General features: G+C 44.7%; 3 protein-coding genes and 24 non-coding genes across 30 annotated transcripts in view; 11 read left to right on the top strand and 16 right to left on the bottom strand.

The window, feature by feature from the left end:
- TRNAQ-UUG (transfer RNA glutamine (anticodon UUG)) overlaps positions 1-39 on the top strand; it is a 73-nt gene extending 34 nt beyond the window's left edge. Inside the window, exon 1 of the tRNA in view lies at positions 1-39. This exon is cut by the window's left edge and continues 34 nt beyond it. This is a non-coding gene — a tRNA (tRNA-Gln).
- Positions 40-1,192: 1,153 nt separating this feature from the next.
- Positions 1,193-1,302, bottom strand: TRNAL-CAA (transfer RNA leucine (anticodon CAA)). Its single transcript has 2 exons — positions 1,265-1,302; positions 1,193-1,238 (listed from the first exon to the last, which is right to left on the bottom strand). It is a non-coding gene; the product is annotated as a tRNA-Leu (tRNA).
- Positions 1,303-1,579: 277 nt separating this feature from the next.
- On the top strand, positions 1,580-1,652 carry TRNAR-UCG (transfer RNA arginine (anticodon UCG)). Its single transcript has one exon. It is a non-coding gene; the product is annotated as a tRNA-Arg (tRNA).
- Positions 1,653-9,254: 7,602 nt separating this feature from the next.
- Positions 9,255-9,364, bottom strand: TRNAL-CAA (transfer RNA leucine (anticodon CAA)). Its single transcript has 2 exons — positions 9,327-9,364; positions 9,255-9,300 (listed from the first exon to the last, which is right to left on the bottom strand). It is a non-coding gene; the product is annotated as a tRNA-Leu (tRNA).
- Positions 9,365-9,642: 278 nt separating this feature from the next.
- TRNAR-UCG (transfer RNA arginine (anticodon UCG)) lies at positions 9,643-9,715 on the top strand. The gene has a single exon. It is a non-coding gene; the product is annotated as a tRNA-Arg (tRNA).
- A 1,154-nt stretch (positions 9,716-10,869) lies between these two features.
- TRNAL-CAA (transfer RNA leucine (anticodon CAA)) lies at positions 10,870-10,979 on the bottom strand. Its single transcript has 2 exons — positions 10,942-10,979; positions 10,870-10,915 (listed from the first exon to the last, which is right to left on the bottom strand). It is a non-coding gene; the product is annotated as a tRNA-Leu (tRNA).
- Positions 10,980-12,484: 1,505 nt separating this feature from the next.
- TRNAL-CAA (transfer RNA leucine (anticodon CAA)) lies at positions 12,485-12,594 on the bottom strand. The gene is made up of 2 exons: positions 12,557-12,594; positions 12,485-12,530 (listed from the first exon to the last, which is right to left on the bottom strand). It is a non-coding gene; the product is annotated as a tRNA-Leu (tRNA).
- A 278-nt stretch (positions 12,595-12,872) lies between these two features.
- TRNAQ-UUG (transfer RNA glutamine (anticodon UUG)) lies at positions 12,873-12,945 on the top strand. The gene has a single exon. It is a non-coding gene; the product is annotated as a tRNA-Gln (tRNA).
- A 1,154-nt stretch (positions 12,946-14,099) lies between these two features.
- Positions 14,100-14,209, bottom strand: TRNAL-CAA (transfer RNA leucine (anticodon CAA)). The gene is made up of 2 exons: positions 14,172-14,209; positions 14,100-14,145 (listed from the first exon to the last, which is right to left on the bottom strand). It is a non-coding gene; the product is annotated as a tRNA-Leu (tRNA).
- A 1,503-nt stretch (positions 14,210-15,712) lies between these two features.
- Positions 15,713-15,822, bottom strand: TRNAL-CAA (transfer RNA leucine (anticodon CAA)). The gene is made up of 2 exons: positions 15,785-15,822; positions 15,713-15,758 (listed from the first exon to the last, which is right to left on the bottom strand). It is a non-coding gene; the product is annotated as a tRNA-Leu (tRNA).
- A 276-nt stretch (positions 15,823-16,098) lies between these two features.
- On the top strand, positions 16,099-16,171 carry TRNAR-UCG (transfer RNA arginine (anticodon UCG)). Its single transcript has one exon. It is a non-coding gene; the product is annotated as a tRNA-Arg (tRNA).
- A 1,154-nt stretch (positions 16,172-17,325) lies between these two features.
- Positions 17,326-17,435, bottom strand: TRNAL-CAA (transfer RNA leucine (anticodon CAA)). The gene is made up of 2 exons: positions 17,398-17,435; positions 17,326-17,371 (listed from the first exon to the last, which is right to left on the bottom strand). It is a non-coding gene; the product is annotated as a tRNA-Leu (tRNA).
- A 7,940-nt stretch (positions 17,436-25,375) lies between these two features.
- Positions 25,376-25,485, bottom strand: TRNAL-CAA (transfer RNA leucine (anticodon CAA)). Its single transcript has 2 exons — positions 25,448-25,485; positions 25,376-25,421 (listed from the first exon to the last, which is right to left on the bottom strand). It is a non-coding gene; the product is annotated as a tRNA-Leu (tRNA).
- Positions 25,486-25,761: 276 nt separating this feature from the next.
- Positions 25,762-25,834, top strand: TRNAQ-UUG (transfer RNA glutamine (anticodon UUG)). The gene has a single exon. It is a non-coding gene; the product is annotated as a tRNA-Gln (tRNA).
- A 1,154-nt stretch (positions 25,835-26,988) lies between these two features.
- TRNAL-CAA (transfer RNA leucine (anticodon CAA)) lies at positions 26,989-27,098 on the bottom strand. Its single transcript has 2 exons — positions 27,061-27,098; positions 26,989-27,034 (listed from the first exon to the last, which is right to left on the bottom strand). It is a non-coding gene; the product is annotated as a tRNA-Leu (tRNA).
- Positions 27,099-28,611: 1,513 nt separating this feature from the next.
- TRNAL-CAA (transfer RNA leucine (anticodon CAA)) lies at positions 28,612-28,721 on the bottom strand. Its single transcript has 2 exons — positions 28,684-28,721; positions 28,612-28,657 (listed from the first exon to the last, which is right to left on the bottom strand). It is a non-coding gene; the product is annotated as a tRNA-Leu (tRNA).
- Positions 28,722-28,892: 171 nt separating this feature from the next.
- Positions 28,893-29,002, bottom strand: TRNAL-CAA (transfer RNA leucine (anticodon CAA)). The gene is made up of 2 exons: positions 28,965-29,002; positions 28,893-28,938 (listed from the first exon to the last, which is right to left on the bottom strand). It is a non-coding gene; the product is annotated as a tRNA-Leu (tRNA).
- A 277-nt stretch (positions 29,003-29,279) lies between these two features.
- On the top strand, positions 29,280-29,352 carry TRNAR-UCG (transfer RNA arginine (anticodon UCG)). Its single transcript has one exon. It is a non-coding gene; the product is annotated as a tRNA-Arg (tRNA).
- Positions 29,353-30,507: 1,155 nt separating this feature from the next.
- TRNAL-CAA (transfer RNA leucine (anticodon CAA)) lies at positions 30,508-30,617 on the bottom strand. The gene is made up of 2 exons: positions 30,580-30,617; positions 30,508-30,553 (listed from the first exon to the last, which is right to left on the bottom strand). It is a non-coding gene; the product is annotated as a tRNA-Leu (tRNA).
- Positions 30,618-30,893: 276 nt separating this feature from the next.
- TRNAR-UCG (transfer RNA arginine (anticodon UCG)) lies at positions 30,894-30,966 on the top strand. The gene has a single exon. It is a non-coding gene; the product is annotated as a tRNA-Arg (tRNA).
- Positions 30,967-32,121: 1,155 nt separating this feature from the next.
- TRNAL-CAA (transfer RNA leucine (anticodon CAA)) lies at positions 32,122-32,231 on the bottom strand. Its single transcript has 2 exons — positions 32,194-32,231; positions 32,122-32,167 (listed from the first exon to the last, which is right to left on the bottom strand). It is a non-coding gene; the product is annotated as a tRNA-Leu (tRNA).
- A 276-nt stretch (positions 32,232-32,507) lies between these two features.
- On the top strand, positions 32,508-32,580 carry TRNAQ-UUG (transfer RNA glutamine (anticodon UUG)). Its single transcript has one exon. It is a non-coding gene; the product is annotated as a tRNA-Gln (tRNA).
- A 1,154-nt stretch (positions 32,581-33,734) lies between these two features.
- Positions 33,735-33,844, bottom strand: TRNAL-CAA (transfer RNA leucine (anticodon CAA)). The gene is made up of 2 exons: positions 33,807-33,844; positions 33,735-33,780 (listed from the first exon to the last, which is right to left on the bottom strand). It is a non-coding gene; the product is annotated as a tRNA-Leu (tRNA).
- A 276-nt stretch (positions 33,845-34,120) lies between these two features.
- On the top strand, positions 34,121-34,193 carry TRNAQ-UUG (transfer RNA glutamine (anticodon UUG)). The gene has a single exon. It is a non-coding gene; the product is annotated as a tRNA-Gln (tRNA).
- A 26,164-nt stretch (positions 34,194-60,357) lies between these two features.
- LOC137529023 (oocyte zinc finger protein XlCOF8.4-like) lies at positions 60,358-97,372 on the bottom strand. The gene is made up of 7 exons (XM_068250893.1): positions 97,352-97,372; positions 89,130-89,215; positions 87,776-87,835; positions 84,025-84,175; positions 79,224-79,331; positions 73,309-73,407; positions 60,358-67,669 (listed from the first exon to the last, which is right to left on the bottom strand). The coding sequence occupies exons 2-7, from the start codon at positions 89,211-89,213 to the stop codon at positions 66,957-66,959; spliced, it is 1,215 nt and encodes a 404-aa protein (XP_068106994.1). The 5' UTR covers positions 89,214-89,215; positions 97,352-97,372; the 3' UTR covers positions 60,358-66,956.
- On the bottom strand, positions 70,285-73,081 carry LOC137528391 (transmembrane channel-like protein 5). Its single transcript, XM_068249685.1, has 3 exons — positions 73,046-73,081; positions 72,333-72,982; positions 70,285-72,278 (listed from the first exon to the last, which is right to left on the bottom strand). The coding sequence occupies exons 1-3, from the start codon at positions 73,079-73,081 to the stop codon at positions 71,906-71,908; spliced, it is 1,059 nt and encodes a 352-aa protein (XP_068105786.1). The 3' UTR covers positions 70,285-71,905.
- Positions 97,373-97,676: 304 nt separating the features above from the next.
- On the top strand, positions 97,677-137,763 carry LOC137529021 (gastrula zinc finger protein XlCGF53.1-like). Of its 4 annotated transcripts, none has more exons than XM_068250890.1 (8): positions 97,677-97,741; positions 115,752-115,861; positions 119,008-119,067; positions 120,708-120,855; positions 123,851-123,946; positions 126,212-126,319; positions 130,685-130,777; positions 133,347-137,763. In XM_068250890.1, exons 1-8 carry the CDS (start codon positions 97,687-97,689, stop codon positions 134,213-134,215), a joined length of 1,539 nt encoding a protein of 512 aa, XP_068106991.1. In that variant the 5' UTR covers positions 97,677-97,686; the 3' UTR covers positions 134,216-137,763. The 4 variants fall into 4 exon arrangements, with proteins under 4 accessions (XP_068106991.1, XP_068106990.1, XP_068106992.1 ...); XM_068250889.1 differs by having other exon boundaries at positions 130,682-130,777; XM_068250891.1 differs by lacking the exon at positions 97,677-97,741 and adding an exon at positions 104,342-104,359 and having other exon boundaries at positions 130,682-130,777.
- The last annotated feature ends 3,112 nt before the right edge of the window (positions 137,764-140,875 follow it).

The raw sequence follows: 140,875 nt of genomic DNA, 5'->3' as shown, positions 1-140,875 counted from the left end.
TGGATCAGAAGATTGAGGGTTCGAGTCCCTTCGTGGTCGTTGAGCTCTGTTCTTGTCACTTCTGTAGAGTATTTGCTCCTCTTGTTGTAAATGTCCTCGGAGACTTTGCAAAAGCCTGTGCTTCCTCACTCATGCTTATCATTCAATCCCTGCCCTTGACTGTTTACAGCTACAAAGGTGGCTGCTTTTGCTGAGCTTTCACCACAATGTCAATGACGCTAACTCTTTTCTTACAACTTGTGCAAGTCCCAGCAAAGTTTTTACATCAACCTCAAATAAACACTGCTAGTCCACACTGGGATTCTAACCTTTGCCTTACTTTGAACCCAATACCCTGATGGACCTTGCAAGAGACTCTAAGTAAACTATATGACCCAGGGTTCAAACATTCATGGTGGCAACTCCCTTTCTGCTAAGCATTTTGTTTACTAACATGAGAAAATTAATTTCCTATATGATTTAGGAAATCCTTGTCTGCAATTCTGCTGTAAGCCAGACTTTTACAAAGGTGCAGACACAGCATGTCAAGTGGCACGATGCGATTCCTTCTTGTTGCAAGCTCAACAATTTCAAAAGGTTGCCTCGGTTCCCAATTTATATGAAGAGTTCTTGCCTGAAATTTGGAAAGTATGTCTGTCATTTCCTCTGAAAAGATATGATCCACACCGCAAATGGAACACTGCAATTGGTTTTCTTGCAACCTGAACTCTTTTCAAGGAAGGGTCCGTTGAAATTTCAACAAATGAGTCTTGTCAGAAGAGGGAATAACCCCACCTCTTTCACCAAAGGTCAGAACATACAGGGAAGACCTGTAAGTTATTGCCAAAACCTATCTCCTGAGTTCGGTCTCCTTACATATTTGTCACTTTACCTGTACACTAACCTTTTAAGATTTAGCAAAACAAATTGCCTCCAAAGCTTCTGATCCTGATGAAGTGAACTAGAAGAGAAGATGAGCTAACCCATATGACTGTAGGTGTGCCAAAGGGGATAGAATTTGTCAGTTTGTAAAACGTGTGTTAGAAAGCTTGTAGAAAAAAGTCGGCCTTGTTCCTTTTCTGCGAGATTTTCAAAAAGTCCGTGTGAGGTTGCTGTTGAGAAGGCCCTTTGAAGAGCCTAGTAAATGAAAAGACCCAAGAGCTTGTTTTGGCAGGCCTGACCAATGTGCCATGATGGACAAAGTGAAAAGCTCTGTCAGAAGTGGGATTTGAACCCATGCCTCCATTCAGAGACCAGAATGCCCATGAGAAGGGAAGAGAAGCCTCTTGAGTCTGGCGCCTTAGACCACTCGGCCATCCTGACAAGCGGTGTACTATGTACCCATGCAGCTTGCACAATGACTATACTTAACAGAGAAGAGACAACCACAAACTTAGCCTAGAAGACTTCATTAACACTGCAAGGCATGTTTTTTTCTCTGAAAACACTCATCAAACTGCCATTTTGGATCACTGCAATACCTTAGACAGCAATGTCATGTGCCTGCTCTAACAAATGAAATCCTTTGTGCTCCTTGAGCGTCTTTTCCTATGCGGTGGCTGTTTCCAGTGGAAAATGGTTTCTTCATAAAGAGGCATGAGACTGCGTGGCCTAATGGATAAGGCGTCTGACTTCGGATCAGAAGGTTGAGGGTTTAAGTCCCTTTGTGGTCGTTGAGCTCTGTTCTTGTCACTTCTGTAGAGTATTTGCTCCTCTTGTTGTAAATGTCCTTGGAGACTTTGCAAAAGCCTGTGCTTCCTCACTCATGCTTATCATTCAATCCCTGCCCTTGACTGTTTACAGCTACAAAGGTGGCTGCTTTTGCTGAGCTTTCACCACAATGTCAATGACGCTAACTCTTTTCTTACAACTTGTGCAAGTCCCAGCAAAGTTTTTACATCAACCTCAAATAAACACTGCTAGTCCACACTGGGATTCTAACCTTTGCCTTACTTTGAACCCAATACCCTGATGGACCTTGGAAGAGACTCTAAGTAAACTAGATGACCCAGGGTTCAAACATTCATGGTGGTATCTCCCTTTCTGCTAAGCATTTTGTTTACTAACATGAGAAAATTAATTTCCTATATGATTTAGGAAATCCTTGTCTGCAATTCTGCTGTAAGCCAGACTTTTACAAAGGCGCAGACACAGCATGTCAAGTGGCACGATGCGATTCTGTGATGAAACGCGGAAAAGCCGCTGTCTCTCAAGGCGAGGCGGCTGTTTCCGCGTCCAGCATGGCGTCACAACGCGGAAAAAACGCCGCATGCCGCTTAGGCAGAGCGGCGGAATCCGCATCGGAGGCGGCTCCCACACTCAGTTCACTGGATACATTGCAAGACAGTACTGGTGTGGCTGGGACTGATAGTCCACCAAGATTCAGACTTACACGCGCGCAAGCACAGAGGCAGAGTTTAAATAGCAGTTAGAAGGGTGTCGGCTGACCAGCTGGGTCAGCTGACAAATTCCACTGCTCTCATTGGACCAGCAATTAGGGAGGTCCTGGAAAGGTCCTAGAGTATACATACTGCTGGTTGTTCACTTGCTCTTTGTCTGGCGTGCGATCACATATGTGGAAGCACCCAGATCCGTAGTCAGATCCGCAAGTGTGCCGGGACCAGCTGGAGCTGTAATCCTACACTTAGCTAGATTTTGTTGATAGCTTAAAGTACTAGTTTGATTGTGATTATTTGTTATGACTTTTGCCTGCCTTGACTACCCTTCTGAACTCTGATCTTGTACCTTGATATTTCTGATACCCTGTTGCCGAACCCCGGCTCGTTTCTAGACTCCGCCTCAGTCTCCTGATTCTGTACCTCGATATTTCTGATACCCCGTTACTGAACCCTGCCTGTACTTAGACTCCGCCTTTGCCTCCTGATCTTGTACTTTATCTGTCCGTGTGTGTACGACCTGGCTTGTCCGACCTCGAGAACCGACCTTACCGTTAGAGGCGGTTCCTCGCTCTGTTAGCGACCTTTCCTCCTGAGGGTCACTTCCAGACATCCTTCCTACTGTCAGTCTGACTCCTCCCGTCTTGGAGAGCTCAGGTCTGCAGAAGGAATCTGTGCAGTACTCCTTGCTGCACTGAGGCCTAGTCCTCAAAGTGTTACTGTTACACCAAACACTACACTCTACTCAGGTGAACAGAGGTTAGCTAGTATATCGGATTATCGGTGAGATTGCAGATCACTTATAATCTGGTATATATCTGTATTCCCAGTGATACTGCAGATCACCGGTAATCAGATCCTCTCTGTGCTTCACCGATCGTTACAGAACGCCAGACCCAAATACAAAATGGACGCAAACACTGATTGTCTGGGTGTACTTGCCACTTCGGTGGACAACATCAATCAAGTACTGGGCGCCGACATAACTCTTATTGATGCTCTATCAGGGTCTGTACAAACCCTCCAGACATCAGTGGATCATGTGCGATCCTCTCCTAGCTCTGACATACGTATGCCTGTACCTGAAAGCTTTTTCGGCCACAGATCTGACTTCCGGAATTTTAGGAGTAGAGTATTGTCCTATTTTGAGTTGAGACCCCAATCTTCGGGTACTGAGACCCAGAGGGTCACGTTTATAAAGACTTTGTTGTCTGGCGACTCCCAGTCTTGGGCATATAGCCTGCCCGCCGGAGACAAAGCTCTTACCTCTGTAGAGGAATTCTTTAAAGCTATGGCAGTAATTTACGACGATTCGGACCTTGCTTCGACTTCTGAGCGGAAGCTCAAGCTTTTGCGTCAAGGCGAAGGTCCGGTCGAAGATTACGCGGCCGAGTTTAGGAGGTGGTCAGTTACGGCCAGGTGGGACACTTATGCCCTATTAGATCGTTTCTTGTCAGGGCTGTCCGATGAGGTCTCTGATTTGATGTTAAGCCAGCCCGAGCCCAGAACAGTCGATGAGGCCATCTCAGCGGCCATCCGAATCGACCGCAGGCTGCGCTACCAAAAACAGACCAGGGGTAGTTCCCGTGTCAGAGGGGTATCTTACACTACGGTCCCAGTGACTCCACCTCCTACTATTTCACCTTCTCCCGTCTTGCCTCCATCCGAGCCGATACAGATTGCTCGGTCAAAATTGACCCAGGTAGAGCGAAGACGGAGAATGACCGAACAGCTGTGTCTGTACTGTGCTGAAGGGGGGCATATAGTACAGAACTGCCCTAACAAGCCGGGAAGATGCTACCGTTTAGGAGTGGTAGGGGGTAGCACCCTAGGTGCCCGGCTCATACCCTTAAACGAAAAACGTTTGCTCCTTCCATGTATGATTACATGGGGGGACAAATCTGAAGCCACAGAAGCCTTTGTTGATTCTGGCTCCGCGGCTAACTTTATGAGTTCAGAGTTCGCAGAAAAGTTGGGCATTCCGCTCACCCCAGTAAAACCACCTATCCAGGTTACTGCTGTGGACGACTCCCCGCTGCAAAGGGACCGTCCGCTGTCTCAGACACCAGAGGTGGAAGTCACTATTGGGGTTCTGCATAACGAAAGTCTAAGTTTCTTTGTATTACACATGACCACCTCCACAATTGTTTTAGGAATGCCCTGGCTGCAGCTCCATTCGCCACAGATTAATTGGGCTACAGGACAATTAACTAGTTGGTCAGACTTCTGTTCCCAACAGTGTCTAGGGAAGGTGACTTTAGGTCAGACCAAGTTGCATGTGGAGGGGGTTCCCGAGCAATACTCCGAGTTCTCGGATGTATTCTGTCCCAAGGCTGCTGACAAGTTACCTCCTCATCGCCCTTTCGATTGCCCCATCGATCTCCGTGCCGGTTGTATGCCCCCTAGGGGTCACCTGTATAATTTGTCTGGACCAGAGAAAATAGCGATGCAGGAGTACATTCGTGACAATTTAGCCAAAGGGTTCATTCGCCCCTCCCGGTCGCCTGCAGGGGCCGGATTCTTTTTTGTTAAGAAAAAAGACGGAGGGCTGCGACCATGCATCGACTACCGTGGCCTGAATAAAATCACGGTGAAGAATCGTTATCCGTTACCATTGATAGACGATTTATTTACGCAAGTCACCAACGCTAAGATCTTTTCAAAATTAGATCTGAGGGGTGCATACAACCTGGTCCGCATTAGAAAGGGTGATGAATGGAAGACGGCCTTCAACACTCCCGACGGGCATTACGAGTACTTAGTGATGCCCTTCGGGTTGTGCAATGCGCCAGCCGTCTTTCAAGAATTAATCAACGAGGTATTCAGGGAGGTGTTGGGTAGGTTTGTACTAGTATACCTTGACGATATACTAATCTATTCCAACAACCTCCCCGAGCACAGGGTCCACGTTAAATTCGTGTTGGACAAATTAAGGCAAAATATGCTGTATGCCAAGGTGGAAAAATGTATTTTCGAGGTGACCACTGTCACATTTTTAGGGTATGTGATCTCCACCTCAGGCCTGTCAATGGATCCTGCCAAGGTCACAGCTGTCCTGGAATGGCCACAGCCAGTGGGGTTGAAGCCCCTGCAAAGATTTTTAGGTTTTGCAAATTACTATAGGAGGTTCATAAAGGGATACTCCACGATAATTGCCCCTCTTACCAGTCTCACAAAAAAGGGGGCAGATACCAACCACTGGTCTCCTGAGGCTGTGGCAGCTTTTTCTCACTTGAAAAAATTGTTTTGCTCTGCACCCATATTGAGACACGTAGACACCTCTTACCAGTTCATTGTGGAGGTTGATGCCTCAGAAGTTGGAGTAGGGGCTGTGCTGTCTCAACGCTCTGGGCTGCAGGGAAGGTTGCACCCGTGTGCCTATTTCTCTCGGAGGTTTTCTCCGGCAGAGAAAAACTACGACATAGGCAACCGGGAACTTCTGGCCATTAAATTGGCATTTGAAGAATGGCGCCACTGGTTAGAAGGGGCAGAACACACGATCACGGTGTATACTGATCACAAGAATCTGCAATACATCGAGGGGGCTAAGAGACTAAGTCCCCGACAGGCCCGTTGGTCGTTATTTTTTACGAGGTTCAGATTTATTATCACATACACTCCAGGCAGCAAAAACATCAAGGCAGATGCCCTGTCCAGATGTTTCGAATTAGAGACAGCACAGCCCCCCGCTCCTGAGTCCATCATCCCGCAGAGGCTGGTGTTAGCAGCCACAGAGACCTGGGAGGATTGGACAAAGGTTTTGGGTCCCTTTCAGCAGGATGTCCCTGAGGGAAAACCGGAGGGGGTCTTGTTTATCCCACTGTTTTTTCGTCTACAGGTCTTACAAATGTTTCACGCCCATAAGAGTGCTGGTCACCCTGGTGCTGCCAGAACGCAGGATCTGATTGCCAGGTGTGCTTGGTGGCCTTCTATGGCATCAGACTGCAAGGAATATGTCAGGGAATGTGCGGTATGTGCCAAAAGTAAACCCTCCCGGCAGGCACCTGTCGGTACCTTACAGCCTTTACCCGCCCCGAGTGAACCATGGACCCACTTGTCCATGGATTTTGTGGGTGAGCTCCCCAGGTCTGAAGGCATGTCGGTCATTTGGGTGGTAGTCGACCGCTTCAGCAAAATGGCCCATTTCGTGCCTTTGAAAGGACTCCCCTCGGCCCAAGAATTGGCTGACCTATTCATCGTCCACATTTTCCGGCTGCACGGCATTCCGGAGAACATTGTGTCCGATCGGGGAGTCCAATTTATCTCTAAATTCTGGAGGGCATTTTGCCACCAAATGGGCATGAAGCTGTCTTTCTCGTCAGGCTACCACCCACAGACGAATGGGCAGACTGAACGAATTAATCAGTCTTTAGAACAGTTTTTAAGATGTTACGTTGCGGAGGCACAGAATGACTGGGTGAAGTTTCTGGCTTTTGCAGAATTTGCGCAGAATAATTTAAAGAGTTCTTCTTCTGGTTTTTCCCCGTTCCAGATTGTGACAGGGAGGTCGCCCAAGTTCTCCCCTTTGCCAGTTGCCTCTTCTCCGTTCCCAGCACTGGAGGATTGGCAGAGGTCACTCAGGGACAATTGGGGAATTGTTAGAGATAATTTGCAGAAAGCGTTCCAAAGTCAAAAGGGTCAAGCGGACAAGAGACGTTCCATGGAATGGAAGTTTCAGCCAGGGGATTTAGTCTGGGTGTCCACACGTCACTTGACCCTGAAGCAGCCTTCTGCCAAACTGGGCCCCAGGTTTGTGGGTCCGTTTTCTGTGACCAAAAAGATCAACAACGTCACTTATACCGTTGATCTCCCCGCCAGCATGCGTGGGGTGAGATCATTTCACGTATCCCTGCTCAAACCTGCAGTCCATGTGGGCCCTACTCCTCCTCCTCCTGTCCTGGTGGATAGTCATCCTGAGTTCGAAATAGAGAAAATTTTGGACTCTCGCATTGTCCAGAACTCGGTACAGTATCTGGTACACTGGAAGGGATATGGCATTGAGGAGAGACAGTGGGTACCGGGGACTCGCATGCATGCGGATGAGTTGAGGAAAGAGTTTCATGCCTTACACCCCGAGAAGCCTGGTAGGAGTTGTCCGGAGTCCACTCCTCGAGGGGGGGGTACTGTGATGAAACGCGGAAAAGCCGCTGTCTCTCAAGGCGAGGCGGCTGTTTCCGCGTCCAGCATGGCGTCACAACGCGGAAAAAACGCCGCATGCCGCTTAGGCAGAGCGGCGGAATCCGCATCGGAGGCGGCTCCCGCACTCAGTTCACTGGATACATTGCAAGACAGTACTGGTGTGGCTGGGACTGATAGTCCACCAAGATTCAGACTTACACGCGCGCGAGCACAGAGGCAGAGTTTAAATAGCAGTTAGAAGGGTGTCGGCTGACCAGCTGGGTCAGCTGACAAATTCCACTGCTCTCATTGGACCAGCAATTAGGGAGGTCCTGGAAAGGTCCTAGAGTATATATACTGCTGGTTGTTCACTTGCTCTTTGTCTGGCGTGCGATCACATATGTGGAAGCACCCAGATCCGTAGTCAGATCCGCAAGTGTGCCGGGACCAGCTGGAGCTGTAATCCTACACTTAGCTAGATTTTGTTGATAGCTTAAAGTACTAGTTTGATTGTGATTATTTGTTATGACTTTTGCCTGCCTTGACTACCCTTCTGAACTCTGATCTTGTACCTTGATATTTCTGATACCCTGTTGCCGAACCCCGGCTCGTTTCTAGACTCCGCCTCAGTCTCCTGATTCTGTACCTCGATATTTCTGATACCCCGTTACTGAACCCTGCCTGTACTTAGACTCCGCCTTTGCCTCCTGATCTTGTACTTTATCTGTCCGTGTGTGTACGACCTGGCTTGTCCGACCTCGAGAACCGACCTTACCGTTAGAGGCGGTTCCTCGCTCTGTTAGCGACCTTTCCTCCTGAGGGTCACTTCCAGACATCCTTCCTACTGTCAGTCTGACTCCTCCCGTCTTGGAGAGCTCAGGTCTGCAGAAGGAATCTGTGCAGTACTCCTTGCTGCACTGAGGCCTAGTCCTCAAAGTGTTACTGTTACACCAAACACTACACTCTACTCAGGTGAACAGAGGTTAGCTAGTATATCGGATTATCGGTGAGACTGCAGATCACTTATAATCTGGTATATATCTGTATTCCCAGTGATACTGCAGATCACCGGTAATCAGATCCTCTCTGTGCTTCACCGATCGTTACAGATTCCTTCTTGTTGCAAGCTCAACAATTTCAAAAGGTTGCCTCGGTTCCCAATTTATATGAAGAGTTCTTGCCTGAAATTTGGAAAGTATGTCTGTCATTTCCTCTGAAAAGATATGATCCACACCGCAAATGGAACACTGCAATTGGTTTTCTTGCAACCTGAACTCTTTTCAAGGAAGGGTCCGTTGAAATTTCAACAAATGAGTCTTGTCAGAAGAGGGAATAACCCCACCTCTTTCACCAAAGGTCAGAACATACAGGGAAGACCTGTAAGTTATTGCCAAAACCTATCTCCTGAGTTCGGTCTCCTTACATATTTGTCACTTTACCTGTAAACTAACCTTTTAAGATTTAGCAAAACAAATTGCCTCCAAAGCTTCTGATCCTGATGAAGTGAACTAGAAGAGAAGATGAGCTAACCCATATGACTGTAGGTGTGCCAAAGGGGATGGAATTTGTCAGTTTGTAAAACGTGTGTTAGAAAGCTTGTAGAAAAAAGTCGGCCTTGTTCCTTTTCTGCGAGATTTTCCAAAAGTCCATGTGAGGTTGCTGTTGAGAAGGCCCTTTGAAGAGCCTAGTAAACGAAAAGACCCAAGAGCTTGTTTTGGCAGGCCCGACCAATGTGCCATGATGGACAAAGTGAAAAAGCTCTGTCAGAAGTGGGATTTGAACCCACGCCTCCATTCGGAGACCAGAAGGCCCATGAGAAGGGAAGAGAAGCCTCTTGAGTCTGGCGCCTTAGACCACTCGGTCATCCTGACAAGCGGTGTACTTTGTGCCCATGCAGCTGGCACAATGACTATACTTAACAGAGAAGAGACAACCACAAACTTAGCCTAGAAGACTTCATGAACACTGCAAGGCATGTTTTTTTTCTCTGAAAACACTCATCAAACTGCCATTTTGGATCACTGCAATACCTTAGACAGCAATGTCATGTGCCTGCTCTAACAAATGAAATCCTTTGTGCTCCTTGAGCGTCTTTTCCTATGCGGTGGCTGTTTCCAGTGGAAAATGGTTTCTTCATAAAGAGGCATGAGACCGCGTGGCCTAATGGATAAGGCGTCTGACTTCGGATCAGAAGGTTGAGGGTTTAAGTCCCTTTGTGGTCGTTGAGCTCTGTTCTTGTCACTTCTGTAGAGTATTTGCTCCTCTTGTTGTAAATGTCCTTGGAGACTTTGCAAAAGCCTGTGCTTCCTCACTCATGCTTATCATTCAATCCCTGCCCTTGACTGTTTACAGCTACAAAGGTGGCTGCTTTTGCTGAGCTTTCACCACAATGTCAATGACGCTAACTCTTTTCTTACAACTTGTGCAAGTCCCAGCAAAGTTTTTACATCAACCTCAAATAAACACTGCTAGTCCACACTGGGATTCTAACCTTTGCCTTACTTTGAACCCAATACCCTGATGGACCTTGGAAGAGACTCTAAGTAAACTAGATGACCCAGGGTTCAAACATTCATGGTGGTATCTCCCTTTCTGCTAAGCATTTTGTTTACTAACATGAGAAAATTAATTTCCTATATGATTTAGGAAATCCTTGTCTGCAATTCTGCTGTAAGCCAGACTTTTACAAAGGCGCAGACACAGCATGTCAAGTGGCACGATGCGATTCCTTCTTGTTGCAAGCTCAACAATTTCAAAAGGTTGCCTCGGTTCCCAATTTATATGAAGAGTTCTTGCCTGAAATTTGGAAAGTATGTCTGTCATTTCCTCTGAAAAGATATGATCCACACCGCAAATGGAACACTGCAATTGGTTTTCTTGCAACCTGAACTCTTTTCAAGGAAGGGTCCGTTGAAATTTCAACAAATGAGTCTTGTCAGAAGAGGGAATAACCCCACCTCTTTCACCAAAGGTCAGAACATACAGGGAAGACCTGTAAGTTATTGCCAAAACCTATCTCCTGAGTTCGGTCTCCTTACATATTTGTCACTTTACCTGTACACTAACCTTTAAGATTTAGCAAAACAAATTGCCTCCAAAGCTTCTGATCCTGATGAAGTGAACTAGAAGAGAAGATGAGCTAACCCATATGACTGTAGGTGTGCCAAAGGGGATGGAATTTGTCAGTTTGTAAAACGTGTGTTAGAAAGCTTGTAGAAAAAAGTCGGCCTTGTTCCTTTTCTGCAAGATTTTCCAAAAGTCCATGTGAGGTTGCTGTTGAGAAGGCCCTTTGAAGAGCCTAGTAAATGAAAAGACCCAACAGCTTGTTTTGGCAGGCCTGACCAACTTTTCCATGATGGACAAAGTGAAAAAGCTCTGTCAGAAGTGGGATTTGAACCCACGCCTCCATTCGGAGACCAGAAGGCCCATGAGAAGGGAAGAGAAGCCTCTTGAGTCTGGCGCCTTAGACCACTTGGCCATCCTGACAAACGGTGTACTATGTGCCCATGCAGCTGGCACAATGACTATACTTAACAGAGAAGAGACAACCACAAACTTAGCCTAGAAGACTTCATGAACACTGCAAGGCATGTTTTTTTCTCTGAAAACACTCATCAAACTGCCATTTTGGATCACTGCAATACCTTAGACAGCAATGTCATGTGCCTGCTCTAACAAATGAAATCCTTTGTGCTCCTTGAGCGTCTTTTCCTATGCGGTGGCTGTTTCCAGTGGAAAATGGTTTCTTCATAAAGAGGCATGAGACCGCGTGGCCTAATGGATAAGGCGTCTGACTTCGGACCAGAAGATTGAGGGTTCGAGTGCCTTTGTGGTCGTTGAGCTCTGTTCTTGTCACTTCTGTAGAGTATTTGCTCCTCTTGTTGTAAATGTCCTTGGAGACTTTGCAAAAGCCTGTGCTTCCTCACTCATGCTTATCATTCAATCCCTGCCCTTGACTGTTTACAGCTACAAAGGTGGCTGCTTTTGCTGAGCTTTCACCACAATGTCAATGACGCTAACTCTTTTCTTACAACTTGTGCAAGTCCCAGCAAAGTTTTTACATCAACCTCAAATAAACACTGCTAGTCCACACTGGGATTCTAACCTTTGCCTTACTTTGAACCCAATACCCTGATGGACCTTGGAAGAGACTCTAAGTAAACTATATGACCCCAGGGTTCAAACATTCATGGTGGCATCTCCCTTTCTGCTAAGCATTTTGTTTACTAACATGAGAAAATAAATTTCCTATATGATTTAGAAAATCCTTGTCTGCAATTCTGCTGTAAGCCAGACTTTTACAAAGGTGCAGACACAGCATGTCAAGTGGCACGATGCGATTCCTTCTTGTTGCAAGCTCAACAATTTCAAAAGGTTGCCTCGGTTCCCAATTTATATGAAGAGTTCTTGCCTGAAATTTGGAAAGTATGTCTGTCATTTCCTCTGAAAAGATATGATCCACACCGCAAATGGAACACTGCAATTGGTTTTCTTGCAACCTGAACTCTTTTCAAGGAAGGGTCCGTTGTAATTTCAACAAATGAGTCTTGTCAGAAGAGGGAATAACCCCACCTCTTTCACCAAAGGTCAGCACATACAGGGAAGACCTGTAAGTTATTGCCAAAACCTATCTCCTGAGTTTGGTCTCCTTACATATTTGTCACTTTACCTGTACACTAACCTTTTAAGATTTAGCAAAACAAATTGCCTCCAAAGCTTCTGATCCTGATGAAGTGAACTAGAAGAGAAGATGAGCTAACCCATATGACTGTAGGTGTGCCAAAGGGGATGGAATTTGTCAGTTTGTAAAACGTGTGTTAGAAAGCTTGTAGAAAAAAGTCGGCCTTGTTCCTTTTCTGCGAGATTTTCCAAAAGTCCATGTGAGGTTGCTGTTGAGAAGGCCCTTTGAAGAGCCTAGTAAACGAAAAGACCCAAGAGCTTGTTTTGGCAGGCCCGACCAATGTGCCATGATGGACAAAGTGAAAAAGCTCTGTCAGAAGTGGGATTGGAACCCACGCCTCCATTCAGAGACCAGAAGGCCCATGAGAAGGGAAGAGAAGCCTCTTGAGTCTGGCACCTTAGACCACTCGGCCATCCTGACAAGCGGTGTACTTTGTGCCCATGCAGCTGGCACAATGACTATACTTAGCAGAGAAGAGACAACCACAAACTTAGCCTAGAAGACTTCATGAACACTGCAAGGCATGTTTTTTTTCTCTGAAAACACTCATCAAACTGCCATTTTGGATCACTGCAATACCTTAGACAGCAATGTCATGTGCCTGCTCTAATAAATGAAATCCTTTGTGCTCCTTGAGCGTCTTTTCCTATGCGGTGGCTGTTTCCAGTGGAAAAAGGTTTCTTCATAAAGAGGCATGAGACCGCGTGGCCTAATGGATAATGCGTCTGACTTTGGATCAGAAGGTTGAGGGTTTGAGTCCCTTCGTGGTCGTTGAGCTCTGTTCTTGTCACTTCTGTAGAGTTTTTACTCCTCTTGTTGTAAATGTCCTCGGAGACTTTGCAAAAGCCTGTGCTTCCTCACTCATGCTTATCATTCAATCCCTGCCCTTGACTGTTTACAGCTACAAAGGTGGCTGCTTTTGCTGAGCTTTCACCACAATGTCAATGACGCTAACTCTTTTCTTACAACTTGTGCAAGTCCCAGCAAAGTTTTTACATCAACCTCAAATAAACACTGCTAGTCCACACTGGGATTCTAACCTTTGCCTTACTTTGAACCCAATACCCTGATGGACCTTGGAAGAGACTCTAAGTAAACTATATGACCCAGGGTTCAAACATTCATGGTGGCATCTCCCTTTCTGCTAAGCATTTTGTTTACTAACATGAGAAAATTAATTTCCTATATGATTTAGGAAATCCTTGTCTGCAATTCTGCTGTAAGCCAGACTTTTACAAAGGTGCAGACACAGCATGTCAAGTGGCACGATGCGATTCCTTCTTGTTGCAAGCTCAACAATTTCAAAAGGTTGCCTCGGTTCCCAATTTATATGAAGAGTTCTTGCCTGAAATTTGGAAAGTATGTCTGTCATTTCCTCTGAAAAGATATGATCCACACCGCAAATGGAACACTGCAATTGGTTTTCTTGCAACCTGAACTCTTTTCAAGGAAGGGTCCGTTGAAATTTCAACAAATGAGTCTTGTCAGAAGAGGGAATAACCCCACCTCTTTCACCAAAGGTCAGAACATACAGGGAAGACCTGTAAGTTATTGCCAAAACCTATCTCCTGAGTTCGGTCTTCTTACATATTTGTCACTTTACCTGTACACTAACCTTTTAAGATTTAGCAAAACAAATTGCCTCCAAAGCTTCTGATCCTGATGAAGTGAACTAGAAGAGAAGATGAGCTAACCCATATGACTGTAGGTGTGCCAAAGGGGATGGAATTTGTCAGTTTGTAAAACGTGTGTTAGAAAGCTTGTAGAAAAAAGTCGGCCTTGTTCCTTTTCTGCGAGATTTTCCAAAAGTCCATGTGAGGTTGCTGTTGAGAAGGCCCTTTGAAGAGCCTAGTAAACGAAAAGACCCAAGAGCTTGTTTTGGCAGGCCCGACCAATGTGCCATGATGGACAAAGTGAAAAAGCTCTGTCAGAAGTGGGATTTGAACCCACACCTCCATTCGGAGACCAGAAGGCCCATGAGAAGGGAAGAGAAGCCTCTTGAGTCTGGCGCCTTAGACCACTCGGCCATCCTGACAAGCGGTGTACAACGTGCCCATGCAGCTGGCACAATGACTATACTTAACAGAGAAGAGACAACCACAAACTTAGCCTAGAAGACTTCATGAACACTGCAAGGCATGTTTTTTTCTCTGAAAACACTCATCAAACTGCCATTTTGGATCACTGCAATACCTTAGACAGCAATGTCATGTGCCTGCTCTAACAAATGAAATCCTTTGTGCTCCTTGAGCGTCTTTTCCTATGCGGTGGCTGTTTGCAGTGGAAAATGGTTTCTTCATAAAGAGGCATGAGACCGCGTGGCCTAATGGATAAGGCCTCTTACTTCGGATCAAAATATTGAGGGTTCGAGTCCCTTCGTGGTTGTTGAGCTCTGTTCTTGTCACTTCTGTAGAGTATGTGCTCCTCTTGTTGTAAATGTCCTTGGAGACTTTGCAAAAGCCTGTGCTTCCTCACTCATGCTTATCATTCAATTCCTGCCCTTGACTGTTTACAGCTACAAAGGTGGCTGCTTTTGCTGAGCTTTCACCACAATGTCAATGACGCTAACTCTTTTCTTACAACTTGTGCAAGTCCCAGCAAAGTTTTTACATCAACCTCAAATAAACACTGCTAGTCCACACTGGGATTCTAACCTTTGCCTTACTTTGAACCCAATACCCTGATGGACCTTGGAAGAGACTCTAAGTAAACTATATGACCCAGGGTTCAAACATTCATGGTGGCATCTCCCTTTCTGCTAAGAATTTTGTTTACTAACATGAGAAAATTAATTTCCTATATGATTTAGGAAATCCTTGTCTGCAATTCTGCTGTACCCAGACTTTTACAAAGGTGCAGACACAGCATGTCAAGTGGCATGATGCAATTCCTTCTTGTTGCAAGCTCAACAATTTCAAAAGGTTGCCTTGGTTCCCAATTTATATGAAGAGTTCTTGCCTGAAATTTGGAAAGTATGTCTGTCATTTCCTCTGAAAAGATATGATCCACACCGCAAATGGAACACTGCAATTGGTTTTCTTGCAACCTGAACTCTTTTCAAGGAAGGGTCCGTTGAAATTTCAACAAATGAGTCTTGTCAGAAGAGGGAATAACCCCACCTCTTTCACCAAAGGTCAGAACATACAGGGAAGACCTGTAAGTTATTGCCAAAACCTATCTCCTGAGTTCGGTCTCCTTACATATTTGTCACTTTACCTGTACACTAACCTTTTAAGATTTAGCAAAACAAATTGCCTCCAAAGCTTCTGATCCTGATGAAGTGAACTAGAAGAGAACATAAACTAACCCATATGACTGTAGGTGTGCCAAAGGGGATGGAATTTGTCAGTTTGTAAAACGTGTGTTAGAAAGCTTGTAGAAAAAAGTCGGCCTTGTTCCTTTTCTGTGAGATTTTCCAAAAGTCCATGTGAGGTTGCTGTTGAGAAGGCCCTTTGAAGAGCCTAGTAAACGAAAAGAGACAAGAGCTTGTTTTGGCAGGCCCGACCAATGTGCCATGATGGACAAAGTGAAAAAACTCTGTCAGAAGTGGGATTTGAACCCACGCCTCCATTCGGAGACCAGAAGGCCCATGAGAAGGGAAGAGAAGCCTCTTGAGTCTGGCGCCTTAGACCACTCGGCCATCCTGAAAAGCAGTGTACTTTGTGCCCATGCAGCTGGCACAATGACTATACTTAACAGAGAAGAGACAACCACAAACTTAGCCTAGAAGACTTCATGAACACTGCAAGGCATGTTTTTTCTCTGAAAACACTCATCAAATTGCCATTTTGGATCACTGCAATACCTTAGACAGCAATGTCATGTGCCTGCTCTAACAAATGAAATCCTTTGTGCTCCTTGAGCGTCTTTTCCTATGCGGTGGCTGTTTGCAGTGGAAAATGGTTTCTTCATAAAGAGGCATGAGACCGCATGGCCTAATGGATAAGGCGTCTGACTTCGGATCAGAAGATTGAGGGTTCGAGTCCCTTCGTGGTTGTTGAGCTCTGTTCTTGTCACTTCTGTAGAGTATTTGCTCCTCTTGTTGTAAATGTCCTTGGAGACTTTGCAAAAGCCTGTGCTTCCTCACTCATGCTTATCATTCAATCCCTGCCCTTGACTGTTTACAGCTACAAAGGTGGCTGCTTTTGCTGAGCTTTCACCACAATGTCAATGACGCTAACTCTTTTCTTACAACTTGTGCAAGTCCCAGCAAAGTTTTTACATCAACCTCAAATAAACACTGCTAGTCCACACTGGGATTCTAACCTTTGCCTTACTTTGAACCCAATACCCTGATGGACCTTGGAAGAGACTCTAAGTAAACTATGTGGCCCAGGGTTCAAACATTCATGGTGGCATCTCCCTTTCTGCTAAGCATTTTGTTTACTAACATGAGAAAATAAATTTCCTATATGATTTAGGAAATCCTTGTCTGCAATTCTGCTGTAAGCCAGACTTTTACAAAGGTGCAGACACAGCATGTCAAGTGGCACGTTGCGATTCCTTCTTGTTGCAAGCTCAACAATTTCAAAAGGTTACCTCGGTTCCCAATTTATATGAAGAGTTCTTGCCTGAAATTTGGAAAGTATGTCTGTCATTTCCTCTGAAAAGATATGATCCACACCGCAAATGGAACACTGCAATTGGTTTTCTTGCAACCTGAACTCTTTTCAAGGAAGGGTCCGTTGAAATTTCAACAAATGAGTCTTGTCAGAAGAGGGAATAACCCCACCTCTTTCACCAAAGGTCAGAACATACAGGGAAGACCTGTAAGTTATTGCCAAAACCTATCTCCTGAGTTCGGTCTCCTTACATATTTGTCACTTTACCTGTACACTAACCTTTTAAGATTTAGCAAAACAAATTGCCTCCAAAGCTTCTGATCCTGATGAAGTGAACTAGAAGAGAACATAAACTAACCCATATGACTGTAGGTGTGCCAAAGGGGATGGAATTTGTCAGTTTGTAAAACGTGTGTTAGAAAGCTTGTAGAAAAAAGTCGGCCTTGTTCCTTTTCTGTGAGATTTTCCAAAAGTCCATGTGAGGTTGCTGTTGAGAAGGCCCTTTGAAGAGCCTAGTAAACGAAAAGAGACAAGAGCTTGTTTTGGCAGGCCCGACCAATGTGCCATGATGGACAAAGTGAAAAAACTCTGTCAGAAGTGGGATTTGAACCCACGCCTCCATTCGGAGACCAGAAGGCCCATGAGAAGGGAAGAGAAGCCTCTTGAGTCTGGCGCCTTAGACCACTCGGCCATCCTAAAAAGCAGTGTACTTTGTGCCCATGCAGCTGGCACAATGACTATACTTAACAGAGAAGAGACAACCACAAACTTAGCCTAGAAGACTTCATGAACACTGCAAGGCATGTTTTTTCTCTGAAAACACTCATCAAACTGCCATTTTGGATCACTGCAATACCTTAGACAGCAATGTCATGTGCCTGCTCTAACAAATGAAATCCTTTGTGCTCCTTGAGCGTCTTTTCCTATGCGGTGGCTGTTTGCAGTGGAAAATGGTTTCTTCTTAAAGAGGCATGAGACCGCGTGGCCTAATGGATAAGGTGTCTGACTTCAGATCAGAAGATTGAGGGTTCGAGTCCCTTCGTGGTCGTTGAGCTCTGTTCTTGTCACTTCTGTAGAGTATGTGCTCCTCTTGTTGTAAATGTCCTTGGAGACTTTGCAAAAGCCTGTGCTTCCTCACTCATGCTTATCATTCAATCCCTGCCCTTGACTGTTTACAGCTACAAAGGTGGCTGCTTTTGCTGAGCTTTCACCACAATGTCAATGACGCTAACTCTTTTCTTACAACTTGTGCAAGTCCCAGCAAAGTTTTTACATCAACCTCAAATAAACACTGCTAGTCCACACTGGGATTCTAACCTTTGCCTTACTTTGAACCCAATACCCTGATGGACCTTGGAAGAGACTCTAAGTAAACTATGTGGCCCAGGGTTCAAACATTCATGGTGGCATCTCCCTTTCTGCTAAGCATTTTGTTTACTAACATGAGAAAATTAATTTCCTATATGATTTAGGAAATCCTTGTCTGCAATTCTGCTGTAAGCCAGACTTTTACAAAGGTGCAGACACAGCATGTCAAGTGGCACGTTGCGATTCCTTCTTGTTGCAAGCTCAACAATTTCAAAAGGTTTTCTCGGTTCCCAATTTATATGAAGAGTTCTTGCCTGGAATTTGGAAAGTATGTCTGTCATTTCCTCTGAAAAGATATGATCCACACCGCAAATGGAACACTGCAATTGTTTTTCTTGCAACCTGAACTCTTTTCAAGGAAGGGTCCGTTGAAATTTCAACAAATGAGTCTTGTCAGAAGAGGGAATAACCCCACCTCTTTCACCAAAGGTCAGAACATACAGGGAAGACCTGTAAGTTATTGCCAAAACCTATCTCCTGAGTTCGGTCTCCTTACATATTTGTCACTTTACCTGTACACTAACCTTTTAAGATTTAGCAAAACAAATTGCCTCCAAAGCTTCTGATCCTGATGAAGTGAACTAGAAGAGAACATGAGCTAACCCATATGACTGTAGGTGTGTGTAACGATTGGTGGGTGCAGAGAGTATCTGATTACCGGTGATCTGCAGTATCACCGGAAATACAGATATATACCAGATTATAAGTGATCTGCAGTCTCACCGATAATCCGATATACAAACTAACCTCTGTTCACCTGAGTAGAGTGTAGTGTTTAGTGTAACAGTAACACTTAGAGGACAAGGCCTCAATGCAGCAAGGAGTACTGCACAGATTCCTTCCGCAGACCTGAGCTCTCCAAGACGGGAGGAGTCAGACTGACAGTAGGAAGGTATATCTGAAAGTGACCCTCAGGAGGGAGGATCGCTAACAGAGCGAGGAACCGCCTCTAACGGTAAGGTCGGTTCTCGAGGTCGGACAAGCCAGGTCGTACACACACAGACAGATAAAGTACAAGATCAGGAGGCAAAGGCGGAGTCAAAGTACAGGCAGGGTTCAGCAACGGGGTATCAGATATATCGGGGTACAAAATCAGGAGGCAGAAGCAGAGTCAAGGAACGAGCCGGGGTTCGGCAACAGAGTATCAGAAATAACGAGGTACAAGATCAGAGTTCAGAAGGGTGGTCAAGGCAGGCAAAAGTCATAACAGATAATCACAATCAAACTAGTACTTTAGCTATCAACAGAATCTAGCTAAGTGTAGGATTACAGCTCCAGCTGGTCCCGGCACACTTACGGATCTGACTACGGATCTGGGTGCTCCCACATGTGTGATCGCACGCCAGACAAAGAGCAAGTGAACAACCAGCAGTATATATACTCTAGGACCTTTCCAGGACCTCCCTAATTGCTGGTCCAATGGGAGCAGTGGAATTTGTCAGCTGACCCAGCTGGTCAGCCGACACCCTTCTAACTGCTATTTAAACTCTGCCTCTGTGCTCGCGCGCGTGTAAGTCTGAATCTTGGTGGACTATCAGTCCCAGCCACACCAGTACTGTCATGCAATGAATCTAATGCGGGGGCCGCCTCTGATGCGGATTCCGCCGTTACCAATGCGGATTCCGCCGCACTGCCCATGCGGCATGCAGCGTTTTTTCCGCGTTGTGACGCCATGCTGGACGCGGAAACAGCCGCCTCACCTCGAGAGACGGCGGCTTTTGGACTCCGGACAACTCCTACCAGGTTTCTCGGGATGTAAGGCGTGAAATTCCCTCCTTAATTCGTCCGCATGCATGCGACTCCCCACTACCCATTGTCTCTCCTCAATGCCGTACCCTTTCCAATGTACGAGATATTGTACCGAGTTTTGTACAACGCGTGAATCTAAAATCTTTTCTACCTCGTACTCAGGTTGGTCATCCACCAACACAGGAGGAGGAGGAGTGGGACCCACATGGACTGCTGGCTTAAGCAGGGATACGTGGAAGGACCTTACCCCACGCATGCTGGCGGGAAGATCAACAGCGTAAGTGACGTTGTTGATCCTTCTGGCTATCGGGAAAGGCCCGACAAACCTGGGACCCAACTTGTCTGAGGGCTGTTTCAGGGCCAAGTGACGTGTGGATACCCAAACCAAGTCTCCTGGTTGGAATCTCCACTCCAAAGACCGTTTCTTGTCAGCTTGACCCTTCTGACTCAGAAACGCCTTTTCCAAACTGTCTCTCACCGTCCGCCAAATGTCTTTAAAAGACCTTTGCCAAGCCTTCAGAGCTGGAAACGGAGTGGAGGCCACTGGTAACGGTGAAAATTTGGGCAATCTTCCAGACACAACCTGGAACGGAGAAAATCCAGTGGAAGAACTTTTCAAATTGTTTTGTGCAAATTCTGCAAAGGGCAGAAATTTGACCCAGTCATTCTGCGCCTCTGCAACGTAGCATCTCAAAAACTGCTCTAACGACTGGTTGACCCTCTCCATCTGACCGTTGGTCTGTGGGTAGTAGCCCGATGAAAACGACAGCTTCATGCCCATTTGATGACAGAATGCCCTCCAGAATTTAGATACGAATTGGACTCCCCGATCGGACACTATGTTTTCCGGAATGCCGTGCAACCGGAACACGTGTTTGATAAACAAGTCTGCCAATTCCTGGGCCGAGGGGAGTCCTTTCAAGGGCACAAAATGGGCCATCTTGCTGAAGCGGTCGACTACCACCCAAATGACTGACATGCCCTCTGATCTGGGAAGCTCACCCACAAAATCCATGGACAAGTGGGTCCATGGTTCACTCGGGGTGGGTAAAGGCTGCAACCTCCCTACAGGTGCCAGCCGGGAGGGTTTGCTTTTAGCACATACCGCACAATCCTTAACAAATTCTTTGCAGTCGGCTGCCAGAGACGGCCACCAAGCGCACCTGGCCACAAGATCCTGCGTTCTAGATGCCCCAGGATGTCCCGCATTCTTGTGTGAATGGAATATCTGTAGCACCCGGAGACGGAATGGCAGAGGCACAAATAAAACCCCCTCAGGCTTCCCCTCAGGGACATCCTGCTGAAAAGGACTCAAGGTCTCTGTCCAGTCTTCCCAAGTCTCTGTTACGGCCAGCACCAAATTTTGTGGGACAATGGTCTCTGGGGCAGAAGGCTGTGCTATCTCCAACTCAAAGCATCTGGACAGGGCATCTGCCTTAATGTTCGTGCTACCCGGGGTATACGTAATTATGAACCTGAACCTTGAAAAAAACAAAGACCATCGAGCCTGACGGGGACTTAATCTCTTAGCCCCCTCGATGTATTCTAGATTCTTGTGATCCGTGTATACAGTAATTGTATGTTCTGCTCCTTCCAGCCAGTGACGCCACTCCTCAAAGGCAAGTTTAATGGCTAAGAGCTCTCTGTTGCCTATATCGTAGTTTCTCTCTGCCGGAGAGAACCTACGAGAGAAATACGCACAAGGGTGTAGCCTTCCCTGCAAGCCTGACCGCTGAGACAGCACAGCCCCTACCCCAACCTCCGAGGCGTCTACCTCAACAATAAAAGGATAAGAGGTGTCTACATGTCTCAGGATGGGTGCGGAACAAAACAAATCTTTTAAAGTGGAGAAAGCACTTAATGCATCAGGAGACCAGTGGGTGGTATCTGCCCCTTTTTTCGTAAGACAGGTGAGGGGTGCGATAACCGTGGAATACCCCTTTATGAACCTTCTATAATAATTCGCAAAGCCTAAAAACCGCTGTAAAGACTTCAACCCAACCGGCTGAGGCCATTCCAAAACAGCGGTGACTTTGGCGGGGTCCATAGACAGGCCCGTGGTGGAAATTATGTACCCCAGAAAAGCGACAGATGTGACTTCAAAAATACACTTCTCAATCTTAGCGTAGAGTGAGTTTTGTCTTAATTTGTTGAGTACAAATTTCACATGCATTCTGTGCTCAGAGAGGTTGTTGGAGAAAACAAGTATATCGTCTAGATAGACCAGCACAAATCTCCCCAACACCTCTCTGAAGACCTCGTTGATGAGTTCCTGGAAAACGGCCGGGGCATTACATAACCCAAAGGGCATCACCAGATACTCGTAATGCCCGTCTGGCGTGTTAAAGGCCGTTTTCCACTCATCGCCCTTTCTAATGCGCACCAGGTTGTACGCGCCCCGTAAATCCAGCTTTGAGAAGATCTTAGCATCGGTGACCTGCGTAAATAAATCGTCTATCAGGGGTAATGAATAGCGATTCTTTACCGTGATCTTATTTAGTCCCCGGTAATCAATACAGGGCCGCAGGCCCCCGTCTTTCTTTTTAACGAAAAAGAAACCTGCTCCAGCAGGCGATCGGGACGGCCGGATGAAGCCTTTGGCTAAATTGTCACGGATATATTCCTGCATAGCCAATTTTTCTGGCCCAGATAAATTGTACAAATGACCCCGAGGGGGCATACAACCTGAACGTATATCAATGGGGCAATCGAAAGGGCGATGTGGGGGTAACTTGTCTGCAGCCTTGGGACAGAATACATCAGAATATTCCACATATTGCTCAGGTACCCCCTGTACATGAACCCTGGTTTGGCCCAATGTCACCTTCCCTAAACATCGCTGAAAGCAGTGTGCTGACCAAGAAATTAGTTGGCCGGTGGCCCAATCAATGTGTGGAGAATGAAGGTGCAACCATGGCATGCCGAGTATAATGGTGGAGGTTGTCATATGCAACACAAAGAACTGTAACTTTTCCCAGTGCAGTACCCCTATGGTGACCCCCACCTCTGGTGTCTGAGACAGTGGGTGATTCCCTTGCAGAGGAGAGTCATCCACTGCCTTAACCTGGATGGGTGGTTGTACTGGTGTGAGCGGAATACACAATCTCTTAGCAAACTCAAAATCCATAAAATTTGCCGCGGAGCCTGAATCGATAAAGGCTTCCCGTGACCTCAGTCTTATCTTCCCACGTAACGGTACAGGGAAGAAGCAATCGTTTTTCTTCTAGGGGTAAAAGTCGGACGCCCAGGGTGTTACCCCCCACCACTCCTAAGCGGTAGTGTTTTCCCGGCTTATTGGGGCAGTTCTGTACTATATGCCCCCCTTCACCGCAGTACAAACACAGCTGTTCGGTCATTCTCCGTCTTCGCTCTACCTGGGTTAATTTTGACCGAGCAATCTGCATCAGCTCGGAAGGAGGCAAGACGGGAGAAGGTGAAATAGTAGGAGGTGGAGTCACTGGGACCGTGGTGTAAGATACCCCTCTGAGACGGGAACTACCCCTGGTCTGTTTTTGGTAGCACAGCCTGCGGTCGATTCGGATGGCCGCTGAGATGGCCTCATCGACTGTTCTGGGCTCGGGCTGGCTTAACATCAAATCAGAGACCTCATCGGACAGCCCTGACAAGAAATGATCTAATAGGGCATAGGTGTCCCACCTGGCCGTAACTGACCACCTCCTAAACTCGGCCGCGTAATCTTCGACCGGACCTTCGCCTTGACGCAAAAGCTTGAGCTTCCGCTCAGAAGTCGAGGCAAGGTCCGGATCGTCGTAAATTACTGCCATAGCTTTAAAAAATTCCTCTACAGAGGTAAGAGCTTTGTCTCCGGCGAGCAGGCTATACGCCCAAGACTGGGAGTCGCCGGACAACAAAGTTTTAATAAACGTGACCCTCTGGGTCTCAGTACCCGAAGATTGGGGTCTCAACTCAAAATAGGACAACACCCTACTCCTAAAATTCCGGAAGTCAGATCTGTGGCCGGAAAAGCTTTCAGGTACAGGCATACGTATGTCAGAGCTAGGAGAGGATCGCACATGATCCACTGATGTCTGGAGGGTTTGTACAGACCCTGATAGGGCATCAATAAGAGTTATGTGAGTGCCCAGTACTTGATTGATGTTGTCCACCGAAGCGGCAAGTACACCCAGACAATCAGTGTTTGCGTCCATTTTGTATTTTGGTCTGGCGTTCTGTAACGATCGGTGGGTGCAGAGAGTATCTGATTACCGGTGATCTGCAGTATCACCGGAAATACAGATATATACCAGATTATAAGTGATCTGCAGTCTCACCGATAATCCGATATACAAACTAACCTCTGTTCACCTGAGTAGAGTGTAGTGTTTAGTGTAACAGTAACACTTAGAGGACAAGGCCTCAATGCAGCAAGGAGTACTGCACAGATTCCTTCCGCAGACCTGAGCTCTCCAAGACGGGAGGAGTCAGACTGACAGTAGGAAGGTATATCTGAAAGTGACCCTCAGGAGGGAGGATCGCTAACAGAGCGAGGAACCGCCTCTAACGGTAAGGTCGGTTCTCGAGGTCGGACAAGCCAGGTCGTACACACACAGACAGATAAAGTACAAGATCAGGAGGCAAAGGCGGAGTCAAAGTACAGGCAGGGTTCAGCAACGGGGTATCAGATATATCGGGGGTACAAAATCAGGAGGCAGAAGCAGAGTCAAGGAACGAGCCGGGGTTCGGCAACAGAGTATCAGAAATAACGAGGTACAAGATCAGAGTTCAGAAGGGTGGTCAAGGCAGGCAAAAGTCATAACAGATAATCACAATCAAACTAGTACTTTAGCTATCAACAGAATCTAGCTAAGTGTAGGATTACAGCTCCAGCTGGTCCCGGCACACTTACGGATCTGACTACGGATCTGGGTGCTCCCACATATGTGATCGCACGCCAGACAAAGAGCAAGTGAACAACCAGCAGTATATATACTCTAGGACCTTTCCAGGACCTCCTTAATTGCTGGTCCAATGGGAGCAGTGGAATTTGTCAGCTGACCCAGCTGGTCAGCCGACACCCTTCTAGCTGCTATTTAAACTCCGCCTCTGTGCTCGCGCGCGTGTAAGTCTGAATCTTGGTGGACTATCAGTCCCAGCCACACCAGTACTGTCATGCAATGAATCTAATGCGGGGGCCGCCTCTGATGCAGATTCCGCCGTTACCAATGCGGATTCCGCCGCACTGCCCATGCGGCATGCGGCGTTTTTTCCACGTTGTGACGCCATGCTGGACGCGGAAACAGCCACCTCACCTCGAGAGACGGCGGCTTTTCTGCGTTTCCTCACAGTGTGCCAAAGGGGATGGAATTTGTCAGTTTGCAAAACGTGTGTTAGAAAGCTTGTAGAAAAAAGTCGGCCTTGTTCCTTTTCTGCGAGATTTTCCAAATGTCCATGTGAGGTTGCTGTTGAGAAGGCCCTTTGAAGAGCCTAGTAAACGAAAAGACCCAAGAGCTTGTTTTGGCAGGCCCGACCAATGTGCCATGATGGACAAAGTGAAAAAGCTCTGTCAGAAGTGGGATTTGAACCCTCGCCTCCATTCGGAGACCAGAAGGCCCATGAGAAGGGAAGAGAAGCCTCTTGAGTCTGGCGCCTTAGACCACTCAGCCATCCTGACAAGCGGTGTACTATATACCCGTGCAGCTGGCACAATGACTATACTTAACAGAGAAGAGACAACCACAAACTTAGCCTAGAAGACTTCATGAACACTGCAAGGCATGTTTTTTCTCTGAAAACACTCATCAAACTGCCATTTTGGATCACTGCAATACCTTAGACAGCAATGTCATGTGCCTGCTCTAACAAATGAAATCCTTTGTGCTCCTTGAGCGTCTTTTCCTATGCGGTGGCTGTTTCCAGTGGAAAATGGTTTCTTCATAAAGAGGCATGAGACCGCGTGGCCTAATGGATAAGGCGTCTGACTTTGGATCAGAAGATTGAGGGTTCGCGTCCCTTTGTGGTCGTTGAGCTCTGTTCTTGTCACTTCTGTAGAGTATTTGCTCCTCTTGTTGTAAATGTCCTCGGAGACTTTGCAAAAGCCTGTGCTTCCTCACTCATGCTTATCATTCAATCCCTGCCCTTGACTGTTTACAGCTACAAAGGTGGCTGCTTTTGCTGAGCTTTCACCACAATGTCAATGACGCTAACTCTTTTCTTACAACTTGTGCAAGTCCCAGCAAAGTTTTTACATCAACCTCAAATAAACACTGCTAGTCCACACTGGGATTCTAACCTTTGCCTTACTTTGAACCCAATACCCTGATGGACCTTGGAAGAGACTCTAAGTAAACTATATGACCCAGGGTTCAAACATTCATGGTGGCATCTCCCTTTCTGCTAAGCATTATGTTTACTAACATGAGAAAAATAATTTCCTATATGATTTAGGAAATCCTTGTCTGCAATTCTGCTGTAAGCCAGACTTTTACAAAGGTGCAGACACAGCATGTCAAGTGGCACGATGCGATTCCTTCTTGTTGCAAGCTCAACAATTTCAAAAGGTTGCCTCAGTTCCCAATTTATATGAAGAGTTCTTGCCTGAAATTTGGAAAGTATGTCTGTCATTTCCTCTGAAAAGATATGATCCACACCGCAAATGGAACACTGCAATTGGTTTTCTTGCAACCTGAACTCTTTTCAAGGAAGGGTCCGTTGAAATTTCAACAAATGAGTCTTGTCAGAAGAGGGAATAACCCCACCTCTTTCACCAAAGGTCAGAACATACAGGGAAGACCTGTAAGTTATTGCCAAAACCTATCTCCTGAGTTTGGTCTCCTTACATATTTGTCACTTTACCTGTACACTAACCTTTTAAGATTTAGCAAAACAAATTGCCTCCAAAGCTTCTGATCCTGATGAAGTGAACTAGAAGAGAAGATGAGCTAACCCATATGACTGTAGGTGTGCCAAAGGGGATGGAATTTGTCAGTTTGTAAAACGTGTGTTAGAAAGCTTGTAGAAAAAAGTCGGCCTTGTTCCTTTTCTGCGAGATTTTCCAAAAGTCCATGTGAGGTTGCTGTTGAGAAGGCCCTTTGAAGAGCCTAGTAAACGAAAAGACCCAAGAGCTTGTTTTGGCAGGCCCGACCAATGTGCCATGATGGACAAAGTGAAAAAGCTCTGTCAGAAGTGGGATTTGAACCCACGCCTCCATTTGGAGACCAGAAGGCCCATGAGAAGGGAAGAGAAGCCTCTTGAGTCTGGCACCTTAGACCACTCAGCCATCCTGACAAGCGATGTACTACGTGCCCATGCAGCTGGCACAATGACTATACTTAACAGAGAAGAGACAACCACAAACTTAGCCTAGAAGACTTCATGAACACTGCAAGGCATGTTTTTTCTCTGAAAACACTCATCAAACTGCCATTTTGGATCACTGCAATACCTTAGACAGCAATGTCATGTGCCTGCTCTAACAAATGAAATCCTTTGTGCTCCTTGAGCGTCTTTTCCTATGCGGTGGCTGTTTCCAGTGGAAAATGGTTTCTTCATAAAGAGGCATGAGACCGTGTGGCCTAATGGATAAGGCGTCTGACTTTGGATCAGAAGATTGAGGGGTTGAGTCCCTTCGTGGTCGTTGAGCTCTGTTCTTGTCACTTCTGTAGAGTATTTGCTCCTCTTGTTGTAAATGTCCTCGGAGACTTTGCAAAAGCCTATGCTTCCTGACTCATGCTTATCCATGCTTATCATTCAATCCCTGCCCTTGACTGTTTACAGCTACAAAGGTGGCTTCTTTTGCTGAGCTTTCACCACAATGTCAATGACGCTAACTCTTTTCTTACAACTTGTGCAAGTCCCAGCAAAGTTTTTACATCAACCTCAAATAAACACTGCTAGTCCACACTGGGATTCTAACCTTTGCCTTACTTTGAACCCAATACCCTGATGGACCTTGGAAGAGACTCTAAGTAAACTATATGACCCAGGGTTCAAACATTCATGGTGGCATCTCCCTTTCTGCTAAGCATTTTGTTTACTAACATGAGAAAATTAATTTCCTATATGATTTAGGAAATCCTTGTCTGCAATTCTGCTGTAAGCCAGACTTTTACAAAGGTGCAGACACAGCATGTCAAGTGGCACGATGCGATTCCTTCTTGTTGCAAGCTCAACAATTTCAAAAGGTTGCCTCGGTTCCCAATTTATATGAAGAGTTCTTGCCTGAAATTTGGAAAGTATGTCTGTCATTTCCTCTGAAAAGATATGATCCACACCGCAAATGGAACACTGCAATTGGTTTTCTTGCAACCTGAACACTTTTCAAGGAAGGGTCCGTTGAAATTTCAACAAATGAGTCTTGTCAGAAGAGGGAATAACCCCACCTCTTTCACCAAAGGTCAGAACATACAGGGAAGACCTGTAAGTTATTGCCAAAACCTATCTCCTGAGTTCGGTCTCCTTACATATTTGTCACTTTACCTGTACACTAACCTTTTAAGATTTAGCAAAACAAATTGCCTCCAAAGCTTCTGATCCTGATGAAGTGAACTAGAAGAGAAGATGAGCTAACCCATATGACTGTAGGTGTGCCAAAGGGGATGGAATTTGTCAGTTTGTAAAACGTGTGTTAGAAAGCTTGTAGAAAAAAGTCGGCCTTGTTCCTTTTCTGCGAGATTTTCCAAAAGTCCATGTGAGGTTGCTGTTGAGAAGGCCCTTTGAAGAGCCTAGTAAACGAAAAGACCCAAGAGCTTGTTTTGGCAGGCCCGACCAATGTGCCATGATGGACAAAGTGAAAAAGCTCTGTCAGAAGTGGGATTTGAACCCACGCCTCCATTCGGAGACCAGAAGGCCCATGAGAAGGGAAGAGAAGCCTCTTGAGTCTGGCACCTTAGAACACTCGGCCATCCTGACAAGTGGTGTACTTTGTGCCCATGCAGCTGGCACAATGAATATACTTTTCCAAAAGTCCATGTGAGGTTGCTGTTGAGAAGGCCCTTTGAAGAGCCTAGTAAACGAAAAGACCCAAGAGCTTGTTTTGGCAGGCCCGACCAATGTGCCATGATGGACAAAGTGAAAAAGCTCTGTCAGAAGTGGGATTTGAACCCACACCTCCATTCAGAGACCAGAAAGCCCATGAGAAGGGAAGAGAAGCCTCTTGAGTCTGGCACCTTAGACCACTCGGCCATCCTGACAAGTGGTGTACTACGTGCCCATGCAGCTGGCACAATGACTATACTTAACAGAGAAGAGACAACCACAAACTTAGCCTAGAAGACTTCATGAACACTGCAAGGCATGTTTTTTTCTCTGAAAACACTCATCAAACTGCCATTTTGGATCACTGCAATACCTTAGACAGCAATGTCATGTGCCTGCTCTAACAAATGAAATCCTTTGTGCTCCTTGAGCGTCTTTTCCTATGCGGTGGCTGTTTCCAGTGGAAAATGGTTTCTTCATAAAGAGGCATGAGACCGCGTGGCCTAATGGATAAGGCATCTGACTTCGGATCAGAAGATTGAGGGTTCGAGTCCCTTCGTGGTCGTTGAGCTCTGTTCTTGTCACTTCTGTAGAGTATTTGCTCCTCCTTGTTGTAAATGTCCTCGGAGACTTTGCAAAAGCCTGTGCTTCCTCACTCATGCTTATCATTCAATCCCTGCCCTTGACTGTTTACAGCTACAAAGGTGGCTGCTTTTGCTGAGCTTTCACCACAATGTCAATGACGCTAACTCTTTTCTTACAACTTGTGCAAGTCCCAGCAAAGTTTTTACATCAACCTCAAATAAACACTGCTAGTCCACACTGGGATTCTAACCTTTGCCTTACTTTGAACCCAATACCCTGATGGACCTTGGAAGAGACTCTAAGTAAACTATATGACCCAGGGTTCAAACATTCATGGTGGCATCTCCCTTTCTGCTAAGCATTTTGTTTACTAACATGAGAAAATTAATTTCCTATATGATTTAGGAAATCCTTGTCTGCAATTCTGCTGTAAGCCAGACTTTTACAAAGGTGCAGACACAGCATGTCAAGTGGCACGATGCGATTCCTTCTTGTTGCAAGCTCAACAATTTCAAAAGGTTGCCTCGGTTCCCAATTTATATGAAGAGTTCTTGCCTGAAATTTGGAAAGTATGTCTGTCATGTCCTCTGAAAAGATATGATCCACACCGCAAATGGAACACTGCAATTGGTTTTCTTGCAACCTGAACACTTTTCAAGGAAGGGTCCGTTGAAATTTCAACAAATGAGTCTTGTCAGAAGAGGGAATAACCCCACCTCTTTCACCAAAGGTCAGAACATACAGGGAAGACCTGTAAGTTATTGCCAAAACCTATCTCCTGAGTTCGGTCTCCTTACATATTTGTCACTTTACCTGTACACTAACCTTTTAAAATTTAGCAAAACAAATTGCCTCCAAAGCTTCTGATCCTGATGAAGTGAACTAGAAGAGAAGATGAGCTAACCCATATGACTGTAGGTGTGCCAAAGGGGATGGAATTTGTCAGTTTGTAAAACGTGTGTTAGAAAGCTTGTAGAAAAAAGGCGGCCTTGTTCCTTTTCTGCGAGATTTTCCAAAAGTCCATGTGAGGTTGCTGTTGAGAAGGCCCTTTGAAGAGCCTAGTAAACGAAAAGACCCAAGAGCTTGTTTTGGCAGGCCCGACCAATGTGCCATGATGGACAAAGTGAAAAAGCTTTGTCAGAAGTGGGATTTGAACCCACACCTCCATTCGGAGACCAGAAGGCCCATGAGAAGGGAAGAGAAGCCTCTTGAGTCTGGCGCCTTAGACCACTCGGCCATCCTGACAAGTGTTGTACTATGTGCCCATGCAGCTGGCACAATGACTATACTTAACAGAGAAGAGACAACCACAAACTTAGCCTAGAAGACTTCATGAACACTGCAAGGCATGTTTTTTCTCTGAAAACACTCATCAAACTGCCATTTTGGATCACTGCAATACCTTAGACAGCAATGTCATGTGCCTGCTCTAACAAATGAAATCCTTTGTGCTCCTTGAGCGTCTTTTCCTATGCGGTGGCTGTTTCCAGTGGAAAATGGTTTCTTCATAAAGAGGCATGAGACCGTGTGGCCTAATGGATAAGGCGTCTGACTTCGGATCAGAAGATTGAGGGTTCGAGTCCCTTCGTGGTCGTTGAGCTCTGTTCTTGTCACTTCTGTAGAGTATTTGCTCCTCCTTGTTGTAAATGTCCTCGGAGACTTTGCAAAAGCCTGTGCTTCCTCACTCATGCTTATCATTCAATCCCTGCCCTTGACTGTTTACAGCTACAAAGGTGGCTGCTTTTGCTGAGCTTTCACCACAATGTCAATGACGCTAACTCTTTTCTTACAACTTGTGCAAGTCCCAGCAAAGTTTTTACATCAACCTCAAATAAACACTGCTAGTCCACACTGGGATTCTAACCTTTGCCTTACTTTGAACCCAATACCCTGATGGACCTTGGAAGAGACTCTAAGTAAACTATATGACCCAGGGTTCAAACATTCATGGTGGCATCTCCCTTTCTGCTAAGCATTTTGTTTACTAACATGAGAAAATTAATTTCCTATATGATTTAGGAAATCCTTGTCTGCAATTCTGCTGTAAGCCAGACTTTTACAAAGGTGCAGACACAGCATGTCAAGTGGCACGATGCGATTCCTTCTTGTTGCAAGCTCAACAATTTCAAAAGGTTGCCTCGGTTCCCAATTTATATGAAGAGTTCTTGCCTGAAATTTGGAAAGTATGTCTGTCATTTCCTCTGAAAAGATATGATCCACACCGCAAATGGAACACTGCAATTGGTTTTCTTGCAACCTGAACACTTTTCAAGGAAGGGTCCGTTGAAATTTCAACAAATGAGTCTTGTCAGAAGAGGGAATAACCCCACCTCTTTCACCAAAGGTCAGAACATACAGGGAAGACCTGTAAGTTATTGCCAAAACCTATCTCCTGAGTTCGGTCTCCTTACATATTTGTCACTTTACCTGTACACTAACCTTTTAAGATTTAGCAAAACAAATTGCCTCCAAAGCTTCTGATCCTGATGAAGTGAACTAGAAGAGAAGATGAGCTAACCCATATGACTGTAGGTGTGCCAAAGGGGATGGAATTTGTCAGTTTGTAAAACGTGTGTTAGAAAGCTTGTAGAAAAAAGGCGGCCTTGTTCCTTTTCTGCGAGATTTTCCAAAAGTCCATGTGAGGTTGCTGTTGAGAAGGCCCTTTGAAGAGCCTAGTAAACGAAAAGACCCAAGAGCTTGTTTTGGCAGGCCCGACCAATGTGCCATGATGGACAAAGTGAAAAAGCTTTGTCAGAAGTGGGATTTGAACCCACACCTCCATTCGGAGACCAGAAGGCCCATGAGAAGGGAAGAGAAGCCTCTTGAGTCTGGCGCCTTAGACCACTCGGCCATCCTGACAAGTGTTGTACTATGTGCCCATGCAGCTGGCACAATGACTATACTTAACAGAGAAGAGACAACCACAAACTTAGCCTAGAAGACTTCATGAACACTGCAAGGCATGTTTTTTCTCTGAAAACACTCATCAAACTGCCATTTTGGATCACTGCAATACCTTAGACAGCAATGTCATGTGCCTGCTCTAACAAATGAAATCCTTTGTGCTCCTTGAGCGTCTTTTCCTATGCGGTGGCTGTTTCCAGTGGAAAATGGTTTCTTCATAAAGAGGCATGAGACCGTGTGGCCTAATGGATAAGGCGTCTGACTTTGGATCAGAAGATTGAGGGTTCAAGTCCTTTCGTGGTCGTTGAGCTCTGTTCTTGACACTTCTGTAGAGTATTTGCTCCTCTTGTTGTAAATGTCCTTGGAGACTTTGCAAAAGCCTGTGCTTCCTCACTCATGCTTGTCATTCAATCCCTGCCCTTGACTGTTTACAGCTACAAAGGTGGCTGCTTTTGCTGAGCTTTCACCACAATGTCAATGACGCTAACTCTTTTCTTACAACTTGTGCAAGTCCCAGCAAAGTTTTTACATCAACCTCAAATAAACACTGCTAGTCCACACTGGGATTCTAACCTTTGCCTTACTTTGAACCCAATACCCTGATGGACCTTGGAAGAGACTCTAAGTAAACTATATGACCCAGGGTTCAAACATTCATGGTGGCATCTCCCTTTCTGCTAAGCATTTTGTTTACTAACATGAGAAAATTAATTTCCTATATGATTTAGGAAATCCTTGTCTGCAATTCTGCTGTAAGCCAGACTTTTACAAAGGTGCAGACACAGCATGTCAAGTGGCACGATGCGATTCCTTCTTGTTGCAAGCTCAACAATTTCAAAAGGTTGCCTCGGTTCCCAATTTATATGAAGAGTTCTTGCCTGAAATTTGGAAAGTATGTCTGTCATTTCCTCTGAAAAGATATGATCCACACCGCAAATGGAACACTGCAATTGGTTTTCTTGCAACCTGAACACTTTTCAAGGAAGGGTCCGTTGAAATTTCAACAAATGAGTCTTGTCAGAAGAGGGAATAACCCCACCTCTTTCACCAAAGGTCAGAACATACAGGGAAGACCTGTAAGTTATTGCCAAAACCTATCTCCTGAGTTCGGTCTCCTTACATATTTGTCACTTTACCTGTACACTAACCTTTTAAGATTTAGCAAAACAAATTGCCTCCAAAGCTTCTGATCCTGATGAAGTGAACTAGAAGAGAAGATGAGCTAACCCATATGACTGTAGGTGTGCCAAAGGGGATGGAATTTGTCAGTTTGTAAAACGTGTGTTAGAAAGCTTGTAGAAAAAAGGCGGCCTTGTTCCTTTTCTGCGAGATTTTCCAAAAGTCCATGTGAGGTTGCTGTTGAGAAGGCCCTTTGAAGAGCCTAGTAAACGAAAAGACCCAAGAGCTTGTTTTGGCAGGCCCGACCAATGTGCCATGATGGACAAAGTGAAAAAGCTTTGTCAGAAGTGGGATTTGAACCCACACCTCCATTTGGAGACCAGAAGGCCCATGAGAAGGGAAGAGAAGCCTCTTGAGTCTGGCGCCTTAGACCACTCGGCCATCCTGACAAGTGTTGTACTATGTGCCCATGCAGCTGGCACAATGACTATACTTAACAGAGAAGAGACAACCACAAACTTAGCCTAGAAGACTTCATGAACACTGCAAGGCATGTTTTTTCTCTGAAAACACTCATCAAACTGCCATTTTGGATCACTGCAATACCTTAGACAGCAATGTCATGTGCCTGCTCTAACAAATGAAATCCTTTGTGCTCCTTGAGCGTCTTTTCCTATGCGGTGGCTGTTTCCAGTGGAAAATGGTTTCTTCATAAAGAGGCATGAGACCGTGTGGCCTAATGGATAAGGCGTCTGACTTTGGATCAGAAGATTGAGGGTTCAAGTCCTTTCGTGGTCGTTGAGCTCTGTTCTTGACACTTCTGTAGAGTATTTGCTCCTCTTGTTGTAAATGTCCTTGGAGACTTTGCAAAAGCCTGTGCTTCCTCACTCATGCTTGTCATTCAATCCCTGCCCTTGACTGTTTACAGCTACAAAGGTGGCTGCTTTTGCTGAGCTTTCACCACAATGTCAATGACGCTAACTCTTTTCTTACAACTTGTGCAAGTCCCAGCAAAGTTTTTATATCAACCTCAAATAAACACTGCTAGTCCACACTGGGATTCTAACCTTTGCCTTACTTTGAACCTAATACCCTGATGGACCTTGGAAGAGACTCTAAGTAAACTATATGACCCAGGGTTCAAACATTCATGGTGGCATCTCCCTTTCTGTTAAGCATTTTGTTTACTAACATGAGAAAATTAATTTCCTATATGATTTAGGAAATCCTTGTCTGCAATTCTGCTGTAAGCCAGACTTTTACAAAGGTGCAGACACAGCCTGTCAAGTGGCACGATGCGATTCCTTCTTGTTGCAAGCTCAACCATTTCAAAAGGTTGCCTCGGTTCCCAATTTATATGAAGAGTTCTTGCCTGAAATTTGGAAAGTATGTCTGTCATTTCCTCTGAAAAGATATGATCCACACCGCAAATGGAACACTGCAATTGGTTTTCTTGCAACCTGAACTCTTTTCAAGGAAGGGTCCGTTGAAATTTCAACAAATGAGTCTTGTCAGAAGAGGGAATAACCCCACCTCTTTCACCAAAGGTCAGAACATACAGGGAAGACCTGTAAGTTATTGCCAAAACCTATCTCCTGAGTTCGGTCTCCTTACATATTTGTCACTCTACCTGTACACTAACCTTTTAAGATTTAGCAAAACAAATTGCCTCCAAAGCTTCTGATCCTGATGAAGTGAACTAGAAGAGAAGATGAGCTAACCCATATGACTGTAGGTGTGCCAAAGGGGATGGAATTTGTCAGTTTGTAAAACGTGTGTTAGAAAGCTTGTAGAAAAAAGTCGGCCTTGTTCCTTTTCTGCGAGATTTTCCAAAAGTCCATGTGAGGTTGCTGTTGAGAAGGCCCTTTGAAGAGCCTAGTAAACGAAAAGACCCATGAGCTTGTTTTGGCAGGCCCGACCAATGTGCCATGATGGACAAAGTGAAAAAGCTCTGTCAGAAGTGGGATTTGAACCCACGCCTCCATTCGGAGACCAGAAGGCCCATGAGTCATCGTCTTCTTCTTCTTCTTCTTCTCAGATATCAGCAGGAGGAGGAAGTAGTTGCAACTATTGTAGTGTGGTAATAGCTGGTAGGAGAGTGGGTGGCAGCAGAAACTAGTTCTTCTTCTGTTCTCCCTGGCAGTGGTAGCAGCACATTGACAGCAGAAGCTCAATGCAGCTACAGGAGGAGGAGTAGTGTGTGTCAGGCAGTGTGATGTGAAGGCCCATGACTCCTCCTCCTCCTCCTCTTCTTCTTCTTTTTCTTCTTCTTCTCTCCCTGGCAGTGGTAGCAGCACACAGACAGCAGAAGCTCAATGCAGCTACAGGAGGAGGAGTAGTGTGTGTCAGGCAGTGTAATGTGACTGACATAATAGGCCCTGGTACCTAGCGGTGGTACCAGGGCCGTAAATAAACAGCATGAGGTTCCAGACAGCGGTCGTGAAGCCCACATTGTGTCCAATACACAATTGGGACAACAGTTTTCAACCCGGACACCTCTAAAATAATTTTAAAAAATTTCTTCTTCTTCTTGTGTCAGGCAGTGTGATGTGAAGGCCCATGAGTCTTCTTCTTCTTCTTCTTCTTCGGGTGGCAGCAGAAACTAGTTCTTCTTCTGTTCTCCCTGGCAGTGGTAGCAGCACACAGACAGCAGAAGCTCAATGCAGCTACAGGAGGAGGAGTAGTGTGTGTCAGGCAGTGTGATGTGACTGACATAATAGGCCCTGGTTCCTAGCGGTGGTACCAGGGCCGTAAATAAACAGCATGAGGTTCCAGACAGCGGTTGTGAAGCCCACATTGTGTCCAATACACAATTGGGACAGCACAGTTTTCAACCCGGACACCTCTAAAATAATTAAAAAAAAAATTTCCAAATAATGCAGGCAGCTATTTTTGAGCGTAAATAGCTGGTGGCGCATGGGCAGCAGCACCTTGTAATGTGTTTCCTGGCAGTGGAGACACAGACAGCAGGAGGAAATACAACAGCAGGCAGCGTGAGGAGGATGAGTATGTGGCAGACTGGCAGCAGGCAGCAGGAGGGCAGGCAGCGAGACATAATAGGCCCTAGTTCCTAGCGGTGGTACAAGGGCCGTAAAAAAAACAGCATGAGGTTCCAGACAGCGGTCGTGAAGCCCACATTGTGTCCAATACACAATTGGGACAGCACAGTTTTCAACTCGGACACCTCTAAATTAATTACAATTTTTTTTTCAAATTAATGCAGCTATTTTTGAGCGTAATAGCTGGTGGCGCATGGGCAGCAGCACCTTGTAATGTGTTCCCTGGCAGTGGAGACACAGACAGCAGGAGGAAATACAACAGCAGGCAGCGTGAGGAGGATGAGTGTGTGGCAGACTGGCAGCAGGCAGCAGGAGGGCAGGCAGCAAGACATAATAGGCCCTGGTTCCTAGCAGTGGTACCAGGGCCCTAAATAAACAGCATGAGGTTCCAGACAGCGGTCGTGAAGCCCACATTGTGTTCCCTGGCAGTGGAGACACAGACAGCAGGAGGAAATACTACAGCAGGCAGCGTGAGGAGGATGAGTGTGTGGCAGACTGGCAGCAGGCAGCAGGAGGGCAGGCAGCAAGACATAATAGGCCCTGGTTCCTAGCGGTGGTACCAGGGCCCTAAATAAACAGCATGAGGTTCCAGACAGCGATCGTGAAGCCCACATTGTGTTCCCTGGCAGTGGAGACACAGACAGCAGGAGTAAATACAACAGCAGGCAGCGTGAGGAGGATGAGTGTGTGGCAGACTGGCAGAAGGCAGCAGGAGGGCAGGCAGCGAGACATAATAGGCCCTGGTTCCTAGCGGTGGTACCAGGGCCGTAAATAAACAGCATGAGGTTCCAGACAGCGGTTGTGAAGCCCACATTGTGTCCAATACACAATTGGGACAGCACAGTTTTCAACCCGGACACCTCTAAAATAATTAAAAAAAAATTTCCAAATAATGCAGGCAGCTATTTTTGAGCGTAAATAGCTGGTGGCGCATGGGCAGCAGCACCTTGTAATGTGTTTCCTGGCAGTGGAGACACAGACAGCAGGAGGAAATACAACAGCAGGCAGCGTGAGGAGGATGAGTATGTGGCAGACTGGCAGCAGGCAGCAGGAGGGCAGGCAGCGAGACATAATAGGCCCTAGTTCCTAGCGGTGGTACAAGGGCCGTAAAAAAAACAGCATGAGGTTCCAGACAGCGGTCGTGAAGCCCACATTGTGTCCAATACACAATTGGGACAGCACAGTTTTCAACTCGGACACCTCTAAATTAATTACAATTTTTTTTTCAAATTAATGCAGCTATTTTTGAGCGTAATAGCTGGTGGCGCATGGGCAGCAGCACCTTGTAATGTGTTCCCTGGCAGTGGAGACACAGACAGCAGGAGGAAATACAACAGCAGGCAGCGTGAGGAGGATGAGTGTGTGGCAGACTGGCAGCAGGCAGCAGGAGGGCAGGCAGCAAGACATAATAGGCCCTGGTTCCTAGCAGTGGTACCAGGGCCCTAAATAAACAGCATGAGGTTCCAGACAGCGGTCGTGAAGCCCACATTGTGTTCCCTGGCAGTGGAGACACAGACAGCAGGAGGAAATACTACAGCAGGCAGCGTGAGGAGGATGAGTGTGTGGCAGACTGGCAGCAGGCAGCAGGAGGGCAGGCAGCAAGACATAATAGGCCCTGGTTCCTAGCGGTGGTACCAGGGCCCTAAATAAACAGCATGAGGTTCCAGACAGCGATCGTGAAGCCCACATTGTGTTCCCTGGCAGTGGAGACACAGACAGCAGGAGTAAATACAACAGCAGGCAGCGTGAGGAGGATGAGTGTGTGGCAGACTGGCAGAAGGCAGCAGGAGGGCAGGCAGCGAGACATAATAGGCCCTGGTTCCTAGCGGTGGTACCAGGGCCGTAAATAAACAGCATGAGGTTCCAGACAGCGGTCATGAAGCCCACATTGTGTCCAATACACAATTGGGACAGCACAGTTTTCAACCCGGACACCTCTAAAAAAAATTATTTTTTTTCAAATAATGCAGGCAGCTATTTTTGAGCGTAAATAGCTGGTGGCGCATGGGCAGCAGCACCTTGTAATTAGTGTTGGGCGAACAGTGTTCGCCACTGTTCGGGTTCTGCAGAACATCACCCTGTTCGGGTGATGTTCGAGTTCGGCCGAACACCTGATGGTGTTCGGCCAAACTGTTCGGCCATATGGCCGAACTAAGAGCGCATGGCCGAACGTTACCCGAACGTTCTGCTAGCGCTGTGATTGGCCGAACGGGTCACGTGTAGTGTTGGGCAAACATCTAGATGTTCGGGTTGTAAAGCCTCCTTATATGCTACATACCCCAAATTTACAGGGTATGTGCACCTTGGGAGTGGGTACAAGAGGAAAAAATTTTTAGCAAAAAGAGCTTATAGTTTTTGAGAAAATCGATTTTAGAGTTTCAAAGGGAAAACTGTCTTTTAAATGCGGGAAATGTCTGTTTTCTTTGCACAGGTAACATGCTTTTTGTCGGCATGCAGTCATCAATGTAATACATATAAGAGGTTCCAGGAAAAGGGACCGGTAACGCTAACCCAGCAGCAGCACACGTGATGGAACAGGAGGAGGGTCGCGCAGGAGGAGAAGGCCACGCTTTGAGACACAACAACCCAGGCCTTGCATGAGGACAAGAAGCGTGCGGATAGCAATTTGCATTTTGTCGCCATGCAGTCATAAATGTAATACAGATGAGAGGTTCAATAAACAGGGACCGGAAACGCTAACCCATCACAGATGTTCATTGTTCATGTTACTTGGTTGGGGTCCGGGAGTGTTGCGTAGTCGTTTCCAATCCAGGATTGATTCATTTTAATTTGAGTCAGACGGTCTGCATTTTCTGTGGAGAGGCGGATACGCCGATCTGTGACGATGCCTCCGGCAGCACTGAAACAGCGTTCCGATATAACGCTGGCTGCCGGGCAAGCCAGCACCTCTATTGCGTACATTGCCAGTTTGTGCCAGGTGTCTAGCTTTGATACCCAATAGTTGAAGGGTGCAGATGGATTGTTCAACACAGCTATGATATCTGACATGTAGTACTTGACCATCTTCTCCAGGCGATCGGTGTTGGAGGTGGATCTGCACGCTTGCTGTTCTGTGTGCTGCTGCATGGGTGTCAGAAAATTTTCACACTCCAAGGACACTGCCGATACCATTCCCTTTTGGGCACTAGCTGCGGCTTGTGTTGTTTGCTGCCCTCCTGGTCGTCCTGGGTTTGCGGAAGTCAGTCTGTCGGCGTACAACTGGCTAGAGGAGGGGGAGGATGTCAATCTCCTCTCTAAAGTCTCCACAAGGGCCTGCTGGTATTCTTCCATTTTGACCTGTCTGGCTCTTTCTTCAAGCAGTTTTGGAACATTGTGTTTTTACATGCAAATTGCTATCCGCACGCTTCTTGTCCTCATGCAAGGCCTGGGTTGTTGTGTCTCAAAGCGTGGCCTTCTCCTCCTGCGCGACCCTCCTCCTGTTCAATCACGTGTGCTGCTGCTGGGTTAGCGTTACCGGTCCCTTTTCCTGGAACCTCTTATATGTATTACATTTATGACTGCATGCCGACAAAAAGCATGTTACCTGTGCAAAGAAAACAGACATTTCCCGCATTTAAAAGACAGTTTTCCCTTTGAAACTTTAAAATCGATTTTCTCAAAAACTATAAGCTCTTTTTGCTAATTTTTTCCCTCTTGTACCCACTCCCAAGGTGCACATACCCTGCAAATATGGGGTATGTAGCATGTAAGGAAGCTTTACAAAGCACGAAAGTTCGGGTCCCCATTGACTTCCATTATGTTCGGAGTTCGGGACGAACACCCGAACATCGCGGCGATGTTCGGCGAACGTTCGCGAACCCGAATCATCATACATCTACACTACTTGTAATGTGTTCCCTGGCAGTGGAGACACAGACAGCAGGAAGAAATACAGCAGCAGCAGCAGCAGCAGCAGGTGTAATGTGTGTGCGCCACTTCATGTCCCCCTCTCGCTGACAACAGGGGCCAGGAATTCGCCTTCCATCCAAGCCTGGTTCATTTTGAGAAACGTCAGTCTGTCCACAGACTTGTCAGTGACGACTCCACCGGCTGCACTGAAGCAACGCTCTGACAGTACGCTGGAAGGGGGGCAGGAGAGCACTTCCAGGGCGTACTGCGCAAGCTCGCTCCAGATCGGCAGGTGCTTGACCCAATACTCCATGGGATCAACAGGGGCAATGCTGTCAAGCCCGCTGAAGGACCCCATGTAGTCAGCCACCATGCGGGTCAAGCGCTGTCTGTGACTGGAGAAGGATGCTGCTGCAGGCACCTCCTCTCTAGTCCCTGGCAGGTCTACACTCATGTAGAGCTCGTTGGTCAGAGACAGCAGGTCTGTGGTGCGCGTGCGCTTGCTGCTGGTGGATGCAGGCACCTGCTGCTGCAACGTACTGGCTGACAGCCTGCCTCTGTTCAACCAGACGCTCCAACATCACCAGGGTGGAGTTCCAGCAAGTTGGAACATCGATCATGAGCCGGTGCTGTGGCAGGTGCAGCCTGGAGCCGCACCTCTTCCAGGCTCGCTACGGCTGCAGCCGAGTGACGGAAATGACGCACAACCTTCCTTGCCGCCTCAAGGAGTCATTCCATCCCCTGGTAGGTCCGCAGGAACTTTTGGACTACCAGGTTCAAGACGTACGCCAGGCAGGGGATGTGGGTCAGGTCTCCCCTGCTGATTGCAGCAACCAGGTTTGCCCCATTGTCGGACACAACCTCTCCGACTCTGAGGCCTCTGGGGGTCAGCCAATTCCTCTCCTGCTCTCGGAGTTTGGCCAGGACGTGGTTCGCCGTCAGTTTGGTCTTCCCCAGGCTGACCAATTCCAGCAGCGCTTGGCAGTGGCGGGGCTTCACACTGCTGCTGAGGCAGGAGATTTGGGCTGGTGTGCCGAGGGATGGAAGCGGATCAGAGGAACCTGCTGCAATTCCGCTGACCCTGCATGGTGGCACCACCCACTGCGTTGTAGCTGCTGCTGCTTTGAAAGTGCCCGATGCTGCTCCCCCCTCCTCACCCCCTTCCACCAAGCTGACCCAATGCGCGGTGAAGGACAGATAGCGGCCTGTCCCAAACCGGCTGCTCCTCGAGTCCATGGTGACGTGGACCAGTTGACCCACCGCGTGATCCAGCCCTCTCCCGACATTGGCCATCACAGAGCAGTGAAGTGCAGGGATGGCCGTGTGTGCAAAAAAATGTCGGCTGGGGATTGGCCAATCGGGGGCTGCACACATCAGGAGCGCACGCATGTCGCTCCCCTCCTGCACAAGGGAATAAGGCAGGAGTTGGGAGCACATGGCCCGTGTCAGCAAGCCGTTCAGCTGACGCACGCGACGGCTGCTGGGAGGCAGAACCCTGACCACCCCCTGGAAGGTGTCGCTGAGCAGGGTCTGGCGATGCCTTTTGCTGGCACGGGAATCAGTGGAGGGAGCAGAGGAGGCCACTGAGGACTGGCTGCCAGAACAGGCCTCAGTGTCGGTGGCAGGAGTTGCAGAGGGAGGAGGAGCAGTGCGTTTCTGACACACTCCTGCTGGTGCTGCTGGAGGAGGTGGAGGAGGGCGGGTGGCTGCTGCCGACGGCTTCGCAGTGGTGGCGGGTCTGCCACTGCCACTGCCAGCTTCCTTCAACTTCATGAACTCCTCATGCTCATGAAAGTGTTTCCCTGCAAGATGGTTCACCAGAGAGGTGGTGCCAAACGCAGAGGGCTCCTTCCCTCTGCTGAGCTGCTGGCGGCACTGGTTGCAGGTGGCATACTTGCACTCCACATATGGCAGGGTGAAAAAATTCCAAATTGGGGAGGTGAAGTTGCCCCTTCGGCTGGAAGGTGCTGCTGCCGCTGGTCTCCCTGTGGTGGTTGGGGGGGGGGGTTCTTGGTGCGGCTGGTGGCACTGGCAGAACTCTCTGGATCAGCATGCTGTGTGGCCTGCATACCACGCCCACTTCTGATCCTGCACATGTCTGCGATGCTGATCCTTCTAGCAAGGCCCGCAACCTCCTCCTCAGAGCTGATGACATCCCCAGGATCTGCCACCCAGTCTCTGTCCTTCACCCTGTCATCATCATCCTCCCCCTCTGCAAACATGTCCTGCTGGGATGACCCCACAAACTCCCCTTCTGCATGCATGGGCTGAGGGACAGTCACCACTGTCTGACTGTCCAAAGCATCATCCCCCAAAGTGCCCATCAGCATTTCTTCCTCCTCAAAATCTGCCGCAACAGCACTCAATACCCTCGCTGTGTTTGGGGTAAAGAAGGTGCTGAGTGACAGGGTGCTGGTGTTGCCCACTGGGGCTGGAGAACTGCACTCCTCCTCCTCCTCCCCAGGCAGTGCTTGGCGGCTGCTGCTGCTCTTGCGAACAGGAGTGGTGGCTGGGGTGGAGGTCTCGGTTCCAGAGCTAATGGTGGCCTGCTCATCCACCATCAGTTCCACCACAGAGTCTGCGTCCTTCTCCTCAATAGGACGGCTACGACCTGGCGGTGGGAGGAACATGTGCGCCACACGCTGCTGCTGCTGTGTCTCTGCAGCGTGACTCCCAGCTGTTGGGTGGCCAAGGCGTCCACGGCCAGTGGCTAATGGCGGAATAGCCACTGGTGCAGACGCAGAACTGCGCATGGTGGTGGTGGCGCGGCTGCCGCGACCTCCTCTCTTGCCGATGCCCTTGCTGCCCCTGCCCAAACAGCGGCTGCCAGTGCCAGACATTGTATATTTTTAAGATTATACAAATGAAAAAAAAAAACGTATGTATGTAAAGGCGGGTGGGACAAGTGGGGTACTTTAATGGGGTGGGACTGGTGGTGGTGGGTGTGTGAGGTGACAGACAGTGTACACTACAGCAGAGATCGGTGTAGCGATAACGAGAGAATGCGCAGTGCGCACACAAAGACCCTAGCTGACGCTGACTGACGGTGTCCCTATACACAGACTAGAGTACAGTACAATTCAGGGAATACACAATAGAAGAACAATAGGACGGGTGTAGCACTAACGAGAGGGTGCGGACAGCGCAGACGTGCACTGCGCACTCAAAGACCCTAGCTGACGCTGACTGACGGTGTCCCTATACACAGACTAGAGTACAGTACAATTCAGGGAATACACAATAGAAGAACAATAGGATGGGTGTAGCACTAACGAGAGGGTGCGGACAGCGCAGACGTGCACTGCACACACAAAGACCCTAGCTGACGATGACTGAGGGTGTCCCTATACACAGACTAGAGTACAGTACAATTCAGCGAATACAAAATAGAAGAACAAGAGGACAGGTGTAGCACTAACGAGAGGGTGCGGACAGCGCAGACGTGCACTGCGCACACAAAAGACCCTAGCTGACGCTGACTGACGGTGTCCCTATACACAGACTAGAGTACAGTACAATTCAGCGAATACACAATAGAAGAACAATAGGACGGGTGTAGCACTAACGAGAGGGTGCGGACAGCGCAGACGTGCACTGCGCACACAAAGACCCTAGCTGACGCTGACTGACGGTGTCCCTATACACAGACTAGAGTACAGTACAATTCAGCGAATACACAATAGAAGAACAATAGGACGGGTGTAGCACTAACGAGAGGGTGCGGACAGCGCAGACGTGCACTGCGCACACAAAGACCCTAGCTGACGCTGACTGACGGTGTCCCTATACACAGACTAGAGTACAGTACAATTCAGCGAATACACAATAGAAGAACAATAGGACGGGTGTAGCACTAACGAGAGGGTGCGGACAGCGCAGACGTGCACTGCGCACACAAAGACTCTAGCTGACGCTGACTGACGGTGTCCCTATACACAGACTAGAGTACAGTACAATTCAGTGAATACACAATAGAAGTAATATACAATAGGACGGGTGTAGCACTAACGAGAGGGTGCGGACAGCACAGACGTGCACTGCGCACACAAAGACCCTAGGTAACGCGGTGACGGACGGTCCCTATACACAGACTAGAGTACACTACAGTACTAACTAAACAATAGAAGAATCTAGCTAAACAATACAACAGGTGTGACTAGATTACAGAGAGCAGATACAGGACAGGTATAGCAGTAAAGCTGGGCCTTGCTAACTACAAAATAGTACAATAATCTATCTAACACAGAAGTAGTGCAGTAGAGTAGGACAGGTGAGAGCACAGGTAACTAGAGACTAGAGCACAGAGCAGGGCAGGCTGCCTTGCCTAGGCACAGGGCCTAGCTGCTGCAGCTGCAGCAGCACCAGTGACAGTCTCCCTCCCTAGTCCCTAATCACACAAACTAAACTGCCTAAAATACAATCTATCTACAATACAAAGCAATACAGGAGAATATCAAGTGTTGGAGTGTAAAAACGCTTGGTGTTTTGAGCAATGAATGCACTTGCACAGACAAAAAGCACTGGAGCAGTCTCTCAGTACAGTAAGTCACAAGCAAGGACGAGTGAGGCAAGATGGCGCCCGCTATTTATAGAGGGGGGCTTGCCCAGGCTCCCCCTCTGTGATTGGCTGCAGTCAGAGGGCTGGGAGCCCTCTGATTCGCTTGTGAGGACTAGAGGTGACGTCTGACGTGACGCTATCCGAGCTGATAACGCTATCCGAGCTCGGATAGCTAGGATATCTCCGGATAGCTGATTGCTATCCGAGTGTGCTCGGATAGCACAGCCCGGATAGCTAATACTATTCGAGCTCGGTATTCGAGCTCGAATAGTGAAAAAAGAGCTAGGATATCCGAGTATCTCGGATATCCTAGCTCGGATGAGCACCACTGCCCATGAGAAGGGAAGAGAAGCCTCTTGAGTCTGGCGCCTTAGACCACTCGGCCATCCTGACAAGCGGTGTACCACGTGCCATGCATTTATACATTACATGTCCAGTGTCAGCCTCCCCACGGTTTCCGTCAATCTCGCCGGGTTCCGCATACATGCTGGCGGCGCATGGCGTCTAACATGAGACGCTATGACCGCTAGCGTGTATGCGGCTGTTACCCGGCGAGCTGGACGGACACCGTGCGGAAGCTGCTACAGGACAGGTGATGTATACATGTTGGGGGCAGCGGCCGGGTGGATGCGGCGGGCTCAGCCGATTCCCTGATGATTTCACGCTGAAATCGGACGAGAATTGGCCTGTAGTATATGGGCAGATTCGACCAAGAGACAAATTTATCTCTAATTAGATTTGAATTAGATTTCGAATCTGCCCATAATCTTCTAATGTATGACCACCTTAGCATTTACAAAAATTAGAGATTGAAATCATACTATCAATTTGATAGTATGATGTCATTTTCTAAAAATGCATGTTTGTAAATGTTACTGTACATTGTAAATTTAGTACAAAAGCTTGATTTAAAGAAAATCGTGAATCGAATCGAAATTTCTGACAGAAATCGTGCAATTCAATCTATCCCTAAAATCGTTCAGGCCTATTGCACAACATGTCATTGCTACCACATTTGTTTCAGGAGAATTAGTGAAAGTTGGATCTGCAATTACAGATGCAACTTCTCACCATTGGTGGGATATTTTTATGTGTTATTCTCCAAGTGCTACCAAAGTGTTGGACTTTTTAATTCATCCTGTCTTCATTCTGTGCATCTGTATGATACTTTTGACTTTTTGGAATTATGTGTCGCTTCAACTGTGTCGTCTCGAGTTTTTGCAACATATGGTTCGTGAATACTAATCGAGGGCCGAATGAGATACAAAAGTGACATGAATGTCTTGATTGATTGATTGATTGATTGATTGATTGATTGATAAGATTGGTGTCCACGATATATATGTTAGCCTCTTTTATAAGTCAGTTATAGTTCAAAATAACACATTTGTTCATTCTCATCAAAAACTGGCTATGAGATATTTCTAACCATAACATTCTCATTAAAGATTGACCATGAGAGTGTTGCTATCTAACCATAACATTCTCATGGAAGACTGACCATGAGAATGTTGCTATCTACAACACTAGTCAAAATATGAGATGTTGTGTAAAGTTCGCACATAAGCAAAAATAGTCAGACGTGTTCTGTGATGCTTCTAAAGCACGTTGTGGTCACGCAGTCATGTGCCTTGTCTGCACAGGCGCACTGATATAGGCACATGGTGATCACGCACCCTTATCTGCACAGGCACATTGATGAAACATGTTCTACACCTGCACAGTTATTGAATTCTGTCTATATAAAGGAGGGAAAATACTTTCGAGCTGGGACTCTTGAAGGACAAGCAGACACGCCGTCCGTTTGTGTTGCCATCCAGGTATTTTCCCCTCGGGGGTTGCTGAGGTCCCCCGATCTTCTTTGGGCAATGCTACAATACTTGGTAAGAATATTGGTGCTCATTAATTACTCAAATACAATGTAACTATGATTCTACAAGCCTAGATGATTATTATAACAGGATTGTAGTTCAATAAATATTATTATTGAACCTTTCCTCATGTTTTGCTGCAATTCATTTTACCCACTACGGTGGTGAGTGAGTTTAAAAACCCTTCCCGTGAGGCAAAGCACCACCATTCCCCCAATCCCCTGTTTACTAGATTTTTGTTAAACCCAGAGTTTCAGGCTACACCTTTTTCTACCTGGGCTAATCAGATAGTTTGCACTCTGTTCAAAGGCAAACTGTGAGAGATCGCGGAAATACAGCCGCATGTACTGGTGATAAGGCGGCTGATTCCGTTTCTAACACACCGGTTTGCACGCGGAGGCGTGCGTCTGTTAACATGGGTGAATGCGGAGGAACCACCGCATGCACTGATAGCATGGTGGCGGGTTCTGCGTCAAGCACAACGGTCAGCCCGCGGCAGCGTGTGTGTGGTGTGGCTGGGCCTGTTAGTTCACATAGGTTCAGGAATACGCGCGCGCGCACTGAGAGGCAGAGACTTTATGATGACCAAGGAAGGGTCAGCTGACCAAGCCGGTCAGCTGACCTCAGAGCTGGCAACCATTGGTTGAGCACTTAGGGGTGGCGCCAGAGAGCGCTGTTCTATATATACTTGCCGCTGGTCATTCACAGGTTGTCTGCCGTTGCGATCACTACGTGGAAGCACTCAGACCTTAGTCAGATCTTGCAGTGTGTTTGAACCAGGAGGACCTGGGAATTCACACTGAGCCAGTTACTGTGTTATTACTCTGTTAAACTTCAGACTAGTTCCAGGGTGTTGATGATCACGGACCTCACACCCAAGACTAGGGAACTGTATTGTCATCTGTTATTCTTTAGACTAGTTCCAGGGTGTTGACGATCACGAACCTCACACCCAGATTAGGGAACTTGTGCTATCCTTTTGTTATACTCTAGACTAGTTCCAGGGTGCTGAGACCACGGACCTCGCACCCAGACTAGGCACTGTTGATATCTGTTATGACTTATTGCTTTCCTGACTCCTCCTCTGCCTTCTGATTCGGTACCTCGCACATCTGATATTCCGTTGCCAGACCCTGCTTGCCTTGGATACCGAATCAGCCTTCTGTCTTTGTACTTTATCTGTCCGTGTGTTGCCGACCTGGCTTGCCCGACCTCGAGAGCTGTCTCTCCACTTAGAGATAGTCTCCAGATCAGATTGTGACATCCACCTTCAGGTGTCACTCTCTCTCTGATCCTTCCTCTCCTCAGCCTGACTCCGCCCCTTGGAGAGTTTCAGGCTGCTGGAGGATTCCTGTGCTCACAGAGCAGTGTTCTTTACTTGCTATGTTCACCTGCCCTGCAGGTGCCTTACTCAAAGTATTACTGTTACACCAAACACTCACATTACCCAGGTGTCCAGAGGTTAGCGGTATATCTGTATTATTGGTGATTCTGCAGATCATCCATAATCAGGTATACATCTGTATTCTTGGTGATTCTGCAGATCACCAATAATCAGATTCTCTCTGCATGCTGACACCGATCGTTACACAAACTCTTTGTGTAATGGTCGTGTGACCGGGCCGTCACCAACGGAATGGGGTCCTGCCCCGGGCGGGGAAGCGTGAACGGATAGTCTATGTCGAGCCGGGTCATGCACAGGTAATCAGATACAGGTTTAAGGGATCAGACAGGAGAGTGGTCTATTTCAAGCCAAGTCATACACAGGTGATCATATACAGGTTTAAGGGATCAGACAGGAGAGTGGTCGATTTCAAGCCAGGTCATACACAGGTGATCATATACAGGTTTAAGGGATCAGACAGGAGAGTGGTCGATTTCAAGCCAGGTCATACACAGGTGATCATACAGGTTATGGTTAAAGCACCCAGAGGCTAGCTAGCACCCACGGGGCTGCGGATGATCAATACAGCACAGTGCTCAGCTAAGACTGCTTCCAGGAAGCAACAGAATACTGTTAACCAACACAGATCTTGCCAGAGACACAGCCTACGTACAGCAGGCAAACACTATAACCGGCGTGCGGCCGCGGACCGGAAGTGCTTATATACCCTCCGGCCGCGTCACTTCCGGGTCGCCTGCCGCCTGGACGCATAGTTTGTACGTGTGTCCGTACACGTCTGACGCATGGACGTACGCGTGTGACCCATGCGTCCTCTGGAACGCATGCGTACGCCCACCGCCGCTGGAGAAGCCGATGTGGAACGCAATCCGGAAGTGCCCGGATCATCGCGGGCGCGCGGGCCAGGCGGGATCATTACACTTTGATTGGGCACTTGATGTTTTGGATCACACTACTCTGAGAGAAAAGCCTCTAGAATTTATAGCTTTTGTGATCCATAACTGGCTAAGAATATCCTCATTACCATATCCTCTCAATGAACTCCTGATTGCTAGTCAACCAAATATGTAATCAGCAGCTTTTAAAAGCAATCAATATGCAAGCAATTCCACTAAAAATATTCCACAGTCACCCAGTGTAGCAAAGTCTAAAGTCTTGAATAAAGCTAAACGTAAACATTGCAGAAAATGTTCACAACCAGCAGTGTCGTTTCCCATAGCAACTGCGCATCAGACCAATAGTCAGACTCTGTCATTAGCAGATAATAAAATTCAATTGTCATTCATGGGAGTCAAATGGACTTATGAAACTACCAATGAACTTCCCTTGCTAGCCAGGGTGAATAAAGATTTTTGTTTAAAAGAATTGTCTGAATATTCTTATGAGGAATTACAGAGCATTGAGCAAATCAAATTGTTTGTGGAGCAGGGAAAATGTGCATATCCTGCAGTTCAACAATTGTTGCAAGTCCTGGAAATTCTTAAGAATAGGAAATACCCTAGTAATGATCCAGTTAGTCAAGTTGATTCTCTGTCAGGAGTAACTCAAGCCAAGTCCACTCCAGCTAGCCTCCTGCAGACTGTTCAAGCTGAAAATTATGTCCAGAATAATTGTTTAGTTCCTGACAAGAATGAATGGGATCCTCTGTTTGAAAAATGGGAAATTGAAGCCTTGATTTATGATCTGGAGAATGATCGAATTTCTATGAATTTAACACAGCTAAGAGTGACATAATTTTGCATGCATGCATTGAGTCTGCTTTTTCTTTGATTGAAATTAATCTGTGTGTGCATGATTTTGTGACTCCTTTAACCATTTCAGCCCGCGGGGATTTTTCACCTTATGCATCAGAGCAGAGCCAGCCTTTGGGGGGGGGGGGGGGGGGGGGCAACTGGGGCAATCGCCCCAGGCCCCGTGCTTAAAGAGGCCCCCTCACCCGCCGGCCACGTGCCCGTGCGGCCAACAGGAGGAGAAAAGCGCAGTGGAAGGAGAGCTGTGGGCAGCGGCGGAGAAAGGGGGCCATCTCCCCCCCTTCCCTCACCTTTGTGCTCTCCCTCCATCGCTCTCTCCTCCAGAACTAATGTGCGGGTGGCTGGCAGTGGGCAGAACTTACCTTCCATCTCAACTCCAGCGCCGGAAGTTCTGGTGCCGCTGCTCTGGTCTGGACCAGACCAGAGTAGTGGCAAATCCATCCCGCGCCGGCCCTGCATCGAGACGGAGGTAAGTTCCGCCCGCTGCCTGCCAGCCACCGCTCATTAGTTCCGGAGGGGAGAGCGAGGGAGGGAGAGCACTAAGGTGAGGGAAGGGGGGGGAGACGTCCACCCTTCCCCGCTGTCCCCACAGCTCTCCCTCTTCTCTGCGCTGCTCCCCTCCTGCTGGTGGCACACCTGGCTACCTATTCTGGAACATATACCCCTGCCTACATATACTGGGGACATATACCCCTGCCTACATATACTGGGCACATATACCCCTGGCTACATATACTGGGCACATATACCCCTGGCTACATATACTGGGCACATATACCCCTGGCTACATATACTGGGCACATATACTCCTGCCTACATATACTGGGCACATATACCCCTGGCTACATATACTGGCCACATATACCCCTGGCTACATATACTGGGCACATATACCCCTGCCTACATATACTGGGCACATATACCCCTGCCTACATATACTGGGCACATATACCCCTGGCTACATATACTGGGCACATATACCCCTGGCTACATATACTGGGCACATATACCCCTGCCTACATATACAGGGGACATATACCTCTGGCTACATATACTGGCCGCATATACCCCTGGCTACATATACTGGGCACATATACCCCTGCCTACATATACTGGGCACATATACCCCTGCCTACATATACTGGGCACATATACCCCTGCCTACATATACTGGGCACATATACACCTGGCTACATATACTGGGCACATATACACCTGGCTACATATACTGGGCACATATACCCCTGGCTACATATACTGGGCACATATACCCCTGACTACATATACTGGGGACATATCCCCCTGACTACATATACTGGGCACATATACCTCTGGCTACATATACTGGGCACATATACACCTGGCTACATATACTGGGCACATATACCCCTGGCTACATATACTGGGCACATATACCCCTGGCTATATATACTGGGCACATATACCCCTGACTACATATACTGGGGACATATACCCCTGACTACATATACTGGGCACATATACCTCTGGCTATATATATTGGGGACATATACCTCTGGCTACATATACTGGGCACATATACACCTGGCTACATATACTGGGCACATATACCCCTGGCTACATATACTGGGCACATATACCCCTGGCTACATATACTGGGGACATAAACCCCTGACTACATATACTGGGCACACATACCTCTGGTTACATATACTGGGGACATATACCCCTGACTACATATACTGGGCACATATACCCCTGGCTACCTGTTCTCAGGACATCTCTACCCCTGGCTACCTGTTCTGGGGACATCTATACCGCTGGCCACCTATTCTGGGGACACCTATAGACCTGGGGCTACCTATTTTTGGGGAACCACTGGTGCCAGATTGAGTGTATTTTGGGGAACTGCTGCCAGGTGAGAGGTGTCTACCATATTAAGGGGGCATTCTGCCTATTTATGTGAAATACTGTCTATTTATGTGCATCATGACTGCTGAATTTGTCTTGTTGGGGGCCTCATGGTTACTGAATTTGTCTTGTTGGGGGCCTCATGATTTGTTGGGGGCCTCTAGATCGCTGAATTTGTCTTGTTGGGGGCCTCATGATTGCTGAATTTGTCTTGTTGGAGCCTCATGATTGCTGAATTTGTCTTGTTGGGGGCCTCATGATTGCGGAGTTGGTCATGTTGGGGGCCTCATGATTGCTGAATTTTGCAAGACAAAAGTTACTACAACAATGTGAATTTTGTGAAACATGAACCTTAGACTTTCCAAATTAATTGAAGCATGAGCTCCCCCACCCCCGCACTTAAAACTACCATGCAAATGTTTGTTTTTATATTGGTTGGCTTAGTGGCCTTTACCTGACATAATTGTTTTCAAACAATAATAATAAGGAATACTGCATTAAAGGCGGACAAGCCCATGAATGTGGCAATACGGTATATGGCCTACACTTATGGCTCTAGGCCCCGCATGTGACACTCGCCCCAGGCCCCGCATACTCTAAGGCCGCCTCTGATCAGAGCAATTTTCACCTCCCATTCATTCGCTAATAACTTTATCACTACTTAACACAATTTATTGATCTATATCGTGTTTTTTCCCCCACTTATTAGGCTTTCTTTGGGTGGTGCATTTTGCTAAGAATTATTTTTTTATAAATGCATTTTAACAGGATTAATAAATAAAAATGGAAAAATGCATTATTTCTCAGTTTTCATCCATTATAGCTTTAAAATAATCCACACTACCATAATTAAAACCTATGTATTTTATTTGCCCGTTTGTCTCGGTTATGGCACCATTTAAATTTTGTCCCTATCACAATGTATGGCGCCAATATTTTATTTGGAAATGAAGGTGCATTTTTTCAGTTTTGCGTCCATCACTATTTACAAGCTTATAATTTAAAAAATGTTCGTAGTATACTCCCTTCAAATGCATATTTAAAAAGTTCAGACCCTTAGGTAACTATTTATGTTTGTTTGTTTTTTTATTGTAATTTTTTTTAAAAAATTATTTGGGTAATATTTTAGTGTGGGAAATAAACAGTTAATGTTTAATGTTATTATATGTGTAAAATGTAATGTAAAAAATATGTAGATGTAGTTTTACTTTTTTTCTCCTTGTGCTTCTCGCTAACCGGAAGCACAAGGAGGACGGGGAAACTTTTTTTTTGCAGAAAGACTGAAGCCTCTAGTAAGAGCGCTTCGGTTTTTCTGCTGGGGACACGGATCGGTGATTGGGAACCATGTTCCTGTTCACTGATCCCAGGGCTACCGGGGGACAGCACGGGGGCGCAATCGTGCGCCGAAGCGTGGCACCACAGCAGAGCAGCCGCCTGGACGTGAAGCTCACGTCCGGGCAGCAGAAATGGTTAATTGATGCATGGAATGATCTCTTGAATGATCGCTGTGAGAAAACGCGGAAAAGCCGCCACAGGTGCTCAGAGCAAGGCGGCTGATTCCGCGTCTGACGCAGCAGTTTGCGCGCGTAGGCCTACATCTGCTGGTATGGCTGAACGCGGAGAAACCGCCGCGTGTCCTGAGAACAAGGCGGCTGTTTCCGCGTCTGACGCGGCGGTTTGCACGCATAAATCTACATCGGTCAGTATGGCTGAACGCGGAGAAACCGCCGCGTGCTCTGATAGAGGTGCGGCTGGTTCCGCGTCCAGCGTGGTGGGGGATACACAGCACATATCTGGTGTGGCTGGGACTAATAGTCCACACAGGTTCAGAAGGACACGTGCGCGCTGAGAGGCAGAACTTTTATGACAGCCAGAAGGGAGTCAACTGACCAAGCTGGTCAGCTGACGATTTCACCAGCCCCCATTGGTCCAGCACTTAGGGGAGGCGCTGGAGAGCGCTGCACTATATATACTGGGTGCTGGTCATTGTTCAGGTGTCTGCCGTTGTGATCACTACGTGGAAGCACTCAGACCTTTTGTCAGAATCTGTGTTATTCTCTAGACCAGTTCCAGGGTGTTGATGACCACGGACCTCACACCCCAGACTAGGAATTCTGTATATCATCTGTGTTATTCTCTAGACCAGTTCCAGGGTGTTGATGACCACGGACCTCACACCCCAGACTAGGAATTCTGTATATCATCTGTGTTATTCTCAGACTAGTTCCAGGGTGTTGATGATCACGGAGCTCACACCCCAAGACTAGGGACTTGTGTTATCATTCAGTTATATCTCAGACTAGTTCCAGGGTGTTGATGATCACGGAGCTCACATCCAAGACTAGGCATTGTTTATTATCTGTTATGACCTACTGCTTCCCTGACCACTCTTCTGATTACTGATTCGGTACTTCGCTTTATCTGATACTCTGTTGCCAAAACCCTACATGTTTTAGGATTACCGAATCAGCCTTCTGTCTTTGTACCTTATCTGTCTGTGTGTTGCCGACCTGGCTTGTCCGACCTCGAGAGCTATCTCTCCAGTTAAGAGATAGTTCACAGATCTGTCAGTGACACCCTTTCATTGGTGTCACTCACGCTCTGGTCCTTCCTACTTCTTGCCTGACCCCTCCCTCGGGAGAGTCTCAGGCTAGTGGAAGGAACTTGTTATTTGAGCAGTACTCCTTACTGCCTTGGCACCTGCTCTTCAGGTGCCGTCCTCAAAGTATTACTGTTGCACCAAAACACTCATATATCTCAGGTGTCCAGAGGTTAGTGATATATCTGATTATCGGTGATTCTGCAGATTATCAATAATCGGGTATATATCTGTATTCTTGGCGATACTGCAGATCACCAATAATCAGACCCTCTCTGTGTTACACCGATCATTACAATCGCTCTGGAAGTCAGTGTGTGCAACACTCAGTGACCAATGGTGATTCTGTCTCTCCGTTGCCCCTAGCAACGACATCACCTGCTATCCTTGTTTCCCTACAACCAAGAAGAGATGCACATCTTGCTTCCCTAACTCGTTATAATGAAAGCAAGAAGTCTTTTCCGACTTTCTTGCAGAATTGCAAAATTTTGAATGCATGTCCTTTCTTCAGATCAGCTACAGCATTTCAGCAGTCCCGGTTTATTATCTTATACTTGCTTGATAGCAAGATGAGAACTTGGGCTGAGGAAGTTGCAGGTGAAAACGAGGAGGTCTTGTATGAACCCCTGGAATTTGTTAAATTGATTGCAAAGTATTTTGTGAAAAAATATAAACAAATTCCTTCTGATTTGTTTTCTGAATCCTGCAAGCAATGGGATAAAGCAGATACCAATGGATTCACCCCATCTGTTGCTGACTGCTTCAGTCCTACAGATTCTGAGTATCAGAAACCCTGTTTGGGAAATTTTGAGCCCAAGTATCTGAATATTCCAACATCACGCATTCTGTGCTCTGGGCCTCCTGTTTCACCACCTTGCTCTAGTTCAGTGAATGATTCAGAGCCTTTGTTAGGTGAACCTGAAATCACAGAATCATTTCCTTATCCAGAAAATGTTCCAGTAAATTCACCCTGTACCATGAATTACTCAGTAGTTCTGTCCAATGAAGCTCAGGTCACAGAATCATTGTACTGTCCAACGGGTGCTATTATGGTTCTGCCCTGCAACATGGATTGTTCAGTGATCCTGTCCAGTGAAGCTGAAGAGTCTTTAGCTTCACCCTGTACTTTGGATGTTTCAAGATCCCTAGCAGAGGACTCAGAGGCTCTGCTTACTTCAGTTGGCGTTGCAGTAATATTCACCTGTTTAGCAGCTGTCTTAGAATTACAGTCCAGTCTAGTTAAGCTTGATGAATCTCTGTCCAGTGATGCAGAAGCCATTGAAGCATTGTCCTCTTCAACAAGTGTTTTAGATGGCTTAACCTGTACACAGTCTGATTTAGCTATTGTTGTTGAATCCCTGTCTGATGTTGTAGCAGCCATGGAACTCCAGTCCTGTCCTCTGAATGTTTCAGAAGTCTTGCCCTGTAACATGGATAATTGTGACTCTCTGGTAAAAATAATAGAAGTCTCAGAATTTCAGCCCTGTTTAGTGAGTGTTCCTGAAGTCCTGCCTTGTATCTTGGAAAAATCTGGTTCTCTCTCCAGTGTGGCAGTGGTTCCAGAGTCCCCTTCCTGTCCAGTGAGTTCCTCAGTTTTGCCCAGTTCAGTGGGGGTTGCTGCTATACTGACTTGTTTTGCAGGTCTTTTGGAGCTCCAATCCAGTGTAGTTGGCAATGAGTCTCTGTCCAGTTCAGTGGAAGTTGTGGAGGCTATCTAGTTCAGTGCATACATCAGAAGATTTGTCCTGTCCTGTTAATGCCCCTGAACATGACTTGTTAATAACCTTGGTGGAATCAATGACTCCTAAGTCTGATTCTGCATTCTTTACTGGGAGTCCAGTAACTGTGAAGTCTAATCATGATGGTTTTCTGCCCTGTCCTGGTTTCGGTTTTATTGTGACTGACTCTGAGGTCTGCAGTTCCTTGACATGCCCAGAAGTTTCTCTTGTACCAGTGTGCCCAGATGTGCTCTGTGTGCCAGTATGCCCAAGTGTGTCTTGTGTGTCAGCGTACTCATGTTCTGATATTGCCATTCTGCCTGCATGCCAAGATATGGTTCTGATCCCTGAAAGCCCTGATCTCGATGTTTGTCCTTGTAACCCTGATTCTGGAATTGCCCTAGGTTACATAGGGGTTCTTGATAGTTCTCCATGTGAGCCTAAAGGGCGTTCTAACCTTTTGGAATCTCTATGGAGCTTCAAAGTGTTCTGGGAGATTTCTGAGGAAACTTGTCCTGGTGCCTTGGACTGGGTCGACAGTGGGTACTGTGTTGGAAAGGACAGTTCCGGTGTGCATTGCATTAAAAGGTTTGGCATTTTTGGACAGTCCCTGGAAGGTGGTGGGTATCGCTCAAAGAGTTTCGGGGGGCTTTTTCTTGAAAATCACAGTCCTGATGGGTATCACACTGGGGCTTGCAGTAATGATGGGCATGGTTCTGGAGGTTCTGGTTCCGATTGGTTCGGTCTTGGTGTGACGGATTCTGGAATTTGGTCTTGTCGGAATGTCCCGACCTTCGTGAGTTATCAGTTTGCTGGATTTTCTGGATCGGATTTCCTGGTTTGGATAGTTCAGCTCTCTGAGTTGTCATTGGGTCCATGCTGTGAAAGTGCAGGGGTCAGTAAAGTCCTTCTGATCTTGATAGCTTGGATTCTGCCAGCACCACGTTGGTGACTGGTAGTATTCTTTCTTGCCTTGTTCTTGAGGATGTAACGAAAGCAGCGGTTGCCATTAGTTACGCTCCTACCAGTTAGTCTTGACTATCTCAGTGTGAATGTTGCCGTCGCTGAAGCAGCGACTAGATTGGCTAAGCATTCCATCTGTCTGTCTGTTGTCTGTCTTGTTAATAGTCATTATTTGTGCTTTAGCTAATGAGTTATTTGAGAGCAACATTTCATATATTGCGCATCAGAATGATATATATGTACTCTAGTCAGTCAGTATTGTATTATTGTAATATTGTATATGGTTTGTGTTCCGACCCTTGCCTGCCTCTTGACTACGAATTTGCCTAGCCCTTCTGTATTATTGCCATCTGACCTATCGTGTATGACCAAAGCCTGTTACCGACTATGTCTGTTGTGTATTTAATCACATAGTATCTAGCCTGATAGGCGACCCGAAGCTGCAGTTGCTCTGGGCAATCTTACTCCCTTGTTCATTACTCCTGTGTCCATCTGTATAGCCTCTTCCATTTCCCAGCTACATAGTCTGGAGCACACACGCTGGCTCAAAGTATGCTTCCCCAGCATTACATTGACAAAATAATCAGAGCTGAACTGAACTGTAAAAACGACCATGGTAGGGAAGTGGTTAAAGGATCAAAAGCTTATTATTTATATTGACAAATAAGTAATAGGTTGTAACACACCTCATAGCTCCCATCTTTGTTTCTTTTGAGAGATCTGATCGATAATCATAACTGACATTGAACTGATATAGAAGAAAGCTCGTGTACACATGTATGTGATTTTTTTTTTTCAAATGATTTGATATCGATCAAAAGTAAATGGACAGGAAAAAAATACTGGTAGAAAAATTTAGGCAATGACACAAAACCGTAACCGGTATTCAGATTGATTATTTCCAGCCTGTTTGGATAAGTTTCTATGAGCTTGCCACTGGGATTTTTGCTCAATACTCAAGGCAAATCTGCTCCAGCTCCTTCATGTTAAATGGTTTTTACTAGCGAACAGCAATCTTCAGCAGGTGACACACTTGACTGTTTTGGTGCGCTTTTTGCACAAAAAGAAAAAAAAAAGGAAATCCTGCAAGATAATGTTGCACATTTTGTCAGTTTCCTCTATCAATTAGTTGCTGTGAAAAAATGTGGGCGTTTTTCTGCAAACAAACTTAATGACAAGTGTGCCCCAAATCTGACCAGATTCTTTATTGACTTGAGGTCTGGACTTTGACTACACCATTTCAACACATTTACTCGGCTATAAGTTGACCCCAATATTTGACCCTCATACAGGACTATTGAGGCAAATAGCTAAATCTTTATTTACTTACCTGGGCTTCTTCCAGCTCCTAGAACTCATTTGAGTCCCTCGACGCAGCTCTGGTCCTCCCTGGTGTACCGCTGGCCGCCTCTACGGATTGTCGACCCATCAGTGGGTAGGTCCTTCTGTACATGGGAGCGTCCGTGTCAACATCAATGGGAGTGTACTGTGCAGTACACGCTCAGTGACATGGGTGAGTATGCATTCTGGCTCTCGCCCACGCAGACCCCCGTTGGGTCGGAGATCCTTATAGGCGGCCAGCTGGACACTAGCGATGACCAGAGCTGCGACGAGGGACCCAAATGACTTCTAAAGACTGGAAGAAGCTTGAGGTACGTAAAGATAAATTTAGCTTTTCACCTGAGGAGTCCTTTAAAGGGACTCAATGCTCAGCTACAGTAAAAAAAAAAAAATATACATACCTAGGGCTTCCTCCAGCACCATTCGCTCGCTCCCACGCCACCGTCCTCTGATGTCTGCAGCGCCATTACCCCCAGTCTACGCAGAAGTGCGCACTTCGCATATTTCTCCAGCAGCTGCTGGAGAGATACATAGAGGGCGCACTTCCCTTACGTCAAACTGGCTCCGACTGACGGAAGTGCAGGGACCCGGTAGCGGCGCTGCAGATATCGGAAGGATGGCGGAGTGGGAGCAATATGAGCGGATGTGGCTGGAGGAAGCCCCAGGTATGTATAATTTGTTTTACTGTAACTGCTGGATTTTTTTAGTGACTCAAAAATAAGTCTATCCAGCAAAGTTAATGGCTGCACAGCTATTAAACCCTCCTAGTTCCCAATAACATCCAATAACTCCTCCAGGCCCCCACATGCAGCCATTAATCATTTCCTGCAGGTAGGTGATAAAAGAGTATAGTTGAAAGTACCAATGAATAAATTAAAAGAAACAAATTCAATTGTATAGAGAAATTAAATTCATTTTTGACTGAGCAAATTGAATAGATTTTATCATACTGATTAGCCTTGGTGGAAAACTGTGATTGATTTTTCAGAAAACAGAATAGTATATGAAAGCGTAAAATGACTATTGAAACAGTACAGTCAAACCAAAAAAAAAGAAGAAAATTTCCAGCAAAAAAAAAAAATAACAGTGTATGGCTGTAGAAACTGTAGTGAACATAACAGAATTCATAAAATTGCTTATGGTGTACAGCATTTATTTATGGATTATTTATTTGATGTTTGCCCATTGTAATATCTTTCCTCTCCCTGTTTTACATTCTGAAATTGATCACAGGTGGAAACATGTATAGTCCCTGTCAGGTGATCTCTACGGAATGTTAGTTACTGAGAGTTCTATGCAAAGAGGGAGGTATTGCTTGCTTAGAAGATGGAAAAAAAAAACCATTATGTCTCACAAAGGAACAAAGTTCGCAGAAAGCAAACTGTTAAGACTATGATTCTGACGTCACACAGCAGGAAGGGTTTCACACGTTATGAGCCACACAGACCCCGCCCCCCCCACACTGATCTATTCGAGGAAAGGGAACAATTTCTCGCAGGAAAGGGGGATATTGGCTACTGATCGGGATGAAGTTCAATCCAAGGTTAAACTTTCTCTTTAACCTCTTTCCGACTGATCCACGCCGGTTGGCGTGAACCCGGCGGCAGCCCCAGGACCAAGTCCTGGGGTGGGGTTTTGCAGGAGATTGCACTCATCTCCGCTTCAATGACAGAGCTCTGTTCCGTCATCAGTCTCCCAACGGCGATCGCATGTGGCACGGCTGTAACCCTGGGTGGAAGGGAAGCGATCCGCTTTCATAGGCTGAAGCCTATGACAGCTGATAGCACTGATTGGCTGGTGGGAGGAGGGAGGTAGGGATATAAAAAAAAAAAAAAAAATCCTAGGAGCGATCATAGCCCACCAACAGAATTCAATCTGACATGTCCAATCGGGATTCGATTCAATTTGCCATTGACAATGGCAAATTGAATCGAATTGAATCCCGATCGGACATGTCGGATTGAATTGAATCAAACAAAAAATTGTATGGTGTAGATGGGGCTTAAGTGGTTAAGAAAGACCATCTTTTGTATCACAACAACTTGGAATAAAGCAAGCCATGAATTAGTCCAGTGTCGACTTATAAAAGAGACTATACAGCCAAAACGGATTGACAAATGGATATACAGCCAAAATGCATCGATCAGATAAAAAGTTACAATGACTTGCCGGGCCTTTTTCTTTCAAGTCTTCCCCCAAGCCTCGTATGTGCTGACTTCCATCATGTAGCCCCACTCACTAGCAGAGGCACGCTGCAGCACTTCCATGGAACTCCTTATCTCCGATACAGAGAGTATCATGACGCTTGTCTGCAGACAAGCAAGTCACAACTTTTTAACCGAAGGGGATCCATCGAATGTCTAATTTTGGCTGTATAGTTTCTTTAGTAAACAGGTTCCCCTATGTTAACAAATGAGTCAGTGTTCTTATTTGTAAACATCTTTATTCTGTAAATATCCAACAAGGCATATATGTTCGCAGCAATTCACAATAAAAAGTTTTTTAAAATATATCTAAATATATTTCCCAGGAGCTAAAAATCTCAAAATCGTTCCTGTATTCTTCACATCAGTTGTGATTAATTTCGACACAAAGTATCTGAAGACAAATAATTGAATTGAGCCTAATGGAAGAAGAACAGTCCAGTGCTATTCCAGTCATAACATGACAAACCTGTAGGGAGAAATGTTTATACTTGCCTCATCTTTAGGCTAGATTCACACTGAGGCGTTGCATAGACTGTAAAAACAGGATCACAACGCACAGAGGGGGAAAAGTCGCATTGCACATTACGTGATGATGCAACGGATACTGTGAAGCATACAGTACATGCAAAGTATGCTTAGTTCCAAATATATAGTATGCTATGTGATATCGTCCAACGCAATACACAAGTGTAAAAGTAGCCTTCAAGGTCCATGATGAACCTAATGCGTGATTCAAACCAGAGATGATCAAGAAGATGCTAATGCGCCAAATTTGTTGCAAATACCATCCAACTAGAGAGTTGACCAACCTAAGATATAATCAAATGCCCCCTACGGACACGAAACGTGGAGGGTAAAGAAAGGACCCTCTGAACTACTTCAATCCCTTGGACGTTTTCCAAATTAAATGTATTTAATCCACAGTGATACAGATTGCCTCCTACTGGCAAAAGCCTAAAAAAGAAAAAACTTAAAATGGACCTGAACTCAGAACTTCCTCTCTGCTTTAAAAGATACGCAACAGCATAATAACCTTTAGGCTGGTTTCACAGTGGGACGTTAAAGTCCCACGTTACAGCAGCCAGTAACGCAGCCTAACTCACAGCACTGTAAAATCAATGTGCTGTTCACAGTGCACACGTTGCGTTACATAGTAACTGCAGCACGTTTAAACAAAGTGCTGCATGCTGTACGTTATACTGGGCTAAGCCACGTTAGACTATTTGCACATGCTCAGTAATGTTGGAGGAGGTCTCCCCTCCTCCTCTGCGGCCAGCCACATGGCTAATTAATATTCACTGCACTGTGGTGTCTCCTGGTGGGACTGTAGTGTTGTCCGGATCATGAACGAATCGTTCATTTGATCCGGATCATCACAATGAAAGATTCGGTTCACAGTGGATGTCTGTCTGGAAGAAACAGGAACATACAGAATGTACAGTGCAGGGAAAGTCCTGTCATGCTAATCATTTCACCCAGTCTGCTTCCCTAGTAAAATGATTCAAATTATTCGGTTCAAAGATCCGGATCTTTTCAATGATCCGATTCAAATGATCTGAATCCTTAAAAAGATCCGGACTTCCTATCACTAACCTGGAGCGGCTGCTTTGAGAGCTGCATAACGCAGCTCAATCTGACGTCCAACTTCAACACCACCATACGTTGCGTTAGGGGCAGTTATGTGACCATAACGTCCCCTAAAACGCACCGTCTTGGTGGGAAAGTAGCCTTAAAGAAAAACATTACTTTGCTGCAGGTGATACAAAATCTGCAATACATCTGCAGTGTTTCTACTTCTGCTTTCATGGAAGCAGACAGATTGTTAACATCCTGTGCTTTCAAATGAGCTTATCTGCCGTGGCAGTCAGCTGACAGGGGAGAGATCAAATTACACTTGTGCTTAGACACACATGAAGGGGAATTAGACAGGCTAAACTCTCTAAATAAATACAGGGTGCATTTCTGTTTTCCTTCTGTCCTGTGCAAGCGTTCAGGTCCACTTTAAACATGCTCACTAATTTTGTGTGAAAAAGGGGTCAAGCACTGCCAAAGTCTTAGGAATACTGCCAAGGAAGCATGTCAGTCAAGGGGCATGGCTTATGGGAAACTCTTCAAAATGCAGGTAATTGCATTGCATTTCTGGAAAAAATGTTCAGGATATACCCACAATACAGGTTGTTATATTACCACCATATTAAATGCTTGTTAGGCAGCTCTCTCCCCAGTAGTTTACCTTGCCTCCAGGATGTCCCATGATCACAGTGACCGTCCAGACCACAAGCTAAGCACTCACTCTTAGCTCACTGCTGTCTGGCCTCAGTCAGAGAGCCAGCCAGGGCTACTTTGAAGTCCCATGATCCCAGTGTCACCCCCATCCACTAGAGTTCAGCAACCTTAGGTTGCTCTCTGGCAATGCCGCAGGAAGCATTGGTGCAGAACTCGGCTTTCTGCTGTTGCCTAATGCTGGGCATACATGGTGCAATTCTGCGCCGGAATCGAGCCGCTGGCTCGATGCCGGCACGCCCCCGTAGATCGATTCCCGCTCATCCCCGCGGGCAGTTTCTTATCAGCCGCTCGTTTCTTCCATTGCCGATCGAGCGCGGGCAGTTCCTTATCAGCCGCTCGTTTCTTCCATTGTTGATCGAGCGCGGAGTCGATCCGCCGCGGTGATCGGACAGGTTGAATATTATCAATCGAGCCATCAGCGGCCCGATTGATAACAACTATCGCGCTGTGTATGCCCAGCATTAGACACAGGGAGGGCAGGTGTGGCTCATGGATGGCATTGTCACTACTATTAAAAGAAGAATGGGGACTTTAGGACAGGGAGGTTAGTTCTTATACTAGAGGAAGGTGGGTGTGGAGAACAGAAAGAAATACCCCCCTCACGGCGGCGCTGTGGTCAGAGGCTGGCTCTTCTCCTGCCTCTGTTCGGCGCAGATCCTAGGCTATGAGGTCATGAAAATTACTCTCCCAGAGATCTCTAGGAGATCATGTGAAGTTCCTGCTCATTACAGAGGGCTAAAACATTCCACAATGATTCCCCATGCCTGTAATGAAGATGCCGGCATCTCTGCTAGAGGTAGGATTTTATATTTGGAAAACATTGACCAAATAATTTATAAATGTATATTGTAAAAAGTCATATTATTCTTTAAAGTACATTCACTTTAACATTACTAATTACACCTCTCCTCCCCTTTCCCTTTCCACAATCGTGCTCCCAGATATTCTACTGGGACACTCATCCAATATAGACACTAATGGATGACAAGGAAGAGGCGTCATTGTCTGTCTTCACCCAGTGCCCTTCCCCACCCGGTTTCTCCCCTTTTGCCATCCCTTTGCACTCACTCTTCTTAAAAGTGGACCAGAACTCTTGCACAGGACAGAAGGAAAACATTGAGAAATCCACCCTGTATGTATTTAGAGAGTTTAGCTTGTCTAATTCCCCCTCATCTGTGACTAATCACAAGAGTAATTTGATCTCTCAGCTTTGTCAGCTCAGGAATCTTGGCAGCCTCAGCAGATCAGCTAATTTGTAAACACAGGATGTTAACCCTATGTCTGTAGCGCACATTTATTGCAGGATTTCGATCAGCTGAAACAAATGTTTTTCTTTAAAAGTTATTATGCTGTTGCTTATCTTTTAGAGCAGAGAGGAAGTTCTGAGCTCAGGTCCGCTTTAAGAGCGCATCCCAGCTCTCAGTGAACAGAGAGAGTTGAGACTCGTGGACGAGCATTCAGTCCATGTGGAAGCTACGACCCGAAAGCAGTACCGGACAGGCTCTAATTTTAAAATGAAGGATCCAGTTTTCTTGGACGAGCAGCAGACGAACAGGACTAAGGAGGGCCAGGAGAGGATGCCGGGCTGAATCTAAAGGAGCCAAGTATGTTTATTATAGAGGTTTACTTATTTGTTTTTTTTTTGTTTTTAATTTAGAGTTAAAGCAAAGCAAGCTTTATAAAGTTCTTTTTGCAGTAGCTGATAATATTGATTGGCTCAGTTTCCAGCTACATGCCTTTTGCAACCAACTCGTAAAATTAACATCTCATTGGTCATCCCCATTCATAAACTTCCATATGGCCGAAGGGGATGTGTGTACTGGACATCTTGAACCAAGTATTCACTGGCATCTTCCCATTACTCATTGTGGCGTCAGGATTAAGAGGTCTTCTCATCTCATCAGATACACATAAGGACCACAAGTGCTTTGAGGGATGAAAGCAATTGACTGTGTCTGTGTAGATTCAATCTCTTCCATAGTTTCTGTGAGGCCTTTCCAAGTCACTCTGGCTGCATTGCACGGGGTACATGACGTTACTGGTTGATCAATAGTAGGATCCTGTGAAGATACCCCTGGGATATCACATACAGAACATAACCTTTCTTTTATATGTCATCACTGGACTGACATTGCTTCAAGAAGAAAAGAATGCATTCCTCCTCAACGTAAGCCTAGGGAGTGTGTGGGTTTGGGAAGTTTATTTTGCTTTCCCTACACCAAAACTGCCGAAGTGACGAGAGTGTCAATGTGATGGGCATACTGTATGCATTTTATTATAAAAACTAAAGTGTACTCGAGGAGAATAATATCTAACCTATGGGACACAAATGCATGTACCCTTCCCCATCAGGTTGCTCTGTGTTCTCTTGGTGCCGCTCTCCACCCCCTCGGCCTCTGCAGTCCCCTCTGAAGTTCCCAGCAAGCAGCTTGTTGGAAGCCTAATAAAGGAAAGGCATCCTTTATAGGAAAGGCACTCCTGCATAACACCCACTCCAGTGTTAGGAACGCCCTCCTCTCTGTGTTTGCTCCAAGGCTCTGTACGTTTTAGCTTAGAAGCAGAGAGCTTAGACACTACCACTGATGTGCCAGATGGAGCTGCACATACTTTAAAGGGGACATTTCTTTCTGAGATAAAAAAAGAAAAAACCTACACTCTGCATGGTGACCCAAAGGACACAAGGAACAACCAAGAGCTTCAAAAAGCAGATCAATTTAAAGTGAACCTGAGATGAATGAAATTAAGAAATGTATACATACCTGGGGCTTCCCCCAGCCCCCATCATGCTGATCGGTCCTCGCCATCCTATTCCATCTGCTGGATCCTCCGCTACAGCTCTCGACAATCCGACCAGTATACCAGTATAGCACATAGTGCAGCCTGGCCGTACGCCTCCATTGCTGTACTGCACAGGCACAGAATGCTCCCGGCCATTGAAGCATGACAGGGGAGCGCAGGCGGCCAGACTGTGCCTGCACCGATTGGCTGAATTACCGGTAGCTGTAGCGAAGGATCCAGGAGGCGGAAAAGGATGGCGAGGTACCTATCAGCCTGAAGGGGGCTAGAGGAAGCCCCAGATATGTATACATTTCTTGATTCCATTCTGCTCAGGTACCCTTTAATGATGAAGAAGAGCTGCGAGTTGCTTTTTTTGGTGTGTGTGTGTGTGTGTGTGTGTGGGGGGGGGGTCTATGGTTAAGTTCCTCCTCGGATTCTTTTTAAATCACTATGAAGTTTATGTCAGTATCTTTCCCTAACGTATTATACTTCACATTTTCATGCTCTGCATTCATAGAAGAGTTTGCAGTTATGCAAGATTGTTTTAAGACTACAGTATATAAAATATCTCCAACCAAGTCACTAGAAGCAATGAAGCTATCATCCAAACATCCTACCAGTATGTTTCAAAGTAGGAGAAAATATGAGAAAACACACACAAATACCGATGGACATTCTTTACAGAAGCCAAAAACTGTAAGCCATCAGTGATTTCCACTTGTATTATCACCCGTATAACCATATAGCTAAAAAAAAACAGATGAAAAAAATTGTTGCCAAGATCATCCAGATTTCAGCAGTTTTCTGCTGCATAGGGCAGCATGGTGGCCTAGTGGATAACACTCTCTACACTGTTCTGGATTTCACCAACTGTTGCTGCACTGCTCTCTCTTGGTTCCATAAATGCTGAATAAGCATCATAACAGGGACAAAAAGTTTAATCCCCTAGGTGTTAGTCCACCGTCTTTGCCGGTCCTGGGTTAACAGACATTTCCTATTGGCTCTCGGACTGCTGTACTGTCCTATCACAGAGATCCCAGATGTGACTCGAGTTATGGTAGGATGTGTTGCAAAGACCACAAGCTTTTGTCCAAAAGGTTGTTTGTCAGCTCTTCTTATGTTGAAATATGCTTAAACTGCACCAGAATCTATTGTCTTCTGTGGTATGCATGATGGCAGCACACACTGAGTAAGTGCACGCTCCACCCCTGTGTCATAATCCAATCAGTGACCTGGAGAAGAGAAGCCTCCTCAGAGACACACATGAAAGGATGAGGAGCACTGTGCCTTCATGTATGTGTTCTCTGATGCCTAAGGAGGTGCGATCTATAATCAAACTGTTTGCCACACTGATTACACTTGTGTGGTTTGACCCCTGTGTGTTTCCGCTGGTGAACGAGAAGGCGGGACCTGTAATTAAAGTCTTTTCCACATTCTTCACATTTATGGGGCTTGTCTCCATTGTGAGTCCTCAGATGTACTATAAGGCGAGATCTGTACTCAAACTCTCTCCCACACTGGTAGCATCTATGTGGCTTCTCCACAGAATGCTTCTTCATATGTTCTGCGAGGAATGGCTCAGAAATGAAGCATTTTCCACATTCTCCACATATATAAGGTGTAGCTGGTTCCTGGGGTAAGGAGAGACAGGACTTGTATGTTAAGTCGCTGTCAAATTCATCAAAGTGTTCTTCATCAGGGATTGTCTCAAATTCAATGTGTTCAGTTTTGGACTGCAAGTCTTGCTTCCTGCTTCTTCTTACAAGGTGTACATTCTCCCATGATGCATTGGTCTCAGGAAAAAAACTTTCAATCAGTGGGTAAGATTTACATTCTACAGAGTCTGGCATAACATTTACAACATCATAGGAATTATTAGGGAAGCTACTGGCAAAGTTTTCTCCCTGGAACTCCTGAGTAATGTATGGATTTTCAACTGGTATTTCTTCTGGAACATGTATAGGATGGGGTTCCTCCACTGTCCTCACCAACACCGAATCATCTAAAGACAAAATGAATCATGTGTTAACAGCAGCATAGATGTGATTTTGAGAACCTCAGAAAGGATCAAATATAACACTGAAACTAAAAAATGTCGAGTCATGTATTATACATACTGGTACATGTCGATAAATGATTTACCGCTCTTTTCAGACTATCAGACTAGAAGACGCTTCAGACTATAATACACACCTAAGTTTGGAATACTACACCTGGCGCATTTATAGAGCAGGGTTGTCTTATGGAACCCCCCTTAAACTGTCTAAGCTACACTGACCATCTACACTACACTAACCCTGCTGCACCCACCAGCTAAGCTACACTACACTAATCTCCGCTGCCCTACCAGCTAAGCTACACTGCACTGCCACTTCTTACCTGATCCAGCTGTCGCACTTCTCTCCCCCTTGCTCCAGCCACTGTACATACAGGCAGCTGCAGTATAAAACGAAACTACAGAAGAGGATCGCAGTGGCTGGCGCAAGGAAGGGGGAAGGACCGCGGCAGTAGGATAGGTGTCTATACATCCAGACCACCACGCACAGTCCACCAGTGCTTCAAAACATCAGAGTGCCCACCACCTGAGTTAATATTACGCTCACCAGACAGGAAGCGACCCGGCATACAAGGTCTTAAATCGCATGTGTCAGAAGCTCTCCTGGTCTTAGTCCTTTTCTCCTATGTCCCTCTGGTCTTCACAGCTTGCAAGTATATTATTCCAGCACGCCATAAGAGAATGGACAAAATTCTAAGTGTAGACTGTTTCAAAACCTGATTTTTAATCAAAGATTATCCAAAGGCTGATCTAAAATCAATATAAAATCAGACTCACATTATGGGTCCACATGACAGGGACCCTTTGCAGAAAAAAAATCATATAACATGTCAGTAGCAGCGGCAGCTGCGTCTCCTCACCTCACTGGTTTCACTACTGCAGCCAGCGATGGGCTTTCAAGCAGTGAACAACTTGAATTCGAAATTCAAATGAAGTCTAATGACTTTACCTTTGACCGTGGGATGGGGGGTTAACCTACCTAGAAGTCTTCATGGATGTCTGTGTTTCATTACGCGTCATAGGTGTAAGGAAAGCCGCGTTCCAAGACTCACTATCGCGCTTCCTCTTTCACACCGGAAGGAGTAAGCGTGATAGTGAGTCTTGGAACCTGGCTTTCATTACGCCCATGACACGTAATGAAACACAGACATCCATGAAGACTTCTGGGTAAGCTATCCCCCCCCCCCCCCCCCCATCCCGCAGTCACAGGTGAAGTCATTAGACTTCATTCGAATTTCATATTCGAGTAGTTTACTACTCGAAAGCCCATCACTGAATACAGCATCGCAAGAGGTGCAAGGATGGGAAAATGCTCCCTGAGCACTCTGCACTTTTTTTTTTTTTTTTTTTTACCGTATCTTTGGAAGACAAAAAAAACTCACTTCCCCCCCTTCCAGTTTTGCTCTGGTCCCACGCCGCGGCTTACTTTCACTTTGCATAGTTCGGAGGAACTGCGCCTGCGCTGCCCTAGCTGCGTGCCTCCTCGTTCACGTTCCCATACACATTGGAGGTCGACTTACAAGTCGACCTCCATTACGAGAAAAAAAGTGAGCCGCGGCAGGGAAACCGAAGGTCGGTCCAGGACTGCGTGGGCACAGGTCGACTGCAGGGGGCTGGCAGAAGTGAAACTCTTATTTTTTTAGCACTTCACAGTTCTGCTTTAAAGAGACACTGAAGCGAGAATAAATCTCGCTTCAGTGCTTATATTCAGCAGGGGCACGTGTCGCTATCGCGCCGCTAAACGGGGGTCCCTTACCTCCTAAATCCCCTCCGTGCAGCGGGGGATCACTTCCGCATTCAGGCAGGGCTAATGGCTGCAGCCCTGCCTCACGCGCGTCTGTCAGTGCGTATCTCCGCCTCTTCCCCGCCCCTCTCAGTCTTCCTTCACTGAGAGGGGCGGGGGAGAGGCGGCGATGCGCCGCTGATAGACGGCTCTGTGAGGCAGGGCTGCAGCCGTTAGCCCTGCCTGAAGAGCAGCAAAATCTACGACCAAGTTGGTCGTTGATTTTGCAGGGGGGCGTTTGGGGGTGAAGGGACCCCCGTTCAGCAGCGGGATAGCGGCGTTTTAGCAGGGGCACACATGCCCCTGCTGAATATAAGCACTGAAGCGAGATTTATTCTCGCTTCAGTGTCTCTTTAAAGTGTACCTAAAGTCAGACAGAAAAAATGAGTTTAACTCACCTGGGGCTTCCCTCAACCCCCTGAAGCTGATCGGTGCCCACGCTGACTCCATCAGATGTCCCTGGACCGGCCGGCGGCGACTTCCGGTTTCACCGTCACCGGCCGACAGGCTGGGAACGCGAGTGATTCTTCGCGTTCCCAGCCAGAATAGCGCCCCCTAGGGAGGCTGCAATAGCAGCATAGGGGGCGCTATTCTGGCTGGGAACGCGAAGAATCACTCCCGTTCCCAGCCTGTCGGCCGGTGACGGCGAAACCGGAAGTCGCAGCCGGCCGGTCCAGGGACATCTGATGGAGTCAGCGTGGGCACCGATCAGCTTCAGGGGGCTGAGGGAAGCCCCAGGTGAGTTAAACTCATTTTTTCTGTCTGACTTTAGGTTCACTTTAAGCCACGAATGAAAAATCAGTTTTACTTTCCTGGACCTTCTACCAGCCCCATGCAGCCGTCCCGTGCCCTCGCAGTCACTCACGGAGCCTCCAGTCCCCCGCCGCCAGCTAGTTTCGTTTTCGCTAACAGGCCTAGCCACGTGTATTTTTCTTCGCGGTCCGCAATAGTGTCCTGTGCCAGTTGTCCTTTAAGCCTGCCATGGCCGAGTTTTAAACTTCCACATACGCCCGCGCCTGCCATTCCCGTCGCTGTGGCCGGTCCAGCGACGCTTCAGCTCGTTGCAGAGCTCTGCATCTCGGTCACGAGCCAATTTTATTGGCTCCTAGCCCCATGATCACTGTAAGTCAACCACAGTGAAAAAGAAAAGGTCTTAAAGGGGCCAGATACTGCACATAACCAGTTTGTAATAAGGAATTATCTGCATTCTTACTTTGAATTTGATGCCAGCAGCTTACTTTAAAAAGGAGGAGGAGGGGGAGAAGGAGAAGCATCTTACAACTAATTTATGTGGCAACTGGTATCATAAAGGCATCCCAGAAACAGAGGCAAATAGTGCAACACTTTAAAGTGGTTCTGAACTCTCGAAAAACATAAAACATATAGAAATGCATCCTGTATGTACTTAGAGAGTTTAGCTCGTCTAATTCTACTTCATCTGTGACTAAGTACAAGTTGAAATTTGATCCCTTAGCTATGTCAGCTGACTGCCACGGCAAAGACCTCATTTGTAAACACAGGACGTTAACAATATGTCTGCTTTCATAGAAGCAGGAAGTAGATACACTGCAGATTTTTTGCAGGATTTGTATCAGCTGTAACAAAGAAATGTTTTTATTTAAATGTAATTATGTTGTTGCTTATCTTTTAGAGCAGAGAGGAAGTTCTGAGTTCCGATACTGAGGTATACCTTTTGGCTACCTGTACTGAGGGGATACCTCTGGCTACCTGTACTGAGGGGATACCTCTGGCTACCTGTACAGAGCAGATACCTCTGGCTACCTGTACTGAGCAGATACCTCTGGCTACCTGTACTGAGCAGATACCTCTGGCTACCTGTACTGAGCAGATACCTCTGGCTACCTATATTGAGGGGATACATCCGGCTACCGGTACTGAGGAGATACCTCTGGTTACCTGTACTGAGGGGATACCTCTGGCTACCTGTACTGAGGGGATACCTCTGACTACCTGTACTCAGGGGATACCTCTGGCTACCTGTACTGAGGGGATACCTCTGGCTACCTGTACTGAGGGGATACCTCTGGCTACCTGTACTGAGGGGATACCTCTGGCTACCTGTACTGAGGGGATACCTCCGGCTACCTGTACTGAGCGAACACCTCCGGCTACCTGTACTGAGGGGATACCTCCGGCTACCTGTACTGGGGGGATACCTCCGGCTACCTGTACTGAAGGGATACCTTCGGCTACCTGTACTGAGGGGATACCTCTGGCTACCTGTACTGAGGGGATACCTCTGGCTACCTGTACTGAGGGGATACCTCTGGCTACCTGTACTGAGGGGATACCTCTGGCTACCTATACTCAGGGGATACCTCCGACTACTGGGACTGAGGAGATGCATCTGGCTACTTGTACTGAGGAGATACCTCCGGCTACCTGTTCTGAGGCAGACACCTCTGGCTATATGTACTGAGGGGATACCTCTGGCTACCTGTACTGAGGAGATACCTCTGGCTACCTGTACTGAGGGGACACCTCTGGCTACCTGTACTGAGGGGATACCTCTGACTACCTACACTGAGGGGATACCTCCGGCTACCTGTACTGAGGAGATACCTCTGGCTACCTGTACTAAGGGGATACCTCTGGCTACCTGTACTGAGGGGATACCTCTGGCTACCTGTACTGAGGGGACACCTCTGGCTACCTGTACTGAGGGGATACCTCTGACTACCTACACTGAGGGGATACCTCCGGCTACCTGTACTGAGGAGATACCTCCGGCTACCTGTACTGAGGGGATACCTCCAGTTACCTGTACTGTGGGGATACCTCTGGCTACCTACACTGAGGGGAAACCTCCGGCTACCTGTACTGAGGGGATACCTCCGGCTACCTGTACTGAGGGGATACCACAGGGGATACCTCTGGCTACCAACACTCAGGGGATACCTCTGGCTACCAACACTCAGGGGATACCTCTGGCTACCAACACTCAGGGGATACCTCTGGCTACCAACACTCAGGGGATACCTCTGGCTACCAACACTCAGGGGATACCTCCGGCTACTTGTACTGAGGGGATACCTCCGGTTACCTGTACTGAGGGGATACCTCCGGCTACCTGTACTGAAGGGATACCTCTGGCTACCTGTACTGAAGGGATACCTCCGGCTACCTGTACTGAAGGGATACCTCCGGCTACCTGTACTGAAGGGATACCTCCGGCTACCTGTACTGAAGGGATACCTCCGGCTACCTGTACTGAAGGGATACCTCCGGCTACCTGTACTGAAGGGATACCTCTGGCTACCTACATTGAGGGGAAACCTCCGGCTACCTGTACTGAGGGGATACCTCCGGCTACCTGTACTGAAGGGATACCTCAGGGGATACCTCTGGCTACCAACACTCAGGGGATACCTCTGGCTACCAACACTCAGGGGATACCTCTGGCTACCAACACTCAGGGGATACCTCTGGCTACCAACACTCAGGGGATACTCTGCCTAATTATGTGTGGGGATTTTTTAATCTAATAAAAATTGTGCACATTTAATTTTCCACTCCACCCGGCTACTTTTTAATGGCATCTGGATGGAAAACATTTTGGGGAGAACACTGGGACAAGTTCTAAAGGCAATGATGGATGGCTGTGGTCTTTAGGTTCTCAGATAGCACTGAGAGCGAATAGAACAGACAACAATTCTGTCTTGAGAATGGAATTGGGTTCGTAGGTTTTTCAAAATTAGAAGCACTTTTTTCTCTTGCTTTTATACCCATATGTCAAAACTAGCTGTGTGTATATGTGTAAATCCACAACGTGCACAGCTACCTGTAATATCAATGACTGGCTCCTGTTTTGGAACAGGATGAGCATTTTCTTGTGTCTCCTCCACTTGTTCAGTAACCACCGCAGTATCATCAACTTCGCCTGTAAAAAAATAACATCAGCATCACATCTGTCCAGACTTGGGCATCTGTGCTCAGCTTAACACTTTCATACCATGCTCATGTCTGCAAGTACACAATGTAAATTCAGTAGGACGTGATTTTTTTTTCTTTTGGGGAAGACTGCAATCCAATGCCAGTGTGGTTCATTTGCCCATGCAAACAAAAGGACAAATGAAGTGAGAGGCATATGAAGGTAGCCATATTTCTTTCCTTTCAAAGTGTACCAGAGACAACCTGCAAAGAGCAAATTTATACATACATGGGGCTTCCTCCCTCCAGTCCCTCGACGTCCTCCTCCGCTGCCTCCATTCTCCGCTACGGGTCTAGGTGAGTGCACCAGTCGGTACAGAGCAGAACAGGAGCAGTCCGGACGAGCGCGCTCCCGTGGCTGGGAAGGTTCTGCGCCTGCGCAGGAGCAGATGGGGTGGACGCGCATGGCCGTGCCGCGCATGTGCACTGAGCTTCAACTTCCTAACTTACCGGGACTAATAGCCGAGAATGGAAGCAGCAGCAGGAAGCAGCGGGACTGATCAGCTGGAGGAAGCCCCAGGTATGCATACATTTTCTCTTGCAGGTTTTCTCTGATTTCCTTTAAAGGGAAGGTTCAGGGAAACATTTAAAAAAATAAAAATCCATATCCACTTACCTGGGGCTTCCTCCAGCCCGTGGCAGGCAGGAGGTGCCCTCGCCGCCGCTCCAGAGGCTTCCGGTCGTCTTCGGTGGCCGACCCGACCTGGCCAGGCCAGCTGCCAGGTCGGGCTCTTCTGCGCTCCAAGGACGGGCTCTTCTGCGTCCCACGCGGGCGCGCTGACGTCATCGGACGTCCTCCGGGCTGTACTGCGCAGGCGCAGTAGTTCTGCGCCTGCGCAGTAAAGCCCGGAGGACGTCCGATGACGTCAGCGCGCTCGCGTGGGACGCAGAAGAGCCCGTCCTTGGAGCGCAGAAGAGCCCGACCTGGCAGCCGGCCTGGCCAGGTCGGCCACCGAAGACGACCGGAAGCCTCTGGAGCGGCGGCGAGGGCACCTCCTGCCTGCCACGGGCTGGAGGAAGCCCCAGGTAAGTGGATATGGATTTTTATTTATTTAAACGTTTCCCTGAACCTTCCCTTTAAGCAATACCAGTTGCATGGATATCCTGCAAATCTAATACTTGTATTTATTTTTTGTATCAACCAAACCTCTGTTTATTGAAAAGTTGCAGATAAAAGTTTGTACTTTTAGCCGTAGATCATGAACAAGCAAATGCAGATCAGAGGTTTCTTACATTTTTGTTAAAGAGACACTGAAGCGAAAAAAAAATTATGATATTATGATTTGTATGTGTAGTACAGCTAAGAAATAAAACATTAAGATCAGATACATCAGTGTAATTGTTTCCAGTACAGGAAAAGTTAAGAAACTCCAGTTGTTATCTCTGTGCAAAAAAGCCATTAATCTCTACAACTTTCAAAGTCGTGGAGAGGGCTGTCTTCTGACTTTTATTATCTCAACTGTTAGTTAACTATTTCCTTTTTTTCTGCCAGAGGAGAGGCCATTAGTTCACAGACTGCTCTGAAAGAATCATTTTGAATGCTGAGTGTTGTGTAATCTGCACATATTAGAGAATGATGCAATGTTAGAAAACACACTATATACCTGAAAATAAAAATATGAGAATATTTTCTTTGCTGCTAATCTTCTAGTAATTATTCATAGTACACAACCAATTCATTATATCATATTTTTTTTCCGCTTCAGTGTCTCTTTAAAGGGAACCTTAACTGAGAAGGATATGGACGTTTTCTTTTAAACAATAGGCAGTCCTGCTGATCTCTTTGGCGGCATTAGTGGATGAATCACACCTGAAACAAGAATGCAGCTAATCCAGTCTGTCTTCAGTCAGGGCACCTGATCTGCATGCTTGTTGAGGGGCTGTGGCTAAAATTATTAGAGACATAGGATCAGCAGGAGAGTCAGGGAACTGGTATTATTTTAAAAGGAAAAATCCATACCCTTCTCAGTTTAGGTTCCCTTTAAATCTGATTGGATTAGCTACATGCTTGTCTCTGGTGTGATTCACACACTACTGCAGCCAAAGAGATGAGCAGGACTGGCAGGCAACTGGTATTGTTTAAAAGGAAATACATATGGAAATGCATATCCCTCTCACTTCAGGTGTCTGCATTATATTGTTACATAGTTCGTTTGGTTGAAAAAAAGACATTCGTCCATTAAGTCCAGACATACTAAATCATTCTAACTTTGAAGCAGATTTATCACAGGACCATACTGATAATCGTATGACTATTATTGACATTGATGATTAATTATAAATCATATTTTGTATGTAATACAAATATTTTATTGTAATTTTTTGCATTTTATTTTAGACAGACCTAAATGCGCAGCTAACATCCTGTACTTTCTTCACACCACACAGTTGTGAGGAGAGAACAGACTTGCAAGTGCATCCCTTCTCTTCCTGTACATGCAATCACTGTGATTGGTTGCATATAATGAATGAATTAATTAATGAGTGCCAACTGGCTAATCTAAGGTCAGCTACAGCCTACAAATGTACAGGGAATAATAATAAGAATGGTTGATTAGATGCAAATAATTCCAAGTTGATGCAGGATTATACAAAATTTGTATGGATATTTATACATCTTGAGAATGGACCAATCAATTTCTATCTTGGCAGAATTCATAAATTTGCATACAGAATTTGCATAATCTTACATCAACTCAGATTTATTTGCATTACACTAGTAACTGAGCATGTACTGTAGTAATTGTGCAAGGTTTCAATCAGGGGCGTAGCAATAGGGGGTGCAGCGGTAGCGACCGCATCGGGGCCCTTGGGCCAGAGGGGCCCCGAAGGGCCCTGCCTCAACTACAGCATTAGCTCTCTATTGGTCCTGTGCTCATATTAATCACTTCTATAGATGCTTTGAATAATGGTAATCATTAACAAACTGCTCCCCATTCCCTTCTTGCACCTCTGACACTGTAGTTGCCATTGGCAGGTTTTGGTGCGCCATATCAATTGTTATGTATAGAGTGCTTGGGGGGCCCCATGTAAAACTTGCATCGGGGCCCACAGCTCCTTAGCTACGCCACTGGTTTCAATATAATGCTTTGACTGAGCAGCTGTGTGCAGAGGAAAAAAAAACCAGTGCACAAAACTTGAAGCAAACCTGTAACTTTAAAGGACAACTGAACTGAAGTGATAGGGATATGGGGGCTGCCATATGTATTTCCTTTTAAACAATACCAGTTGCCTGGCAGCCCTGCTGATCTATTTGCTGCAAAAGTGTCTGAATAGCACCAGAAACAAGCATGCAGCTAATCTTGTCAGATCTGACGACAATAATGTCAGAAACACCTGATCTGCAACATGTTTGTTCAGGGTCTGTGGCTAAAAGTATTAGTGGCAGAGGATCAGCAGGATAGCCCGGCAACTGGTATTGCTTATAAGGAAACAAATATGGCAGCCTCCTTATCCCTCTCGCTTCAGTTGTCCTTAAAAAAAAAAAAAAAAAAAAAGTAGAAAAGAAGAAAAAAAAAAAAAAGTAGAAAAGAAGAAAAAAAAAAAAAAAGTAGAAAAGAAGAAAAAAAAAAAAAGTAAACCCACATAGAGGGAAGCCTCAGGAGGGTCTAGAACCTAGGTACGTGTACCCCAGGGGGTACTTCTGATGGTTCCAGGGGGTACTCGGGCTTCATATACTTAACCAAGAATATCAAATTTAGAGTTTTAGAAAATGATAAATCTTATTTAAACAACACCAAATTAGTGCTTTAGCTAATTAAAAGCAATAGTAAATTCTTGGAAATTGTTTAGAACCAATTTTCATGTGCTACAATTAAATATATATTTGTCAAGTGGTACTTGTGATGTTTACTATGCTAAGCGGTACTTGGTGAGTACAGGGTTTTAAAAGGGGTACATACCAATAAAATGTTGAGAAACACTGGTCTAGAACAGTGGTAGGGAACCTATGGCCAGATGTGGCTCTTTTGATGGCTACATCTGGCTCACAGACAAATCAGTAGAGGTTGATTCACTAAGCTACACTGCTCAAGCAGCGCAGCTTAGGCCCCTTTTACACTTAGGCCTCGATTCATAAAGCATTACCTCATGCGGTAATGCTGAAAACAGCAGACTTTACCGACCACTTAGCAAAATGTCAATTCATAAAGGCTGTTACCGCATGAAAAGCTGACATTACCGACGAGGGAGCTAAATTACCGACTTGGCTGCAGTTACCGACAACACATGTCAGTAAATTGTCAGCAAATGTCAATTCATAAAGCCTTCAACATGCAGTAAACCTGGCGGTAGTTACCGACACCTCTGGTGAGGTCTTAACAAGTTACGACAGCTCTGACAGCTCTGATTAATGCAAAGTGCAGAGATCCGAAAGTCTGTTTGATTCATCTGTGGAGAGAGCCGGAGAGACGTCTGTGTGAATCATTTCAGCAGGCAGGGAAAGACTGTGTGACTCATCTGTCTGAGTCATCAGTGGAAAGAGTTGGCTGTGTGAGTAATTTCTGCAGGCAGGGAAAGACTGTGTGACTCATCTGTCTGAGTCATCAGTGGGAGAGCCAGGGAGAGCCGTCTGTGTGATTCATTTCTGCAGGGCAAAGAGGGAATCGGGACACTGCTCTACTCTACCGCTCAATGGGCTGCGGTAATTTACCGACCTCCAAGGGCAGCTGGGGAAATCTTTATGAATTAGCACACAGACCGGGAAAATACCGAGTGCGGTATTTTCCCGACAAGATTTTTGTTATTGCACTGCTGTTTATGAATCAAGGCCCTAATCAGTTGCTCTAACAGTTAATACTGAAAGAAAACTGATTTTCAAAGTAATGTCGATGTTTTCCTCTGGCTCAGTTCCCACTAGACGCATTTTAACTGAAAGCTTTTTCACAATGTAATGCTATGTAAAAAACCGCATACCAACAAACACTAACGCACTTGGCAGACAGCCTATTGGGCCAAAGTGAAGGAATCTCATCCTACAAAGTGAATAAACCTCTAAGTCAGCTAGCTAATTGTACAAGCTGTTAGTCAGTATTTCTTCTGTCTGGCTCTCGGGAAAGTTTCTGTTGTTGCTGAAACCCAAGAGAAGCTGAAGGCGTGTCCGACACTTCCACTGCCCGGAGGATCAACTGTATATACATCACCATGGCAACAGGGACTTGAGTCCTACTGCCCCAGTTTGAAACATATTGTATGCCTCTCACGGAAATACAATTTAAAATATGTGGCGTTTATGGCTCTCAGCCAAAAAGGTTTTTGACCCCTGGTCTAGAAGATTCCCGATCCATCTTGGTGCCCATCATTGCAGTACAGGATCTTTCCAAACAGATCAGACAAGAGCTTGTCAGATATGTTCCTGTGGCCATGTTCCGCATCATGTTCACTTCATGAGCAGCTTTATGGAACGCTGTATACATTACAGTATGCTCTTTGCAGGAGGAAAAATTCAGCACAGTTGTGGCTACGAAGGAGGTTTAAGCTGTGCCACTTCTGTGTTTCCTCAACTGTCAGTGTTGCTACAAGTTATGTAGAGCAAAGTAGAGAGATGCAAATAATTTTGTCTAGCATGTAGATTTCTTGCAAATTGTATGCAGCTTGTAATAGGCCCAATGAAATACATTCCATTTCAGATCTCAATGCCCAATTCCAAAGCTGTATGAAATTTGCATGCAAGCCAGTATTCGCATGCCATTAACCATCTATTGTACACAGTGGTCACTGACCATTTACAAAATCATTTCTCAAAAAAAAAAAAAAAAAGTTACTCACTAATAATATCTGGTGCGATATCTGCAGGTTTACTGGCTTCTTCCTCTGTTTCAGTGTCCTCCACTCCATCATGAACCGAGACGCATTCAATCTCATCCTTCGGAACATCTGTACATCACAGCAAAGAACAGAAATATACTACATTCATCACCTTAAGTATTTCATGGTCAGTAAATAAATAAACCAGTCTATTCGCAACTATCGCAAAAAAAAATCATTAAGGGCCCATTCACACTTGTGCGTTTTCAGAGCGATTTCAGCTTTGCTGAAAATCGCTAGCGATTTGAAAAACGTGTGCACAATGAAAGTGTATGGAAGTGTTCTCATCTAAGCGTTTAGCGATTTGCTGAAACGCAAACGCGTTGCAAGCAGCGTTTTCTGAGCGATTCTGGAGCGATTAGCGTTTCAATAAAAGTATTTGAATTGAACTAGAAATCGCAAAACGCTAATCGCTGGAAAAACGCTCTCTATACAGTGAAAAAATCACTAGGAAAAAACGCCAGAAAAACGCTCAGCGTTTTGCGTTAGCGTTTTGGCGATTTCTAGTGTGAATGGGCCCAAAATGTACACACATACATATAAGATTTACATTTCTCATAGATATAATGAATTATAAATTACTTTTTTTCTATGTTGCTGTCGCTTAAAGGAAGCCTGAGACAAAAGATGCAGCATTTATACTCACCTGGGTCTTTCTCCAGCCCCATGTACTCCGTTGCCTACCTCGGCATCCTCCGTTCTTCCAAAATCTTGCCCAGTAATATCTTCATCGTGCTCCCATGGCTGGGAGAGGCATACAAGAGTAATCTCCGCCCGGAGACTTGGGCGCAGGATACAGCCAATATACGGCTTCTCCTGCACAAGTCCCGGCGGCGTTAATTACTATTCGCCCTCCAGGTCCACGTGGATAGTGGGGAATGATGTAATTCGGCTTCCAGCTACTGCTGGCACCCAAATTACAGTGTTTTAAAAGTAACTTCAGCTCGTCTTCTGACGGCGACGAAGTTACTCACTGTGTGCTACTGTAGCCTTAATTCCTATTACAGTCCTTTTACAGAAAAACTCTGAGAATCCCCCATGGGGAGATGGAATAGTCTAAATTCTGTCAGATTTTACAATCTATCGTAAGTGACAGTGACATAGGGAAAAATACATTTATAGTGCATTCTACTTTACATATGCAAACACATGCATTTGAAATTTTTCAATTTTCGTGATCGTAGTCTTTCAAGATAAAATAACAGCAAGCAATCTAAATAACGGAAAAATAGCTGGTATAAAAATACTATGCACCACATCCCATTTCATATTCCTCCACAAATAAGCTTTGCTTCTTGCAAGCTAATGACCAAAGTAAAGAATCCATCAGCAACAGGGACTCATGTGGTATGTATACTCCAGGGGGAACCTCTATTTGGGGTTGGGGAGTACTGAGGCTTGGTAAAGTTAATTATAGCCAACAAATATTGTGATTTCGAAAATACATCCTCTATAATAAAATCCCTGTGTCCCTGCATCCTCTCCTGTCCATGTGTGGAATGCGGGCGGACGCTGGAGAGCAGGAGGATAGGGGGAGTGCAGGCAAGCGCGCAGTGGGGAGTGCGGCCGTGCGTGCTCGAGATGGGGAGTGGCAGTGAGAGGGTCGCGGCTGAGCCCTAGCGCCCGTTTTAAATGGGCAGGCTTATGCCTAGTCATATATAAACTAAAAAGTATATATCCTAACGGAAATGCCAACCTTTCTATACCCAAAATGGGTATAAAGTGTCAGGCCGCCTTCTCCACATGTACTACTATGGACTCAGCATGCATAGTCCAACTATGCAGAGTATGCATTGAAAGCATGCCCTTAGCTATAGTTGGCTCCCCGGCTCTGGCAGCAGTCCTGCAATCACCCTTGCAGCTTTGAACTCTCCCCCTCCCCCCACGATCTCCAAGCCTCACTGAGATCACATGACACTGAGCCTGGAGCTCCAGCGCCGAGTCATGTAGCTGCAGGGGAGACGCGAGGACTACCACCAGAAGTGGCTACTACAGCTACAGGCATGTTTCCAACGCATACTCTGCATTCGGAGGAGCACATTTCCAATGCAAGTTCTGCATGGGAGGATGCACTGGAGACAGGCTTATCCCAGGTCACCCATTTTTATCAGTTTAAGGCAAAAATAAAGAGATGGGCTTACTTGTGGGGCAGCTTATGTGTGAGCATATACAGCGAGTACTGTATTTTAGTTAATTAATACAGACCTGAACTCAGAACTTCCTCTCTGCTGTAAAATAAATGCAACAGCATAATAACCTTTAAAGAAAAAACATTTCTTTGTTACAGCTAATACAAAACCTGCAATAAATGTGCAGTGTGTCCAGTTTTTTTTCCAGCCGGGTGGCATGAAAAAGTAGCCGGGTGGGGTGCGAGGGGGGAATGCAGGGCCGGTGCATCTCTGCTTACTGCATAGGAGGCGGATGAGGAGGTGAGCCGATAACAGCCGAGTGCTCACCAAAATTAGCCGGGTGGAGCACTCAGCTAAAGGAGCCTAGGGAGAACACTGGTGTCCATTTCCTGCTTTCATGGAAACAGACATGTTGTTAACATCCTGTGTTCACAAATTAGCTGCTCTGCCATGGCATAGGAGATTTCTGAGCTAATGAAGAGAGATCAAATTACAGTGGTGATTAGTCACCGATGAGGGGGTAATTAGAAAGGCTAAACTCTCTAAATACAGTGGGATGCGAAAGTTTGGGCAACCTTGTTAATCATCCTGACTTTCCCGTATATATCAGTGGTTGTTACGATAAAAAATGTCAGTTAAATAGATCATATAGGAGACACACACAGTGAGATTTGAGACGTGAAATTAAGTTTAGTGGGTTTACAGAAAGTGTGCAATATTTGTTTTAACAAGGCAGGTGCATACATTTTGGCACTGTTGTCATTTTATTGATTCCAAAACCTTTAGAACTAATTATTGGAACTCAAATTGGCTTGGTAAGCTCAGTGACCCCTGACCTACATACACACGTGAATCCAATTATGAGAAAGAGTATTTAAGGTGGTCAATTATAAGTTTCCCTCCTCTTAATTTTCTCTATACAACTCTCAAATGACCTGAAGACAAAGATTGTTCACCATCATGGTTGAGGGGAAGGATACAGAAGCTGTCTCAGAGAGTTCAGCTGTCTGTTTCCACAGCTAGGAACATATTGAGGAAATGGAAGACCACAGGCTCAGTTTAAGTTAAGGCTCGAAGAGGCAGACCAAGAAAAATATCGGATAGACAGAAGCGACGAATGGTGAGAACAGCCAGAGTAAAAGCACGAAAGACCTACAACATCATCTTGCTGCAGATGGAGTCACTGTGCATCATTCAACCCTTCAGCGCACTTTACACAAGGAAATGCTGTATGCGAGAGTGATGCAGAGGTAGCCTTTTCTCCACCCACAGCACAAACAGAGCCACTTGAGGTATGCTAAAGCACATTTGGACAAGCCAGCTTCATTTTGGAATAAGGTGCTGTGGACTGATGAAACTAAAATGGAGACATTTGGCATAACAAGGGGCGTTACGCATGAAGGAAAAAGAAGACAGCATTCCAAGAAAGACACCTTCTACCTACAGTAAAATATGGTGGTGGTTCCATGATGCTGCGGGGCTGTGTGGTCAATGCAGGGACTGGGAATCTTGTCAAAGTTGAGGGACGCATGGATTCCACCCAGTATCAGCAGATTCTGGAGACCAATGTCCAGGAATCAGTGACAAAGCTGAAGTTGTGCCGGGGCTGGATCTTTCAACAAGACAACGACCCAAAACACTGCTCAAAATCCACTAAGGCATTCATGCAGAGGAACAAGTACAACATTCTGGAATGGCCATCTCAGTCCCCAGACCTGAATATAATTGAACATCTGTGGTGTGAGTTAAAGAGAGCTGCCCATGCTCGGAAGCCATCAAACCTGAAGGAACTACAGAAGTTTTGTAAATAGGAATGGTCCAAAATACCTTCAACCAGAATGCAGACTCTCATTGGAACCTGCATGAAGCATTTAGAAGCGGTCATTTCTGCAAAAGGAGGCTCTACTAAATATTTATTTCATTTCTTTTTTTGTGGTGCCCAAATTTATGCACCTGCCTAATTTTGTTTAAACAACTTTCTGTAAATCCAATAAACTTCATTTCACTGTGTGTGTGTGTGTGTGTGTGTGTGTGTGTGTGTGTGTGTGTGTGTGTGTGTGTGTGTGTGTGTGTGTGTGTGTGTGTGTGTGTGTGTGTGTGTGTGTGTGTGTGTGTGTGTGTGTGTGTGTGTGTGTGTGTGTGTGTGTGTGTGTGTGTGTGTGTGTGTGTGTGTGTGTCTCCTATATGATTTATTTAACTGACATTTTTGATTGTAACAACCAATGATTTATACAGTAAAATAATGACGATTAACAAGGTTGCCCAAACTTTCGCATCCCACTGTACATACAGGTGCATTTCTCTATGTTTTCCTTCTGTCCTATACAAAAGTTCAGGTCTACTAAGCAGCAGAGAATGCTTAAAGATCATTTATACACTATTAGGGGATGCTACTACTGTATGTATGGGAGACAAAAAAATAAAAGTGATTGTAAAAAATAAACATGTACAGCAAGGGGTGCTTGGCAGAGTATTTAATGGTGGTCTAGCCTAGAGCATGCTGATTTTTATGGTGCAGATGGAAAGGAGAGATGAGCAAAGGGCATGTGCTGATGAGTACAAAGCCATGGGACAAAAACAAATTGTGAAATGGAATACATCTGTATCTAATATTCAATAAAAGAAATAATCACCAGGGATTAGACTGGGTTCCACATTTTCTTCTTTACTGTCAGACTGGCCGTTATTAACTGCTAGATCTTTATAGAGATTTTTATGTTCTTCTATATAGTCCCATTCCTCCATGGAGAAATAGATGGACACATCGCCACATTTTATTGGAACCTAATAAAAAGAGACACAAACGTATTTAAAGCATCTGGAAACCCATAACATAGGTTGGATTAAAGAGACTCTGAAGCGAGTCCAAATTTACTTTTTTAACAGGCAGTCATGTAAATCAGTATAATCCCTGCTAAAACGCCGCTATCCCGCGGCAAAACGAGGGGTCTTTACCCCCCAAATCTCCCCTGCAAAATCCACGACTTTCTTGGTCGTGGATTTTGCTGCTCATGGAGGCAGAGCTATGAGCTGTAGCTCTGAATCCTTGTGCGTCAATCTGCCGGCGGATCTCCGCCTCTCCCCTGCCCCTCTCTGTGAAGGCTGATTGAGAGGGGCGGGGAGAGGCGGCGATCAGCGGGGATTGACGCGATGAGAGGCTGAGCTATAGGGCTTAGTTCTGCCTCTTCAGGAAGCGCTCCCCCGAGCTTACAGAGGGGATTTGGGGGGTAAAGACCCCTCGTTTTGCTGCGAGATAGCGGCATTTTAGCAGGGATTATATTGATAACAATAATATTTATATAGCGCTTTTCCCCCTGGGGACTCAAAGCGCTGTGACTCTGCATTATGCAGTCTCAAAGGCTAGGGAAAAGAGGTGAGTTTTTAGCCTTTTTTTTAAAGCTGTCCAGAGAAGGAGCCTCTCGTACTGATTGTGGAAGTGAGTTCCATAGAGTAGGGGCTGCATAGGAAAAGGCCCAAGCACCAAATGTTAAGGCCCCGTTCACACTGCATGCGTTTCCAGCCGCGTTTTTGGAAACGCGTGCAGGTGGCTGACACGCACAACATCAGACAGTGCATAGAGTACACTGTCTAATGTTCACACTGCATGCGTTCCGGACCTGTGCGGTCCGGGAACGCATGCTGCACGCATTTTTTGCCAAAACGCGTGGCTGTCCCATTAACTTTTCAGTGATGGGATCAGCCACGCAACGCACACAAACGCGGATGGCGTGCGTTCGTACGCGTTGCGTTCCGCATGCGTGCCCGTCCGCGTTTGTAATGTGAACGCGGCCTAAGTGTATCCTGGGAATAACCAGCTTCATCTTGTTGGCAGAGTGGAGGGTGCGTGGAGGGGCACAAAGTTTAACATGACTACCTGTTAAAAAAGTAAATTTAGACTCGCCTCAGAGTCTCTTTAAATGCAATAGCTATATCTACAATTTACACACACATAACACATACAAAACGTCTTTAGATATTAGGTATGTGTGTCTGTACCATTCAGTTGCCCTCCTTGCATTCAAATGAAGACCAAAAAGGAGGTAGAACATATGAGATACATGCCATACGCTCATAAGGTGACAAAATAGGTGGTGATCTCCCTTCTGCAAACTCTGCAAAGAAAAAAAAATGGCCCAATTGCTGTCTTCCGACAATTTCAGTAGAAATATGACTGGATTGAGCCACTGTCCTCATTATTGTTGTAGCACTTGACATAGTATAAAACCTATGTGTCTTTGGACTCTCCATCGCTCCTCTAACCGCCTTGATTAAAATTTACCACCAAGCCAATCATATTGGAAAGTTGACTGATTAGACTTGCAAGGGCCAAAGAGATCACTGGCAGATTCAACTAAAGTGCCCAGAAAAGTTCCAGGGCTCGCATATTTTTGCTTCCTGGAGGAGGCAGAGCTGTGCGCAGTAGCTCTTCCTCTTCTTCAGCAACTCTCCCCATCCCTCTCTGTCTTCTTTCACTGAGAGGGGCGGGGAGAGGCCAAAATCTGCGGAAATTGACTGGAGAAGAGGCAGAGCTACTGCGCACCTTCTGAGTCCCGTCTAAGCAGGCACTGCTGGGGACACCTAGTGTGATTTACAGACTCGCGCACATGCGTAGTCTATGCCGCTCTCTGAGCTCGTGCTTATCTACAAATGTAACAAAAGCGCCAGGGCAGAGAACGGCATAGACTGCGCATGTGCGCGAGTCTCTTAAACACACTAGGTGTCCCCAGCAGTGCCTGCTCAGACGGGACTCAGAAGGTCCCCTCCGCAGGCTCCCTATTTGCATAGCGGTGACGTCAACTGTCAATATGACAGGCGTTCCCGCTGAGTCTACGAGCGGCGGTTTCAGCGCTCGTTTGGAGCTGAAGATGGAGGCAGGGGTGAGAGCGGCATGCCTACATTCTAACTGCCGCCTGAACACCCCTGTGCTATGATAGTCTACTCCACGTCGCCAATACGGGGGGGGGGGGGGGGGGGCTGAATAAATAAAGTACGTTTATTTTTCAAATACAGCAAAATAAAAAACCTGGTAAACATCTACACATCTACACACATTAACCACTTCAGCCTACAGGGTTGAGAATTTTTTACATCTGAGCAACTTTCACCTCCCATTCATTTGCCAATAACTTTATCACTACTCATCACAATGAACTGATCTATATCTTGTTTTTTCCGCCACCAATTAGGCTTTCTTTGGGGGGTACATTTTGCTAAGAGCCACTTTGCTGTAAATGCATTTTAACAGGAAGAATAAAAAAAAAACAGAAAAAATTCATTATTTCTCAGTTTTCAGCCATTATAGTTTTAAAATAATACATGCCTCCATAATTAAAACTCACGTATTGTATTTGCCCATATGTCTCGGGTATTACACTGTTAAAATTATGTCCCTATCACAATGTATGGCGACAATATTTTATTTGGAAATAAAGGTGCATTTTTACAATTTGCGTCCATCACTATTTAGAAGCCCATAATTTAATAAATCATATTGATATACTCCATTGACATGATTTAAAAAGTTTAGACCCTTAGGTAACTATTTGTTTTTTTTATTTTTTATTATTGTAATTTTTTTTTTTATTTTTTATTAAAACTTGTATGTGGGTATTTTTTGGTGTGGGAGGTAAACAGGGGATTTTACATGTGTAAAAATGTATTTATTCAATGTTAAGTAATTTTTGGTGTAGTTTGCTATTTGGCCACAGTCAAAAAGTCCTGGGAGCGATCGATCTCGCTCCCAGGAAGAAGATAGAAGCAGGGGAACTTTTTGATCTCAGAAAAGCCGCAGCGTCTGAAGAGACGCTGTCGACTTTTCTCCGGGGGGGTCCGATCAGTGAAAGGGATTTATAATTCCTTTAATTGATCGCTGGGCTAACGGCCCCCAGCGGTAGCGAACACGGGGGGGCGGCGGGAGCGCATGCGACCCGCGGGAGTGTGCGCAACCTAACTGGACGAAAATTTTCGTCCAGTTAGGCTGAAGTGGTTAAACCAGCACTACAAGTATCTATTTGAAAAAAAAAAAACATTTGTGAAACTGGTTCTTTAAAGTCAGAAGATACGCTTATTGTATTGAGGCCAATGTTGCATTCAGAAACACTATCACTGGTGTGCACCTCTGTATGGGAACCCGGCAGTGTGCCGTTCTTTTACTGCTTTCAATGATGCACATTTGAAACTCTAAAGGTACACTCCACATAGAACGGCATGAAGGGCGGCATGCGTGCAGAACTAGTCAGCACTTGTCCAGTGGGATTATTCTCGGATTAGCTTTAAAAGATAAAACAATGTAAATAAGGAATAACAAAAGAAGATGGCCAAAGATGCAAATCAGCACTACAATACTTTGTAATCTAGTCAATGTCACATCCTACAGAAACTTACATCTCCAGTCATTAAATGTGTGGTGCTGTGGGGTGAATTCTTCTTTACAACCACATACTCCTAAAGGAGGAGAAATACAAGATGATTAGAGAACATTCTTTGCAATACCGGAATCGGGTTATGGACCAATCAAATGCCGCTGCTTTGGCATTTAGTTGCAATGTGTTCAAGGTGCATACATTTGCATTAAAGGATATCTGAAGTAAATATAAACTTATGAGATAATGAATTGCAAGTGTAGTGCAGCTAAGAAATAGAACATTAGTAGCAAAGATATGAGTCTCATATTGTTTCCAGTACAGGAAGAGTTAACCTCCTTGGCGGTAACCCCGTGTGTGACACGGGGTAAGCCGCCGGAGGGTGCCGCTCAGGCCCTGCTGGGCCGATTTTCATAATTTTTGCTTTGCTGGACGCAGCTAGCACTTTGCTAGCTGCGCCAGCACTCTGATCGCCGCCGGCCCCTGCCCGATCGCCGCTATCTGCTGCGGCGCGGGCCCCCCCCCCCTCCAGACCCCAGCGCTGCCTGGCCAATCAGTGCCAGGCAGCGCCGAGGGGTGGCCCGGGACTCCCAATGACGTCCCGACGTCAGTGACGTCGGTGACGTCATCCCGCCCCGTCGCCATGGCGACGGGGGAAGCCCTCCAGGAAATCCCGTTCTATGAACGGGATTTCCTGATCGGAGATCGCCGAAGGCGATCGAAGCGGGCGGGGGGATGCCGCTCAGCAGCGGCTATCATGTAGCGAGCCCTCGGCTTGCTACATGATAAAAAAAAAAAAATTTTTAAAAAACTGCTGCGCTCCCTCCTGGCGGTATTTTTCATACCGCCAAGGAGGTTAAGTAACTTCAGCAGTTACCTATGCAAAAGAGCTTCTCTGAGCTCTCCGACCCAACTTGGGTGGAAGACAAGCTGTTTACTGAAGTGTGTAACATCAAAGAAATAGTGAAACACAACTCCAGATAAGGTTTTACTGCAGGGAAGTTCAAAGGTTCATTAGCTCTGCTCTGTTTCATAGTTTAAAATACAGAGTTTAGTTTATAAATTGCAAATATTAGAGAATGATGCAATGTTATTTAAAAAAAAAGCCATATAACTGAAAATAAAAATATGAGTCTCTTTTCTTTGCTACCAATGTTCTATTTATTATCTGTACTACACATACAATTTGCCATATCATAAGGTTTTTCGCTTCGGTGTCACGTTTAGTTAGAATAAAAATTGGCACTAACTGATTTATTTATTTTTTGCATATTATTGACTATCTCTAATCAGAATCTAGCCGTTTGCTGTGTGAAGGATAATCTTTTTTAACATTTTCTTCAACACATTCTCTATTTAGTAAAATCCCCACTTACCTCTCCAGTCAGTAGGTAAATGATACCGAGAGCGTGATTCAGGATCTTCTCAGTCAGTTGCTTCTTATTCATTTTGGTAATCATTTCTGAGACAAAAAAAAAAGGTTTATGTAAGCTGCAATGCAATGAAGGAGGAAATCCATGTAAAGATCTGGAGAACATACATACAGTCTTTACATGCAACAGGTCTATAAACAGTTTATCAAGCAAGAAACAAGAGAAGACCCCTTGGTCCGACTAAATGACCAAATCTACCAACGTCATTTAAATACAATGTCAAAAATACACTTTTTTAAAAGCCCAATTCCGGCAGTTTTTATATTCATTTAATAACCCTTTAAAAAAAAAAATGTTTCACTTACCTTGGGCATCTACCAGCCCTCTGCAGCCATCCTGTGCCCTCGCAGTCACTCACGGCTCCTCTGATCCCCCGCCGCCAGCTAGTTTTGTTTTTGCCGACTCTGAGTCGGCGGGCCGCCACGCGTACATTTGCACGCATTCCCGCTGGTTCAGGAAGCTATCGCTATACACTCACTTAAAGGATTATTAGGAACACCTGCTCAATTTAACCTTAATGCAATTATCTAATCAACCAATCACATGGCAGTTGCTTCAATGCATTTAGGGGTGTGGTCCTGGTCAAGACAATCTCCTGAACTCCAAACTGAATGTCAGAATGGGAAAGAAAGGTGATTTAAAGTGAACCTCCAGACTAAAAATCTACTCAGCAGCAGTTAAAAGGCTTGGTGTTTCCTTAACAGTTTCACAGCATCAGAACTTTGTTTTTCTAACCCAAGCCTCATTTTTAGCTGCACAGAAGAAAACTGCCCGGGCATTTTTCCCCCGATGGTGCAAAGCATGATGGGATTTCTGATGTTTTTGTTCTCCTTCTGCTGTTTTGGCGCACATTTTTTTATTTTGAATTTGAGATTTGAAGCCTAGCGCGCGTAGCTGGGAAGGGTGGTCAGGACACAGGACAGTTGGAAATGTGTCTCATGCTCCCTGTCACCTCCTTTCAACCAAAAAGATAGTTGCCCCCATGAAAAAGATGGCTGCCCCCATGAAGTCACAAACATTTGCCTGTTCTTTTAAAACAGGGTGGGTAAGGCCTGGTGCACACCAGAGGAGTTTTTCTGAGCGTTTTGAGTTTGTAAATCTGCTGCTAATGTTATCCTATGTGTCTGTGCACACTGGAGCAATGAGGTTTTGTAAAAAAAAACCCCATAGCATTACATTGGGAAGAGCTTTTAGAGGTTTCAAAAGCTCTTCTCAATGTAATGCTATGGGGTTTTTTACAAAACCTCATTGCTCCAGCGTGCACAGACACATAGAATAACATTAGCAGCAGATTTAAAAACTCAAAATGCTCAGAAAAACTGTTTTGGTGTGCACCAGGCCTAAGAGATGATATTACCTATCTATTTTCATTAACATAAATAATGTAACTTAATGACAGTATGTTTGTGAGGCTGAAGTTCCCCTTTAACTACTTTGGCCTCCTGGACGTAGTAGCTACGCCCAGGAGGCCATGTGCGCGTCCGCTCGCTCCCGCGGCCGATGGCGCGCGTCCACGCGCGCTCCCGGCCGCGGTTCATTAGCCTGGCAATCAGTGAATCGGGCTATGGTGCCCAATCACTGATTACTCTCCCCCGCTGAAAAAGCGTCAGCTTCTCTCGGAAGCTGTGCTTTTTCTGGCTGTAACGTCCCCCCTGCGTCGCTCTAAGTGTATGTTACGCTTAGAGTGACGTCATGTAAACAAACTCATGGCCGCCATCTTGTGGCCAAAAAGTAAAACTACAACTACAAGTGAAAAAAATAAAACTCAAGACACATTTACATTAAATAAAACTATGGCTTACATCCCACCCTCTTAAAAATACCCAAATAAAATGTTTAATACAAAAAAAAATAAAAAAAACATTACAATAAAAAAAAATGTAAATATTTACCTAAGGGTCTAAACTTCTTAAATATCAATGTAAAGATGAAATATTTCTAAAAAAAATTTATTTTAAACTTGTAAATAGTAATAGATGCAAAACAGAAAAAATGCACTTTTATTTCCAAATAAAATATTGTCGCCATACATTGTGATAGGGACATAATTTTAACGGTGTAATAACCGGGACATATGGGCAAATACAATACATGAGTTTTAATTATGGAGGCATGTATTATTTTAAAACTATAATGGCTGAAAACTAAGAAATAATGATTTTGTTCCGTTTTTTCTTATTGTTCCTGTTAAAATGCATTTACAGTAAAGTGGCTCTTAGCAAAATGTACCCCCCAAAGAAAGCCTAATTGGTGGCAGAAAAAACAAGATATAGATCAGTTCATTGTGATAAGTAGTGATAAAGTTATAGGCTAATGAATGGGAGGTGAAAATGGCTCGGATGCATAAAGTGAAAACGACTGAAGGCTGAAGTGGTTAAGCAATTTTGAGCGTGGCATGGTATTGGTGCCAGAGGGGACGGTCTGAGTATTTCACAATCTGCTCATATAGGGCCAGTGCACACCAAAAACCTCTAGCAGATCTGCAAAACGCTAGGAGGTTTTTGAAGCAGATTTTCAGAGTGCTTCTAGGCATGTTTAGAGAGATTTTCTAAACATGCCTAGAGTTTTTTTTGAGCATTTTTGTGTAGCGGATTTCATTTAGTTACAGTAAAGTTGTAACTGAACTGCTACTGTAACAAAAATACCTGGAAAACTGCTCTGATCTAGCGTTTTTCAGAGCGGTTTGAGCTTTTCCTATACTTTACATTGAGGCAAAAACGCATCTGCAAACAACAAAAATGCTGCAGGAGATACATTAGACAAGCATTTTCACAGGCGGCAGCGGTTTTGAAAACGCTACCAAAAATGCTTGGTGTGCACCAGCCCTTACTGGGATTTTCACGCACAACCATTTCTAGGGTTTACAAAGAATGGTGTGAAAATGTAAAAACAACCAGGGTACTTTTCCATTAGCTGGGCGTATCCACTAGGTGGCGATAATTACTATTCTCCTCCAGGCCGCCATGGATACTAGGGAAAGATGTAATTCTGGTGGAGTTTTATCGCCACCTAGTGGATGCGCCTGGCTAACGGACAAGTACCACATCCAGTATGCGGCATACTGTGGGCGAAAATGCCTTGTTGATGCTAGAGGTCAGAGGAGAACGGGCCGACTGATTCAAGCTTATAGAAGAGCAACATTGATTGAAATAAATACTCGTTACAACCGAGGTATGCAGCCAAGTATTTGTGAAGCCACAACACGCACAACCTTGAGGCTGCTAGGCTATAACAGCAGAAGACCCCACCGGGTACCACTCATCTCCACTACAAACAGGAAAAAGAGGCTACAATTTGCACAAGCTCACCAAAATTGGACAGTTGAAGACTGGAAAAATGTTGCCTGGTCTGATGAGTCTCAGAGTCAGAACTTGGCTTAAACAGAATGAGAACATGGATCCATCATGCCTTGTTACAGGCTGGTGGTGGTGTAATGGTGTGGGGGATGTTTTCTTGGCACACTTTAAGCCCCTTAGTGCCAATTGGGCATCACTTAAATGCCACGGGCTACCTGAGCATTGTTTCTGACCATGTCCATCCCTTTCTGACCACCATGTACCCATCCTCTGATGGCTACTTCCAGCAGGATAATGCACTATGTCACAAAGCTCGAATCATTTCAAATTGGTTTCTTGAACATGACAATGAGTTCACTGTACTAAAATGGCCCCCATAGTCACCAGATCTCCACCCAATAGAGCAAATTTGGGATGTGATGAAACGGGAGCTTCATGCCCTGGATGTGCATCCCACAAATCTCAATCAACTGCAAGATGCTATCCTATCATTATTGGCCAACATTTTTAAAGAATGCTTTCAGCACCTTGTTGAATCAATGCCACGTAGAATTAAGGCAGTTCTGAAGGCGAAAGGGGGTCGAACACCGTATTAGTATGGTGTTCCCAATAATCCTTTAGGTGAGTATATATAGTGTTCAGAGTGTGGGAAATATAAAAAATGGAGAGTCGTCCCTCCCAAGCTTTTTTAACTCCTTGTCCCCCATGCAGGCTGGGATAGCCAGAATGTGGAGCCCTGGCCGCATGGGGCTTCACACCCTGACCTATACCAGCTATACCAGCCGCATGGTCCATGGTATGGGGGGCTCTCTGGGAAAGGCGTGGCCAAGCAACCACTGTTCCCCTTGTTACCCTGCCCTTTTGCATTCATCCCTCAAAATTAACAACAGTACTTATTGATCGTTACAGGTGACAGTTAGTGCTTTCCCAGTTTGTGAAAACTGCAACTGTGCATGTGTCAAATACTCCCTGCCGCGGGAGAGTCATGGAGGAGGCGTGTGGCCGGTACCATGCATTAGCAGTAGCCTGCGACTAGCTCAGTCGGCCAGCTTTCAGAGGGGTACAGCTGTTGAATGGAACAAAGCGGAATGACAGCAAGGGACAAGATGGACTACAGGGGGCTACAGGTGTGTTAAAATGGGCACTTTGCTTTCACTTTAGGTACCCTTCAAATACATGCTGCATGATTTTAAAAGCAGTACCTGAGATGAAACAAACAAACAAAAAATTCATACATACCTTCCTCCACCCCCTTCGGCCTGATCACTCCCCCGCCATTCTCTTTCGCCTCATAGATCCTCTGTAAGGGCTTGTTCACACTTTGGCTATCATTCATGAAAGTGCTGTCGGTATGGAGAATCAGTACGGGAAAACACTGCTGGCGGTGTTTTAGACTTCTGGTTGGGCATTCATAAAAAAGTATCCATGTGCGGTAGCAGTGCGGAGATTCCCCAAACTAGGCTGGTGGTAGGCAGGCGGTAGGCTTGCGGAGACACGGAAGCTGCCGAGTTGATACATTTCTCCGTGTTCCGCTCTGCTGCAGCTGCCTGGGAGGTCTGTGTGTCTCCATTCACTTACATTGGTATCGCCACATCAGAGGGAGCGGTACTTCCCGACCTCACACCACTTGCGGTGATCTTTTTGAATTAACATTTTGCTGCATTTGTTCCGATAATCACCACACAAGGCGGTGATTTATCACTCTGCTCGGTAGTGTCATTTTTTCATGCGGAAAGAGCCTTTATGAATGCTGACTTTGCTAAGTGGTCGGTAAAGTCAGCTGTTTTAAGCATTTCCGCATGCGGAAATGCTTTATGAATGATAGCCTATGAGCATTTTTTTTTTTTTAACCTCCCTGGCGGTCTATTAGGAACCGCCAGGGGGCAGCGCAACACTATTTTTAAAAAAAAAAAAAATTATATCATGTAGCGAGCCTAGGGCTCGCTACATGATAGCCGCTGTACAGCGGCATCCCCCCGCCTGCTTCGATCGCCTCCGGCGATCTTTGATCAGGAAATCCCGTTCATGGCGACGGGGCGGGATGACGTCACTGACGTCATGACGTCTAAGGGAGTCCCAATCCACCCCTCAGCGCTGCCTGGCACCGATTGGCCAGGCAGCGCACGGGGTCTGGGGGGGGGGGGGCGGCGCGACGAACAGCGGCGATCGAGCGCGGAGCGGCGGCGATCGGAATGCACACGCAGCTAGCAGAGTGCTAGCTGCGTGTTGCAAAAAAAAAGTAAGTAAATCAGCCAAGCAGGGCCTGAGAAATCCTCCTGCGCGGCATAGCCCGAGCTCAGCTCGGGCTTACTGCCATGGAGGTTAAGCACTGGTGATTTTGGAAATCACTCTAAAAGAGCGTGTGCAATTATTTCCTATCAAGAGTGTTCATACTTGGGCGATCCGCTTTCTATTAAATCGCAAACACAGCTCCTGTACCATTTTCTGAGCATTTGTTTTCAATAGAAAGTATCGGGAAATCGCAAAGCGCTCGTAAAAGCGCTTTGAATAGCGATTTCCTGAGCGCTTTTATGAATACATTGTATTTATTCATTTCCAGGTCAAAAAAAGTGGGAAAAATCGCTCCACAACAGCGATTTTCAAAGCGCAAGGAAAAGCACTTTTAAAATCACTAACCAAATCGCTCAGCGCTTGCGATTTGTAATGTGAACAAGGCCTAAGAGCTCCCAGTAATTTAAGCCAATCAGCACAGGAGCAGTGGGGCCGAGCGCTCCCCCTGCCAGAACAGTTCTACTGTAATACTGCGCAGGCGCAGAACGCTCCAGGCGACGCAGTAAGCCCCGACTCTCAAAGTTACCGGTAGCCCGTTTGGAGCACCCAGGAGGCAGATGACGGCGCGATCAGGCCAAAGTGGGCTCGAGGAAGCCCCAGGTATGTATAAAAGATGTTTTTTTGTTTTATGTCAGGTTCTCTTTAACCAATTGTTCAACTAAAATCAGATGAGCCTTGTATAATGGTTCAGCTTTCACTTCATTCTAATTCTGGCACTAGTCTACTGTAGTGGACTCAGCAGTAAACCTCATAGGGAAATTCCACCAATGTGATTGGGTGGACAGCACCCTCTCGGACTACTAGGTTTAATAGGTTGCAGTAAAATATGCCTACACTATTTGGCCAATCACAACGCTTTGTGCTGTAAGAGGGTGCTGTGATTGGTAGACTGTTCCCTATAAGGTTTCCTGCTGGGTCCCCTAAAGTAGACTAGCTGCCCGATTCATAAAGAACAAAAATCTACAGAAATGTTGTTTTGTAGAAGTGACCTGCTGAACACTATTGATTTACATTCTGGATTTGCACCTAAACAAGCATAAAATGTCATAACAAACACCTACTTAAAGAGAACCCAAGGTGTGTTTAAAGAATGTTATCTGCATACAGAGGCTGGATCTGCCTATACAGCCCAGCCTCTGTTGCTATCCCAAACCCCCCTAAGGTCCCCCTGCACTCTGCAATCCCTCATAAATCACAGCCGTGCTGTGAGGCTGTGTTTACATCTGTAGTGTCAGTCTCAGCTGCTCCCCCACCTCCTGCATAGCTCCGATCCCTGCCCCCGTCCCTTCCCTCCAATCAGCAGGGAGGGAAGGGATGCAGGCGGGGACCGGAGTTCTGCAGGAGGCGGGGAGAGCAGCAGACTGACACTATAGAGATAAGCACAGCCAGCTCTGACAAGCTGTTTGTCAGCAGCGTGGCTGTGATTTATGAGGGATTGCAGAGTGCAGGGGGACCTTAGGGGGGTTTGGGATAGCAACAGAGGCTGGGCTGTATAGGCAGATCCAGCCTCTGTATGCAGATAATATTCTTCAAACCCACCTCGGGTTCTCTTTAAAGGGCTCTATTCATAAAAAAGTTGTGGCGAAAAAACTCCTGGAGGGAAAATACCGCAGCGGTATTTTAGACTTCTGGGTGGTCATTCAAAAAAAATGTTGCCAGCTGCGAATCAAGTGCGGAGATCTCCCGCTGAAGGCTGGCGGTAAGCTGTCGGAAGGCATGCGGAAACACTTCAGCCAGCAGAGTCCCTCCGTGCACTGCTCTCTCTGGGAGGTCTGTCCCATTCACTTGTATGTAATACGCAAAATCAGAGGAAGCGGTATTTCCCGTCCACATACCGCTTCCTCTAAACTTTATGAATGGCCATTTTGTTACTTTTTTCTAGATAAATCTAGAAAAACACTGGAGAGGGCGGAAATTTCTCGCTCTGCTGGGGGATTGTAGATTTTCATGCGGGAACAGCTTTTATGAATGCCCACTTTGCTAAATGGACGGGAAAATCTGCTGTTTTGAGCGGAAAACTTGCGGTAACCTTTTATGAATAGAGCCCATAGTGTGAAATTCGATTTGTCAGTGAATGGATACACCTACTGGAATTAGTGGGGGCTGAACTTTAATCTTTTCACAAGGCCAATCAGATTTAAAGAGAACCTGAAGAAAGAGGTATATGGAGGCTGCCATATTTATTTCCATTTAAGCAATACCAGTTGCATGGCTATCCTCCTGATCCTCTGTCTCTAAAACTTTTAGCCATAGCCCCTGAACAAGCATGCAGCAGATCAGGTGTTTCTGACATTATTGTCAGATCTGACAAGATTAGCTGCATGCTTGTTTCTGGTGGGATTCAGACACTACTGCAGCCAAATAGATCAGCATTGCTGCCAGGCAACTGGTATTGTGTAAAAGGAAATACATATGGCAGCCTCTATATACTTCTGGCTTCATGTTCCCTTTAAAGGTCTGATGAGCTTGGACAAGCACTCAGGTAGCCAATCAGGAGCATTCCGGATGTGATTGGCCCTGTGCGAAGTTTCTGTGCAGCTCCACTAATTCCAGATCCTACAGAGCCAATTAATTCACCGATTTTTGAGCAAATTTCTGCGCACACTCAGATGATATAGCCAGAAGCCCACTGGGAATGCAACAATGAGGTTTTACAGGAGATATGAAGCTGCTAAACCCAGAAGAGTCTATGGCAGGACATGTTGATACTTGTAGTTCTTAGGTGGCTTCCGTCCAATCAGCGCCACGTCAGAGGACGCTAGACACGTATGGCGACACCCTCCCGCCCCCCACACACGGATTGTAGCTACGGGCGGACGCCACTTACCTGGCCACAATCACGCTGTATTTGGAGGAAGTGAAGACTCAGAGAAGTGCTGGGATGGAGACCAGAACGAATTTCCCCCCGGAGGATGCTGGTTACTGTAGTCTTGCCCGGCTTAGCTAGCTATCAGGTCGGAGCTGAAGGTGACTACATTTCCCAGAACCAACTCTGCTTAACCACGTGATCAGTTATCGCCAGTCAGAGGCAGCGCAAAGATAACATTCTCTTAGCAGTACAGTATTTAGTGTCCGCAAGATTGGTTCCTGTCAGTGGAGACACCGAGACGGTGGTGTGACATTCTGTTTAGGCAGCTCTGTGTTATGTAACAAATGCGCATTGAGGACGTTTAATTTATTTTACCTTTCAGTTGCTATACATATTACCGAAGATATTTGTACTAATGGTGCTGGTTTATTTAAATGGAACCCAAGGTGAGAACAATATGGAGGCTGCCATATTTATTTCCTTTTAAAGAGAATCTGTACTCTAATATTCTTACACTAAAAAGCATACCATTCTATTCCTTATTTTCTCCTGTGCCCCTCTGTGCTGTTTCTGCCACTCTCTGCTGCAATCCTGGCTTGTAATTAACAGTTTTAGGCAGTGTTTACAAACAAACTAACCAGCTCCTAATAGGCTCACATATACAGAGTGTGTGAGTCATTCAGTGTGCAGGGGGCCTGCAGAGGGTGTGTATCGCTTCTACCAATCACAAGCAGCCCTGCACATTCCACACATTCAAAGCCTTAGCCAGACAAACAGGACAGAGGAAAGATACATTGATTTATTACAGAGACAGTGTAATTAGGAAAGGCTGCAGTAAGCCCCAGCACATTAGAACAGGCATAGGAACTTATAGGATAGAAGAACTAAGGGCTCTTTTCCACTATGAAATGCGATCACGATTGCGATCGCGATTCCGATCGCAATCGCGTTTCAATTTCCACCATGCGATTGCGATTGAGCTACTATACTCATTATAGTCCAGCTCAATCGCATACAAAACGCGGCAGGACGACGATTGCGCTTTGACCAAAATCGCATCGCAATCGGATCGCACTAATGGAAATTGCTGCTGCAGTTTCCATTAGTTTAATGTACCTTGCGATTTGCGATCAGAAGCAAATCGCAAATCGCAGGCTAGTGGAAAAAGGCCCTAAGGCTGAAAAAATTGTTACAGAGTCTCTTTAAGCAATACTAGTCGCCTGGCTACCCTGCTGGTCTTCTGCCTCTAATACTTTCAACCATAGACCCTAAACAAGCATATGCAGCATAAGGGGGGGGGGGGGGGGGGTTTCTGACAATAATTCAATTCACTACTGCAGCCAAGTAGATCAGCAGGACTGCCAGGCAACTAATATTGTTTAAAAGGACATGAATATGGCAGCCTCCATATCACTCACCTCAGGTTCACTTTAAGGGGACACACATTGCTGCTTCCTGCTTGGTATCACTAATATGTAAGAAATAGGAGAACCAGCAGGAAACACTATCTCCGCTACTAACCCAATATGTTTAGTAATGGCCGGTTCACACGGATGCATGCACTTTGTGTACCGTTGCCACGGCGCTCGACTTTTAAACACTGCACTTTCAAGAGAATGGGCATCGCTAGTACCGTCGTTTGCGCAAATGCTGCATTTGTATACTTATCTTTGCCTTGAGCCCAGGGTTACTTACTGCTGCGCCTCTGTCTTCCCCCTGCTGGGATGAAAAACGCTGAAAGCCACCGAAAGCTGTCAAATGCTTTTCTGCATGCCCGTGTGAACTGGCCCTAAAGTTGCATGGGTGGAAGCGGTAGCCAAAGCGGGCATAGCAAGGGTCCTGGTGTGCAATGTTAGTGTGGGACCCCTATTTCTTACAAATTACGGTAGTGGATGTGACCAGTTGCCACCGGCAGGGTCTGGCCATGGGCTATGAGTTTTCTCACTTGGTCCTCTCAAGTAGACTAACGCCGTGCTAAAATCCCAGTGGCGGTTAGATATCAAGATGGAACAAAGAAATCTAAAGTAAATATGAGATTACCAAGAGTGGCCAATACATAATACTTGTTTTAATTTGTTTTAATTGGTTCTTGTGGCCAATGATCCAGTTTTTATTTCTGCTGTACTTGCACCTGTCTGTATAAAATTAGACCTTTTTGCTAAAGTGAAACGGTACTTATGTATTAACCTGTCAACAGTTGATTCATTGCAAATACCTGATTAAGCCGGCAGCACTCACAACCCTCTTCGATGCGTAACTCTAACCTTCTCTCTCGTCTCCCTGACACTATCCTCCCCTCTCTAATGCCGAACACTAACCTCCCCCTTCTGGAGCCTAACACTTACCTCTCTGATGCCGAACATTATGCTGGGAATACACAGCTCAATTCTGAGGCATTTAGATGGCTCGATAGATAATTTCCGACATGTCCGATCTCCAGCCCGATTGTTTCGCCACTTGATTCCGCATTGAGGACAATGCAAAAAGATAACAAAAACTGCAGGAGATAAGAAAATAGCCTGCGGAATGGAGCTGGGAATTGATCGAGCGGGAGAATCGAGCGGCAAAATCAAGCCGTGTATGCCCAGCATTACACTCCCCTCTCTGATGATCTCTGAGATCTTGGGCAAGTCTCCCTAACACTACTACTGCCTATAGAGCGCGCCCTAGTGGCTGCAGCTCTGGCACTTTGAGTCCGCCAGGAGAAAAGCTCGATATAAATGTTTTGTGTTTGTTTGTTTGATGCCTCTCAGCCGTCTGGATCAGCTGTTGGTGCCAAATCTGCAGTGGAGGGGCTAATACGTAGATACCAGTGACACTTTTTAACCGGTTCTGGACCTGCCGTAGTTTTAAACTACGCCACACTTATTAATTCACAATGTAAAAAAAAATGTTTGCAGTAGATATTTTGCTTGTATGATACTAGTTTTGGTGCATTCTCACTGGGTTTGGCCACCCTTCTTCACAAATCTAATGCAATATTGTTCAAGCACATATCACATAAACAGTTCATAGACAATTCTGACCCAATGTATGTAAAACAATCCAAGAATAAAATCCTACACAATCGATTCCCTTTCCATCTAATCCAATCAACTTCTTAACCACTTAAGGACCAGGGGATTTTCTTCTGATCGGTGCTGCGTGGACTCTCCAGCCCACAGCACCGATCAGGAAATAGCCAGCGCGATCAGACTCCCCCCCCCCCCCCCCCCTTTTTTCCCCACTAGGGGGATGTCCTGCTGGGGGGGTCTGATCGCCGCTGGCTACCCGCACTTTCCGGGGGGGGCTCTTCAAAGCCCCCCTCCGCAGCGCTTTCTGCCCTCCCCAGCTTTCCCTCCCTCTCCCTTACCCTCTGAGCGGCGCAGGACGGATATCCGTCCTGCGCCTGATAGGATAGGCTTCTGCCTATCAGATGCCAGTGATCCCCGGCCAATCAGAGGCCGGGGATCACCGATCTACGTCACGGCACTGCTGCCCAGCGCCGTGACGTAGTTTACATTTTGCCGGCGAGCCACGATCGGCGGCTCTCCGGCTGTTCACGGAGACACCCTCCGTGAACTGGCATGGAAAGGCCTCCATGCTATACCACTAATGACCCGCCGACGCCTATCGGCGTTAGGCGGTCGTTAAGTGGTTAAAGTCTTCTTCTGCCAATTGTACATTTCAAATACATTTCAAAGGATGGAAGTAAGTACACCACCATCATGGACACCCGTCAGGGATCACACTCGCCTAATTACACATTATTCCAGGATGCCTTGGTGTCTGGTATCTTTCTTATTCCAGTATCAATCAGCTTGTATGTATAAAAAAAAAAAATTAAATGCACTGCTTTGGCCTTAAAGCGGAACAGAAGATTTTTTTTTAAATAAAGAGTTTCACTTACCTGGGGCTTCTGCCAGCCCCATGCAGCCGCTTTGTGCCTACGCCGTTTCCAAATGATCCTCCGTTCCCCGCCGCAGCTTACTTTTCTTCACGCCGACTTCTAAGTCGACGTCCACTAGCATCCTCATACGTGCTCCCGTGGCCAAGAGCGTCCTGCGCACACGCAGTATGAGAAAATTTCTACTGCGCCTGCACAGTGCCGGGAGCGTAAACGAGGAGGCAGAGGCCAGGGCCGCGCGGGCGCAGTACACAGCAATATCCAGAAGTGAAAGTGAGCCGCAGGGGGGGAACGGAGGATCATTTGGTAACTTTGCGAGCACAGGTCGGCTGCAGGGAGCTGGCAGAAGCCCCAGATAATTTTTAAATCTTCAGTTCTGCTTTAACTTCTTTAAGTTCTCTGTGACCATGTAAATGTACCATTCAACTGCTATCATTTCTGTACTTATGAAACATGGAAATTACCTAATTCATTGGAACTGAAGAAGATTCTCTGAAGAAATGATAAAATGTCTGCTAGGATGTTGATCCAACTGTTCTTTGAAGGGAGGTTTGGGGTCCACACCTTCACGCATTGAAGACCTTCTCCAAAACACACCATTTCTGACCTTCCACCAGGTGCTTTTGTTTTTAACTGGTTGTCATTTCCCAATTCTGACTGAATTGGCAGCACTAGTGCCCCAGGTTTAAATCAGTGAGACACTGGCATTGAAACATTTAAAGGCACAGAATGTGTAAATTGCATTTGCTTTCCAGAATATGCAGGGGCTAAACTAACTATACTTGCTTTGTTCTGCAGGTGTTAGCCCACGCAAAACAGTGGTGCCTTGTGTAGGCATCCCATGCCCCCAAGAAAAGAAAGGGGGGCAGCACTAACAGTGCCCAAAGCACACTCGTTGCCTGAAAGCACCGCAAATGCACCGGGGGAGGGGAGGGGGGGGGGGGTGTTTGAGGAATTCAGACAGCATCCCTTGAATGTTGCCGCCATTGTCCATCAGCATGGAGTAATATATTTAAGCAGCTACTGCAAAATGGTGAGGTGTATTTCCCTTCTCAGCCTCGTGTCCCACTGAGCTGCTCTTAGCCAATCAGTGAGGAGCAGGAATGTGGGAATGGAGATAACAAGCTTCCCTCTCCACGGCAATATACCACAATAGAGCCAGGCTGACTGAGATAAGATTCATTACAGCAGACACATTTATAATTATATTGGAATGCTTGCAATGCAGGCTGACAATGCTGCTTTAAGGGCTCTTTTACACAGATGGCTGAATTGCGCTGCTTCCGGGCTGAAATTTAATGCAGCCAAATGCCAGCGTTTGTATCTCCAGTGTGTCAGCATTTGACACGTGGTTGGTCAAACTACAGCATAGAACCTCCTAATGCCATGTGTGAAGCCAGGTTCCACCTCATTTATCCTGCAACCAGAATGATAATTGATCAGATGGGAACATGTAATCAGATGAGAATGCCAAATCAACATACAACGTGTGTTCGATCTTTTGTTGTCAGCGAGTTCTGACAGATTTCTTGCTCTTTTAACGTTATATATCATTTGTTCATTTGCACATCCATGTGGCAAGCAGGGCCGGCCCTAGGTTTCACAATGCCCCGAGCGAAACTAGACTTTGGTATCCTCACCCAAATTTTGACCGCCACTGCCGGCGAAGATTGCAGTTCTGCTACCTAGAACACTGAGTTATCAGTAGTGGCAGGTGTTAGGTAGCCAGGTATGTCCCTCCAAATATTAGTATCAAATAGATATGACCTAATATTATTAGGTAGCCAGATGTGCACCTAGTATTACAGTAGGTACCCCCCTCAGTATAGATAGCAGATGTATAAATTTCCAGATGTGCCCTGTATTGAGTAGCCTCCTTCCCCCTCCGTATAGGCAGCAGATATAACCACTCACTCAGTATGAAATAGCCCCCCTAAATATAAGCAGCAGATAAACCCCTGCACATGTGCCAGTGGTTGTTCATAATCTAGTGAGATTTGTACTTATTCTTTCACATGAATGATAATTGTTACAACAGACTCACCAGCACAGATTGTTTATTGTGACTGAGAAGCGTTGTTGGTTGTTATCTTTTAATGTTGTGGGATGTTCATTACCAACAAACATTCACTACCATGCTAGTAGCTCACACTGTAGTGGTATATAGTAAATTATTCAGGATACCCACTATTATGGTCATTTTTGCTTGGGCATCATTTTCAGAAACACTTCCTATAGCTATATATTGCTGCACTGTATAGTGGTATGTAAACCCACGCTCCCAGTAATGTTTAGCCTAGGCTGTTTGACTATGCAGAATTCTCTCTCTCTAGTCAGGTGAACCTGGATAGAGCACACATCTCTTTTCTTTTTCTACATGTGTGATACATTTCAGAATGTAAATCGGGATGAGGAAAGGTTTTAGAATGGGCAAACGCTGACTAAATAATTTATAAATCAATATTGGAAAAATAAAATAAGCAATTTCATGAATTATAGTGTTCCTCTATAAGTCATAAGATGCTCGGGTTCTGAGGAAGAGCATATAATATCCAAAAGCCAATCCTAAAACAATACTTGGTCCAAATACTGTAACGTTTTTGAACACATTACATAATGAAGTGCACATTTGTGACACATGACAAAATTAGGCAAAGGATCTTTCAACAAATATAGACGCTTGAGAAGTTACTATTGATGCCTGATCCTGCTCACAATCATGAATGGGTCACCCTTTCTTGGCTGCACTGTCACTGAGAACACTGGGAATTGCAGTCCAATTAGAGTATCTGTGTTACAGCTTTATAAGCTGATATTACTACACATCCCAGAATCCTAGAGAATACTTGCCACAACGTCACTTCCTTTTAAAAGCCTATTTGACTGCAAGGTATGGGCTGAACTGCTTTGTTAGAGGAGCCTTATCTTTGTGTAGTTTATGCATTTGTATGTGTGCTCATACAAAGTGATGCAATGAATATTGTGCTTAGAAATGTTGATTTAGAAATATGCATAGTTGATGCTTTCCAGAGATCATCTAGTAGCTTCCATTTCTGCATGTACAGTTTGATGCTGTAGAGTAGTTTTCATCCCCCTTTTTTTAATTATCGCAATAACAGTTATGATAGGTAGAATATGCAGGTGTGCAATTACAGAGATTACTGCAGAATAATAAATAATTAATTTGCATTCAAACTCTCAGTTAGAAGCAGAAATGAATATGTTTGTGATTTTATAAGGAGTAACAAGTATATCGATAGAATAACTTCATTATACATTTTGTTAATTTTATAGGTTGTTGTTTTTTTAATGCAATGTTGTATGTTTACCATTTGTATTTACATACAGTTAACTTTTTTTTTTTTGTATAAGAAATTGAAATGAAATCCTCACTTCAGGTACAGACATTTTCTTTGTAAGGGAGACGATCAGAGGCAGAGCTTAGGTGTTTTGTGAATGTTTTTTGATTTGTTGTATATTAATGTGCTTTAAAAGTGCTCAATCTGAAGCCCCTTCACCAGTTGTTTCCTCCAGCACAGAATACCAAATATGCAGGCTGTGATCATCTCAGTTTGCACTATCTATACTCCACCCGTTGATGTCTAAACAGTAGGATGATGCTCAGTCAAGCAACAGTGGCTCCCCAGAGCCTAGACCTAAACTCTTGTGCAGGACAGAAATAAAACAGAGAAATGCACCCTGTATGTATTTAGAGAGTTTAGCCTGTCTAATTCTTCCTCATCTATGACTAATCACAACTGTAATTTGATCTCTCAGCTGTGTCAGCTGGCTACCTCGGCAGAGCAGCTAATTTGTAAACACATGATGTTAACCCTATGTCTGCTTCCATGAACACAGGAAGTAGACACACCGCAGATTTAAGGCAGGATTTGTATCAGCTTTAACAAAGAAATTTTCTTTAAAAGTTATTATGCTGTTGCTTATCTTTTAGCGCAGAGAGGAAGTTCTGAGTTCAGGTCTGCTTTAACTCATTCTGCTGAGCTCCTTCAAGTCAGGTGATCACATTTTTAAAACAGGTCTTTAAGTTGCAGAAAGTGAATAGAACATTGTGACATTTGGCCAGTCTGTATACACAGTTACCAGTTTTTTATTATTATTATTATTATTATTTATAAAGGGCTGACATCTTCAACAGGGCTGTATAGAGTACATAGTCTGCCCCTCAGAGGGGCTCACAAGCTAATCCTTACTATGCTTATTGTAGTCAAAGGTCAATTTAGGGGGTATGTCAATTAACTTATCTGTATGGTTTTGAGGATGTTTGAGGAGAACATACAAGCTCTATGCAGATAGTGCCCTGGCTGGGATTCAAACCAGGGACCCAGCGCTGCAAAGCAAGAGTGCTATCCACTACGCCACTGTGCTGCCCATGTATGATCTATTAACATATGAAGATGGAGTTGACTGTGTATTTGTTAAATGATGTTCTGACCAATAATGCAGTTATTTTATTTATTTATTGTATTTATAAAGCGCTAACATATTACGCAGCGCTGTTACTTGTCTTACAATAGTTTTGTCACAGTTTTAAAATACTGGTTTGTAACTTACACTGTTAAAAGGAATGACTTGCGGTACTATTAAACCCCATCTACACAATACAAATTTTTGTGCAATTCGATCAGATCGAATTCAATTGATCAATTGTAATCCTAAAAACCTAAAAATGTCCACAGACTGCTTAGCCATTGTCCCCCTACCCCACCCCCTTTCATGTCCCCCTTTTTCCCCTTGCTTTGGCAATACCTGTACGAATCTTGGTCATGCTAATAAAGCTATCTTTGATTTGATTTGATTAAATCTGACATGTCCGATCGGGATTCGATTCGATAGTGTGATCGAATGTCATTGCAAAACAATGGAAAATTGATCACATTACTAATTGAATCGAATCCCGATCGGACATGTCGGATTTAATCGATCAATCGAATTCTATCCAATCGAATCGCACAAAAAATTGTATCGTGTAGATGGGGCTTTAGTCCTTATATGGCGTAAACGAAGAGTAAGTGAATAAGGACTCTGTGTGCTGAAGTGCTGATAAAATTTGCAGGAGGATTGAATAACGTTTACACAAAGGAGAGAATGGAATGGGGAAATGTTAGTCGATGTGGTGAACATTTTAAAAGCAGATTTTTCAAAGGAGAACATAAACACAGTAGCTAGTTTACTATCACCATAAGCACAAAGTATTATATTAACACTAAATATTAACTGGCAATGCCAATGCAGTAAAACATTCTGATTTAGAGTCATAAGTAAGAAAAGATGAAAAGAACAGATGACATACTACTTGTTTGTATTACAAGGTAATGCACTTTAATTATATTTAGTAAAAGTACAAATCCTGAAAGAAAAAAGGAAGATTGATCTGTTACTTCTATAAATAAATGACTTAGTGACAAAAAAAAAGAGTATCCATTTTAAATAAATGGAGCAATGACAAAAATAGAGATTATCCTGCTGGATATTACAGCGGACCTGAACTCAAAACTTCTTCTCTTCTCTAAAAGATGAGCAACAGCATAATATCCTTTAAAGAAAAATATTTTTTTGTTACAGCCGATACAAATCCTGAAATAAGACTGCCGTGTGTCTACTTCCTGCGTTCATGGAAGCAGACATATTGTTAACATCCTGTGTTTACCTATTCGCTCTCTGCCATGGCAGTCAGCTGATGCAGCGGAGGCATCAAATTACAATTTGTTCTTAGTCACAGATGAGGGGGAATTAGACAGGCTAAGCTTTCTAAATACATACAGGGTGCATTTCTCTATGCTTTCCTTCTGTCCTGTGCAAGAGTTTAGGTCCACTTTAAAGCAGACTTTCTTCTGCTAATGCTAATACTGACCTGAGAGGGATGTGGAGGCTGCTGTATTTGTTTCCTTTTAACCACTTCAGCCTTCAGTGTAGTTTCACCTAATGCATTCGAGCAACTTTCTCCTCCCATTCAATCACCAATAACTTTATCACTACTTATCACACTGAAATGATCTATATCTTGCTTTTTTCTGACACCATTTAGGCTTTCTTTGGGTGGTACATTTTGCTAAGAATTATTTTATTCTAAATCCATTTGAACAGGAAGATTAAGAAAGAAATGGAAAAAATTCATTATTTCTCAGGTTTCAGCCATTATAGTTATATAGTATTTGCCCATTTGTCACGGTTATTACACCATTTAAATTATTTCCCTATCACAATGTATAGCGCCGATATTTTATTTAGAAATAAAGGTGCATTTTTTCAGTTTTGTGTCCATCACTTATTACAAGCCCATAATTTAAAAAATAACAGTAAGGTAACTATTTATGTATTTTTTTCTTATTGTATTTTTTTTTTTTTTTTTTACAAAAAAAATGTTGTGTAGCTATTGGGGAGTGTGGGAGGTAAGGGACTAATTTTAACAGTAAAAAAAAAATGTCATTATCTGGAATTTTTTTATTTCCAGATGTAATTTTACTATTTGGCCACAAGATGCCCTTGGAACTTACTTCTGCATGCATAGTATTACTACGCAAGCGGAAGTAAAGCGTGGATGGGGCAGAAGGGGATTTATGAAAGACAGAGCTATCTTGTTGACCGCATCGGTCTTTTATATGGGGATTAATTCATTGATCTCTGGGCTAAAGGAAGGAGGCGGGATCGCGCGTCCAGCTCAGCGGCAGCAGGGCAGGCTATCTGGACGGAAAAATCCGTTCAGATACAATTAAGTGGTTAAACAATACAACTTGGCTGGCTAAACTTCTGCGTCTAATACACTGAAAGTGAATGTAAAGCGAGGCTTCCATCTTTATTTCCTTTTTAACAATACCAGTTGCCTGGCTATCCTGCTGATCTCTTTGGCTGCAGTAGTGGCTGGATTACACACCTGAAACAAGCATGCAGCTAATCCAGTTACACTTCAGTCAGAGCATCTGATCTGCATGCTTGTTCAGGGTCTATGGCTAAAAGTATTAAAAGGCAGAGGATCAGCAGGACAGCCAGGTAATATGCATTGTTCTAAAAGGAAATATGTATGGCAGCCTCCATATCTCTCTTGCTTTATGTTCCCTGTAAGGAAGCCACATACATTACATTTTTTTTAATTCGATTTAAACAATCCAATTTTTCAGATGATTGGAAGTTTTGAAGAATAAGTACAATTTAACACACGTGTGTTTCGAGATTGCTGCAACGTCAGGAAAAAAGATCATAAACTTTGAAAAAGTTGGTTGGATAGAAAACCCTTCACTCAATAATCAACTTTTGATCACTTTGCATTTCCAAGGAAGTATGTTTTCCATTGTGACATTTATCACCACATTCCATCTCTGCACATTTATCATTTCATGTGATCATAATTTTCTGTTTAGCATTACAATTACCACTGATCACCACATTGCTACTATTGGTGTACTGTACATTGTTTTGCTGCAAACACTCAATGATTTATGTCTATTAATTACATAAATAAACTAAGTACAATAGTTACATAGTATAATTCCTTCTAAAAAAAAAATCCATATATATTATTTTCACTTTTCATTACATACCATAACATACACTTTCCATATTTGTATTATATACAGTACATATACACACACATACTCTTTCATAATCAATCCATAATTTGTTATGTACTGAATAGTTAAACTCAAGTTATTCTGGTTGAATATGATTTGACAGCCCATCACACACCATACAATACTTAAATTGGTCAGAATTTTCCAACATCTAATCTGAAAAATTGAGAAAAACACGACATTCAATTACATTTCTCAATCAAAAACTAAAAACTTTTGATTTCTTGGTACAACCAATTGTTTTAACCAAATTTGGGTCACATCAAACAGAAAAATTGTAATGTGTGTGGCCACCTTTAGTCATAGACTTTGAAAAAGCATACAGATCAGATGTTTTACTCAAGTTTGAGTGCATTTGCAGCATGCATGTTTCAGGAGTGTGATTCATACACTACTGATGCATGGAAGATCAGCAGGATGCCAGGCAAAAGGTATTGTTTAAAAGCAAAAAATATAGCAGCCTCCATATGTCTCTCAGGTGAGTTGTCCTTTAAATGATGACAAGGGCACTATCTGCATGGAGTTGGCATGTTCTTCCTGTGTGGGGATTTCCTCTGGGCTCTCCAGATTCCTTCTACATCCCGAAAGCATATTTATGGGTTAATTGGCCGTAAACTGAACCCGATGTTGTTGTTTTTTTTTTAACCCTCTGCTTAAAGAGACACTGAAGTGAAAAAAAAATATGATATAATGATTTGTATGTGTAGTACAGCTAAGAAGTAAAACATTAGGATAAGAGACATAAGTCTAATTGTTTCCAGTTGTTAAGCTTGGAGGTGTATTCTCCACAGTCAGCAGGCAACACATAAGCTGACGTGAAGGAGGTACACACACCAGCACAAGGAATCAGGATATCCCCAGTTTAGTGGAGGAGAGGACTGACTCCAATAGGAGATTGTGGTGCACAGAGCCGGTGCAGATCCGAACAGCCACAAACAACACTTTCGTGATAACGTCTCAGCGCAAAGTAGCGCTGAGCGCATAAACCAGGACTGAGGAGATCAGGACAGGTAGACAGAATGAACGCTTGCTTAACTAGCCACTACTTAGTGACAGCAAGCGTCCACAATAAAACAGACTGGAATGAGGCAGCCAATGCGTTTGCAGCGATGGCGTGCCTCACAAAGACAGGACAGGATAGTCAGGAAATAGCAGGATCAAGATAGATGAACGTAACACAGATAAATATACAATAAGTATGATTTCCTAGCGTATTACAATTACAGCTATCAATGAAACTATTTGTAACGTCTGACTAACATATGTATATATCGGCAATGAACCGATATATGACATAAGCAGGAACACTGACTAGCACTGGAGCAATACAGGGAACAGGACTCAGAAGGATTCGCTATCTCTTCGCAGAGATGAACGCAATCCACAACGGTAACAGGACAGGATTCAGAAGGATTCGTTATCTCCTCGCAGAGATGAACGCAATCCACAAACAGGACCAGGAGCAGGATACTAGCTCAGCACGGGTGATCACGGTACGCGCAAACTACCAAAACGTGCTGGAAGGCTGACTAACGGAACACAGGATATAAACAGTTCGTGTACGTATATATCAGCGACACTGATGTATCAACGTAACACGAATACAAGGAAAATAACAAAATGTGCAAGTATGCGTATATATTGGCGATGAACCAATATATGACACAAGACAAGCAGAGTAACAACTTCTAGAACAAGAGCAGAACTAGGACTCGCTGACCCCTTCGCAGGAGTCAGCGCAGTCCACACGGACTAGGAACGAGGTGGGGCACGAGCAGAGTAACAGACAGAATCTGAGACTATGGTAGCCCATGAGGCATTGCAGGAAGCAGTTCTTTATACTGAGGTCATCCAATGGGAGCAGACCTGCAGATTCCCACACAAGTGAATGGTAATTAATCACAGGCTGATAGCAGGAAAAGGCAGACAATGATATGCAGCCTGCAGGAAAGGGATTGCCCCTCCATTGCAGCAGACAATGTTTGTTTACACAAAAGCATATTAAACTGTCATTAACTTCAGAGCGACTGCAGATGGAATCAGCAACTAGTTTAAGTGCAAACCAAACTATGCAAGCAAATGCATGTAATGACATTAGAACTGCTTGGTTTGCAATACCACTGCAGTCAGCAGTAAACGCTGCAGAAGCGATCATAACACCAGTACAGGAAGAGTTAAGAAACTCCAGTTGTTATCTCTATGCAAAAAAGCCATTAAGCTCCACAACTTTCAAAGTGGCAGAGAGGTCTGTCTTCTGAAGTTTATTATCTCAACTGTCAGTGAAGAATTTTCTTTTTCTCTGCCAGAGGACAGGTCAATAGTTCACAAGACTGCTCTGAAAAAATCATTTAGAATGCTGAGTAGTGTGTAAACTGCAAATATTAAAGAATGATGCAATGTTATAAAACACACTATATAACTGAAAAATAAAAATATGAGAATAATGTCTTTGCTACTAATCTTCTAGTAATTATCCATACTACACAATCAATTCATTATATCATATATTTTTTTCCACTTCAGTGTCTCATTAATGGCAGTGTATTAAGTGTCCCAGAGGTAAACTGCATGAGCTATAAACCTTTTTCTATCTCTCCCCTGCCTTCAGAAGTTGTACTGTATTCTGACAGGAAAATGGCTGAATACAATGGCCTTTTATGGCTGTATGGCCTTTTATGGCTGTAATTTTCTTCTCAGTGACTATCCGGACTGACAAGACAGAAGCTGTCACTTGTGTGCCTGAAAATTAAATCTTTCAGGCAGCAAAATAAAAAAATTAAAACAGCCTGGTTATATGTTTTGCACTGTGAATATGTGTGACATCACACACATCCCCCACGTGCAGTACACCGGCAACCACTTGGGGTGCAAATGAGGAAGAAGTGTGCGGACACTCGGGGGACAGTGGACAGGTAAAGTATTAATGCATGGGCAGCGAGGGATCCATTTAACATTTGGGGGACATCGCTGGGGGAGGCGAAGCGTCATCAAGAGGCCTATTCCCAAATGATTTCATGCTGAAAACGATGGGGAATTGACCTGGGGTTTTTGGTGGCCAAAAGATGTTTCTTCCATCAGAGGCAGATCTGTCTCTTGGTCGATCGGCCGCCAAAATCGCTAGATGTATCGGTAACTGAAGAGGCAGGCAGAGATTAACAAATTAAGCTTTTTGGACGTAGCTGCTATGTCCAAAAGGCTGCTGTTGCGCTGCTGCACGGCCGATTGCACGTGTGCTCCCATGCCGCTGCTCGTTAGCCCAGAGATCAATGAATGTGAACGCATTTCCCATTCATTGATCTAAGTCACCGTTAGAAAGACTGACCGCTTCTATGTTAACCCATTCAGGTTCCGTGGTTTTCACGAGAGAAATGTTCACCTCCCATTCATTAGCCTATAACTTTATCACTACTTATCACAATAAACTGATCTATATCTTGTTTTTTCCGCCACCAATTAGGCTTTCTTTTGGGGGTACATTTTGCTAAGAGCCACTTTACTGTAAACGCATTTTAACAGGAAGAATAAGAAAAAAATGGAAAAATTCATTATTTCTCAGTTTTCAGCCATTATAGTTTTAAAATAATACATGCCTCCATGATTAAAACTCACGTATTGTATATGCCCATATGTCCCGGTTATTACACCGTTAAAATTATGTCCCTATCACAATGTATGGCGACAATATTTTATTTGGAAATAAAGGTGCATTTTTTCCATTTTGCATCTATCACTATTAACAAGTTTAAAATAAAAAAAAAATAGAAATATTTCATCTTTACATTGATATTTTAAAAAGTTTAGACCCTTAGGTAAATATTTACATGTTTTTTTTTATTTATTGTAATGGTTTTTTTTTTATTTATAGTAAACATTTTATTTGGGTAGTTTTGGGAGGGTGGGGGGTAAACAATTGATTTATAATGTAAATGTGTGTTGATTTTAATTTATTTTCATTTTCAGGTGTAGTATTACTTTTTGGCCACAAGATGGCGGCCATGAGTTTGTTTACATGACGTCACTCTAAGCGTAACACACGCTTAGAGTGGCGCATCAGGAAGGGAACGGCCAGAAAAGGCGCAGCTTCCGAGAGAAGCTGTCGCTTTTTCAGCGGGGGAGAGGAATCAGTGATCGGGCTTCATAGCCCGATATATTGATTCCCTGACTACAGAATCCGCGGCCGGGAGTGCGCGTGCACGCGCGCGATCAGCCGCGGGGGCGCGCGGTAGCGCACATGGTTTCTGGACGTAGTTTCTACGTCCAGAAACCAAAATAGGTTAAGGAGCAATCTTTCTAAAGAAAAAAAAAAGTTTCATGTCCTCCCTTCACTTCCTGTAAGTGTGATCGTTTGCTTACAGGATGGGGAAAAAATGAGGCCATCTTGTGGCCCAATAGTAAAACTACATCTACATACATTTTTTTTTTTTAATAAACACAATCAGTTACATTTAAAATTAACTGTTTACCTCCCACACCCTAAAAAATACCCAAATAAAATTTGTAATCAAAAAAAAAATTACAATAAAAAAAAAGTTACCTAAGGGTCTGAACTTTTTTAATATGCATGTTAAGAGGGTATATTACAATTATTTTTTTAAATTATAAGGTTGTAAATAGTGATGGACGCAAAACTGAAAAAATGCACCTTTATTTTCAAATAAAATATTGGCGCCATACATGTTGATAGGGACATAATTTAAATGGTGTAATAACCGGGACAAATGGGCAAATAAAATATGTGGGTTTTATTTATGGTAGCATGTATTATTTTAAAGCTATAATGACCGAAAACTGAGAAATAATAATTTTTTCCCATTTTTTTTCTTAATATTCCCTTTAAAATGCATTTAGAAAAAAATAATTATTAGCAAAATGTACCTCCCAAAGAAAGCCTAATTGGTGGTGGAAAAAACAAGATATAGATCATTTAATTGTGATAATGTCAGGATCCCTGCTGTAGCATGTTCTGTCGGTTGCAGTGGACCTGCAACCGGGCAGTTCTGACTTATCTGCTTGCATTTGGTTGCTCAGTTTGGATTGCATTCGCAATAAGTCTCATTGTCATTTGCAGACAAAGTGCAGTTCGGAGTAGCCCAGGATGTTGTCATGAATCCACCTATGGCTGGCTGCACTTGAAATGCAGTCATACAGTCGTGGATTTCTTGCATGCATGTGGTTGCATAATTTGGCATGCATTTGTAATTAAAAGTTTGTTCCATTCCCAGTCAGCTTGCAGCTTTCCATCAGTCTAGCACAGGATTGCATGATTACCATTAAGCTGTGTGGGAATTTGCATGTCTGCATCCATTGGCTGATGTCCACATAAAAACCTGCCTCCCACTTCAGACCTCGCCCGTCATAGCTTTCAGCTCTGCCTTGGCTGGTTGCTGGGTCATTCATGAGAATTGTATATTAAATAGTTTAACCTTGTCTCTGTCTTGGATGTTTGCTGTATCCGCGGGGGTACAGTGAAGTCCTTCTGATCCTGAAAGCTTGGATTCTGCCATCACCACGTTGGTGAATGGTAGTATTCCTGCTAGTCCTGATTCTGGGGATGTAACTATAAGCTGCAGTTGCTATTAGTTACGCTCCTTCCTGTTTGTCTTGTTCGTGCCAGTGTGAATTTCTGCCGTTGCTGGGGCAGCGACTAGATAGGCAAAGCATTCCATCTGTCTTTCTGTTGCCTGTCTTGCTACTCAGTCACAGGCTCAGGCGCCGATCACCCTGGGCAACCAATGTATCTTGTTCATTAGCAATCACTACGCTGGTTTTGCTGGACACCTCATCACTCTGTGATAAACATATTGTATTTCAATGCAACTGCCAGACTGACTTAGTTACGACCTTAGCTTTACTGACCACTCTCTCGCCTAGTCCACTGTACTGCAGCCATCTGATCCAATGTGTATGACCCTACCCTGTTACCGACTCTGATTCTGCCTAGCCCACTGTACTGCAGCCATCTGAGTGGGAGGTGAAAATTGTTCCGATGCATAAGGTGAAAAAGGACTGAAGGCTGAAGTGGTTAATTTATTTAATTACTGCGTGAAGTGGAAAGTGTGCAAGCGCTACATAAACACATTATAATAATGACTTTGGTAAGCTATAGGTAGTTTTGTTCGTGTCATCATTTTTTTTTCACTTAAAGAAAACCTGTAACATCAAAAAGTTCCCCTGGGGGGTACTCACCTCGGGAGGGGGAAGCCTCAGGGTCCCAATGAGGCTTCCCACGCCATCCTCCGTCCCTCGGGGGTCTTGCTGCAGCCCTTCGAACAGCGGCGATGTAAATATTTACCTTCCCGGCTCCTGCGCAGGCGCTGTGGCGGCTCTCAGCTCCGAAATAGGCGGAAATACCCGATCGCCATCGGGTCTGCTCTACTGCACAGGCGCAAGTCTCCGGCGCCTGCGCAGTAGAGCGGACCCAACTGAGATCGAGTATTTCCGTCTACTTCGAGCCGAAAGCCGCCACAGCGCCCCCGCTGGAGCCTGTAAAGGTAAATATTGAACAGGCTGTCGGGCCGCTGTTCAGAGGGCAGCAGCGAGACCCCCGTGGGACAGAAGGCGGCGTGGGAAGCCTCATTGGGACCCTGAGGCTTCCTCCTCTCGAAGTGAGTACCCCCCAGGGGAACATTTTGATGTTACAGTATCTAAGGTTTTCTGCTCTTAACTACCTAATACTTGGACATTTTTGTATTTCAGGACTTGTGCTTGCAGTATCTTTTCAAGAAAAAATGAAAAAGCAAAAGAGGCATCTGACTGAGCGGATCTTAAATCATGCCCTGGGGATCATCTACTTGCTTACAGGAGAAGTAAATGCATGTTGCCAATACTATAATAAACTATAAGATGATCATCTGTTGGATTTGGTTATGGGTGTCAGGCTTATGGGTTCCAGAAAACGACATAGCAGGTTATCTTCCATAGAAGATCATTCTCCTCGCTATGGATATATACACACTTGGTTATTTTTCTCGAAGTATGGTTTAATCTTAAATATCGCATAATTATTATTTAATAAGTAATGCTAACTGCAGACACAAAAATTTGATCAGCTTGAAAGAGATGAACCTGGTGACATAAAAAAACGAATCCTGTAAATGCAGCAGTCTCCTTCAGGTGCCAGCTTTACCTGCCACTTAAGCTAGTATAGTATACTGTAGTATGCCCCTGCTACAGGTCTCAATTATGTTAAATTCATTCCACAACCTTAGGAGTTTTAAATTGCCATACGCATCAGCACCCACATGATGGAATACATTGATTGGCTGCACATTATGGTCCCCAACCTTTTTTTCTTTGGAGTGTGGACGTTTTTGGGGGTTAAAAGACTGGGGGGCTAAGGAGAAGTGCAGGAACATGGAATTGGGCCCCTACCTCACACAAGCACATTTTAACTGCACGAGCAGAGCAGTCATACCATCAAGTGAGTTAGTCCATGGGCCTGGACACTCTCTAGTTTCAGGAGAGCATCACTAGGTGACGCCATCCTGTCTACACCACCTTCGTACAGCTCCTGATGTCTATCAGCATCAAACGCTGTACAAAATATGAAGAAGCACAGCTGTTGGATGTATTGAGAGGACACACCACCTGGTGATGCTCTGCTGTACGTTGCTCTGCATGAATGAATTTAGAGAGAGAGGCCAGGCTCATGGACAGGCTCAAAATGGCTGAAGGACTGGGGGTTGGAGACCCCTGTTTTAAGGGATGGAGCTTACTGTACACAGCCAGGAAGGAGTGTAGTAGCCTAAGGGCTGGTTCACACGGATGGCAAGCGGCGTTGGGGTGGCCAGGAAGCAGCGTCGTCCTGTGACGTCTTGTTCAGGGGCAGTGGTACGACGATCGTCGGCTTCCCGTCGCGATTCTCATCCCTGCAATGGGACATGAAGCCGCAGCGGCTAGCCGGCCCTGGACGTCGCATACGGCTTCTAGGGCCGGCAGAAACAACGCGTTAAATCGGGATCGGAACGCCGCATTTCCGCAATCGCTGATAACCGCGCGATGCTTAACGCTCCCATTCACTTGAATGGGAGTGTTTAGACGACGAGTCCCCAACGCTTGGCGGTACACGACGCCAAGCGTCCGTGTGAACCAGCTCTAAAGCTTTGACTGCAGCAAGGAAGATTGTATTAAGAAATAGAAAGGCGCAGCTAGCCCCTCAGGATCCATCTGCATTTATAGATGTCTTACACGTGGCTGCACACTGGTGGTTGAGGGTGGAGCTTACCACATAAAAGTCATAGCTAGCATCTCATTTTGGCATGGGCATTTACACTTTGTTATGCCTTCAGGTTTGCCTAAAATGTTAGTCTGTTTTTTTTTTGTATTCTGTAGAGTGGTAAAGGGCTGGATATCTCTATCAGAGCTTGACACTCATTATACCCTTGTCTCACTTTCTATCACGGTGACACTTAGAACTATGAGCTGAATGTTCTGATTCTCTTTTCTGAAGGCCCATCTTTTTATTTTTAATTTGAAGATTCATTGGATCTGACTCTGGCAGTTTTTCTTATTAAATATGAAGAGAATACACTGGAAACCGGAAGTTCAGCCTACATTGGGTACAGATAGAAATAAACAGCTGTCACTGAAGAAAAATGTGACATTCTTTCCATGAATACTTACAAATAAGTAATGGAGAATGAAAACAACAATACTTTTTGTAGAGGTCCTAAAGGAACCCCAAAACTCTCCTTTTTATTAATAAATATAATAATCAGCAAGTGTCTCTGCATCCCCTGTTCCTGTGTCCTTGCGTTTCCGCTACTGCGCATGTGTAGCATGGACAGCCTTTGGGACAGGAGGAGGACAGGACCAGGCGGGCGTGTGCGTGGGTGGATATGTGCACGCAGGTGGGTCACAGGGGCAGGAGGGGGGTTGTGAGGGAGACTTAGGGCTGGAACCCACAGGAGCGCTTTTGGCAGCACTGCTATATGCTAGCAGTTTGCCAAAACGCTGGGCTAATGTTAATGGATGGGGCAACTTCCACAGGAGCGTTTGCGTTTCTCAGAAACGCAAACGCAGGACATGCAGCATTTTGGGAGCGTTAGCGCTTCAATGTAAAGTATTGAACCGCTAGCGGAAACGCTCAGCAAAACCTAAACTGAGCGGTTTTGCTAGCGTTTTGCGGTTCAGCACACTGTAACAAAATGAAAAATAATTCACAGGACCAATCAGGATCAAAACGCAAAACGCTAGGCACCCGCTGGGGGAAAAAATACAATGTTGCAAAACACGACCAAAAACGCGCATGAATCCGCTTGCAAACCGCTCAGACAAAACGCTAGCGGTTGCGTTTTGCGTTTGCGGTTTTCAGTGGGTTCCAGGCCTTACAGCCCGTTATATTAACGGGCTTAAGTCTACTAGTTAATAAAACTGTCAAGTTCAATTTTCTTTTTCTGAAAACAAAAGGTATTCGCAGGTTTTCAGCTACACACAAGCATGAAGTAACTCCCATAATGCATGACATCAGCACTGTGACTGTAGGTATATTTTTACTCACAGGGTCCAAAAAGCTGTGCTAAGTTTTAGACACATTCTTGGGGTTGTAGGGACACAAAGCATTGATTGTAGGGATGGTCAATAAGATTCAAATAATTCTGAGTTGATGCATGATTATGCAAAGTTCATATGCAAATGTATGCCGCTTGAAAATGGACCAATCAACCTAAATCTTGGTAGGATTTAATTGGTTTATTTTCAAGCTGCATACATACATTTTTGATACAAAATTTACATAATCCTGCATCAGTTTGGAATTATTTTAATTTTGCTGACCATTCCTATCCAGAAGTAATGCATTATGTAGGATACCTGCTTTTTTTGTTCCATCTATGTTACTTTCTCTATTCTCTGAGGATCTGCACACATGACAAAAAAACCTAGCTTTGTGCCACAACCAATAATGACTGGCATATGGAAAATTGAGTTCATATCATTGTTTGTCTTTATATAGGAGTATGTCATAGTAAAGAAGAATTCTCCTCACAATGCCACCCACCTGCTGGATGGAGAGGTGAGTACTGCCAGAACCGATGGCTCCATAGAATATGTACTGTCAAGTGAGCATACCTCATGATTATTTCATGACCTCCTTAGTAGGAATGATCAATGAGATGCAAATATTTTAAATTCATTCAAGATTATGTAAATGTGTATGTAAATTTATGCAGCTTGAAAATGGATTCATCGGTTTAACCCTGGGTGGGACTTGATTGGTCCGTTTTCAATCTGCATAAATGTTCATACATATTTACATCATCTTGCATAAACTCACATATTTGCATCTCATTGACCATCCCTTCTCCTGAGTGTATAATTCTCTCATGATTCACTGACATTAAGGCCTATGAAAAAAGTATTGTACTACATTTACACACATTTGAATGCATCAGATCTGCCATATGTACAAGTTTATGCAACGCATTTTCATCTCATCTGGTATTACAGAATATTTCACTATAGATTTTTAGCTACTAGCAGTGCATTTCTTATTTTCACTTTATTTCAGACTTGTATTAAACAGGCAGTACCTGTAATGCACAGTTCAGTAGTGCTTTTGCCATGTTACAGAAGCACTGTTGGGCCAGAATTAATTTTTCTATTACAATTTTAGTACAATACTTGCTTGTGGAGAGCAATAAGAGATGAATTCTGATATCAGCAGCTCTGCATCACTCTCCTGTACCTTGCTAGAACTCATAATGCTAGCTTGGGTTCTTACGCTACGAAAACAAGCTCAAACACTGTCGCCCAAAACAAATTGGCTGAGAATCGTTTAAAAAAAATGTCCCAATAATGGTAAAAGACAGTGATTATCATCCATGTAGACCGATCAGTCCTGGCGGATCAGTTAGATGATAATCGGTGTTAGTCCTTCATAGCGAATAATAAAAATGTTTGATCCATTTAAACTACTCACGTGTGGCACTTAGCACTTCTGAGTCATCAGGGTTTTGCTAACGATCTGATCGGAAAGCCATCGTTATACTCCCACTGAACTAAAAAGTGCTCCAACGTCGCTCCCTCAACGTTAACTGTCAGGGATCGCTCATTTTGTACTGACTGGGATCGAGCTTGTGTACAGGCCTTTAGACTGTCTTCAGCTCAAGATACCTTTGTTTTCTTTACTTTTTGTTTCATATTGGTTGAAGTGTGGTCTTCTTCTTTGAACTTATCAAGAACTGCGGTTTGAGAAGGAAGACATGAATTAAGCACAGGTTTTGTTTAATCTGTTATCATATTACCACAACCTTCACCGGCCACAGGATAGTGACAAAGAGCGCTGTCAGAACTGCATATGGTGCTTCATGAGATTCAGGACAGTCTGTATACAGAGCAGTGAGCTTTGTCAGGGCCCCTGTAGTAGGAGGACCCTATGAAATAGTCATAGTAGGAATTATGTGTGGTGAGGAAGGCGGATCCATAAATCAGTAGGTGCCCAGAAAAAGCATTCAAGTTGGGACTTTTAGCTTCACTTGCATTTTGTAGATCAGTATCTTAGTAATTACAGGTGTGAGCATAAGAGAGGAAATGAGCAATTTAGGGGAAAAAATAATCAAAGGCAGATCTTGTGTTATTACCGTGGCAGGTCTACTTTAGACTCCGTGAATACAGTATAAACAGTTTTTCCACTAATGTCTTTATTTATTTAAGGTTCCCATCAAATGTGGGGACGTCTCAATCTATTTCTCTATGGAGGAGTGGGATTTTATAGAAGAACATAAAGAACTTTACCAGGAAGTTTCACCACAAAAAACGAAGAACTTTCACTCTTCTGAAATGCTAGAAGATGTCAGCCAAGGTAAACTAGGGCATGTAAAATTCTTATATGTCTAACAACATCCACATTTTTTAAAGAATGGCATTAACATTTTAGAGTAGGACAAACTTGTAGATCTGATTTTAAGACTTGCCCTGTCAAGGAAACCACATAATGTATTGCTTTATGGTAAGGCTGGGTTTACACAACACCCTAAAGTGATCTATTTTACAGGACGGACCACAATGGGAAAATTGACATCTCAACAGATCTTATGTTAAACATAGGATCTGCTCATCTTTGTATTGGATTGTCTGTTCAGTTGTGTCCGTTGCATTGATGGAATGTAAAGTCCAAACAACGCTATTGTTATGGACACTGAACAGAAGTCGGATATGTCATGATAGTAATGCTAGTATGACATGTCTGATGAAATAAACAGATCAGAACAGGGGTTATTGCCATGGAGGGTGACCACATATGTGCTGTCACTGTCCATGGTACAAGTTTATCGTAGTATGGACTAAGTCTTGCCACTTCAGCAGCACCTTTTGCAGTTAGACCTTTTACTGTGTTCCGGCAGGTACATTAAGTTGGATGATAGCTATAAACGCAGAGATCTTGCTCATCCTCCCACCCATTCTGCCTCCTGTCTGTCTTCTGCATTAGGCCAATCTATAGTATAGCAAGTGACGCAGCATGGGCTGTGCATTGACTGTGAGAATTTGTAGCTTGGGAAGCAGGAGGTATAATCAGGAAGAGAGAGGGCAGTTTGACTTCTGAACCAGTAAGTGCACCCAAATTTGTAGACTCACTGGAGGTCAGGAGAGTTCCATCTGTGCCATCAGAAAACACTGCCGAGGTGGTGAGGCTTTGTAGTATGCAGCTTTACCATCAGTTAAGTACACAACAATTCACTTTAGGATTTCTCTAGAAGATTGTAGTCCTGCTGTTACTTATAAGGGTGCTAGAAGATCCAAAGATGTTTGGCCTTGTTATGAAGAGATTTCAGAAATTTAGTGGAGAAATCAAAGCTGGTAACCTTAGATCAATTTGGTGGCCGCAGTGTTAAATTATAAGATGTGAAACAGTTTGATTTATTATCAATAGAACTAAAAGAATCTGTTATATTTGATGTTCTTAGTGGTACAATTTCTAAACAGCTGATATCTATGTTGTATGGAGCGATTATTTCTCCGGATGCTAGTGTTAGACCCAATTACTGCAAATTAGCTTGGGAAACAGATGTTGGAACAATAGGTGATCAGGAATGGGAAGACACTCTAGATAGAGTGGTACAGGTATCCCCGCATGCCCCAGATAGGCTTATATATCTATATGTTTTACACAGAGCATTTATCACTCCGGTGCGCCTATCCAAATTCAAAACTACCACATCACCAAATTGTCCTAAATGTGCAGTATCAAGGGGCACCTTTTTTCATATGATCTGGTCCTTTCCGGAAGTTAATACATACTGGATCCAAATAGATACATTTTTAAATGACTACATGGGCTGTCCAATCACATGTGATCCAAGAATTTGTCTACTCTGTATTTTCCCAACCTCCTTTTCTGAAAAGTACACCTTACGCTTTGTAATGGAGGTTATGCACTTAGCTAGAAAACTTCTCACTAGATACTGGATACTCCCTAATTTACCTACTCGCTCTGAATGGATTAATTGCGTCAATAAAGTCATTCCTCTTAGAAAAGCTATATATGAAAAAAGGGGAGCCCTAGCCAAATTTTACAATATCTGGAAGATCTGTATAGACTCTCCTTGCACCCGTAGTTAATCCGTTTTTGTGCTACAAAAGACCCTTGCCTTAGTATTAAAGTAAGCTTTTTTTTCTAGATCCTCACACATTTTTGGCACAGCTCAAATGAATTGATGGGTCTGAATCAGGAAAGTTGTGGTCCATCAGGTAGAACATATTCCTCTCTTTCTCAGTCCATCCTAAACACTGGCATGGATCTGGCCCTCCAGGCCTGGAGTTCGACACGTGTGTTAAAGCTATGGATGAGGTAGCTGTTCCTGTTCTATGAGAGGTGCTTAGAAGCAAAGGAAAACAGGGCTCCTGACTCAAGCAGACTAACTGTAATTCTACAAGAAAACCACAAAAAACTGAGAGGTACGAAACTATAGCTTTCAATTTGGATGATATCGTGGTTGGGGTGTCTTGGCACCCTATGGAAAAAAATACAGGAGACAAAAAAGGGAGCCCGATAGTGCAGTATGTCAATAGTAGGTGTGTGGAGAAATCAATTGATTGAAAGGGCTACTCTCTCTCTCTCTGAGAGGCTCCCTATGCTACATGATTTCTGTCATTTGGCACTGTATTGGCCTGAGGAAGCGGGCTCAGACTCGCGAAACGCGTTGCCTGTGCTCAAATAAAAATCTTTTGTTTACAGAGATTTTGTCATTGAGGTAAGATACCTCATTTTTCTTTTTCGTTTTTAAACTGGGTTTAAAAGCTTTTATTCAAATCAGGGCGCCTCTTTCCCTTATTGTGCATTTCAATTTGGAAGACTACACATGTGACTGTCAGGCCAGATTTTTAGTTTTTCTGCCCCAGGCCAACTTTTTTGTGACTTCCCTTTCTTTGTGCAGTAGCTCCCCTCTCCCCTTCATTCCATGTTCAACTCCCCTTCCATGTGTAACATCCATGTGCAGTAGTCCCTTTCCTTCATATATAGCTCCCTTTGGCAGCAATTTCCCTATTCCATGTGTTTTTCCCCAGTAACAGCAACCCTTTCCACCCTTTTCCGCCACATGCAGCAACCCCTCATACATGTCCAATTGCCCCCTGGGACAACAGCCACCCAATGCCAAGGCCTCTGTGGCCTTTCTAGATATCCAGTCCTGTTGTTTGTGGAATCAGAATGAACGGATATTAAATAGATTGTTTAGGTAGGCCTTCACACTTCATGATTGCTTAATCACATTTGCAGCCACTGGACAGCATTCAATAAAAACAATGTTAATTAACTTTTGTTGATGTTCATTTTATTAAATCAGTGTTATTCTTAACAGACTACAATGAGAGCCATGACTCTCTATATAATAACGTAATGCATGAAGGACTAAGATCTATTCATCACGTGGAAATGTCTGCAGGACACTGTGCAGGTCAGTGCTAGTCAACATCCTTTGTAAATTATTTGCATGTAACCTGTAACATATTAAAGAGGAACTCCTTTTAATCCTACAGGCTATGTCCTACAACCTCAGTGCATGAACAAAAGTCACCACAGAGCAGGCAAAGCTATGAATGTGTTTGGATCTAGAAGGCCCAAGTGGTCTTCCTTCAGTCTCTGACTATATCAGTGATGATTTAGTGCAATAATAATTTCCACCAGTCTTACAGCGCATGCCTCTCCTCCACTCAGACTACCATTATTATTATTTTAGAGAACACAACCAACTTCTGTGGAGCTATACAGAGTGTAATATAGACAGTAAAGGGCACTACAAATACATACCTATTAGATGTGTAGTACTTTGTCAGTATGTGCAGAAGAAGATAATTGTGGAGGATCGTTGAACCATACATGCACGTCAGTTCATATATTTTTAATGCGTAGTTCAGTAAAAACATACAGAAATAAAAATACATATTTTTGGATGTAGTGTAGTAAAAACAAGAAACCAAGGTTAATGTACTATCTGATTGGTCTAATTTCAGAGCAATGGAGGTCTCCTGAGATCCCCATACATGTTTACCCAGTGTGTAAAAGTTAAAGGGAGTCTGAAGTGTTATTAAAAAAAACAAAACAGATATTTACCTAAGGAGAGGGAAGGCTCTGGGTCCTATAGAGCCCTCCTGTTCCTCCTTCGATCCCCGTGTTCCTGCAATGGATACCCTGTAAGCAGTGTCTGACCGATGGGTCAGAGACAGCTCACTTCCAGCACTGCAGAGGCTTTGGGAATCTTCAGGAGCCGAGTGCTCCCGAAGGTGTGTTCCTTACTGCACATGCGCGAGATTTCATGCATGCGCAGTACGGAGTGGCCTGCCTTTGGAGATGGGGGAACCAGTGCTGAAACGAGGGGACCGTTGGAAAAACAGGAAGGCTCTATAGGACCCAGAGCCTTCCCTCTCCTTAGGTAACTATCTGTTTTTTTGTGTTTGTTTTTTTTAACACTATCAGTTTCTATTAATATTTTGTAAACATAACAGAGAAGATGCATCAGCGGAAGCATCAACATAAGCACATGGAATAATTGTTAGTTCAAGATGAAACAAAAAGAAAAGAATACTAGTATACAATGATATAGCATACAGTATGACAGGAATTTACCTGCATTACATATTAGTCATTGTACCTGTAGATCTATATAGCAGGGGAATACAGATTACAATAGACTTTGCTCCTGGCTAAGCCAACCTACGTCGAGGACGAAGAAATATATGTCTAATCTTCAGTTAGAACATCAGCATTCAAGCAACAATGTCAAACTAATATATAGTATATAAACGTATAACAAATTAATAAATGTTTCCAAAGGAGTATGAAGGTTGTAAGTTACTACGGTGGATCCCAAAAAGCAGTGCAGGAATACTTATATATGATATGATATTGTAGCCACAAAAAAAGAAGGACCTGTACTCAAGCAATTTTTGATGAAATTAAGGTGATTTGAAAGTGTTAGACCAAAGGAAATCAAATGAATAAGGAGACTTGGTTTTTTTTATTTTAATAACACTTCAGACTCACCTTAATGGCCAAAAAAACCATAGACCATAGATGAAATTTGAGTACAATACCACTTTAAAGGATATCCGAGGCAACCAAATTAATTTATCTTTTCTTACCTGGCGCCTCTTCCAGCCCCTACAAGTCACACGTGTCCCTTGCCGCATCTTCAGTCTTCGCCCGTCTCCTGTTGGCAGCCTCTGAAGATCGCCGACCCCCAATGGGCCACACGCAGACACACACGCATCATTGGGAGCGAGCTGTGCCTGCGCAGTAGTACAACACAGGTGCAGTATGCTTCTGGTGACATGCGCATGTGGAGATGCCGCCATCCCGTCGGGGGTTGGCGATCTTTAGCTGCTGCCAGTGGGAGACGGTAGAAGACCAGAGCTGCGGCGAGGGACATACGTGACTTGTAGGGCTTGAAAGAAGCCACAGGTAAGTAAAGATAGATTAATTTGGTCGCCTTGGCTATCCTTTTTTAAATTCTATCAAAATGTTATTGTTACATGGACAGTCTTATTAATAGCTGTAAATACATTTGTAAATAATATTGATTTGGGACTAGGCTTTTCCTATACTGAATATTAGTGGGAATGCTATACTGGCTGTATAACTTATGCTGTAAATTTGTGCTTTTGTGGAAGTGGCTGCAACTCTTTTGTGAAAAATTTTTGTTCGTGTTAAATCACTTTACCAGATATTTACATGCCTAAACGGGACAATGGTTTAAACCGTGAAATAGAAGATTGTGAAGCAAATGACAATGAAATTCTTCAAGTGGAAATTGACTCACAAACCTATTCCGGTAAGAAGTACTGGCTATTAAAATTGCCCTAATAAGATTCAAATGCTAATAATTTTACACTAGACCTGGACTACATTTTGTTTCACTTGCCCTCATCTGTACTGTAGAATTCCTTTATAGGGACCAGGAAAATAGTTTACCATATCAGAAGATTACTATATCAGAATTAGTCATTGTATATTCATACAGACGCATTTGCCGGAACCTGAGGACAGAGTTTACTATATCCAGAGGTTTACTGTATCAGAGTTTACTGTAACGAAATTCTACTGGTTTGCTAAGGTACTTGCTATTTAACCTTGCTGACACTTTTTATTTAGTCAATTGACAGCCATTTACTGATTGTAAGCTTTTAGTTTAGTCCTGAATGATGATTATGATGAGATGTTTAAATCGGGTTGTGACAGGAGGCAGTGGGACAGGTTCAAAGGGTTAGCTACTGCTGTCCATCGGCAGGGAAGCGTAAATGGCTAAGGAATGGGACTTCACAGAGACAAAGTAAAGGTATGTAGCTAATCATGCTGCAGAGGATAACCTACAAATACATTTTATTATAAAATTAAAAGTTCAGATGCACTTTAAAGTATAATCACAGTGATATACTGTACCTGCAAGTAACAAACCACCCAATATAATCAGCAGAGCCTAATGCTTGTACATACGTACAAGTACTGTCATCCAGAGGGATCAGGACTCGATCTCTAAGGGGACAGTTTTGAGCCTAGTTCTGTACAGATGTGTCATTAGCCTTTAAGCTCACACTGCATACGTTGCTATGAATGGAGGAGAAGGGGTGACGCATGGCGCACCACAGAGCTGCTTGCAGTTGATGGGGTGATGGGGTGCATTCATGGGTCAGACAGACATTGGTATTGCTTAAAACCTGGCATACTGGATGTTTTGTAAAAAACAAAAACTGTAGCAAAAGTTGCCCAGGGCAACCCATGTAAACCTGCATTTTACTTGTCACCTTAACCACTTGACCACGGAGGGGTTTTTACCCCTTTAGGACTAGAGCAATTTTCACCTGTCAGCGTTCCTCCCATTCTTTCACCAATAACTTAATCACTACTAATCAAAACAAAATTATCTATATCTTGTTTTTTTTGCCACCAATTAGGCTTTCTTTGGGAGGTACATTACGCTAAGAATTATTTTATTTTAAATGCATTTTAATTGGAATAAAGTGTTCGGCCATTATAGTTTTAAAAGAAAACGTTCTGTGGATAAAACCCACACATTTTATTTACCCATTTGTCCCGGTTATTGCAATGTTTAAAATATTTCCCTAGTACAACATATGGCGCCAATATTTTATTTGGAAATAAATGGGCATTTTTTCGGTTTTGCATCCATCACTATTTACAAGCCCATACATTAAAAAATAATAAGAATAGTAATATACCCTCTTGACATACATATTAAAAAAATTCAGTCCCTAAGGTAACGCTTTATGTGTTTTTTATGTACATTTTTCTATATGAAAAAAAAAGTTTGGGTACTATGGGAGAGTGTGGGAGGGAAATAGTTAATTATAGAAGTCAGTGTTGGTATTTTTATTAACTAAAATGCATTTTGATGTAATTTTACTATTTGGCCACAAGATGTCCTCACTGATGTACGTGAAAGTAATGTGTGGCAGTGTAACACCAGGAAGATACAATGAAGCAGGCATCTAATGGATACATCAGGCGACTTGGCGGCCAATAGACCATCCAATTCGATTATTATAATCGAATTGGATGAAAATTGGTGCTGCCAATTGTGGTGAATAGAATGGCATATCGCGCCCACCGATGCCGCATATCGACTGCGCCATCGGTAGCCGTGACATTCTCACTTAAAAATGACAATCAGAATGTTTTTCTCCCTTTCTCTTTTCCCCCCCTCTGAGTAACCTTCCCCCATATTCTGTGTCCGGTCAGCAAGGAATGTCACACGTGGCCCGACCTCCCGGGGAGAGCCATTTGCTGCACAGCTCATGTCCCAGAAACTAGATACAACCAGTAAGATAAGAGATTCCCTCCAAACTCATAGACTCAAACAAAGGAAACTTTAATGTATTTTTATGTCCAAATAGGCTTGTCACAGAAAGACAAAAATTACATTTTCGGATACCCATAAGCCAGTTCTGTAATTCCACCGAATTACAATTTTCCAACTGTCAGGAGTCAGTAGGGAGACTGCTTTATTCAGCCTGCGTAGAGTGAATGCGATACAATAGGCATGTGTAGCCTCATTTGATATTTGATACAGGGTCGCAGGCCGCTTATGAATATAGCCTCGGATTTGTGATGCGCCAATCTGGGGCGGAGTCACACAGATTTATAATAAATGGTACACTTCCTTGCTCTGAGTCTGGGGGTGGCAACCTTGCTGCCAGGAGATAATCCCGCCTTCCCTCCACCTAGTTTGGAGGTAACCCAGCCCCAATTCTAAGATTGTATAACTATGGGGCCAGCAGAGCCCGCCCCTGTCTTTCATCATTTCATCTGCTAAAGAAGAGCCTGGAGCATGCGTTCCACAGAAGGACCAAACGCATGCATTTTTCCAAAGACTCTTAATGCTCATTTAAACTGGACTCTTTTTCTTCATTCTCCAAATGGACTGCCCAGCCGTAACTAAGTAAGAACTTCCTGATTTTACCCCTTTTATGTTTAAACTTTGTGTGTATATGTTAATTGGTGTATACAACTGTATGTAATGCATTTTTGTTATTAAACGTTTTAAAAATCGTTTAGCGGTTATGGCCTGTTGCTGAACCTACACAATCGTACCTATTCTCCTGAAACCGCTACCCTGTGTTTAACAGAAGTGTACATTTATAACCCGTATACGTGAATCCGGCTCAGATGTTCAGATCTGACCCAGATTCCTGCATACTGCAAAGGGTTAACAGAGCGTTCTCAAAGTATTAGCATAATTACAGTAGCGAGCTGTGTAACCCGCTTGGTGGCAGATCTTTGAATTGTGTGTGTGTGGTGAATCCTTTGGCGTCCGAACGCTCCCTCCATTAGTCAGTTCATCAAACTGCGAAGTCAGGTTTACGCTTCGTGATGGGCAAAATGACAGTGTGAGAGGATTTCTGACTCTGATCGATTGACCCACCCGCAGACTGGCCTTGCGGTCTGTGACACCAAGTGCATGCCCGATCGACAAAGCGACTAATTTCGGGATGGAAATTGGTGGCATGGTCGATCGCGCATGCCGCAGGATGTCGAGCCAAAGTTGATTGGTTGGGTGAGCGGTGGTATGGCGGCCGATTTCGGATCGAGCGACGAGATGACGAAACCCCCACGACTGCTGCCGCAATGTATAAATGTGCCCCCCGTGTGTGTATTTATACGTTACCTGTCCTGTTGCAGCCTCCGCGCAGTGTCCGTAACCTCCAGGCAGTTCTCCATACACGCTACTGGCGCATAGCGTCTGGCATAGCGTCTGGGCTAGTCCATCTCTTCCAGGGGATTCTCAGCATTGACTTTTTTTTTAATAAAGACACCCCTTGAAAAGGATTTATATAAAGATGTTGGCCAGCCTCCCTGCTCGCTGCACACTTTTTTGGCAGTTGGACGGAGCAACTGCCATTCACTAAGTTCTTTTGAAAATAAAGAAAAGCCTGAGAATCCCCCATGAGGAGATGGGCTAGCCCAAAACCTGTCAGTTCTGTCAGATTTTTACTGCCTACTGTAAGTGACAGCAAGATAGGAGAAAAGTAATTTAAGTCTAATTTTACTCTGGACTCTGTACTTCTTATTTGTATGTGTTCACATGTATGTTACATTTTACGATGTTCGCGATAGTGGTTCCTTAAAAGTGAAATTGAGTCAAACAGTACACAGCGCCTTAAAAAAATCTATGCAGCACTCAAGCCAGGCTCTGTTCCAGTGCAAAGCTGATGTATGGTCAGGAGGGCAAAGCCATGGCTACAGTCGCTTTCTGTTGTACCATAAAGTACAGGCACCAAAATGAGATGTGGTGGTTTTTTGTAGACAAAGTTTGGGATCAATTTGCAATGGCATTCCATAACATCATGCAAAAATCGGATAACCTGTGCCCAATCCCGCTGTACCTCTGGGTAGTCCCATACAATATGATAAAGCATGTCATGGGCCTGCAGGCATTTAGTGCACCCTCCCAAATGTACAAGGGTAAAACAAAAGAGAGGAGCAAGAAAGAGTTTCTTATTGCAGGTATAGCAGGGTGATGGGAGTTCCATATGGCTTTACTAAATAAATATGGCAGCTTCCTTATCCCTCTCACTTCAGGTTCCCTTCAAATATTGGTATCTTCTAAATGTTCTGCAAGTAAAGGGTTCATTTTATCAAAATAATCTGCTATAGTGTTTTCCATTGCATGTGACAGAAGAATATTACACTAGCCATATATCTGAGGATGGGCGAAATGAGGAGCTCTACACAGGAACACGTGGGCAGGAACCTCCTGTGGATGCTTGGGGAGGTGAGTAGCTATATTTCACTACATTCTTGTGTGTTATTCCACTGATTTCATTGTATAGTTCTTATTGATTATTACTAAGAGACTTAAAGAGACACTGAAGCAAAAAAAAATTATGATATAATGAATTGGTTGTGTAGTACGGGTATTTACTAGAATATTAGTAGCAAAGAAAATATTCTCATATTTTTATTTATATAGTGTTTTTTATAACATTGCATCATTCTCTAATATTTGCAGTCTTAACACTACTCAGCATTCTAAATGATTTTTCAGAGCAGTCTGTGAACTTTTGAAGCCTTCTCTGGCCAGAAAAAAGAAAATACTTTGACAGGCACTTCAGATAACCACCTTCAGAACACTCTCTGCGACTTTGAAAGTCGTGGAGCTCAATGGCAGTTTGCATAGATAACTGAAGCTTCTTATGTCTCTGCTCCTTATGTTTTATTTCTTAGCTGCACTACACATACAAATCATTATATCATATATTTTGTTTCACTTCAGTGTCTCTTTAACAAGATTACCTACTGCGTGACCTCACGTCTTCTCATTTCCCTCTCAGCATTCTCCAATTGTCTCCTCACTCCCCACTCCGACCAGACAGGCTAAAGCATCATATGCCGTCAGTCAGCTAGGAGGGATGGCTTTGACTGGCATAGTTATCACTCTCCGTACTTCATGGCCACGTGACTTAAGCTGGCCATACACTGGTCAATGTGGCCAACAGACAGATCCCACTGACATCAGAGAGGAATTTACCTGATTGAATTCCTCCACACACTGTACACAGACTTTCAATAGATTTTAGTATGAAATCTATTGAAAATCTTTGCACACTTCCTGCCTGGCTCCCAGATCTCCCACCTCCGCTACATTGCACTGCAACTCACAAAATCACAAATCTATGACCCTGCGGCAGTGTGAGCCTTCAGGGTCTTATGCATAGCGCAATATAGGTTCAGCCCCTTCCCCTCTTGAAAAACTGCCACATTCAAGAGATCATGCCATAGGAGGTCAGGAAGTAGCTCTTTGATCAGCTCAGGTATGTCATCTGTCACTGAACCACTTGAGTAAAGGGTGTCCGACTGCTCAGACTGCAATTGATTCAGCAACTGAATCGGCACCAGGGGGTCAGCCAGTCAGCACCTGGATCCCATAGGATGCAGAAATTAACAGTTGAATAAAGAAATCGACTGGGTCTCGACCTGGATTTAGCAATTCTAGCTCAATTTATTAGTGGTGTCACAGCCACTGTGCTGTTTTGTGGCTGTGATACCACTAATAAACTAAGCTATAATTGCTAAATCCAGGTCAAGACCCAGTCAATTTCTTTACTCAAATGTGCCACTGAACCAGTCAATCAAAGAGAGTTGCTTAGAAGATAAAAGGAGTGTAGAGCTAACTACAATATTCCCAGTGACAGATGCACTGTGGTGCATACCAGAGCTGCCAGAGTGCTTCCCTTCTGCTTAATACAGAAATCACTTGTTGCTGCAATGAGGAAAAAAAATAGCAAAATGCTGAAAAGTTATTTTAAATGCAAGATGAAATTGAAAAGGTGAATTGCACATGGGCCCTGGTCTCTCAGAGTGCACTGGGAGGATAATTTTTTTGCCTAGCCTGGGTTAAAGTGGATCCAAGATGAAAAACGAACTATAACAAATAACTTGTCTATATATCTGATCTAAAGTTTAGATGGTTTACACAGTAAATCTAGCTGCAGCTTCAACAGTATATGATTATTTCTTCCTGTGATACATATTCTGCTTGTCATTACACAGGCAAGCTGCTCTGCATCTCCACCCCTCAGCCTGTGAAAACTCCACTCCCTTCTCCTCCCCTCTCCGCCCCTTGCCTCTAAAATCTCTGGCTGGTAACGCCTTCTCCTTCGGAAAAAAAACTACTCCTCCCCAGACTGAGTTCCAATGAGCACTTGCTGCATGGGACTCAGAATACCTAGGCACTGGAGGAACTGTGGGCAAGGTTTGTTTAGTATATAGGGAATTAGGGTATTAAAACAAAAAATGTATTTGGCTTGAGGAATGCCCTATAAACTATATGTAAGGGGCACAATTGTGCAATGAGTAAAAGTTTATCTCCGATCCACTTTAAACATCACTGAGGGCAGGGTTACATACCAATATACTGCAATATATAGATCTAGGACTTTTTTTGATGTTGAAACCAAGCCAAGTAATGTAAAATTGGGTACCCTGAATAATCCATTGCATGCTACTATATGTCGTTATGGTCCAACTTTAACATGGAGAAGCAGCAGCATCTCTTTGTGCATTTTAGATCTTCCAGTGTAAGTACTGTGCACGGGTGCATTTGTGCCCACACACGGTACTTGTGCTCCTGAGTCCTGCTGCGCTTCTTCTACCTTCATGGTCATGTGATGAAAGTCATAGGACATGCATGCATCACATGACTATCAGGCTGGGAAATAGAGAAAAAAGACAGGAAGCCTGCAAGACTGTGGAAACTGAACAACCTATTTTTTAAATTTTACTTACTTCATTTTTTTTTTTACCATTGTCTGAAAATGATATTTATTTTACATTTTTCCTAGTGCACCCTTCCTTTGCTGATGAATTCATAGATAGGGCCATTCCTGAAGAACCTTACAGTGGCAATTGCTCACCAGTTGGATCAACAGAAGAAGACATAAGCTTTTTTCATGGGTTCCAAGAAGAAAATTCGTCTGCGAAGTCGCCGTCTTATGAAATGGCCAGCCTAAGGTATACATCAGTGTCTGAAGACTGTGAGCAAAGCTCAATGCTTTTAAATGAAGGTTTTACCACTATGGATTGTGAAGACCCACGAGGAGAAAATCAGCAGGCTATCCGGAATGTAGAAATGTGTTCTGAGAGAGTCAGTAGATCCTATTTACAGCCCGGTAACCAAGTCCCTCATGTTGAAGAGAAGGCTCATCACTGTGAAGAGTGTGGCAAATACTTTGATTACAAATCCAACCTTATCCGTCACCAGAGAACTCACACTGGTGAAAAACCGTATGGCTGTGATGAGTGTGAAAAGCGTTATGCCACCAAATCTCATCTAACCATTCACAAGAGAACCCATCTCAGTGGAAAGCCTCACCGCTGTGATCAGTGCGGCAAACACTTTACATACAAGTCTCAGATCACCATGCATCAAAGGACTCATACCGGGGAGAAACCCCACACCTGTAGCCTGTGTGGGAAGAACTTTGCCTATAAGTCCTACTTGATCATCCATCAGAGGATCCACTCTGGAGAACGCCCCCACATGTGTCCACAGTGTGGAAAATGTTTCACTGATAAGTCTAATCTTCGCAAACACCAGAACACTCACACAGAGAACAAACCATTTGTCTGCAGAGAGTGTGGCAAGCACTTCAACTCCAAATACAGTTACACTACCCATCAAAGGACACACCAAAGAGGAAAATGTAAATAACACATCCAGTGATTACCCTTTTACTTACATAGAGTAGGCTTCAGTTGTGTAGGCTCATATAACCTTTTGGGTGGTCATAGATGGCCCAGTAAATACAAGAAATGTGACAAATACAATGCCTTGCTTGTGACAAAATAGACTATGTAGTGGTTGAAATCAGAATAACAATCAGCACTTATGCAAATCAGAAGCTCTCCTTATCCCATGGGAGGACCTTCTGAGAGACAGTATTTGGTTATTTCCGTTGTGCAGTTTGCACTGTAGGTTGAGCTGGAGAGAAGATGATGAAGAGTATCAGGAATGTAGGACAGTCAGGTTTGTCATCACCTTTTCTGCTGGTGAAGCCGCTGTTCGTTTTCAGTGTTTTATTCTTTTGAAACCAGTGAGTGAGTTCAAAATGCTGTATAAGCCAGCAGACATTTTCTGGGGATCAGGGCATGTATAATACCATCTATAGAAATAGAAAATTCTAAAATAAACGTATTATTTGGGGTTCACTGGACGAGGAGGTCTATGGGAAAGCTGTGACAAGACCACAAGAAGTTAAATAGCTTCCAAACGCTTATTGTGAAGCTAACTTTATGAGTATTAATGTTTGAGTGAGTCGTTGAGATTCTGTGTCTTTGTAAAGCAGATTAAACCCTGCAAACTTGTTTCATTGGTTTGTGGGCTTATATGCTTTTTTTGCAGCACCCCATTTTATTTAATGTGTGCTCTGCGGTTGGGAGTCCTACCTGTAGATCAATCTATCCAACATCTCCACGATGTAAGCAACAACAACAACAAAACATTTGTAAAGCGCTTTTCTCCCGTAGGACCCAGTTGCATAAGCTTGTCTCAGATCATATAGTGATGTGTACAGAGGGAAACGTTATGTGATCATAAATGCCAGACTTAACAGGTGGGTTTTCAGTTTGATTTAAACTTGTCCAGGGTTGGAGCTGTCTTGATTAAGTTTGGCAAGGTATTCCACAGGGTATGGGCAGCATGAAAGAAAGCTCTGGCTCCAAAGGTTTTTAGTTGAACTCTGAGGGTGGTCAAGTTATTGTATCCGTTTGATCTGAAGGTGTGGGAGGTGTGACGCAGTTGCAGAAAATCCTTCCGCTATCCAGGGCCTAGGTCGTGTAGGGATTTGAATGTTAGCATGCCAATTTTGAAAATGATTCTCCATTTTATGGGTAGCCAGTGTAGTGAGCTAAGAATTGAGATTACTTTTAAAGACCAGTTCCATTTAAAGCCTTGGTTCATACTCCTGGAATTTTCATTGTTAGTAATGGTGACTATGCCAATACTTTACAATTTTCATATTTTATCTAGCCATTCCAGAGCTATTCCCTTTGAAAATGTCAGTCACACGGCCCAGAGATCCCTATAGTAAGTATAGAAATAGCTGCAGAGGAGGTGTTCCCAGCTAATGAACAGCTCTTCTTCACCACTGCAGATAACATAATTAATAAAATTAGTTATTTTTTACAATATTAATTTATAAATTACTCAGTGTTTGCCCATTGTAAAATCTTTCCTCACCCTGATTTACATTTTGAAATGTATCACGTGTTGACATCTTTAGTCCTGTCAGGAGCATCTCTGCAGAGGAGGAGCATTCTGGGAGGAGAATTCGACGAAGCTAAACAGTCTATGCTAATCATCCCTGGGAGGGTGGGGTTACAAACCAATATACAGAAATGTATAGATATAGGAAGTGTTACAGGCTGGTAAAACCAAGAAAATGAACATAAAAGTGGGTATACTAAATGATTAACTGCATTGTACTATATGTTACTACTGTGCTTCTGTAATTTCAGCAGAAGGAGGAGGTGGGAGCAGGTGATCTGTACTTATAAGGAGAGACTGGGTGCTGCCTCATCACAACTCCTCCCAGATCTCCTCATGATTGAATAGAGGGAGGAGTCTGGACAACTGTCTGTCCAGTAAGATGGCACACAGAAGGTTATTAAAGCAAACTGAGCACTATATTTGTAAAATATATCAAGTGAATCTCCCCCTATGGGAGAATCATATATGCTGTGTGTTTTGGGAGGGCATGGAAGCCTTTACTTACCTACAGGAGTGATGCTCTCTAGCCCCCCGTCTACCCAGGATCCTCCATCTTGCTGCTTGTATGCCGCAGAACCGCAGTTCAGTCGCCGCATTGCATGCCTGGAGATGTAGTCCATTAATGTGACTAAATCTCACATGTAGTGACATTAATGGACTACATTTCCTGGGCTGTGTTGCAGCAGCCTAATGCAGCCAGGGACGGGAGACATCACCGCTCCCATAGGGGGAAGTTCGTTTGATATATTTTCTTTTTTTAATCTAGGAGCCCCCAGATACTAAGTTAGACATACAATACACAAAATATTTTGCATCACTAATAAATGTAAATTTACTATCATTTGTATTAGAAAATGAGAGGCTGGACAGAGGCTTTAAAACAGGGAACACATACATACCTTATCACCTTAATTCTCTTTATGGAACACAATATCTCAACCTTATATTCCGTTATTTTTTCGTGCATACCATGTCTTTGAAAATACCAGTGCCATTTGAAGTAGCATTCATTGGCTCAGATATAGACTATACCATTTGGGATGGGATCCAGAGCAGATTGGCCACCTGCTGAGTATTATGTCAGTTGACTGGCTTTAAAGCATCTTTCCGTCTTCCATGAATCCATGGTCAGGTCAAGGAAGGTCTAGCATTGTCTACTAAGTGTACACGTCCACTATGATCAACATCCTGAAAATGTGATAATAAAATCTGCAAAGATCTATTGATGTAACTTCAAGTTCCTGAACATTGAGATCTGTTGAGTTTGGTATAAAATAAATTGACATTTGAAAGATGTTTTTTTTCTCATTTCCTATGTATTAAATGTTACACCGTAACAAACAATTTACGTTTAGGCTGAGTCACAGCTGCAAATTGTTTCTACGTGAAGCAGGGAAGATGGGAAACTGGATGGCAGTTTTGAGACTGACAAATTATCTATTGACCTGGGTGTTCTCTTTTACAATTGTTCACAAACCATGTACTGTTCATTAGTCTTGTGAGGAGTAGACTCCCCTACATTGGTTTGTTCGGGTTAGCATGTATTTTCGCTTATCAGAACTGTACGGATTTTTTCTGGGCCTCGTGTAAATCGATAGGTTTAACAATTACCTTGTGATGAATGGTGGATCACGGACAGATTCACCAAGTTAGATGCCACCTTGTATTTGAGGTATTGCGGGTTTAGCAGTGTTTTGAACTCAAGTCAAGACACCGATGAGCAACATCCTGTAAAGGAAAAGCTATATCGTACAAACAGACACAGAAGATGCTTGAACGGTACTGTCTGAAAGTTCGCAGGTTGAATTTATTTTCGGAGGGGAAAAAAAGTGGAATGAAAAGAAGTAAAATTAAATACCCAGCAAATAATCCAAGAGACATACCTAAATGGTACATCTTACACCAATCCTTTTTTTGTTTTGTTTTAAACATTGCCTTTAAATGTCTGTTATTTGTCTACTTTTTAAAATGTTGAATTGTGGATTCACTTGGCTGGAATATTCTATTAAATACAATCTACTTACAAACATTCTTATATTTGTCAGTTTTTTAATAATTTGTAATCATATATTAATGTTTTTTAACCAAGAAAAGTTTTATTGAACAATAAAGGATAGCAGTACAGAGTTTATACAGGTACAACTCGCGTAGATAAACTGGGCAACATAGTATAGAACAGTAGGATATATTAATGTTTAGTGTGAGAATGTAATGCTGGGGGTCATACTTTCTGACCACCCAGCACAACAAGGCTAAGAGCTGGATAATGGAAGAGGCTCCACAGGCTGTCCAGAGCAACTGCAGCTCTGGGCTTCTGATAAGACGCAATGGCAGCGCAGTGCGATGTTGCGCTACTCTTGCGATAGCAAACATTCAGACAGATACAAGACAGACTGGAGTGAGGTAGCCAATAGCAACCGCAGCAATGGCTATCTCGCAAGTAAAGGACTAGGAGGACAGAGGCTGACTGAATGCTTGCTAATCTAGTCACTGCCTCAGTGACAGCAAGCATTCACAAAGACAAGAGGGAGGTAACCAATAGCAACGGCAGCAATGGCTACCTCGCAAGGACAGGACTATGCTAGCTAAGCACGGGTGATCACGCTAAACGCAACCTACCGAAACGTGCTAAAAACTGACTAGCTGAACACAGGATATCAACAGTTCGAGTACGTATATATCAGCGGCACTGATATATCACCGTAACAAGAATACAAGGAAAATAACAAACGCTGACTAGAATATGTATATATTGGCAATGAACCAATATATAACATAAGCAAGGAGACTAGCTAGATCTGGACTGGAGCAATACAGCGAACTAACTAGGCAATACAAACAATAGAAATTCTCTGCACTAGAAGGAGTACGTATATATGTCCCCGCAGTGGCGTAGCTAAAGTGTTTGACACCCGGTGTGGATACTTTACCGACCCCCCCCCCCCCCCAAAAAAAAAGCAAAGTGCGCAGCGGCAAAAAAATGGGTGTGGACATGACATCACATGGGTGGGGGTAACTGTAATGTAACTGTAACAGTAAGGCAGTGGGCTAATATAGGTAGCCAGAATAGTTGCCCCAGCAATAGGTAGCCCCAGCATAGGTTAGCTAGGTAGGTGCCCCCAGTATAGGTTAGATAGGTAGGTGACTCCAGTATATGTTAGATAGGTAGCTGCCCCCCAGTATAGGTTAGATTAGGTAGGTGCCCCCCAACAATGACTGTTCAGGGGTATAAGCATCTGCAAAGTTTGATGACAGGTGGTCTATGAAGGGCCAAATTTTGTAGAACCAGTCATAAGCAGGGTGGCCTCTTAGATGTCAGGTTGTATTGGCACTGAAGTACAGGATGTTCTCAAATCGTGACCTGGACATGGCAGCAGAGAACATGGGCATGTGATGTATTGGGTGCATGGACCAATAAGACCGCAATACAGTCTTTTTGACTAGACCCATGTTAAGGGGAAGGCCCCAAAAAATTTTACGTTCGGAAACTTGGAGTGGCTTCCACCGAAAAGGCTGGGTATAGTAGCTTCTTGGATTGGCGGTTGCGTATTGTGTGGCATAACGGTTGGTCTCAGCCACAATTAAGTCGTACCAGCAGTGATCCGGAAAAAAATTCTGTCACTGCGGTGGGGCAGGTGAGGATTTGGCTGGGTGATCAGAAGCCCACAGGGGGGCAGATTAGGGCCTGATCTGAGGGATAGGAGTGCTAGGGGGTGACAGGTGGTGACAGGAGGTGATTGATGGGTGTCTCAGTGGGTGATTAGAGGGGAGAATAGATGCAATCAATGCACTGGGGAAGTGATCAGAAGGGGATTTGAGGGTTTGGCCGAGTGATCAGGAGCCCACACGGGGCAAATTAGGGCCTGATTTGGTGGCGTAGTGGTTAGCTCTCTCGCCTTGCAGCGCTGGGTCCCTGGTTCAAATCCCAGCCAGGGCACTATCTGCAAAGAGTTTGTATGTTCTCTCCGTGTCTGCGTAGGTTTCCTCCGGGCACACCGGTTTCCTCCCACATTCCAAAAATATACAGATAAGTTAATTGGCTCCCACTAAAATTGGCCCTAGACTACAGTACTTACAGTACATAATATAGACATATGGCCATGGTAGGGATTAGATTGTGAGCTCCTTTGAGGGACAGTTAGTGACAAGATATATATATATATATATGTCGGCGTTATATAAATACTAAATTAATAATAATAAAAGTAGGTGTGCTAGGGGGTGACAGGAGGTGATTGATGGGTGTCTCAGGGTGTGAATAGAGGGGGGAATAGATGCAAGCAATGCACTGGGGAGGTGATGGGGGGTATCTGAGGGCGATCTGAGGGTGTGGGCCGGTCATTGGGTGCCCACAAGGGGCAGATGAGGGTCTGATCTGATGGGTAGCAGTGACAGGTGGTGACGGGGTGATTAATGGGTGATCAGTAGGTGATTACAGATAAGAATATATGCAAGCAATGCACTGGCGAGTTGATCAGAGCGGGTCTGGGGGGCTATCTGAGGGTGTGGGCGGGTGATTGGTTGCCTGCAAGGGGCAGATTAGGGTCTGATCTGATGGGTAGCAGTGACAGGTATTGATGGGGTGATTGATAGGTGATCAGTAGGTGATTACAAGGGAGAATATATGCAAGCAATGCACTGGGGAGTTGATCAGAGCGGGTCTGGGGGGCTATCTGAGGGTGTGGGCGGGTGATTGGTTGCCTGCAAGGGGCATATTATAGTCTGATCTGATGGGTAGCAGTGACAGGTGGTGACGGGGTGATTGATAGGTGATCAGTAGGTGATTACAAGGGAAAATATATGCAAGCAATGCACTGGCGAATTGATCAGAGCGGGTCTGGGGGGCTATCTGAGGGTGTGGGCGGGCGATTGGTTGCCCGCAAGGGGCAGATTAGGGTCTGATCTGATGGGTAGCAGTGACAGGGGGTGACGGGGTGATTGATAGGTGATCAGTAGATGATTACAAGGGAGAATATATGCAAGCAATGCACTGCCGAGTTGATCAGAGGGGGCCTATCTGAGGGTGTGGGCGGGGATTGGGTGCCCGACAGGGGGTGACGGGGTGATTGATAGGTGATCAGTAGGTGATTACAGGGGAGAATA

The sequence above is a fragment of the Hyperolius riggenbachi genome, chromosome 8 (assembly GCF_040937935.1).
Source record: "Hyperolius riggenbachi isolate aHypRig1 chromosome 8, aHypRig1.pri, whole genome shotgun sequence".
In the NCBI taxonomy this organism is placed as follows: Eukaryota; Metazoa; Chordata; class Amphibia; order Anura; family Hyperoliidae; genus Hyperolius; species Hyperolius riggenbachi.
Note: the sequence above shows the minus strand (reverse complement) of the source record. Positions and strands in the feature narration are given on the sequence as shown.

Coding starts and splice junctions, on each gene's coding strand:
- LOC137529023 (XM_068250893.1), bottom strand. CDS start 89,213: ATGATTACCAAAATGAATAAGAAGCAACTGACTGAGAAGATCCTGAAT. Junction 87,836..89,129: donor TTTACCTACTGACTGGAGAG/GTAAGTGGGGAT, acceptor CTCCTCCTTTAG/GAGTATGTGGTTGTAAAGAA. Junction 79,332..84,024: donor GGAACCCAGTCTAATCCCTG/GTGATTATTTCT, acceptor TGTGATGTACAG/ATGTTCCGAAGGATGAGATT.
- LOC137528391 (XM_068249685.1), bottom strand. CDS start 73,081: ATGTTTTCCATCCAGATGCCATTAAAAAGTAGCCGG. Junction 72,983..73,045: donor TGCCATTAAAAAGTAGCCGG/GTGGAGTGGAAA, acceptor ACACATAATTAG/GCAGAGTATCCCCTGAGTGT. Junction 72,279..72,332: donor CTCAGTACAGGTAGCCGGAG/GTTTCCCCTCAG, acceptor AGGTAACTGGAG/GTATCCCCTCAGTACAGGTA.
- LOC137529021 (XM_068250889.1), top strand. CDS start 97,687: ATGCTGGTTACTGTAGTCTTGCCCGGCTTAGCTAGCTATCAGGTCGGA. Junction 119,068..120,707: donor CCCACCTGCTGGATGGAGAG/GTGAGTACTGCC, acceptor TATTTATTTAAG/GTTCCCATCAAATGTGGGGA. Junction 123,947..126,211: donor GTCTGCAGGACACTGTGCAG/GTCAGTGCTAGT, acceptor TCACTTTACCAG/ATATTTACATGCCTAAACGG.